The sequence below is a fragment of the Perca flavescens genome, chromosome 21 (genome assembly GCF_004354835.1).
Source record: "Perca flavescens isolate YP-PL-M2 chromosome 21, PFLA_1.0, whole genome shotgun sequence".
In the NCBI taxonomy this organism is placed as follows: domain Eukaryota; kingdom Metazoa; phylum Chordata; class Actinopteri; order Perciformes; family Percidae; genus Perca; species Perca flavescens.
Window position 1 is genome coordinate 24317535 of NC_041351.1, and position 129907 is coordinate 24447441.

Consider the following 129907-nt stretch of genomic DNA (forward strand, 5'->3'; position numbering starts at 1 on the left):
TAAAATCATGCCAATTAAAAAAAAGATATCCGAAAGTCCTTTTGTAAAAACCTTTGACTCTATTATTTACAGTTACTGTAACTTAACGTTGACCTTTTGTTAACTAGTTCTATTCACGGTAAGGATATTGACATTGTTGACACTTCCAAATATTTGGGAACAGTGTTAACATTTGGTGCATATTATATTGTTAAGCAGAGTCAACAGAGAATCTACTTATTGAGGAAGTTAAAATTGTTCAAGGTGCGCAACAAATTCCCATGCATGTTTTATCAGTCATTTATCGAAAGTCTACTAACCTTTTCATTAATCTGCTGGATTGATGGTTCTGCTGTCAGACTTTTAAATCTAGACAGTAGTCTCTGGAACAAGCATCCTGTTTTGTTTTCCTGAGGTGTGAATTGCTTTGTGTTCAACTTGTTTGGGAACCTGATTGATGTATCTGTCATTTCTCGCCTCAAACTGGGCTGTTTACACTCGCTGCCTTTCCCTTCTATTCTGTTTCTGACAATCTACTGTCTGTTGTGTATGCGATTATGTGTAAATGTTTTTGTTCTTGGGGTCTGAAGACTGCTGGACACAGAATTGCCCTTTTGGGATAAATAAAGTTGTGAGTTGTAAATGAAACAATAATTTTGAACCTGGCTTCATTCAACGTTCACATTTCTGTGCTGAAAATGTATTTTATCACATATTTAATAATATAATGCCTCATATGCCTGTTTAAACATAACATTTTTTAAACGTATAATACAAAAAAATATAAGTAAATAACTAGGAAAGTGTTATGTGGATATCTATTAGTTAAAATATTTTCCCTATTCACCTGTAATGTCTCCCCTTACCTTGGCCCCTAGAGAGTCTTCTATAGGTGTTGTCGGTTTTATCAGCAGATGTAGCACCATTCAGGTTTTGCAGGGAGTATCTTAATGCTCAAATGTCCCATAAAAACACAAATTCAGTCCCATTTTAATCAAGCTTTCTTTATAAGGAAAGCCCTCTAATCTCAGATGTGGACATGTTGAAATAAAAGGGAATTTCCCAGCACAGCAATTTAGCTTTTCTCTCTAAGTGGAGAAGTGGTAGATTTCTTCAGTTCTGTGTTGTGTATGGACAAGAAAGTGGATTGACTGCTCACCCCATGCCCCAGCCACCGTACTCTAATATCCAGTATGACATCCTGACCTCTGCCCGCCTCTTCATGCTACCCTTTTGTTGGCTTTATCTCCACATGCAGCCACTGTAAAGGTCATTAATCCTGAGTGCTCTCTCACACTGGCAGAGAAGACTTAGACATACATGACACACCACCAAACAAACAAATAACACACCGGCCTGAGACTGCCATGTAATTGGGATTTCACATAGGCTATGATAAATCCACTCCTGTGCTTGAGAAACAATTACTCCCAACGGTTTGTGCTGCACATGAGAAAATATCAGCTGCTTGAAGTTCAACTTGATTTGAATTGTTGACCTATGTGTGGGGCTAAACCCTCACAAATCACAAAGAAAGGAAAAGAAAATGAGGAAAATGTCTCTGTTGTCTGAGTTGTGTTTTTATTAAAAGCTAACGTGATTCCTAGCATGGACAAGAGTTGCTGTTATCTCAAGACATTTTATAGAGTAGGTCTAACCACACTCTATAATTTACAAAGACCCAACAATTCCAGTAATTCCCCCAAAAGCAAGCATTCAGTGGCGAGGAAAAACTCCCTTTTAGGAAGAAACCTTGGGTGGTGAGGAAAACTTCCTTTTAGGGAGAAACTTCGGACAGATCTTGGTTCTTGGTAGGCGGTGTGAGACAGTCTGTCACTGCAGGGCATAGCAGGATGTAGCAGGGCGTAGCAGGGCATAGCAGGACGTAGCAGACAGGCTTGTGCAAAATTCAGAATTTCAGAATTGGCCTCCATTCAATTCATGAATTGGAATTTGAATTGAATTGACTCCGCCCCACAGGAAGTTGAATTTGAATCGGAATGACAGGAAGTGGAATTAAATTCATGGCAATTCAAAGACATTCCACACAGTCACACAACAGAAAGAATGTACATTACGTGTTAGGAAGGTTACTTTGGATTACTTAATTTGGATTACTTTATCAATGCAAAGCAATTTCCTTTTGATTTGATTAATTAAATTACACATTTTACATCAGTAATACAAGTAAAAACTAAATACAATTACATTAATTATGTAATTTAATAACATAATTTCATTAAACTTAACTAGTCAAACCCTGCACACATTTTGTTCCAAAATATAGATCACTCTTTCAGAGAACAAATATTTCTATAAATTCCACAATTGAATTGTTTTCTTGATTAACAATAAGTGATAAGAAAAAAGTGTGCTTGCATGCTTTTAAACACATATGATATCCAGTGTTGGGGGATTACTTTACATTACTTCCTTATGAAGTAATGCCCTAATATAATCACATTTGGCTAAAGACTGTAGACTGAAGTCTCTCTGTTAACTTACTTGTAGATGCCTTTTGAAATTTGAAGTAGCCTTGATGGAGACACAGACTGGTGCACTGCAAGTGTTTGTATATGGCTCTGTGGTTTCCAGGTGTTAAATTTGGAATTGGTTCTTCAAAATGAACTAGTACAGACCTTTTAGGCCTGCTATTATTTTCCATGTTGCTGTTATTACAAATCTATAAATATTTGTAATCTGAAGATGTAAGGGACTTATGAAACTTAAAAAGTCCAGTGTTGACTCTGGTTTATTGCCATTTCTTTAAACCAATCACAATCGTCTTGGGCGGCACTAAATGTTGGACGCAGCAACGGTGCCTCAGGCTTCACGTGTGATTCATGAAACGTTCCTATCACACCAATCAGAGCGTGAGAATGGTCGTACATTGATAAATGCAGTGACTGGAAACAATCGTCATTTAAATATCACGCCCCAATATATTCTTGGTTTAGAGGCCTCGCCCCTACAATTTACGACATGGCGAGATGTAATCCGGCTGAGAAGCGGCACTTTTCAGAGTTGGAGATTTAAACCCTGATATCCCAGGTTCATTTGCACTAACGTGTGTAGCCTACTTTTTGGCAGCCTGAAAACTGTTATTAAAGGTTGTAGAAAGAACACGGGAGAAAGTAGTCCAAGATCCTTGAGAAAGTAGTTGCTAATCAGTTATGTGATTTTCTCCATAGCAACTGCTTATTTGAAGACTTTCAATCAGGATTTAGAAAGTATCATAGCACAGAGACGGCACTGGTGAAAATTACTAACAACGTTCTAACTGCTGCAGACAAAGGACTTAGATCTTAGTGCTGCATTTGACACTATTGACCATACAATCCTGTTACAGAGATTGGAACACTTAGTCGGAATTAAAGGAATTGCACTAAGGTGGTTTAAGTCTTATTTTTCTGATCAATCTCAATTTGTTAATGTTAATGATAAATCCTCTAAGTACGCGAGGGTTATGCATGGCGTTCCACAGGGCTCGGTGCTTGGACCAGTTTTGTTCTCCTTGTATATGCTTCCTCTTGGTAATATCATTAGGAAACACTCAATTAACTATCACTGCTATGCGGACGACACCCAATTATACTTGTCAATCAAACCAGACAAAACAAGTCAGTTAGCTAAACTTCAAGCATGTATTAAAGATATAAAATCCTGGATGACCTATAATTTTCTGATGTTAAACTGTAACAAAACTGAAGTTATTGTGCTGGGCCCTAAACACCTCCGAACTTCATTATCTAAAGACATAGCTACTCTGGATGGTGTTGTCCCGGCCTCCAGCACTACTGTCAGAAATCTAGGAGTTATTTTTGATCAGGATATATTCTTTAACGCCCATCTAAAACAATCATCGAGAACAGCCTTTTTTCATCTTCGTAACATTGCCAAAATTAGGAATATCCTGTCTCAAAACGATGCGGAAAAACTGGTCCATGCATTCGTTACTTCCAGGCTGGACTATTGTAATTCCCTACGGTTGCTCAAATAAGTCCCTTAAGACTCTCCAGCTGATCCAGAATGCTGCAGCACGTGTTCTGACAAGAACTAAGGAAAGAGATCATATTTCTCCTGTTTTAGCTTCTCTGCATTGGCTTCCTGTAAAATACAGGATTGACTTTAAAGTCCTTCTCCTGACCTACAAAGCCCTAAATGGTCAAGCACCATCCTATCTAGAACAGCTCTTAGTACCTTATTGTCCCACTAGAGCACTCCGCTCCCAGAATGCAGAGTTACTTGTGGTTCCTAGAGTCTCCAAAAGTAGAATGGGAGCCAGAGCCTTCAGCTGGAACCAGCTCCCAGTCTGGGTTTGGGGGGCAGACACCATCGCCTCATTTAAGAGTAAACTGAAAACTCTCCTCTTTGATAAAGCTTATAGTTAGGTTAGATATGGGTCTATGGTGGAGTGAGGAGTTGCAGCGTCCGCCTAACCCGGCCCACCTGCTTCTCTTCGTAGTCATCAGATTTATTGATCATATAATCAATAATATAGTGTGAGTTGAGGGGGGCAGGTCAGTACAGCCTCTCATCAATGTTTTCATTTGTTTCCTTTTATATGCATCCTGTCCCAGAACTGCTTGTTACTAACCTAGCTCTGGGGAGTTTACTCCCCGGAGTCCTTATGTTTCTCATTCGCAGAGCTATGCTCTGCGATTCCCTTCAACATCCTGCTGCGTCTGCTACACCCACCCGTGCTCTGCAGCGCCACGTTTCATCCCGCAACGTCCTGCTGTGACATGAACTACAACGACTAACTTCAAAGTCACTGGTCCACTATTTTCAATGCGACTATTATCGCCTTCACACCCCCAACCGGCCCCGTCAGACACCGCCTACCAAGAGTCTGGGTCTGCCGAGGTTTCTTCCCAAGAGGGAGTTTTTCCTTGCCACTGTCGCAATAGCCATTTATAATGCTTGCTCTTGAGGGAATTACTGTAATTGTTGGGGCTTTGTAAATTGTAAATTATAGAGTGTGGTCTAGACCTACTCTATCTGGAAAGTATCTCGAGATAACTCTGTTATGATTTGATACTATAAATAAAATTGAATTGAATTGAATTGAAAAGAGTTGCCGTAGTAAATCGGACTCCAGCTTTTTAGCCTATTTAATTTATACATCCTTGACACATTTTCCATAGTCCTAATAGTAATATACAGGCTTCTATTGCAATCTCTTAGGCCTACACGTGTCTCCTGATAGCAGAGGGGCTGGAAAAACAAGCCAAAATAACTCGGTCAATGGGTGAAATAAATCATTCACGACAGAGAGATGAAAACCTGAAGTTGTGCATCGTCATGTTTTCTGTATTGAATATCACTGCCAAACTATAGGCTACCTTTTAAAAAGCGAGGAATAATATCCTGTCTCCTTGGTATAGCCCCAGTTGGGGCTGTGCTGGACACTGCTCTCTGGGCATCGGGTCATCTGGCTCCATCACTACATTTATGGCAGCCAGTTTTCCTGCGAGATGTTGTGCAGAACCCCACAGGCTAAAACAATGTTGCAGACTTTTTCTGCCGTGTATATAGTGTCCCCCCCGCTGATGCAAGCCATCTGCCCTTAATCAAGCCAAGTGAGCGCTCCACCGTGGCACGTACGTGTGCACTGTTGTACCGGCTCATAGAGATCTTCTAAAAGAGCCAGATCTGCCATTGCTGATAAGTGATCAACTGATGACTTCTCCTTCTCCTGTTAAACTGATTATATGCTGCACCGCAAGTCCACACTTACTCGAAAACTTGCGTACACGAGTTCAGACCAGACGTGAGATTTTATCGCAGCCTACACTCACGTTCAAATTGATAAATGCCGAGCTTTGCGTAGGAATCGGCGTTCGCCCGTCTTACGCCTGTTTTACGTCGTACGCACGTTTACATTAGTTTTATTATTTTTACAAATTCTGTCCCACGCCGTTATTATCCAGTGTAATATACTGATCCCTCTTCCATGTCTTCTTGAGGGCTGAACAGGCTCCATACCTCAGGTTCTGCATAAGCATTGAATAATACCCAGAAGCCTCATGACCTTTTCCATATTTCAACAACACCTTATCTAAACATTCTGGTGCCTTCGGGGCTGAAGAACTGGATCCAAAAATCCCCAATGTCAATATGTTATTTAACATTACAAAAATATCTACTGGCTATATCATTTTCCTATATTATGTTGATGTATCGTTTTGTCGGCTAAACCTAACCTAAACGGCTGCTGAAATGACCATGACCTCACAGTGCCCTTTACCTGGCTCACAGTAACCTTTCCTTGGCTAAATGTAACTGTAAAGACCAGAAGTAATGTCAATTTCTCAGAGAGAGGACTTTTTTCATTGTTTACCAAGAACGTTCTTCAACATGGTCACTCTACTAACTGGCTGTAATCTACAATTGTCACAGTGTAGATGAGGCTTGGACCCCAAATACAGTTTAACAAGAAATTTATTTCACACAACAGGGAAATACACAACAGGAAACACCACACTAACACAAGGCACACTAACAGAAAGTAAAAACCCAACAACAGGCAAGAGACACAGAGAGACTAAATACACAGGGTAATGAACACTAACGAGGGACAGGTGATACCAACAGGTGGAACAAATCAGGGCGGGGAAGAACAATCAGGAGGGAAACACAAGACAGGAAGTAGGAAACAAGACAGCACAAGGGAGAACAGAGAACCTTCAAAATAAAACAGGAAATGGAAAACCAACAGAAAACATGAAACCAACTAAACACAGAAACTTGACAGTGACAAGACGTGACAACAAATCTTTAAGTAAACATTAACCTGGTGCATCATCCTGCAAATCACAACGCACTGCAATACCCAGCCCTAATGTGAAAACCACATATCTCTAAAAAGTCAGTTTCTAAATAGTTTATTTAGCTTAGGAGAAATTCCTCAAACCATGAAGGAACATCAGTTTTCTTTTGTTTTCACCAGACAGGAAGGTGATCAAAAATCATAATTTGAAAAGTAACTGGTAACTTAAGGTTTCAGACCCATGTAGTGGAGTATAAAGTAAAAAATGTTGTGGTGGAGTAGAAGTTTAAAGTTGATTAAAGGTAAAATACTTGAGTATGAGTTACTCAAATTTGTACTTAAGTAACATAATTGAGTAAATGTACTTAGTCCCCAGTATATGCTGAAATAATTTCCTGGCATTAGCCATGACACACCTTTCTTACTGTAATCTTCAGCCACACAGCTGTTATAATGCCTGTTTTTATTTATACCCCTAAAACACACAAATGCTAGAAACTATCTCTGCTGAACAGTGAAGATATTCTGTGTGCTTGCAAACCAATAAATGAATTTGAATTTGATCGCTGGGTCATTTAGCAGAATGGGATTCTTGCTTAGCTGGGAGACAATTAGAGCCAATCAGCTATGACACAGCCTTTGCATAAATCTTATTTCGGGGCTGTGTTGCGTTGAGTCCCACGGCTCATTCCAGTTTTTACCTCAAACAAGACAACCCCCCCATCCACTTTCCCTAAAAGGAACTGAGAGTATTGATTTTACTGTGTGATAAATCATTATAGCTTATATTAACAGAGGCTGCAAAACGAAGCAGTCTCTCTACAAGTTATTTTCACTCTAAGGTGTGTATTTGTGTGTGTGTGTGTGTGTGTGTGTGTGTGTGTGTGTGTGTGTGTGTGTGTGTGTTGTCTTTTGTTGGTGGAATGTATCTGCTGTCTTTCTCCAAGGTGTGGAAAAGCAACAATCCCTGATCAGTGACTAGTTATGTCAGGCCTCAGTAGCTCGCCAATGTAGGCAGATACATGATTCTGCCGCGCTCTAGAACTCACTAGAACTCTCTAGCACTCTCCAGTTGGAAGGCCAGTGTGAACAAAATCAAGATCATTGTCACAGCTTTTAGAGAACCTGCAGCAGCATTCTGGACCACCTAAAGTGTAAACAATGCAGGGATGTCTTGCTAAGGCAGGTGAAGACACCTGACAGAACTGGACTGTTGTCTAGACAATCTGTTTTGAACTTAAATTAGGCTATAGAAATAAGACTGCTAATTTAGCTAACTTTAGCTATCAACAATAATGGCCTGTGGTTAGCAAAGACTAGGACTGCCACTATTTGTTATAAATAGATCTGTGATTAGGGATATTTGATACCACAATCAACTGATGTCATTCAGTTGTACCAGCAGGAATAGTGCACAGAAGCCCCATGGTTACCACGCATTGAGCACCTGAGCCCCTAAGCACTTGTCTGCCTTTCTATTCTTACGGCATGGCAGCTCAGCTGCATGTCACTTTATATTCTTTCTTTATAAACATCAGACTTACCATTCTGGATAAAGTGAAAGTCACTTTCCTTGTTCTTGCCCACAAACTCAGAAATAAAGTCGTTGTAGTCCAGTGTTCGGTCGTGCTCTCGTGTACCTGGCATCATTTCTACCATCTACTTTTTCTTTGCTCCCCCAGATCCGCGAAGCCCTGTGCGGTCACACAGTTGGCACAACCCATGCGACGGTTCTGTGTCTTAGCATTCTAATATTTCCTAATTAGCACTAAAGACAAGATGACCCTCACCTTCCGCTCTTTGTGTGTTGCTGTTCTCAATCTCCATTTGCTTCAGGAAACAACAACAAACTTTGAGCTAGCAAGCTACATGCTGAAAATGGCAAGTTTTAAAGAAAATTTGGATCGTGCAACAAGGCAGGCCTGCTTGGTTCTTGGAATGATTGTAAAGATTTACAAGGTATATGTTTACGGCATTTACTATCTAACTGGTATTTTTTGTTTTGGGACCTATAAGAGAGGATTTCTATGGACGAAATACACACGCCGATACACTGGTAAGAGCAAATTACGTTTAACAATGTATCCAGCTAATTTAAATAGCTCACATGACTTTATTGTGTAAATAGTTAACTTCAGTTAATATTGTATGTGGCGTTTTCTTTTGTGTGGTGCAAATGTTCCACCAAAACAAGTTTGCAGAGCCATCGGCACTGCGTCCGAAGCTTAGCTCCGCCCACCACAATTGTGATTGGTTTGAAGAAATGCAAACAACCCAGAGCGTGTAGAAAAGTCTGGCAATGTGAGACTAACCTGATGATGGAACTAGAGGAAAAAGCAGGGGATCATCAAAGTCATTAGGCTTAATCCTGAAGGGGACATGAATGTCTGAGCCAAATTTCATGGCAATCCAATATTTGAGATATTTCGGTCTGGGCTATAGAAAGAAATTCTTAGCTTTGTCTGGAGCAGTGAGGGCCTGTCCCTTAGCACAGGAAGGAGCTAGCTCGGGAGGAATATTGGGATTCAGCTCCAGTCCTCTTCCTCTGTTTTCAATTCTGTCTGTGCAAAGCAGGGAGAGCAGGAGAAATAGACTGTTCTCTGTATCAGCACTCCAGGGGCTGCATGGCAGGCAGACACAAGTTGCCGACAGTTTTTCCATCGCATGGAAAGCTTCTCTTCTGTATGTGCACATTCAGAACAGCCTGATATTTCAGAATTTAAATTAGCTTTGGTGTACTTTTAGTGAAAGTGCATGCTGGTGCAATATTACAAAGTGACACAGCACACATAGCCTGTAGCATTATAGAACAGGGAGAGTCAAACTCCCTTATGAGAAATATATGTTTTAATGCGTCACAGCTAACCTTGGCTAGTCAGTGGAGCTGTTTGTTTTGGGCTATCTTCTGCGTGTGTGTGTGTTAGGAGGTGGTACATCAGCCCTCCACCCTTGGGTTACTGCAGTATTTCTCTCTCACTCTCTGTGGCCCTTTATTACTCTCTCACTCACACAATCTTCCGGGTAATTGTATCAGACGTAAACAGGCAGACGTGCTTACTAGCATATGCACACGCCACTGCAGTCACACACACACCCATTCAGGGCAGATGTGCAGGCTTGAATGACCCGGTGCTTCTGAGCGGTTGCTAAAAAAAAAAAGCAGCTCTCCCTGCTCCGAGTTGATGGAATTGCATAATGAGTGTGATGTCAGCATTGTTCTTCCCACGGTAACCAGTGACGCTGACGGGCAGCAGCAGCAAGGAGCGGCGGGCTGATTGAGGGAGATGTAGACGAGAGGAAAAGCAGAGAGTGGCAAGAACATAAAGGAGAGAAAGCTGCAGTTAGTGAGATTTTTCACGTCACAAAACACAGCTTAAATCGCAAAGTGACACTGCAATAGAGAGGAGCATCCCATTAACACTGACTGGGATGCTGTACGTTCTGTTTTCCCAAATTACATTCTGCTGGTATGGACACTTCTCCTCTCCCATGAAATGATCACTCAGAATTAAAAGCGAAATACCATACAACAGCAGTCTATTTGTGAAAGCGGCAGTCATCGTTAAATATTTGACCTCTCTCATCCCTATGGTATCTGCTGGTTTAAAGTGTCACTGGCCAAGCATAAAGCTCGTAGTGTGCAGTTCACTGCAGTGATGGAAGAAGTATTTACCACAATGTAGAAATACTTAGTTTCTAGTAAAAGTTCTGCATTCAAAATGTTACTTGGTTACCGTAAATGATCAAGGGTGAAAGAACTCAGCAGAGGCGCTGCACGACTCAAAAGAAACAGCTTGCAAAATGAATGGTCAAAATTGAAGCAGCACAGACCAAGATTTTAAACCTTAGTATGGGTCAAGCTCCTCAAGCGCAGCATTCTACATTTCCCATAATGCAACCAACAACATAATTTACCTCCTTGACCCTCCTTCCCTGGTTTTGCGTTTCAAACTCTATATCTCTACTAACTTGGGGAAAGGAGAGGATGAGGGGTCTGATTAGGGCCTCCAGCTCATTTTTGTCCCAGTATCCCCTAGCGGATTAATCTGACCCTGTAAAATCTGAATCTGCAAAGTTACTAATAATTATAGCTGTCATGACTATAGTACAGGAAAAAGAAAAATATGTCCCCTTGAAATGCAGTGGAGTACAAGTAGAAAGTAGAATGCAGCAAACTTATTCAAGCACTGATGTGCTGATGTCACGTTGCAGGATTTAAAGCTTGCTGCTATTTGAAGCCTCCTGCATAGAAAGTCACCTACAGTAGTTCAGCTTTAAATCAGGACAAGAGTGAAAAGGTGGAGGTTTTTATGATTGTGAACATGGTGGGCTGTACCACTTTCACAGCTGAATGATAGTGTTGGTTTTCTGCTTTGCCAGATGAATTTGCGGTCATGGTGCTTTAGTATCAGATGTTAGCTGACCTCATCTTCAATCGTTAATCTCAAATGGTTGCTCACTTGCTTGGCTCTTCACTGCCGCAACACAGTTGTTCATAAACACATGTTCCCCTGGTTTCTCATCCGACCCCCCCCCCCCCCACACACACACACACACACACACACACACTCTGTTACTAGTGTCTACTTGTAAGTGGTTGCTCTAAGAAAGAAACAAAGACATGCTTTAACATTGGTTAATGGTGTGCTTGTCTGATGGTGATCAGTTTGCTTTCTTGTTGTTTAAACCTAAATGTCACTCTTCCTCTTAAATACAGTATAATGTCGTGTCACAAGCACCCACTTCTGATCCTCATGAGAATGTGTCTAAAGAAAAGAAACATCTGTTTTGACCAACATGTTAGCCTACAGTTGCCTATTTTCACATCCAGCAGACATCAAGCCTCATCAGCATTTATTTGAAGTAGTGTGTCCACAAAATGTACAATTGGAATCCCCTTCCAGCATTGTTGTCCTCAGCAACACTAGAGAAAAATATGTAGCTCTTTAGCTGCTAAATGTTACACTATGTTCACCAGCTAGTCGCTAACTTTGTTTGTTAGTGCTGGGCACGTAGTCAGGTAGTATTTTTTGGCTGAAAACAGCTGCCTGGTGTGGTTGGAATGGTGGATAATGAAAGCAGAGTTTGTGAGACAAACAAAAACAATGAGTTAAAGTGATGGTTCGGAGTAATTTCACCCTAGGGTCCTTTGCACCATGACATCGAGCCAAACACCCCCCCAGAAGCTTTTTTCAGCTGGGTCTAACATTGGGAGAGTTAGCGTAGAGTAGCGTTATCAGCTGAATAGCTTAGCGCAGGGGCTAATGGACCCAGGTTTGTATCTCATAAATGACTCCACTAATAATGCCCGAAATGATACCAAACTTCAACACTAGTACAAATAGGTTATGCACTCGTAAAACGATGGATTGGAAAGTTTGTAAGTACACCAGAAGTTTATGTAAATAACACTTGCCTGCTGGCTTCGGCTCTCTGCTGTTGTTGTTGCTGCTGCTGCCGGCAGTAAGACGAGTGCTTAGGGACGTCTACAAATTACAACACCGAAAAGAGATACAACAAAAATATGTATTAATTTAACTTTTTTTTTAAAAGTAAGTGCTGCAGTATAACTAGCAGGAGACAAGTTATAATTGAGGTAAGTTTGGAGATATTATCTTATTTAATCATTAAATTAATAAATATTTTTGTTGTGAGAAATGAATCCTTTTGCGAACCAATTTGCTGGAAAGCTTCAGTGCTTCATGAGGCTTCATCTCGCCATCACTAGCTTTAACACCAGAACATTAAATCTATAACTTCATAATCAAACAAGGAAATTGTATTTAAAATTATAGGTGTGTCTCAATTCTGATACTTTAGTGAGTACACTCACACGTAGTACACTGTGTACATTACATTCTCACTTGTGTAGTGTGTGAATGTTGACAGTGTTGTTTCAGATCGGGTGTGGCCGTTATGCACAGCTCTTCTTCTACTTATTTTTAATGGTAATTTACAGCCGGGCGGAGCATTACCGCCATCTACTGCTACACGACAAAATATACGTGCTTGTTTTCTCATTATCTGACTAAAGTATAGTGGTACTTTTATTTATTTTTTAAACACATGTATAAATTACATTTGTATAGTTTGCAGCAGCTGCAAACAATATTTAGGTGCCACCCTAATCCAAGGAAAACTGCGAGGCAAGAAAACATAAGGACTAAGTGAGAGGAGAGTGGAGCTCAGAGTATCAAAGGAAGTCCCCCGGCAATCTAAAACTATTGCAGCATAACTAAGAGCTGGTCCCAGGCAAACCTCAGCCAGCCTACAAAGGGATGGTAGATAAATCCGACAACTATGAGGAGAAGCAGAGAGACCGTGACTGTGGCCACACACCCTCCCCCACCGGTCTAGGAGAACGCTGCCACCCCTCACTACCTAACCATAAGCTTTATCAAAGAGGAGAGTTTTAAGCTTACTCCTAAGGGCCTTTTTACAGTCGCCGCAGCCGACCTATCCATCCATCCATCCATCTTCATCCGCTTATCTGGTGTCGGGTCGCGGGGGGAGCAGCTTCAGCAGGGGACCCCAAACTTCCCTTTCCCGAGCAACATTAATCAGCTCCGACTGGGGGATCCCGAGCAGCCGACCTAGCGCAGGCCAATGTGACGTCAAAATGACGTAGATCTCGTAAACTTATTGGGTTAAGATGAGTTATTTTATTGTTAATGAAAGGCTTGATCCGACGAAGTAGGTCATCGAAGCAAATCGAAACATTGACGTCAATGCTGCTGCCAGTTCTGCCGTTGTTTAAATAGCAAAGTCGGTAGCCTTTGCTCATTAGCGACACCTCTGTTCAGGAGAAGACTGCAACTAGTGTCGCGACCACCACACGCGAGTAGAAATAGCTCCCATGACATCACATTTGCGGACGACAGGTCAGGTGCGGCGAGTATAACGGACATTTAAATGTGGTGACGGTGTCTGCCTCCAGAACCCAGACTGGGAGCTGGTTCCACAAGAGAGGAGCCTGATAGCTGAAGGCTTTGGCTCCTATTCTACTTTTGGAGACTCTAGGAACCAAAAGTAACTCTGCATTCTGGGAGGGCAGTGCTCTAGTGGGGCAATAGGGTACTATGAGCTCTTGAAGATATGATGGGGCCTGCCAATTAGGAGCTTTGTAGGTCAGAAGAAGGATTTTTTTAGTTCTTGTCAGAACATGCGCTGCAGCATTCTGGATCAACTGGAGAGTCTTAAAGGTGCCCTGCCACACGTATTTCATTACTTTGTGGTAATGTCTGAAGTTCTACCATGGACACTATAACATTTTTTGTGGAAAAAATGCCATGGATACCTTGTTTCAAGCCATTCTAGCGTGATATAGAAAGCCTACAGGAAGACTCAGCTCAATTTCTGCCAGTTCTCACAAGCTAAGCTGTTTGAATCTGATTGGCTAACAGCTAGCCAATGAGAGCCTGGCTGTCAGAATCATTTACCCAGCCCAACTGGGCGAGCTAATTTTGGCCTGATTTCTCTGCTTATTTCTTTTCAGTGGCTAGAGCTGACAAAGGAGGTAGCAGTTCATATTCACAACATAACACAAACACATATGGACCTAATATATTTCAAAAAATGCAAGTAAAAACGGTTTTGTATGGCAGGGCACCTTTAAGTCTTTTCTGCATTGTTTTGATACAGAATATGCCTAATTTTGGCAATGTTAAGTTAATGTAAAGGCGGTTCATGAGATTTGTTTTATGTTGGTGTTAAAGGATATATTCTGATCAAAAATAACTCTGAGATTTCTGACAGTAATACTGGAAGTCAGTGCAATGCCACCCAGAGTAGCTATATATTTAGATAATGAGCTTCAGAGGTGTTTTGGGCCCAGCACAATAACTTTTTTTTTCATGAAATTGTAGGTCATTCAAGATTTTATGTTCTTAATGCATGTTTGAAGTTTAACTTACTGACTGGTTTCGCCTGACTTGATTGATAGGTATAATTGGGTATCATCCGCGTAACAGTGAAAATTAATAGAGAGTTTCCATAATAATATTGTCTAGCGGAAGCATAAATAAGGTGAATTGAATTGATCCAAACACCGAGCCTTGTGGAACACCATTGCTAACTTTAGTTTGCATGGAGGATTCATCGTTAACATTAACAAACTGAGATTGATCTGATGAATAGGACTCAAACTAGCTTAGTGTGGTTCCTTTAATGCCAATAAAATGTTCCAGTCTCTGTGACAGGATGCTATGGTCAATAGTGTCAAATCCAGCACTAAGATCTAATAAGACAAGTACGGAGACAAGTCCTTTGTCTGAAGCAGTTAAAACGTCATTTGTAATTTTGTGTGCCATCTCTGTGCTATGATGCATTTTAAATCCTGACTGAAAATCCTCAAATAAACTATTGTTATGTAGAAAGTCACATAACTGATTAATTATTACCTTTTCAAGGATCTTGGAGAGAAAGGTGAGATTAGATATGGTATATACTATATATATATATATATCATAGGTATATAGTTGGCTAAGACCTCTGGATTGAGAGTGGATTTTTTTAAGAAGAGATTTTATCACAGCTACTTTAAATGACTGTGGTACATAACCTGTTATTAATAAAGACATATTTATCATATCTAGTAACGAAGTGTTCACTAAGGGTAAAGCTTCTTTAAGTAGTTTAGTTGAGATGGGGGTCTAACAGATAGATAGATGGCTTAGCTGAAGAAATCTTTAGAGTTAATTGGGGAAAGTCGATAGGAGAAAAGCAGTCTAAATATATGTCAGGTCTAGTAGGGTGTTTGTGTCACATTGGTTAGATGCCCGCCGCCGCTTGGCTAAGTGCACGAACTTTACCTGGGCTGGGCATGCTATCAGCTGCACTCGTTTGACTGCTAATGATACGTGCTAACCGTGCTAATAGGTCAATAGTGCTAACGCAGCTAGTGGGATTACTAACTGAGGAGGTCGGGGAGGCGCAAAGTTTTCCGCAGTAAGCATGCAGAAAACAGCATGCCTCCCGACCATCCCGTTAGCTAGCTGCTGCCTTCCGGGCTCTATCATCTTCACGGCCGCGCGTGTCCCCACACAGCTCTTTTCTTCATGGATGTATTTGAAGAATGTATTAGCTCATCTTAGACTAAACTGCTATCTGTGTGGACTGGATCACGTGAAGGCATTGCCCAGGTTAGAGCTGTAATCTACTGAAGTCATTCAGTGGACACTGTTCATTTTTGAAAGAAACTCTCGGAGATGAAGTCCCAGAGACGTAAACTCAAATCTTACGGACTACAACTTTAAGGCATTTATTTTTTAATGAAAAGAACAAGAACACATTTGTAAACAAAATTCAATAATTTTAAGGTCTTATTTTTAAAAGAATAAATTTAAGATTTTTTTTTTAATTATTAAGATCCTACATACTAACATTATCTTGACAGAAAAACACAGCTGAAATTGATAACCTTAAAGATGGCTCAATTCCATCAAGTGTCCCAGTAAGCTATTTCAGTGAGTCAGCACGCACAATACCAGGGCCTCTCCTAAGTGGAATGCAGCCATCATTAATGGTTTTGAATACACCTGTGCTTTTCCTACTATGACATGTCAACATGTCTGCCGTGAAAAAGGTCTATTCAATCCCGAAAGGATTCCTTCCTTTTTCTAATGGTTGTGCTTTCAGGAAGCCTATTATTTCCTTCAGCTCAGCTAATTTGAATTTAGTATTTTTTTGCAGCATTTCAACAAGATAGACAACAAGGCTTTTTCTTTATTTTTCCTGTTATTTCCTTGAGCCAATGCTGTTATGTTACATGGTAGCTGTGCCTCGAGACTAGCAGTAGGAGGATGTTTGAGTCCCAGCTCTGACTGGTTGATTAGAGTTACCAATTAGACGGAACCTCCCTGTTGGCAGAGGAATTTTCCCAAAGACGCACAGCTTCTCTTTTATCCACAAGCCATTTACTCAGTTAAAGAGCAAATATAGTTTGGTCTGATCCTTGGAAATAAATTGACAATTGGTCAATTAGTCAGTTAGATTCTTGACCTGAGAATATTAAGACTCCTGTTCCATTAAAACTCTGTGAATCTATATACCCACATACAGTTAGTGCTGCAATGTAACTTTATCTCTCTGCGTTGGCATTTTACTTGATAGAGTGATAAGTGCAGCAGTAATGAAATCATAGTGCAGTAAAAGTCACAAGGCAGCACAGATCACAATGTGTTGATACAGTAACTGCCTTTCAAGACAGCCTCAATTTCTCAGTCAACAGGTTTAAAGCTGAAAAACAAACAAATAAACAATCTTTAAGCAAAAAACCCACATGCATACACACAATGAATCCCCTCCTGCAGTTCTTCTAAACCCTCATACAATCATTCCGCTGCGAGAGAGATCAAGGGTACATCATTGTATTTTGGTTACATTAAAAAGGAGCGGGCATACTGATTTGGAGAAATAGCCATCTAATTACCGCGCAGGATCGGAGAAATAATGAGTTTAAGCGGTGGAACGCAGCAGGAGGGGGAAGTAGATGCCGAGGTCTGAGTTACAGTCTAATAAGCTGGAGAAGGTGTTTTCTGCCACTGTGCGTCCACCCTCAATTTCAGATCCCTTTTTCTGTTCCAAATTGTGGCAGACAGCATAAAAAAAAAAAAAATAGTCCGTGATTTATTTTTTGTTTTACACTCTATAGTACTGCTGCTAATTTAAAATCTCCCTTGTGGTGCAATCAGTGTAATCCTTTTTATTGCTTCCAATCAAGCCAGACAGCAGGCCCATATCTGGACTTGGCAGAGCACTGTTGCCAAGCAGCAGTTGTAGTTCTAACTAAAAGCGTCATGATAGATTGTGTAAATACTCCGGTACTTGAAGGATTGGAAACAGCAGGGGAGAACACCAATGTGCAAACAACCAGTGTATCCCCAGCTCTGACGTATAGGTATTGATGTCACACAGTTTTTTTTCTCACTTTCTAATGTTAACTGAGACCTAGAGTTAAGTCTAAATATAGCAGAGGAGGGAGAGGGGGTTGAGTGAGTCATCAGGATCAGCTGAACAGAATACAATTGCAGTAAATGTATCAGATATATCTTTTAAAATAGTTTTTGAGTTACTTAGCATGCTGTATGATAGTACAAAACGTTGTTATAATGTCATTTTAATATTAAAGGTAATTATATGAATTCTTATTTACTTCTTCAGTGCTGGAGATCAGATGCTTTGCATTCTCTCTCTCTCCATCTGTGTGCATTCATGTCCCATGAACGCATGCTACTTAGTAACTTAGCTTCTTAGCCCCTGAGTCCTTGTGCTTTCTCGCCTCACAGATTTCCTTGGATTGTGGTGGCACCTGGATTGTGGTTGCAGCTGCTGTTGTGGTCCTGCTCGATGCCCTGCCAAAAGCCCTATTCACACAGGATTAGTATTACCTGGTGACCTCTAGTCATTTGTAATAATTACGGAGGTTGTCTGTCATCTTAATCCTGCGCGAATAGGCCATGTCTGTAATTTGTAAAGTACAAATACCCCACCAAATGACCTACCACCGAACACCGAGGTCCTGTGATAATAATGGTCCCGTGGAATCGTCTGTGATTTGGCAGAGTCATTTGAATTTTTTAAAGATTTTTGTTTCCTGTGCGCCTTTTTATCCCTTTCGCAACGACGGATATGGGATCGCAGGCGGCTGCGGACGCCACCTTTCATGGCCAACTTAGTCTGTACCACTGCCCGACCGGAGACCTCCGTCCTCCGTCCTCGAGTCGACACGCTCGGCGGCGGCCTCGTCCCAGGGCTGACGGTGATGTTGTGTGGGTGCCGCGACGGCGGGGATAGGGTATGCGCCTCGGGTAACCTCTACCGGTAAGATACGAAACCCCGACCCAAGTGGCCATCCTCTGCGCGCCTCCGGGTAGCCATCTCTTGGGGTACAGATCCAGCAGTAAATTTATGTAAAAGCAGGCTTCGCTTATCCCATGCGAATGCGCCACACGAAACTCAGATGTGGGAGTTAATTTCCAATACTAATCCCGTGCGAATAGGGCTATAGTTTTATCATTTTTACTGTTACAATTGCCACTGTTCATCATGTCATTCCATTACAGTATACCCACTGCCATAATTATTATGAGTCATATTATTTCTGTCTCTCTCTCTTTCTCTCTCTCCCCCAAGCCTGCAGCGACAGATGGCCGCCCACCAAGAGCCTGGGTCTGTCCTCGGTTTCTGCCTGTTAAAAGGAAGTGTTTCCTAGCCACTGTCGCACCAAATGTTTGCTCTTGTGGGGAATTGTTGGGTCTCTATAAATTATAGAGTGTGGTCTGGACCTATTCTATATGTAAAGTGTCCTGAGATAACTTCTGTTATGATTCAACAGAAATGTAATTGATTTAAATAAGTTGGATACGATTTAAAAGATCAGTATTATCAGCAAGATCTACAAAAGTAAAAGAGCTTGGTCTGCAGTAAAACAAACAACTTTGATTAATAAGTAAGCTAATATATAATTAATATATAAGTATATTATCGGATTTTTAATACTGAAGCATTAATGAATAGGCAGCATTTTCCTATTGACTGTTTGAGGTTGAGCTAATGCTAATGCTTAACAAACGTAAATACTGTCAAACACTCTCACTGTCTAAACTCAGGCACTGCTTCTTTGTAAAGGGTCTCAAGTCAAAAAGTTTGGGAACTGGTTTGCTCTTTAGTAATGCATTGCATTTTATAACTATTAAATATTAATCTAAAAGATGTAACCATTGGTCAAATAAAAGTAGTGTAGTAAAAAGTATAACAGAAATGTACTTTACTTTCCACAACTGCTTCTAGTAATATTTATCCATGCAATTTGTTTTGCTCTTCCGGATTTGAAGAAATTAATTTTTGAGAATTCTGCTTCCACCCTAATTGTGAAATTGAATTGGATTTTGTTAGTGACGCTCACAGTATTAAACAGTATAGTATAGGACTCCAATTATGTGAAAGAAAAAGTGGTTGGTGCTTCCTCTCTCAAGCTCCTTTTTTCATACGTTTACACGGCTACTTCTGTCACTAGTCACTGAGTGTAACAACATACCTTTGAGGACAGACTTTCTCAAATTGTGTGGTTTTATTCCCACAAGAGTCATCATGTCAAGATTAAAAAGACATGTAAAACACCCCAATCCCTTTGGTAGAAAGTGGTTCTAATCGTCTTATACACAGTGAAGGCCGTAGTTTATCCAGAGTAACCAGGGCAATGTTTCTGCAATTTGGGTGAAGCGACCCCTTTAAGGATCAGATCGTAGCAATGGTCATCAGGAATAACCTCCAAACATACACAGACACACACAAAAACATAATTTACCAAAGCCTGTATATGATTACAGAGCCATTAGCAATCAGCTGTAGAGCAGCTGGAATGAATGCATGGGAGAATTGCAAACCAAGTCAGAGGAGATTCATGGCAGGTTCTCTAGAGACGAAACTTAAACCTTGAGAAGACAAGATGAGAAACATGAAAAGGCATTGACTCATCTCATCTTATTTTAACACTGTCTCCATTGATATTCAAGCAGAGAAGCCATCCTGGAATAAGTCTGCCTGTGGATCTACAATGCCACTACTCAGTAGGTTTAGAGCAGTCGCTGCCGAGGCATTTCCAGTCAAGTAGGCCTAGACGTGCTGCATCACCTCAAATCTCCAATAGAGCGGAGTGTTTTTTAAAGACGGACTCATTTAAGGTTCATCAGGCTGCTCCTGAGGGGCCGGGGAAGGGAGTGGTCTCCAGCCGAGTGGAGCTGCCGTGGAGTCAGCTCAGGGCATGGCTGACGACCAAAACTAAGATTGGAGCCTCTCTTTGTACCGTCCTTCTGCACTTCCCTTATTCACATTAGTGCGAGTGTAGAGAGTGTTTTTGAGGTGTGTTTCTCCTCCTACCTCTTAGGTAGGCCTGGGGCAAATGTGGGCAGTTGGCCCCAAATCAGCACCCAATGGGTTCCCAAGTTAATTTGGTTATACACTCAGTAGCCAGTTTATTGTGTATACAAACTAATGCAATCTAATACAGTCCTACTATAAATTCTCCATGAAGGTTATATTGTGCAGTTTATGTCTAAACTGCTTTAGAGAGTAGTCGATTCAACTCTTTTATCATTTTGAAGGATGTCGTTTGTGGTCAATCAATCAATCAATGAGGGTAGGCTAAAATAAAAGATTCCTACATATGCCACATACACGCTTCAGGGCTCTTTTACTGTAACAGGCAGGATTAAAGGAAAATTCCCCGGAGTGCTAAAACTATAATCTGTTGCATTACCTTCAAATCAAATCTTGTAATGTGTATGACCAAATAGAGGATTAGCTTTAGAAATACTTTAAATGGCTAAACTTTGAATCTGCTATGGATTTTGTTCCTGATTAAAGTTTACATAAGGTAAACAGTCACTGTGTCTGTTTTGTTTGTGTGTGTGTGTGTGTGTGTGTGTGTGTGTGAGAGAGAGAGAGAGAGAGAGAGGCTTAACAGATTGTTTTCTGTGTTTAGGCTGTTAATTGTGTCAATATGTCTCAGCAAGTGTTGGTGTGCTGGCCCGTGTGTGTGTGTGTGTGTGTGTGTGTGTGTGTGTGTGTGTGTGTGTGCTGAGTGTGTGCGAGAGGGACTGAAAGGGAGAAATGGGAGAGTGAACACGATGTACCCAGGCACAGTTTTCCTGGGCTTCGTCCAAGTGTCGGAGTAGGCTTGCAGCTATGTACTTTGTGGACACCTCCCATCACGTCCCCCCTATTCTCTGTCCTCACCCTAACCTGATCTACCCCCTGTGACCTCACTTTACCCCCACCCCCCAACTCATACTGATACTTCCTGTCTTGTCCCGGTGTCTGCTCACGTCTTTCCTCTCCTCCAGCCCCTGTACTCTAGACCTGACCTGAGTCCTTTCATGGTTTTCAGCAGTCCCTTAATATGTGCAACACAGCCCCACCTCTGCTCCACCCATACAGGCTCTCTCTCTCTCTCTCTCTCTCTCTCTCTCTCCTCATCTTTCGTCCCTCCCCACCGTACCTTTCACTTGTCCTCTGGAAGCTTAGGGGAGTAGAGGTGTCATGTGAGTTGAACACTGTCTCCTGTGCCAAGCCTGCAGGCTGGCACCAGTGGCATAAAGACAAAACAGAACCCATATAATACACACACACACACACACACATACACTCTTTAGCGCTACACGTGCACTGAGAATTGAAAATGGTAATACTTGAGCTCCTTTTTGTTTTTATTTTGGCAACACGTCACTAAGCAGTCCTTACGGTGGTATTTTGGCTCTGTGGCCTGAATCTTTAATTTTCTAACTACTTTTTCTATTTACACTAGCGAGACTAGGGAGCTGCCCACCTTGAGCTTCATTTTCGCTCTTTAGAAACCTATGGGACAATGTCCATATTTAATACAGTTTATGGTGTGGCAGTGTCAGCCTTGCTATTAATTTGTCCATGTGGTGAAATGTGGTACTGCAACAAAAAAATCCCCCGAACCCTAGTCTTGCTTTGCCAGACCTTCCTCCACAGCGCCGCGGAGGAGGGTCTGGCTAGTCCACACAGCATTCCGGGATGGGAGAAAAACATGCTGTGGTTTATTGGCATTTCTTTAAACCAGTTTAGCTAGCTGTCTGGATTTACAGCAGGAGCAGTTAACCATAGTCCTCAGAAATCTACCGGAGTTTAAAATTCCAACCCAAAGAAAGTGTAAGGTAACGGACATCTGGCCCAAAAAGAGTGAAATCCAGCGAAATGTGGAAGTGTAACGTCATGGATATAGACTACTCATGCCTTTCATCCCTGGTCTTTAGAAAATATTTTGTTATTTCAATTAACAAAAGAGAGCAACAAAACACCCCCTGAAACAAGTGGAAATGATGTCAATATAGAACTGATTCCTAAATGATAGACAAAGAAATGAGTGTCAGTAATTTGGCAAACCAGCAAGGCATATTAAGGCAGAGCATGTATCAAGAAAATCTAAGTTGATTAAAGAAAATTCTAACATCAAGAAAGAGGGTTTGTGTTCTCCGTGAACCATCACCTTATAGTGGTGGAGAGGTTTGTGTGTCTCTGTGAACCTGAGGGCTGTGTTGTCTGGAGCTTTGTGCTCCTGGTAGGGTCTCCCAAGGCAAAGTGGTCTCAGGTGAGGGGCCAGACAAAGAATGGTTCAAAAACCCCAATGAAGAAGCAAGGTAGAGATGGAGTGACCCTGCCCGGAGGAAGCCCGGGGCCCCGCCTGGAGCCAGGCCCAGACGGCGGGCTCGCCGGGCGAGCGCCTGGTGGCGGGTTTGCCACGGAGCCCGCCGGGCACAGCCCGAACAAGCTACGTGGCTCCCATCTCTCCAGCCCATGGGCCCACCACCTGTGGGAGGAACCGTTGGGGTCGGGTGCGATGCCACATGGGTGGCAGTGAAGGTCAGGGGCCTCGACGGACCAGACCCGGGCGGCAGACGCTGGCTCTGGGGGCGTGGAACGTCACCTCTCTGTGGGGAAGGAGCCGGAACTGGTGCGGGAGGTGGAGCGCTACGTTAGATCTGGTGGGGCTTACCTCACGCACAGTCTCGGTTCTGGAACCATACTCCTGGATAGGGGTTGGACTCTTTTCTTCTCCGGAGTTGCCCAGGGTGTGAGGCGCCGGGCGGGTGTGGGGATACTCACAAGCCCCGGCTGAGCGCCGCTGTGTTGGAGTTTACCCCGTGGACGAGAGGGTCGCCTCCCCACGCCTGCGGGTTGTGGGGGAAAACTCTGACTGTTGTTTGTGCATATGCACCAAACAGGAGTTCGGAGTATTCGGCCTTCTTGAGACCTTGACTGGAGTCCTGCATGGGGCTCCAGTGGGGGACTCCATTGTTCTGCTGGGGGACTTCAACGCACACGTGGGCAATGATGGAGACACCTGGAGGCGTGATTGGGAGGAACGGCCTCCTGATCTAAACCAGAGTGGTTGTTTGTTGTTGGACTTCTGTGCTAGTCATGGATTGTCTATAACGAACACCATGTTCGAACATAGGGATGCTCATAAGTGTACCTGGTACCAGAGCACCCTAGGCCGAAGGTCAATGATCGATTTCATAATCGTTTCATCTGATCTGAGGCCGTATGTTTTGGACACTCGGGTGAAGAGAGGGGCAGAGCTGTCAACCGATCACCATCTGGTGGTCAGGGTTGGTCAGAGTTGGGTCAGGGGGTGGGGGAAGACTCTGGACAGACCTGGTAAGCCCAAACGTGTAGTGCGGGTAAATTGGGAACGTCTGGAGGAGGCCCCTGTCCGACAGACTTTCAACTCACACCTCCGGCGGAGCTTTTCGTGCATCCCTGTGGAGGCTGGGGGCATTGAACCCGAGTGGACAATGTTCAAAGTTTCCATTGCTGAAGCTGCGGCGAGGAGCTGTGGTCTTAGGATCTTAGGTGCCTCAAGGGGCGGTAACCCACGAACACCGTGGTGGACACCAGTGGTCAGGGAAGCCGTCCGACTGAAGAAGGAGTCCTTCCGGGATATGTTATCTCGGAGGACTCCGGAGGCAGTTGCAGGGTACCGAAGGGCCGAAGGGCTGCAGCCTCTGCCGTGAAAGAGGCAAAGCAGCGGGTGTGGGAGAAGTTTGGAGAAGACATGGAGAAGGACTTTCGGTCGGCACCAAAGTGTTTCTGGAAAACTGTTCGCCACCTCAGGAGGGGGAAGGGGAACCATCCAAGCTGTGTACAGTAAGGATGGGACACTGTTGACCTCCACTGAGGAGGTAATAGGGCGGTGGAGGGAGCACTTTGAGGAACTCCTGAATCCGACTAATACGCCCTCTATGTTAGAGGCAGAGCTGGAGGATAACGGGGATTGTCGCCGATTTCCCAGGCGGAAGTCACTGATGTAGTCAAACAACTACACAGTGGCAAAGCCCCGGGATTGATGAGATCCGTCCAGAAATGCTCAAGGCTCTGGGTGTGGAGGGGTTGTCCTGGTTGACACGCCTCTTCAACATTGCGTGGAAGTCTGGGACGGTGCCAAAGGAGTGGCAGACTGGGGTGGTGGTTCCTCTTTTTAAAAAGGGGGACCAGAGGGTGTGTGCCAATTATAGGGGTATCACACTTCTCAGCCTCCCTGGTAAAGTCTACTCCAAGGTGCTGGAAAGGAGGGTTCGGCCGATAGTCGAACCTCGGGTTGAGGAGGAACAATGCGGATTCCGTCCTGGTCGTGGAACAACGGACCAGCTCTTCACTCTCGCAAGGATCCTGGAGGGAGCCTGGGAGTATGCCCAACCGGTCTACATGTGTTTTGTGGATTTGGAGAAGGCGTATGACCGGGTCCCCGGGAGATACTGTGGGAGGTGCTGCGGGAGTATGGGGTGAGGGGTCTCTACTCAGGGCCATCCAATCTCTGTATGACCAAAGTGAGAGCTGTGTCCGGGTTCTCGGTAGTAAGTCGGACTCGTTTCAGGTGAGGGTTGGCCTCCGCCAGGGCTGCGCTTTGTCACCAATCCTGTTTGTAATATTTATGGACAGGATATCGAGGCGTAGTCGGGGTGGGGAGGGGTTGCAGTTTGGTGGGCTGGGGATCTCATCGCTGCTCTTTGCAGATGATGTGGTCCTGATGGCATCATCGGCCTGCGACCTTCAGCACTCACTGGATCGGTTCGCAACCGAGTGTGAAGCGGTTGGGATGAGGATCAGCACCTCTAAATCGGAGGCCATGGTTCTCAGCAGGAAACCGATGGAATGCCTTCTCCAGGTAGGGAATGAGTCCTTACCCCAAGTGAAGGAGTTCAAGTACCTTGGGGTTTTGTTCGCGAGTGAGGGGACAATGGAGCGGGAGATTGGTCGGAGAATCGGGCGCAGCGGGTGCGGTATTGCATTCAATCTATCGCACTGCCAGGACGAAAAGAGAGCTGAGCCAGAAGGCAAAGCTCTCGATCTACCGGTCAGTTTTCGCCCTACCCTCACCTATGGTCATGAAGGCTGGGTCATGACCGAAAGAACGAGATCCAGGGTACAAGCGGCGAAATGGGTTTCCTCAGGAGGGTGGCTGGCGTCTCCCTTAGAGATAGGGTGAGAAGCTCAGTCATCCGTGAGGAGCTCGGAGAGCCGCTGCTCCTTTGCGTCGAAAGGAGCCAGTTGAGGTGGTTCGGGCATCTGGTAAGGATGCCCCTGGGCGCCCCCCCTAGGGAGGTGTTCCAGGCACGCCCAGCTGGGAGGAGGCCTCGGGGAAGACCCAGGACTAGGTGGAGGGATTATATCTCCAACCTGGCCTGGGAACGCCTCGGGATCCCCCAGTCGGAGCTGGTTAATGTTGCTCGGGAAAGGGAAGTTTGGGGTCCCCTGCTGGAGCTGCTCCCCCCGCGACCCGACACCGGATAAGCGGACGAAGATGGATGGATGGATGGGTTTGTGTTATAGATATAGATTTGAAGCGTCAATACAAGATTAAATGACTTGTTAAGATTCCTTTTTTTTTGCAGTACAGGCACTTTGGGTTAACACTCTCCTAAATCAGGGAGGAGAGGGGCGATTCCGACAAGATAGAAAAAAAACACTGATACAGAAAGAGGAATGGGTGGATGGATTGAGAGAGGGAGATGAGGTAAGGAATGAGGAAACTGACGGGATGAGCAAGGGAAATCATGGGTTTAAGAGCTTTGCTTTGCTTTAACATGAGCAAATTACTCAGAGCTTGCAAACAATGAAGCCAAAGAGGAATCAGCTGAGATCAACACCACGTAGGAATTAATGAAGTTCTCCGCCAACACACAGCAGAGAGATTGTACAATCTGGAGGCTCTTCTAATTGTGCTTAAAATAAAACATACAAGTTTCATATATAATTTTCCCATTATAACTGGTGCACTGATTAAGACAGGATGATTTTTGTCTGTTGCGATTTGTCAATTATCAAAAGTTGAGTAAAGAACCACATTTACACCAATTTGTACTGAATTAGGCTACTATATTATTCTATTTCGATCTTGCAATCACAACTGTACCTGATGAAGGTTGAACAGAAACAAACGTATATAAATGTTACAGCAGTAAGCAAGACAGTGTTTGTTGTCGATTTGCTTGACCATTTTGTTGTAGCCTGCTGAAGCTCCCTCAAGTTTATTTTGAACTTCGGTCGAGGACCATACTACTAGGAGACTAGTTTGTCCACGGACTACTGTTTGGAGTTTGTGTCCGTAGTGACATAGCTCTGTGTTTTTAGAAGTGGTGGTTACACCTTTTTTAGTTTGTCTTGTTGGTCACGATAATCCCTGCCTGGAAGACAGAACATGACTTAGGACTCAATGAATTTATAAATGCATAAATAAATGTTTAAATAAATACAGGAAAGAAAAAAAATACAGGAATAAACAAATATATACAGGAATAAATAAATACAGGATTAAATAAATGCTAAAATAAATGAATAAATAAATAAGTCAATTAATGTATTAATAAATAAATATAAGAATAAGTTAATGCTGAAATAAATAAATACACCCATGAATACATGTATAATAAATAAATAAATGTACTGCATATATCTATTCATGTATTTATTTATATCTGTATTTATTTATTTATTCCTATATTTATTTATTAAAGCATTTATTTATTGAGACTTAAATCATGTTCCGTCCTCCATACTGACACAAGCAGTTCTTGGTTCAATACCAACACTTTGTTGGTGTTGGTGGCATGTTTGGAACCAGTTCTCCTGGCCTAGGAAGTGGTACTAGGAAAATGGCCATCGGCCCCCCCCCCACTTTACACCCCTGGCCTGATTTGGCATAGCGCCTGGTGTGATCCCACCGCAAGACATAACATTATTATGTATATTGTGCCATTGTTTTATTGTTACTGATGCTGCAACCCTTGAGCAGCGTTTAAATGCTCTACCTGGTCGAGTTGGAGCTCATTTTAAACACGTTATATACGGTTGTGTATTTTAATCCACATTTTATAAGATAATCAAATGTGATCACATGTTTTACATACAAAACGTGATTCCATTCAATATGATTGCATGTATCGCATGTACAATCTTAATCTGCAATGTATCTAACATGTAGAGTGATAAAATAAATACTCTACTTTAGAGGTGTAAAAAAATATTTATAAAGGGTAATGTAGAAAAAGAACAATATACGTATTTCTCTGAAATGTAGTGTAATACAGTAGAAATATAAAGCAGCATTAAATAAAAATACTTTGTTATGTTAAGTACAAGTGCCTAATAATTCTACAGTACAATTACAGTAGCCTTCTTGGGTAAACCGACAACCAATATGAACAATAATTTTGGCTTAATTATTAATTGGGATCTAGGGTCCTGTCTTGATTCAACCTTTCTTTTCATGCAATTACATAATCTTCCGTCAGAAATTATGTCACACAGATTTAGATTGAAGTGGATCAACTCTGCTGTGCCAGAAATAGATGTTTGTTTGAGTGGAGTGGAGTGTACCCTCCATACAACTCTAATCTGAAGCTAAATCAGGCTTCTTACTTATGACGCTGATGTTTACACTGCTGGTCTGCTGGTAACAATGAGTGTATAACATGGCTGAGTGTGTAATGTCCCTGATAGATCATGTATTGATCTCTCTCGCATCCATACACCCTGTGCCTTTTTGGTCTGCCAGCACCCTGATTAAACTTCTAAAGCAGATTGCGTAAAACATGCAACAGAAGCAGGGAAGTAGAGATTTAGAACAGCAGCCTCTCTCTCTCTCTCTCTCTCTCTCTCTCTCTCTCTCTCTCTCTCTCTCTCTCTCTCTCTCTCTCTCTCTCTCTCTCTCTCTCTCTCTCTCTCTCTCTCTCTCTCTCTCTCTCTCTCTCTCTCTCTCTCTCTCTCTCTCTCTGATGAAGGGATTGCATAAGGAAGGAGAAGGGATGGATTCAGGTCATGGTGGCTATGGGAGCCAGTGTGAGTGATTAGACCAGACACACTCAGGCAACTCAAGCTTGCTTCCTGTCTAGAGAGGAGGGATGGAGAAGTGAAGGAGAGACAGACAGAGACTAGCCTTTCAGGCTGTCAACCCATTCCACTTGACTGCTGTTCTATTCTTGACCAGTCTGTGTGCCATTCCAAAAATAAAACACTATCAAGGAATGCGAGAGGACTTATGTAGCTCACCCACATCCCCTAAACACACAAATGCACACTCACTACTCACATTTACAACAAGCAAACAATGGATTGTATTATTTGTGCCCTTGCCAGGTGGTAAGATGGAAAACTCGTCAATAAAAAAAAAAAAAAAGCATATCTCCAAATGTTTATCTAAGAGTGCAAAAAGAGAAAAAGAACATACACATTTTTGGTAGGTACAACATCAGATTGCTCCTGAGTTTTCACACATTTTTGTCACTTTTCACATGAGTTGGTCTCTTTTAGATTGCTTTGGTTTTACTGAATCTTATTGGGTGTTTTATACATAGACATTCAAACAGGAGTTAACCAAGTATGTTCTCCTATGTAGCAACATTAATATTGTTTTTGAACTTCACTGATTTAACAGGGGGCCAGTCATTGTGGACTTGTGCAGTGCGACCAAACAGCCCACCTGAATAAAGACACTACAGTAACTATGCACTGTTCTGAGCAGCATTCAACATTCATTACGAGAGACTTGAGACTTGGACTCAAGCTCAAGGAATTGAGACTTGACTTGGACTCAAGCTCAGAGACTTGTGAGCATCTCTGGCACACACACACACACACACACACACACAAAGCGATACAATCGCTGGCCCCCCCTTATGAGTAACATATGCGTAACATTTAATATGCAAATTAAGCTGTATATTTGTCTTTTGAAGTAAAAGGAAAACTAGCCTTTTGGAAGAACATTTGATTGTCTAACATGTATACAGACACATAACATTAAAACCGGATAGTGGTGGAACTCTAACTGTACTGGTATGAGTCAATGCATATCAGATAATAAGTAACATTAACTGTAAAATAACAAACCAAAGTATGGCGGTATATGATTCCTTAACTCTCATATTGACATAGTTTGAACTAGCCTATATTCTTTAAAGTTTCTTTAAATATGTATCAGGTACTTTTCGAAATCCACATTAAAATAGATCCAACTAGCAAGTACGTTCTGCGCTTGCGTGAGAGGAAATAACTCTCCATGCCAACCAGCGGTGGTAGTCTATTTGTCATTCAAAAGGGGAAACCGGAGATACATACAACAAAGCAGCGTTTTCCCACCTCCTGAATTATGCTAATTGGTTTTACGTTGCTTCATCCGTAGGGCCACGCAGTTGTGAAAATATTCATTGTACTAATTTAGTAGCCAGCCAGCCAGCTAGTTAGCTACCTTGCAAGGGGGCTAAGTTCTCAGTCTAGCACTGGAAGCAACAGTGCAGAGAGAGGGAGGGAGGTCTACGGTCTTCAAATTATATTGTACGGTGTAGGACATTATAAAAATACTACACTAACACTATCATTCACATCAGTTATGCTAATTGAGAACCATGCCATCCAATATTTAGTGATTGATCACCAGTGGTGGAATGTAACTAAGTACTCAAGTACTGTACTTAAATACAAATTTGAGCTACTTGTACTATACTTGAGTATAGGCCAATACTATACTTAGTAGTATAAGCCAACTATTCTACTCCGCTACATTTCAGAGAGAAATAAGTACTTTTTACTCCACTACATCTGACAGCTTTAGTTACTTCACAAATTAAAGGTCCCATGACATGGTGCTCTTTGGATGCTTTTATATAGACCTTAGTGGTCCCCTAATACTGTATCTGAAGTCTCTTTTATATAGACCTTAGTGGTCCCCTAATACTGTATCTGAAGTCTCTTTTATATAGACCTTAGTGGTCCCCTAATACTGTATCTGAAGTCTCTTTTATATAGACCTTAGTGGTCCCCTAATACTGTATCTAAAGTCTCTTTTATATAGACCTTAGTGGTCCCCTAATACTGTATCTAAAGTCTCTTTTATATAGACCTTAGTGGTCCCCTAATACTGTATCTGAAGTCTCTTTTATATAGACCTTAGTGGTCCCCTAATACTGTATCTGAAGTCTCTTTTATATAGGCCTTAGTGGTCCCCTAATACTGTATCTGAAGTCTCTTTTATATAGACCTTAGTGGTCCCCTAATACTGTATCTGAAGTCTCTTTTATATAGACCTTAGTGGTCCCCTAATACTGTATCTGAAGTCTCTTTTATATAGGCCTTAGTGGTCCCCTAATACTGTATCTGAAGTTCTTTTATATAGACCTTAGTGGTCCCCTAATACTGTATCTGAAGTCTCTTTTATATAGGCCTTAGTGGTCCCCTAATACTGTATCTGAAGTCTCTTTTATATAGACCTTAGTGGTCCCCTAATACTGTATCTGAAGTCTCTTTTATATAGACCTTAGTGGTCCCCTAATACTGTATCTGAAGTCTCTTTTATATAGGCCTTAGTGGTCCCCTAATACTGTATCTGAAGTCTCTTTTATATAGACCTTAGTGGTCCCCTAATACTGTATCTGAAGTCTCTTTTATATAGGCCTTAGTGGTCCCCTAATACTGTATCTGAAGTCTCTTTTATATAGACCTTAGTGGTCTCCTAATACTGTATCTGAAGTCTCTTTTATATAGACCTTAGTGGTCCCCTAATACTGTATCTGAAGTCTCTTTGATATAGACCTTAGTGGTCCCCTAATACTGTATCTGAAGTCTCTTTTATATAGACCTTAGTGGTCCCCTAATACTGTATCTGAAGTCTCTTTTATATAGACCTTAGTGGTCCCCTAATACTGTATCTGAAGTCTCTTTCCCAAAATTCAGCTTTGGTGCAGAACTACAGCCACTAAAGCCAGTCCCACAATAAGCTTTCCTTAGTATGTGCCATTTCTGTGTCTGAAGCTATTGAGGAGGAGAGTGGGAGGGGCAAGGTGGAGGGTGGGGGTGTGGCCTCTACTAACTGCCACTTTGCTCGTTTGAAAGCCATGATGTCTCTCTCTCTCATGGGTTGGCCAAATTCTTTGGGCGGGCAAAGCAGAGAAAGGGGAGGTAACCTTGCTTGTTATGACCTCATAACAAGCAGATTCCAAAACTGCTCATCTGAGCTTTCATTTTCTCAAAGGCAGAGCAGGATACCCAGGGCTCGGTTTACACCTATCGCCATTTCTAGCCACTGGGGGACCATAGGCAGGCTGGGGGAACTCATATTAATGTTAAAAAACCTCATAAAGTGAAATTTTCATGCCATGGGACCTTTAAGATTTTTGCACACAAAACACATACAGTTTATAAAATACAATGCTTTATTAAACTACCCAACAATATATAGACCTACAAGTACAGCTGAAATGGGTAGCCGATTAAACACAGAACTGTTTTGAGCGTTTCCAGTTTCTAAAATGTGAGGATATTTTTCTGCACTGAGCACTTTTACTTTTAATACTTATCCCCTTTAAAACCCTTTTGTCTCAGAACTGTGGCCTCCAAATGAAAAACAAAAATGTGACATTTTCCTGATGATACTTACATACTTTTACTTGAGTAACATTTTCAATGGAGGACTTTTACTTGTGCCGTAACAGTATTTTTTACGGTGTGGTATTTGTGTTAGTGAAGGATCTGAACACTTCTTCTACCGCTGTTGATCACGCTGTTTTTGGCCCAAAGTAAGACTGTTTTATTTTAATATTATTATTGCCTTTTTTGGATAATACAGCTGAAGATAGACAGTAAAAGGAGGAGAGAGAGAAGACGACATGCAGCAAAAGGCCAAAGTTTGGATTTGAACATGGCCTGCTGCAGTAAGAATTCAGCCATAGTATATGGGACACACACCCTATCATGTGAGTTAGCGCTACTATGGCACTGTATAGACCTGTCATTTTGTATGTGTTATTTTATATCCACAACTGACACACGCTATTAATTATGACAGCTTGTTTGGCTTCACTTCCTATTGAAGTTTTTTATGAAGTTGGGAGTCCGGTGCTTGGTGCATTTGGGCATTCTTGACTTAAATCTCTCAACTTTTCTTTTCAGTGTGAATGTGCACATGGCCCTGCAGTCTCATGCCCTTTTATGGGCATTGGTGGGGCATTTACCTATGCTAATTAGGATTAAGTGGCATTCTCTTTAAATGTACAAAGACAATGGGATTCATCATTTTATGAACACAGGTATGAACAATTCTGTGGTTCAAGAACATCTTCATAATCTGACGTACACTTTTTGTAGGATCTTAAAAATAACTTATTGTGAATTTGGTGTAGGAGGCCCATTGTCTTTTTCTTAGCTCTTTGCCATTATATGCCTTGCAGCAAAGCACAAGCAATGTTTAAATGTTTAGGAAGGAAGTGCACTTCCTTGAAATGATATGTCATGGGAATTTTAAAAATAAAGGCCTATCTTAAAGATGATATGTATCGATGTTTTCTGCTCTTTGCTGATATTTACTGTTCTAAGGATTTCCTTACCACACAGTCAGCATGGAATCTCATTATGCATGAAAAAACTAATGGCACCAATGAAATATTCAGGAGCAGTCAATCAAGGCCAGTAAACTGCTTCTGAAAGTGACACTCTGTTATCTCGTCAACACATGACATGAAGATAGATGAAGGGAGGATGCACCATCTCCCCTTATTTTCCAGCCAGTCACTGTTTTGCTCCGAGCAGTGAAACCTGCTGAGTGTGCGTTGTGTGTCTGTGTGTGGTTATATGTTTTCCCAGCCGTTTTATTACATAAGGACAGCAGCAGCAGTGGAACAGACGTGACCGCGGGCTCAGTAACTGGTTTAAAATGTGAGGTTTTAAAAAGCGTAATCTAGCAGCTAGATGGGGGACAAAAGCCTGCAGTCCGTTTGATAGCTCCCTTTAGTGTCTTCATTACATGGTCAATTATCCGGGCCTTACATAACAGTACTTTTCCACCAGAGGACACTAAAACTCAAGCAGCACTGCTTTTCCTGAACATGTAATAAGTAATAAGACAACAGACCACTGGGCTCTGAAGTAGTCTAAATGCTGCATGAGTTTATAAGAAAATACATTCACAGATAGGATGTGAAGTGAAGTGAAAGGACGTTGCAAGCACAAAGTCGTGTCACTGTGCTTCAGTATGAATGTGAGACACATTACGTGAGATTGTGCTGCCCTCTAGTGCAGTTAAAGGATTACTGCATCAGTTAGTCACATGATTCCAGGGAGCTGGGACCTATAAATATTTTATTCATTCCTTCTATTTTTGCCTGCTTGTTCCTATTTGGGGTCTTATGTAGAAATGTACTTGTGCATATTAGAATGAAGGTGATTCTAAGATCCCATAGAGTTATAAAGTGGGCATCCCCATCACAGATTTGTTTTAAATGAAATATTTGACACTCCCAGAGGGATCTACCCTTGTCTTGTGTTACCTTTAAGCCCAATCTTTTGTTTAGTTTTTTTTGGTTATTTTGCGGCAACTGAACAGGCTGAAAAATGTGTTCTGACAAATCTGTTTGCATACAATTGCATACACACCCAGCAGGCACAGAGCAATAGTAGCATTTGTCTGGTTTGTGTTTTTCTCTCCAGCAGATAAACTGACTCTTTAGCTGCTTAATCCTGTACTACGTTCACCAGCTAGTTGCTAACTTTGTCTGTGTGCCATTTGGTGCTGAGCATGTAGCGCACAGTTGGTTCACCTTGTCATAGTTATACAGTCATTTGTATCTGTTTAGTAGAAATATTGATTAGTTGCTTTATGTTTTCCTGGTCAGAAAAAAAAATATCCAGAATGGACCAAAGATTTCTCATGCTGAAGAAATGTGTAGGATATATTAGATATGTATTCAACATTTTAAGCAACAAACACAATGACAAAAGCTAAACTAATTATTTTACATAGTTCAAACATTTAAAAGAAATAATCAATATTTTTTATGTTACTGCAGTACCAAGAATGATAAAATAGCTAACTATAACATAGATCTTAATCGGATATTTCCTACATTCTCAGTTAGGGCAGTTTAGAGACTAATACAGTATGTCCTGCAGTGTTTGTGGGCAGCACATTCACAGTACACCTACAATACAGTTCATAACACTATACCTTCCTAGACTGCTAGCTGATACTTAGGGCTTACTAAATATTTCCAACCTCCTATCAATGAATTAAGTGCTGACGTGTATTGTAGCAGCCCAAACAGCTTTTATTATTTATTTAGACAAGTTTCAGCCAACACCAGAGGATGCTGTGGCTCAACCTTGTTAGCAGCACTGCTCTGCAAATACAAGCTTCATATTCCATAAGTGTTTAAATGGGAAAGAAGCCCCAAGCTGAAAGTTACTTAATTGATACATTTCCACTTTTGCACGTATGTGAAAACAAAACAAATGGCATCAGATTTGATTAGTATAGAAACAAATTATATTATGAGACTCAACACTAGAATAATGACTTGATTAATACTTTTATAGGAATTTAGGCAGCATTTAGGGGGACGTGCCTTACTCAAGGCCCCATCTGAGTGTGATTCAAGATATTTCTCAATCCTTTCTCCATCCAGAGCAGAGCAGCTACCACCTACCGACTTCAAACCTTTCAGCTGCTGCTGCCCCAGGATGATATACTGCCATGTGATCCTATTCATCTCCGGTCAATGCGTGTGAGTGGCTACTGTATCTTTTCAATAGACGTTCCAAATGATATGGCCATAACAGATGCAGGTCATGAATCAAAGGTCTTAAACCACCCGGCTAGCTGATCTGTTCAGCAGCTGCTACTGTCCAATCTCCGCTGGATCCTCAACATGGAGGCTCTACATAGAAATATACACAGAGAGTAACAGGCTCTACTGTCCTGGTCTCTGCTGTCTCTTTATCAGTGTTTTAAGCCCCCAATGTCTCCTTCCAAGCAGCGCTGCCTGGAAGGAACTAGGATTAGGCAATGGTTATAGTTATGGTTATGGTTATGGTTAGGTTTGGGGTTAGGGTCAAGGTTAGGGTTAGGTGCCTTGAAGTCAACGGTCGCAGCGCTGCCTGGAAGGACATGTTGGGGGCTTAAAACAGCATCGAGCCTGCTGTCTGCTGTGTCCTCTCTACCTGGTGCAGGTCTACATCTGAGCCTCGCATGGACCACACTGACTATTCCTGCCTTGTGTGAACTGAGCTCGTGAACGCAATGACCCCATCAAATCAACAAAGCCTGAGAGGAAGAAGAGGAAAAAAAGATGTGAGCGAACATTTTGCACAGCATATCAAAGCATAACTCTTTTACCCTTTTACTTGGCCCAACTCAAATTAAAGCATAAAAGTGCTTGAAAAATAAGGATCACACACATGTTTCGAATATGGTGAATTTTAATTGATAATAAATTGTGCTTTTGTAGACCCCAGACTATGCATTGAAGTGGTTAAAGGTGTTTTTTTTAAATGGACATAAAATCAGATGAGAAGAAAAATAATTGATGGCATTTGAGGTTGTTTGAGGGGGTTTAGTTCCCCTTAGCTGAACTGTAGATTGCACCTGTGATTGCTATAAAATCCACCAGTTGGGTTCAATCCAAGCTACGTTAGAGGGACAATAGAGTGTACCACCGACAACCATTAGGAAACCAAAGGTTTCTTCATAAGTACCAGTCTGTGGTTTAAACCTTTTTGGCTGATCCCTTAAAATGTTGCAAAGTGGGGCTCCCTGTGGCTTTGAAGAAAAGTTATATGGAAATAAATAATTTAAATTGAATTTATTATTGTTGTAGGCCTAAAGTGATTCTTACATTCTCCATTCAGGCTACATAACATTTCCGTCAACTAAAATGTGCGTCATACCCTACGTATGTCTACAGCACAGCACCTTATCCTCTAAATTTTGCCAAACCTCAATAGCGGACTTGAGTTTCCATAGAATAGCTGTGAATTACAAATCCAAAACAAGAAAAGTCTTGAAAGGAAATGAAGAAATCAAGAGTGCGTAGACAGATTAATTTGCTTTCAGCTGGGGATAAGAGAAAGAGTAATTAGAGTTAAAGAGAGTTAAACAACAACTTAGAAAATTAAAGATTATGCTCCTTTCCGCAATAACGCGTTATTATGGAACCGATGTAACTTCTAGGAAGCCCACCCTACGAAGCAGCTCGATTAGTTGGGGTTAGGCATTGACCTCGAGTGGTTAAGGTTAGGATAGCCGATTGGTCAAGGGATAGGACCTGAAAAAATTGGGTTACGTTACCTTGCGTAAGCATGAACGCCTGGCCAATAGTAGTGTGCGAATGCTATTGAAGGGCGAGCCTTTCCTAGCAGTTATGTGGTTTCCATTATAACGCCTCAAAGGCAGTGGCATACAAATGGCAACAGACATCACTATTGTTTAGCCAGCTTGTATGATATTTCTTTTGTTTTTTTGTGTATGAGTGCATGTGTGTCTGCGTGTGTGTCTGTATGGCTCCCTTGCAAACTGCACCATACCAGAATGAGCTTTTAATACTGGGCGACTTTAACAGTAATTGGCTAAATCGTTCTTCCCTTATTGACCGGAACCTAGTTGGTAGCATTAACTTAACTCAACTTATAAATGAGCCTAATAGAGTTGATCGCAAGTCTCTGCTAGACTGGATTCTTGTCACCCACCCTGACAGAATCCTAAAATCAGGGGTGTTACCAGATTGTCTCAGTGACCACTACATTATTTTCTGTGTTTGGAAAATCAGGGTACCTCGCCTTCCACCAAGATTCATTAGGGCAAGACCATGTAGAAATATGAATAGTGAGCGTTTTATTCAAGATTTAATTTCCATAAATTGGGACAGGTTTCAGTTAATACCCTCTGTTGAAGATGCTTGGAACTTTTTTTATACTGAACTAACTGATGTCATTAATAGACATGCTCCTTGGAAATCAATTAAGGTAAAGGGTAGACACTTACCATAGATTAATGGTGATCTTATTTAGACAGAGAGACAAGGCCTGGGAAATATATATGGCTTATCAAAGGACTCTGATGACTGGAATTCATATACACTTTTACTGACATGTACAACCAAAACCAGCAATGCTAAATCTAAGTACTAAAAAGACTTTAGAGATTTTAAAGAATTAAAAATGTTACTAACCCTAAACAGTTTTGGAATAAAATTAACAGTTTAACTAATAAACACACTAAAAACAAATTTTCTCATATTAGACTCAATAATGAAAATCTCACTGATTCTTCTACAATTGTCAATGCTTTTAGACAGTACTTCTCTTCCATCAGCAGCTCAAAGTTCTCTGATTTCCCCTATCCTGGAATCTTACGACATAACCCTATATGTCATAGCTCCTTCTCCTTTAGAAGATGATCAATTCACCCAGCCGATGTCAAGCAGGTTATTTGTGGATTAAGCTCAGGTAGTGCAGCTGGCCCAGATGGTTTGGAGATTAAGTTTATTAAAACTGCCTCTCATGTTCTTGCTTATCCTATATCTGACTTATTTAACCTCTCCTTATCCACATGCACAATTCCATCAATTTGGAAATGTGCCAAAGTTAAGCCTTAGCATAAAGGTGGTGACCCTTCTGACCTCAATAATTACATACCCATTTCCGTCATCAACAGCATGGCAAAGGTGTTTGAAAAGCGAATTTTTAATCAAATATCCCAATATGTCAATGACTTTCATATATCTCCACACCAATCTGGATTCAGACCAAACTTTACTACAACCACTGCACTTCTGAATCTCACCAATGATATGTTCTCTTCTTTAGATAATAACATGCCCACTGGTGCAATTTTCATTGATCTGACAAAGGCTTTTGACATGGTTGATCACTATCTTCTCCTTAACAAACTTTTTGCTATTGGCTTCTCAAGACATTCTTTACTGTGGTTTAACTCATACCTTCAAAACAGACGCCAGTGTGTTTCTTATAATGGTTGTCACTCCAAATGTATGACTATTGAAAAAGGTGTACCTCTAGGCTCATCTCTAGGGCCTTCTATTTTTATTAATGATCTTCCGCAATTTTGCTCTACTTCTCATATTCATTTATATGCAGATGCTACAGTGATCTAAACCTCCAAACCAGACATCTTACATATTGATGAGTATTCACTACAGGCTGACTTTGATGCTGCTCAAAAATTGTTTTCACATAAACTTTTACTTAGGGATTAAGGATTATTTCACAGTTTCTACTACCAATATTAGATTATGCAGATATTATTTATCAGAATACCTCTGAAACCAATTTTAAGTAATGGATATAGGCTAATTTAGATTTAAAAAGACTGTGTTACCTTTATTATAACACTCAAATATGTTTTGCGGCTCCAGACAGATGTCTTTTAATTTTTTGGGCCAAAAATGGCTCTTTTGATAGAAAAGGTTGCCAACCACTGAGTTAAACCATCAGCCACAATGTCCCAGGTTTGAGTCTGGCCTTTATTGCATCCAGCTCTTTTCCTTATTTCGTGGTCTCTCTATTTAATAAATGCATTCAAAGCCCACAAAATCATTTAAAAAAAGTATGACATGAATTGTGAGTTTAACCAACAAGATTAGATAGGGTCATTTTGAAGGATTTAGGCCTGAAGAGGCGAAAGTATCCAGTACTAAGAATTTTGAAAAAGCATTTTCCCTTCTTTTTTGCCATTATTACTTAATTCCTTTTTCACAGGTAGATGCATAACAGTTAACTTTAATACACCACACAAATGTGTTGATAAACTATATTACATCATTCTGTAAATAAAAATAAAAATATTTCCTCTTAAAGGAACACGCATATTGGGCTTATTCACTGTATCCCCCAGAGTTAGATAAGTCCATACATACCCTTCTCATCTCTGTGCGTGTTGTAACTCTGTCTGATGCCCCCACCACTAGCCTAGCTTAGCACAGATTCTGGAGGTAACAGGTTCCATCTAGCCTACTGCTCCTAATAAGTGACAAAATAACGCCAACATTTTCCTATTTACATGTTGTGATTTGTATAGTCACAGCGTGTACAAATAACAAGGCCACATGAGACACAGCCATCTTCTAACCGTATACATACTGGGAACTATATTCTCAGAAAGGCGAAGCAGGGAGCAGAGAGTAACAACGGTGCTTTTCAGGTGCAACACCTGAAAAGCACCTGTGTCCCCTGGAACCATATGTGAAATCTACTTTTAAAAAGCTGGGTGTGATAATGGACAGTGATTTTAAATTGGACAAGTAGATACACACTGTAATAAACTCTTTATAAACTTTTTCCAACTAATGCTCTTGCAGGTCAAGCCATATTTATCTTTTGAATAATTTTGAAAGAGTTATGCTTTTATCTCGACCTGACATGACAATTGTTTTGTTCTACATCTTGGTGTACACCAGGCCTCCCCCTCATGCTTGCAGTTGGTCCAGGACACTACAGCTCATCTTTTAACAGGAACACGCAGGCGAGAGCACATTTCCCCCGTACTGGCCTCCCACCACGGGCTCCTAGTATGTTTTAGGATTGATAACCCCCCCCCATTTAACACACTATGCTAGTTGCCTTTCTATATTATCGTCATTTTGTCTTTCAAACTTGTTTTTGTGTTTTCACAGTGTTCTTTTTATGATTTTTTTTTATATATCTTTGATTGTACAGCACTTTGGTCAACTGTTGTTTTTAAATGTGCTTTATTATACATTAGAATTGGATTGGATATCTTTTTTCCTGGCAGAAATGAGTTTCAACAGGATCCACACACACATACCTAAATACATACCTGCATGGACACAAGCGTGCACCAGTATAGCCTGGAATCTACATATGTATACATGAACATCCACAGATTTACAGATGTATAAACCAAAAAAAATGACCTTTGTATATGCATATGCATGCATGGAGTAAGGAAGGAACAAATCATCTTGTGACCCTGAGGCTGGGTACCACTGCCCCAGTCTCTAAATAACCCGACAGCATGCTTTTCCTTTTAGCTATTTAACAGGAATAAATCATTAATCTGTATTTTATTTGATGTGTTTGGTTTTGAACTCACATTTTTAAAGCAGCATTTTGAAGAGCACTCACACACCATCATGCTAGTGCTCTTAACCAAATCAGCTATAGATAATCACAAATGAAACCATCAACAGTATTACCTATGAGAATGAACCAGTCCAACCCATTGACCTCAGAATTTGTGCAGTGCAGGAGCTGAATTCTAAATACATACCTGTGAGGGAAAAATAAGAAGTGTGTGATTTTGAAACGGTGTATCGAAAAGTGATAAAATGTCTGTTGGTAGGTTTGTTGAACTTTGTTTATATTGCTTTCTGAAGTGATCCAAGGTGCTGCAGATCTAATATTTCTCTGCTCCAGAGTCTCAACAGCTGCTGAAGTGCAGGTCTCAGCTCCCTGGTGGTTTTGCCAGTAAAGGAACATCGTACATGGGCTGATATCCTGCCTCCCTCATCGCTCTGGATGGGAGAAACAGAATCTCATCTGGGAAGTAGAGCACCCTCGTCGAAGCCCACCAAGGCCTGTTCCTAGTAACCCAGAGACGCCTGCTGGCACGGCATGAAACACATAACTCTAGTATGGGATTGGATCTGAGGTTTACAGCTTGGGCTCCTTCCCCAATTAGACGGATCATGGAGGCAAAGCAAAATAGGGTGAAGTTTTTACAATGCCACATGCGTCTTTATAATGGATGGGTTCTGTTTTGGGGTTATATCACAGCCTGTCAGAGTAACCACACAGGTCCAGCCACTCTGTCCCCCTCTACACTAAATATTCAACTTAAAAATGTAACTTCAACACAGTCATTGTGTCCTGTAAGCTTCAAAAGATAAAATTCAGTACCTGGAATTAAAATATATAATAATAATTCAATAGTACACAGATATGAAAAAAATATCAATGAAAGGAGACTGATGAAAAATCCCAAATCTTTATTTTCTTTTCAAAATTATACAAAATGTCGGTTTATTTTTTAGAAAGAATGTGAAGTACAAAAACAAGATAAAAGAAAAGCTAACATGAAAATAAATAGCCAAAAAGTAATAGCAAGAAGATAAAAAATAAATGACTGACTGCGAGAAAATGTGGTGGTTAAAAAATATATTACAACTCATTCATTTGGATGAACCAAATCTACCTTGTCATACTGTATGTGCAAAACCCTGCACAGGTATATGAATGCATTTATACAACATGAAAACTGAGAAATTAGGGGTACATGTATAAAAGTATGTATAGAGTGTTCAGATATTAAAAGTGCCAGTTGGAAATACGGCAAATAAACAAATCAAAAGATTTGTGACCCTTAAATTAAGTAAATAAAAAAACAAACTCAATCTCTTGTCTGTTTTGTGCTTCAATGCAAGTCTGCAACCTCCATTTCTGCTGGAGGCAAAAGAGGGCATGAGGGAAGTCGGAGTCTGGGGGATTAAGGCAACAAGAGGATCATGATGGATGCCTCGCGTGTTCACAAACATGGTATTTCAATTAACTACACCAATGGCCGCACCATAACAGAAAAGCTCCGCTGCGAACAGACCACATTAAAAGACAAAATGTCATGTAACAGGGCTCCTCATTAGGAACTCCTGAAAATTTTCAAAAACCATTTAAATCCATTAAATGTAGCAACAATGGTCCTACAATTTTAAATGTTACTGCAATTAATGTTCGGAAGGCAGTCTACACTTTATGTACACATTATGTCCCTAATCCTAACCCTTTTGAGGGCTGTTGGTGATCGCTTTGAGAATGTCACACGTGTTTTTGGAGATGACCTCTTTCAGCTTCCGTACACGGCGAGGGCTGAAAGCCCCCACATAGCTCTCCGGCTGAAGGACGGCCATGCCGTCGCTCACGTTGCCCATAATGATGACCTGTCCCTCAGCAGCAGCACCTGTGATGTTCGGGCACGGGCAATTCCAGTCCATATTGAGGAAAGTGACCTCCAGAGGCTCCTTGCCAAAGAAGCGGAGACCCATCTTCTCATCCTTCAGGATCTCTTCCACAGTCACCAGGGCATGGCCCGAGTCCTTCTCCTCTGTGAGCTCCGTCATTCGGCCCAGGATAACAAAGTCGCTTCGGCAGAAGCTCGTCACTATCTTGCCTCTCGGTTTGCAGGCCTTGCAGTGGTGGTTTTTCGGGTAGGGGCAAATCTCCTCGCAGGCTTCTTTAGATTCAAAGTTGTTGTCGTTGCCCTCGCACCCTCCGTAGATGAAGGACTGACACTGCCGCAGGGTGCTGCTGTAGGCCCAGCGTGGCTCGTAGGCCTTACAGGAGCCCTGCAGGCTGGGGAGCCCGCAGGGGCCCGAAAGCTCGGGACCGCAGCACTGCATGCACTCCTCGTACGTCTCGAGCACCTTCCTGGGCTGCTGGCTGTTGCTGTTGATGTGGCAGTGGGTAAAGGAGAAGCAGTTGTTGGTCTTCGGCTCGTAGTACCAGCTGACTTTCTCCATCTCGCTACCGCAATCCTCTGGGTTATCAGGGGGCTTCAGACACTCCTCAGGCAGGCAGCGGGTCACATTCTTGGGCTCGGGGGTCTTGGGTGGCTCTGTGGGAAGCACAGTCAGTGGGTGGTTGGCCTGCACTGAGCCAGATGGGTTCTGAGCGGTGCAGGTGTAGACGCCTGAGTCATGCGGCTGGGCGTTGTAGATGACCAGCTGACCGATGTTAGTGACCACCATGTTCACTCGCACATGATTGGGCCTCATGGCTACCCTCTCCACCCCCTCTGGCAGCTGCTTCTCCCAGGTGATGTCAGGCCGGGGTCGCCCCGTCACGTCACACAGGAAGCTGGCTGTGTCACCCGCATTAACAGTCTGGTGGGCGGGGCTGCTGACCACGACGGGTGTCTGAGGCTCAGTGGGAGGTGGGATAGTCGCCTGAAGAGGAGCAGTGGTCGGGCGGAGAGTGGTGGCCTGGGGCAGCGAGGGGCTGGTGTTGGGCCAGGTGAGGTGGAAGCGGCAGGTGACAACAGCCAGGGTGATGCCCTTGGAGCAGGCCTCTGCGTCCATGTAGCACTTGTTGTAGTAGGTCATGCCATCAGACGCGCAGGTGAAGTGCGGCTCCCTCTCGCAGCGGTCCCGGCACTTACACACCGGCTGGCCATCCCAGATGTCGCACTCAGACCCCTGCTGGGTGCACATGAAACTGGTGCACGTGGCTTCCTTGGGCATTCCCATGGGGCCTTTCTCCCCGTGCAGGTAACGGGCTGCCACACAGCTCCGATTCCCACACACATTTTGGCAACACTTCTCAAAGGACTCACACTCCTGTAAGAGGAGAAGAGAAAGTTACAGATGCAGGAGGCTGCAGGCATCTGGGAGGCATTTTCATAAAGTAAACAATGATAAAAAATGAAAAGGCATAATAGATATTAATTAGAATTGAGAGCAGCAAGCGAATATAAACATATACAATATCAATTATGTAATAAAGGAACTGCAAAATAACTGAATCTAGCAGTTAAGAATGCTTCATTCTAAAAGGTTACTTTAATGGCATTACCTGATCAGATTCACACTCTCGTGTGCAGGTGCTCATGGCATCCACCCACAGGTTGGGGTTCATGTCATTGGGGCAGATCCCCGGGTGTGAATAGGTGATGTGGGGCAAAACTCCGACCTGGTGCTCCATCCACACTGACAAACACGCCAGGAACCAGATCCACCGTGGAAACAGCATCCACCACATCTCCAGAGCGAAACACAGCTCAACAAGTGCTGAGGATTTTTCTTTTTAAGTTTGAGATTTCTGTGATCCAGCGGTACGCAAACTCCACTTCTCTGACTAGTCTATAAAAGTAGGTGAGTCTGCGAGTCAGGACGATGTGTGTCAGCTGATTTATCCAGTTTGGTATCCCTCTTCCGCAGCGGATATGCTCTATTTATACTAACGATCTGCAGCCATCATTACCATGACTCGCCAAGTTCCTCGCAACATGACAGTTATGAGTTGCTCCTGAGATGTTGAAAGAACCTTTATTTTTTTTTTTTTTTATAGGCGGTGGTAAGCTTTGGACTGGGACTGGCGGGGCACCTGCCTGTTAAAAGGATCGCTGGTAACCCCGTTTAACCCTTTGCGGGCTCCAGCGGCGCCTGAGCGCGCTGTGCGCAAAGACGCACAGAGAGAAGAGACATCAGGCTTCGTTGCTTTAAAAAAATATACATACGCGTTATTTAACAATTGCGATGAAAGGATCGAACTAAAACTAGGCTACATATGCCTTAAACATAAACTGAGAATGTTTGAATTTAACCGTGTATCCAGCAGTAAGCAAACTCCACTTCTTTCAATATAAAAGTAGGCACCGCATGTTTTTCGTTTACCTCATAACGTTAGTTGTAGTAATTGAAATTAAGCTGTTCATGTACTTTGGTTTTAATATTTACTGACTATAAAGGTAAACTATGACTATACAGTAACGTCTGAATTATTTCGATATGTAAATACGTGAATCAATATATGTTTACTTACCTGTTGAAAGAATAGAACATTTTTAATGCATCACTCTTGTTTTAAATCTTATCCATTCGATAATGAAAGAGATTATTTCCTTATTTTTTAAGTATGATCATTTCAACACATCTGTTTTTGATGAGTAGAGTCTGTAGGTGCGTTATACCAAGATCTGCAGAGAAATTATATTTAATTTGGATCTCTTTTATTACACACAATAGGCTCTTGCAAAATACTAATATTTATAGTACTTTTCATCCCACAGGGAATCTATGAGGATGTGCTCAACAAACATTAGGCGACTGGTAATTTTGGTGCTGTTTGTATTATGTTCAGTAATATTCTTTCACATAATACATTTAACAAACTGATCAGTCATAAAGAAAGGAAATAAGAAATGGGGGAAATAATCCTCTTTGAACTGTGATCAACAATAATAAATGCAGAGTAAATTTTTTAAAATAAGTCAAAATAAACAAACTCTCCCCAGTTTGGTGCATTACCTTGGTAAGTTTGATGGCAAAATGAAATATAATCTATTTAAATCTGACTGCATGCAATTTTAAAGAACAAACTGAAATACTGAGGGAGCACTGATGCTTACATTTAGAGCTTTTTCGGGCACAGTAATAGACTGAATAATTGTATATTCTATATTGTTTTTCCTTACGCTTATTCAACTTCTTGTAAAAGATTGGAATTATTAATGTTAATTAAAAGTCTGAAATTCACTTTTTAAAACCCAGCTCACAATAAAAGAAATATTGCAAAGACAGACAATATAACATTGTAAAACATTGCATGTACAGTACAGTAAATGTTATATTGATTAAGAGTTTTTCCACATCTGACCAGTGATATGTGACTGCTGCTGCATAACTATTTCCATTCTTTCACCAACATTCAGCCATGGACTTAAACTTAACAGTATACATGCTCTACATTCTACAAAGCATGTCTTTGTACTGTACACACCAATACAACCACTTTGTGTGGATTTATGGGAATCTCAAGACGCACACATTCCAGAAAAACGGACTCAGTTCGTTGCGAACACAGGCAGCAGGACATTACATTGACAAAATTGAATTGCAACATCATAACAGGTTATCACCCAACACTCACACGTTTTAATGTATGAGTTTGGCTTCATGTCTTGGACCTGAAATAGCAAACACAACTTTGAATACATCCCTTTTCAAATCTGTCAAGTAGGAGAGCAGAGGTGAGATGAGGACAATACAAGTAAAAAAAATAAATAAAATACTTTGAAGATCAGGTGATGTGCTCCCCAGTGGGCGTGTGCGTTGGCAGAGCATTTAATGAATGAAGGTGTAATTATAGTTTGCGCTGCTCATTCCTTTCCTGTGTGAACGACTGGTTTTCTCAACAGTTCAGCTGAGGACAGCCGAGCTATTAGACTGCCTTCCAACACAACAGCAGTGGACTCACTCTGTGTGTGTGTGTGTGTGTGTGTGTGTGTGTGTGACCAGCAAATAAATAAAGCCTGTTTATCTCGAGCCTGCCGAGCTTCCAGAGCTGCAGGTCTCAATCCTGTAAGAAGGATTACATTTGCTCTATTTCACTGCCAATGACAAACAACTGCACACATTCTGCATGTATGATTAACTATATCAGCTTATTTGAAGAGCTATATTTACAGTACTGTGTGTTGGGGTCTTTCTTGTGATTTATGGACTGACATCAAACCCACCATTCTTCTAGGTCTCAACCGCAAAAGTCCTTGTTAACATATACAAACTTTTCATTACATGCATTTGAAGAGCTTAATATTGCTTAAATAAATGAAGGCAAAATATAGCCCGGACAGGTAGGAGTCGGCTCACTTTATAAGGCCCTCACACAGTCTGAACCTGTCATGTAGCCTAGGCAACAAAGGTTTGGTACGGAGGAGAAATTAATAATCTCTTGTCAAACCCGATGAAGATGGATACATCTCGGGGCTACAAATACATAGGAAATGATTATTTCTTGACTCGGGAAAATGTCAGTAAAATAATAGGAACCCTGAAAAGCACAAAATCATCTAATGGCACACCCTCAGGCGAAAGGTTATTTGAGGATTTAAGCTTTAATAAAAGGAACAGCTACGAGAAACTTTCCTCAACTAGATTGCTTTGTAATTTAAAGAATTAAAGCACACCCCAGTGAATTTAGATGAGATGGATCAATGTAGGCTAAGTTGCAAGTTTTTGGGTCTTGGTCACCAGCTTTGTGAGTCCAGTATCAAACCAAACAACTCCAGAAGCTCAGCTTAGCTGATATTAGACCATTAAGCACCTGATAATGAGCTTACTGTACCATGTACATAGTGTGTATTTGCAGTGCAATCATTGGTTTGGTTTGGTGTTTTTTTACACAGCACAGCACAGCACACACACACACACACACACACACACACACACACACACACACACACACACACACACAAAACAAAAAACATAAAGTCACTCCAACATGAGACCTGGACACACAAAAAGGTCCAAAAAAAGGAATAACTAGACATTTTGGGAAATACGCTAATTTGCTTTCCAAGAAAGCTAATGAGTACATTTCCCAAAAGGACAAACTACTCCTTTAAACATTTTAAGTATTTAAAATGTCTTATATGTAAATGGCTTATTTTATTGTGATAAAAAAATGTAAGGTTTCATTTTACTTTGTCACCCCTTTGCTGTCATTCCCCCTCTCTCACCCCTTTCAGGTCTAATCTGTCCTATACAAATAAAGGCCTAAAATGCCAAAAAATTATCTTATATATGTTTATCATTTTCAATAGTTTGACACTTTGGGAAATATGCTTATTTGGGTTCTTGACGAAAGTTAGGATGAGAAGATTGATAGCTAATTACGCCCATATGCCACATATAAGGCTAAAGCTAGCAGCCAGTTAGCTAAGCTTAGCACAAAAAGTGGAAACAAGGGTATATTCCACGGGCCCAGATTCAAATATCACTTATTGGTACCACCTGAGGTGGCAAAGTCTAGTAATGATTTTTGTAACCCTCCATGTTTGTGGGACATATTCTGATATGATAACCTTTGCAGAGTCGCAGCTGGTTGTAGTTAACACGAATAGTTTACAAAAAGGATGTTTGAGCCTAAATAATTGCAAGAATATATATATAAATTACATGCCATGGGGACATTCTTCAATTTCAGCGATTTAGTTAAGTCTGGAATAGACTATCTGTTTTCCTTCTGTTTCTAGCAGCTTGTTTGCTCATGATCATTTACTGGCAGACAAGGCAAGTACTGCTGGTTCTGTATTAATACTCGTCAGTATATCTAAAGTGCTATCTTTAACTTAATGTATCAATAAGGATCATTATTTAATTTAGTCAAGATTAGTTAAGATGAATTTGACTGTTCATCAATGTCAGTTTTGCTTTTAGGTTGTAACTGTGCTGGCGTCAACGTGGAACCAATATGGCCACCTGTGAACAAGCATTTTTTGGACGAGAGGGTTTAGCTGGGGAGGATGACAGGGCCGAGCCAGTGTTGTCTATGGTTGTAATAGCGCTGCACTAAGCTAAACGCTAAAGAGGGAAAGTTTCTGATTTTCAACCCTTCTGAAGCATGTGCAGCAGGACAAATAAACTGCAAACATTCCCTCATTAGCTAAGTTATCAGATAACGTTAGCAGTAGTTAGCTAGCTTACAGAACGCTGAATAAAGCATATCTAGGCGACCAAAATGTCCGAATTAACTTTGATGAAGTAAAAACACACAGTAAGATGGTCAAAGTTTAAAATTAAAACACAGACAACACCCAAAAGCAAGTTCACAGCTATTCCAATCTACACAAGGCCATGGTTAGCAATGCAGAGCCTCTGTCCTGATCGATAGCTCGGCGCGTAGCCAAGCCCTAAAGCATCCCCTGCTTTTTTGTCTTTTTTAAAATAAATGGGACCATAATTTACAAAATGAACATCTTTTGAAGACTTGACTCGCTATTGAGGCCATAAACTCATTATCAAAATGTTTATTTAGGTAATAAATCAAGTACATAAAAGGTACATAGGGTAATTTCCCATAGACTTCTATAGAAACTAGGGTTTAATATTTTTCCCGAAAATGAGATGAATCAGATCCCGGGAAATAGACAGCCCATATTCCGGGAATCCTGGGAAATGGCCGGGAAATGGCTGTGTTTTTCTGGTTTGTTTTTACCCAAGTAATGTATCAATATCATTCAAATATGCGTTCCAAAAATCCCAAACTGACATTTTTTATATTATTTGTATCATTTTTAGGACTAAAGAACACAGTTTATGTCCATCATCAACACAGTTTGCTATGATCAATTCTGCTGCGTGCTCAAGTGAGCTGCGTGCTGCAGCGTGACATCTGCTGCAGCAATAATTATGAAATGCCAGGTGGAATGTCTGGGACTTGTCTTCTGAAAATCTAGGCAACCCTTATATAATCAATGTTTTATAGAAATAAAAACTAACGAAATATGGTTAAGTAAATCACTGAATAATTCTTAAACCATTACGTTAATCCATTCTGTGGCTGTTGAGGCTGCAAACGGGAATAATCACTCGAAGTTAACCAAATATGTCTTTATTAGGGCAGGGCCAAAAAAAATTTAAGAAAATGATCCTCAGAAATGTACAATTGTGTGCAGTGTGCACTGCAAAAAGACAGGCCTATCTTTAATGAATGAATGCATTGAGCCTGTGTAATGATTTAGGGAGCCTGTATTACCGTAGCTACCGTCGCCTGCATCAACGTTACCGTATGAGAACAATAGACACGCACTCCTTGCCTTTTTTTATTTTATTTTATTTCCCGTTTCCCGTCATAACCTTTCCCGGGAAACGGGAAATGGTTTTGATCAGATTTCCCCGGGAATCCCGTTTCCTGGGATTAAACCCTAATAGAAACGGACTTCTTTTTGCAACCTGTGTAGTCGCCCCCTGCTGGAAATTAGATAGAATGCAGATTTAAGGCACTTCGCATTGGCTTCACTGTTCAGGCCCAGAAGCTTCAGCCATTATGTTACTGTCTATGGTTTCACCACCATCAACTGTTGACTCCTGGAGAACTCTGCTCCGAGCAGCTCAGATACCACATCATGCACCAGTTTTGGAACTGGCAAAAGACATTCCTGAGAATCTACTACCACAGAGTACCACAGTATCTTCACTATGAAGAAAGTTCTTGATGGCATTCTTACAAAAGAAAAGCAAAGTGGCTAACAGCAGAGGTGTTGGAATGTTATATTTGTAATGTAATAAGTGCAATAAGTGTAAAAACAGGTTTCCTGCCAGAAAAATGAAACAGCTCCTCATTTGGAAAAGTTATCATGTATTATTTGGTGTAACAAATAAAATGTATATAAAAAACAAGACAAATATCATGTTCATTATGCTAAGCTAAGCTAAGCAGCTGCTGGCTGTAGCTTCATATTTATTTAGCGTACAGACATTGTGATATCGACCTTCTATTTGAACTCTCTGCAAGAAAGCTAATTTGCGTATTCTCCTTAATGTTGAACTATTCCTTTCTCCTTTAAGACAACTGTGGGTGGTCTAAAAATAGCAAAAAGAACATCCAGAATACCTATCAGCTTGGTTTTGACTGACAAGCATTGAGCTCACCACTTTGCTGAAGTTGTTTTCAATCTTCCTCTCACTTCTGTTTGCTGCGCCTGCAGCACAAACTGATGGGGCAAGTCAGAAGACAGCCAGAGCCAAACCTCCCTGTCATTTCATGTAGCTGTGCCCATAGGCAGGGACATTACTGAGCAAGCTGGCAGCCGAGCGCTCATACATCCCGGGTTATCACCATCTGTCCGTTCTGGCATGTTGTAGAGACAAAGAGAGTGTGTGTACGGAATCAGTAATTGGAGGAAAACATTGAGAAATGCTAACCGCAGCTTCGCTGTAAAAAAATCAAGCCACAGTGTGTGTCTTTGTGTGGGGCAAGAGACATCTTGCTGCCAGGGATCTGAGTTAAACTCGTCTCCTTAGTCCTGCTATGGTGCTGTACTGTGTGGGGTCAGTCTAAGTGGGAAATTGGGGGTAAAAACCTTCCCCTAACATATTCACGAGTGAGGTAACGTTACACAAGTTTAGATTAAGTGATAGAGATAGTGAGAGAAGGTCTTAGTGAAGGGACTGGAGACAGAAATACTTCTGCTGGATCCCTGATTGGCCTAGAGTGCACTCTAGTGGATGACTGGAATAATTACATTCTCATTTACAGTTTCTTTTTCTAAAAAGGTGTTCCCAATATTTTGCTCACCCCATTTATGTATATCAATGATGATTTTAGCTACCAGTGCACTCAAATAAAACAGCTCTGAATTTGCTAAGTGCACTTAAAAACGTGTTGAGTGTGTATGAGTTCTGCTGTGTCTTAAATTAAGACATTTGACCTAAAAGTAAATGGGTATTACAGGATATGAATACACATTTTGATTAAAGTCTAACTTTTCTTTAACTATGCTGCATTACAAATCTACACACATCACAGTCTTAATGAGTTGTTGCTTTACTTGGATGTCACTGCTGGGCTTTGGTTATATGTGTTCTACACTTTAAATCTGATCATTAGATGTGATTACCTGGAGTTCACATACAGCACACAAACATTGTTCTTCCTTATTTTTTTAATAAAAGCATTATCATATTTCATATTTTGGTGGTACAGAATTCAAGTTTTAATAGATTTGGTTCACAAAAGAATCACAAAATGTAACTGAGCAAACTTCCCTAGATGAGACAATTCTTTAAAAAGTAGCATAAATAATGGTACAGTACAAAAATAAGTGGGTTTATCATAAAGTGTATGCTTTTTTTCTTATGAGGAAAGTACAGTGGCACAATATTTTTCTTTGTAGAAAAAATAAAATAAAAAAGTTCCTCCTTTTTGTTGTTGTTTGTTTTGCAGCAGACCGCCGATTAGAAAATGATACATTCACTGGCTTTCTTTATCCCACTGGCAGAAGGCACTAAAGAGCAGACTTGGATCAACTAGTATTTGCACATATGGCTTGTTTTTTCCTATTCACATCCCAAAGGGACAGTGTTTGCCACCTAGGACAATGCAGACACTTAAGACAATTACAGAATAGTATGTACATGTCCTGATGCGGCTTCAAACCATAGGTTCAGACAATCACTAAGACTTTTGCAACTGCTAGTTGATCCATGTCTGCAAAGGAATTCAGGATTAATTCAAAACCAGCAGTAAGTACACTGAAAGAAATACCAAGTGCACATAAAAATGTCCTCTTCAGTTCAACTGCCAGGTTTGAAATGCAGAGTCAGACTGACCCCAGTTCATCCTCAACCCTGGTTTGTAACATTGGGACAAAATGCAGCTCTACTGTGTCAGTCCAGCATCTTTAGCCATGCCGTAGAAGATTCCTCTCCGTGATAAGAGGTTTGTAGGAGTGTCAAACTCTGCTACCTGTCCCTTGTCCAACACCAGCACTCTGCAAGAAGACAGAGGAGAGAATGAGTCATTGACAAAGCCTGGGTCTTTTTTTTGAGCAATGCTATAAAAAAAAGCTAAATGCATCTCATTAATATGTTGCATATTGTCAAATTCAATTTGCATTCAGTATTGCCAAAGCAGGCAGTTCAAGGTATAACAAACACAGAATAACAAGATGCTAAGTTGGGATGTCATGCGGTTGGCAGGTGGTTGTATGACACATGCATGTGACATGTTTCACATTCCTCCCAATGGTATCACACTATTTCACTCATCTACAGCTGGTGGTAACATGCCAAGAAACACAGTGTGTGCCAGCAAAGGTAGAAGGGCTGCAACTAACGATTCTTTTAACAACTCAAAGATATTCAGTTTACTGTCATAGAGGAGTGAAGAAACTAGAAAATATTCACATTTAAGAAGCTGCAATCCGAGAATCCTTTTTTTAATAAAAAAAAAAAGCTCTAACTGATTAATCAATTATCAAAATAGTTGGTGATTAATTTAATAGTTGAAAATAGTAAAAAATAAGACTACTTAGAAGTTACCATGAATGTAAACAATGCAGGTTTTAAGATATCTGCTTTGCAAATATTTTGTGAGGAAGGAAATGCACTTTGCATGTTTCTTAAAGCATACAACCAGAGTTTTGGTAAGAAACACTGAATGTCTAGCTATCTTTAATGTGACTATTATTTGCCACTGTTCATCACACCACCAACCGGCACCGTCAGACACCGCCTACCAAGAGTCTGGGTCTGCCGAGGTTTCTTCCTAAAGGGAGTTTTTCCTCGCCACTGTCGCAATAGCTACTGCTAATGCTTGCTCTTGAGGGAATTACTGTAATTGTTGGGGCTTTATAAATTATAGAGTGTGGTCTCTATCTGTAAAGTGTCTCGAGATAACTCTGTTATGATTAGATACTATAAATAAAATTGAATTGAATTGAATGTCCTCGATATCCCAGAATGCTTTTTGACAATCACTAAGAAGGTTTGAGACCTTATTCCATTCATTGTTCTGTGTACTTCTAGCTGACTGCTGTTGATGGAGAACTCTGTTTGAATAGTTTCCTTAACAATGTTAAACATTTTAAGGTGGAGAAAAAAAAAGAAATATTTATGCATGTTGAACCTTGTGTAATCCATGATTGTGTTGAGTCTGTGAGCGATGGTAAAGACGGTGCAGTCTTCAAACTGAGTCCGAATGGTGGACTGAATAAGATCATCTGTCTCAAGGTCGATAGCGGCTGTAGCTTCATCCAGGATGAGGATCCTTGTCTTTCTTAGGAGAGCTCGAGCCAAACACACCAGCTGCCTCTGGCCCACACTGTAGATACAACGGCACACAACACAACAACCTTCAGTTTGTCTACTAGCTACAACTATTTATTCAAATGCTGGTTTACTGCGTCTCCTTCCCTCTGAACCGACCTGAGGTTCTCTCCTCCCTCTGAGCACTCCAGCTCCAGTTTTGCTGGCTGGTTGCTGACAAACTTGTGGAGGTGAGAATGTTCCAGAGCTCTCCACACCTCCTCATCACTGTACTTCTCAAAGGGGTCCAGGTTCATTTTTAGTGTACCTGAGAACAGCACAGGCTCCTGTAGCAGAGAAAAGACTTTGTGGGCTTAGAAGATAGAAACAAACCCGATGAGAGAAATTCTGCTGGGTAGTAGGTTTGAGTCATGTGCAGACACACTTCACATTCAATCGGGAAATAGTTTAAAATGCTCATCTATCCAGAGCACAAGGTGAAGTCTTTGGCACAAGAAAGAAATATTGGTTTTGTCTAACCAACACCCAAAAATATTCAATTTACAATCATATACAATAGAACAAAATCTTTTTGAGAAGCTGGAATGAAATGTTTTTCTGCTGTTCATTTTCTGTTGATTAACTAATCCATTTTTAAAGGAATAGTTGAGACGATCAATATCATTCTCATATCTTTACATGAAATATGGAGCTAGAGCCAGCAGGCATAAAGACTGAAAACTGATAGCCTGGGTCAGTCTCAATTCGCTTCAGTCTCAGAGAAGTGGATAACAACCACTGCCTGCCTGAAACACAATTTCAGAAATGCTGTTGTTGAGAATTATATCATGGAAAGAACTGTGATAAAGATCAACAGAGTAGAGTAAAGTAAATCAGAGGCTCCAGGTTACACTTTATAATAACCATCACTAATAAATGGTCAATTTATGGCTGGACGACAGGAAAGAGAACCTGGACTCATTATTTCCCTGAGGGCTGCGGGCCCGCCAGCATAGTCCAAAGATCTGTGAGCGCTACAGGCGGCAGATTAATGAACCAGGAAGGCCTCAGTTTTGACTTTTTTTTCTGAGGGCCAGCCTGGTTTAAAAAAAGGAAGAAGCAAGTAGCTTCTTCTTCCTCCTGCCACGTGAAATTAAAAATAAGCCTAGCGCGCAGAGAAGCAGGGCACCTCATACTACACTAATTAAACTTCAGCTAATAGTTATTTTACTGTCAACACATATAAACTTATAATGAATATATGAATAATATGAATAATGTTTACTAAATATAAGTAATGCTATAACTGATCATATTTTGACAGTTTATTGTTGTACACATCATAACATTTGATATATTACTTTTAGTATTTGTTAATGATTACCAAACGATTTGTAAACCGTTAAAAAACATTATTTGGATGGCTATTATAATAACTTGTTAATGGTTAATAAATACTTTGTAAAGCATCTATAAACATTATTTAGATAGCTATTATCAGTGCACAAATAATCAATAAATCATCTCTTTTATAGATCACCAAAAAAGATTTATTGGGGCTAAATTAACGTTACTTGATGCTTTATAAACCACTTAATAATCTTTTACTAATTATTATAAGCATTAGTTGCAACTTTATAATAGTCATACAAAAGAATGTTTATAGATGGTTTACAGAACGATTACTAACCATTGACAAAGTATGTATATCTAAATGTATAAACTAATGATCTTATATTACACTAAACTGATGATAAAATCAAAAACATCAATTATAACATTGCTAATAATTAGTAGGCTTTATAAATGACCATTTCATTGTTTGTTAATAATAAAATAACTATTCATTTACCATTTATCAATGATGGTTATTATAAACTCACTCATCAGTGGTCTTGTAAGGAATGTGGATGTGAGTGTGTTGTGTACCTGTGGAATGATGGTGAGTTTGGACCTCAGGTCGTGCAGGCCTATTTCAGATATCTTCACCTTGTCGATGGTGATCTCTCCTGCTGCAGCTTCCAGCAATCGGAAGAGGCAAAGTGTCATGGAGGACTTGCCAGCCCCTGTACGGCCCACAATACCAATCTGTACACACACACACACACACACACACACACACACACACACACACACACCTGTGATAAGTGAACCTTACTGACCCATCATCATTACATATTGATGTCTCACCACAGCCTCCCCACCTTCTCTCCTCCTTTGACGCTCAGTGTGAGGTTCTTTAGGACGAGGTCCAGTCCCTCTCGGTACCGAACGCTGTAGTCGTGGAACTCCACGTTCCCCTCCATGGGCCACTCAGGTGGGGGCTTCTTGTCCTCCACCTCCCAGGGGGCCTGTGAACACAAACGCAGCAATTCTGAATAGGAAAACTTCCTGAATAACTCATCAGCCTGTTTGGCTTTTAGCAGAACTGATTTGTTTATCACTCGAAAAACTCAGAGTTGGGCTTGAGTGTGTGCAGAGTCACTCAGAGCTGCCAAACATTTATTTTACCTCTGAGACACACTGGATGCTCCAAACAAAAGCTTTCACTAACAGCTATACCAGCTATAGAATGGGGCACTTAATGTGATGGCTGCTGAAAAGGCACACTGTGTACAGTACAAATGCCCTGTCTGTCTTGCGTAACAGAGGGGCCCTTGTTGGCATAAGGTAATCTAACATCTCTGGTTCTAGTTATAGTTTATAGGTCCTGTGTTGTTCGAGAACATGACTTGGCAGCAGGACAGTTATTTTAGAATGTGGGTAAATACCTACTTTTTAACTGCAGTGCAAAGCCAACACTATTTTACTTTTGAAAGAATGCACAGACACGCACACGCGTACACACACACACACACACACACACACACACAGTCCCAGATACCTCTGTCTTGGTCTCAGCGTACTCCTTCACTCTCTCCACTGCTACTATGTTGCTCTCCAGATCTGAAGTCATTCGCACCATCCAATTCAGAGACATGGTCACCTACAAAAACAATACAGGCAGGTGTTATTTAAATGCCATATAATGTACTTCACCGATCCCTAGTACTGTAGGTACTTCTACTGTTGCCTGGGGGTACGTAGAAAGATTGTGGTAGCTCAACTAATTTGGAAAAATATAAATTACGATTCAATTAAAAATATATCCACATATGGAATCAGCTGTAACAATTGAGAGTGCATGGACATGTTGGAAAGCTAAGCAGAGAGGTCCAAACAGATAAGGCTGAAAGTTATGGTTAAATGGTTGAAATGGTTAGTTTAAAGCTTTATTTCGTAACTTTTTGAAATTACAGTAATGAACGTCAGTTTCTGGCATAGCAACATCTTTATATGGCATGGGGGTCACGGAAGGCTTGTATCATGTGGATGCGTCGACAGTTTTGTTTTAAGGTACCGGTAGATGTATGGCTAAAAGACTTCTTACTTGGTTGAACTGCAGAATTGGGTGGTAATTCGAGCGACCCCTTAAACATTTCCCATAGTAATTTGACCCATTGCTATTATAAAAATAGTGATTAGTGCAGCTTTAACGAAAAATAGGTTCGTTGAAATGTCGTCTACATATACAAATACATGGGTAATATTGAGTCAATGCTACCTATTTTGAAATACAGTATAAGTCATTACTGGTAACATATTGATTGACCTGACGTACCTACTGGTATCAACAAAACGGATTGCTGATTTACATAACTTGTTATGTAAACAGTTAAATGCTACAGATTGATCAAATTACAGCAGTTAGTTTGTAACATACCTGTAGAGCGTAGGACACTGACAGACCCACGAGGCCTGGGCTCAGAGTGTCCTTTCCAGTCACAGCAAACAAAGCAGCAAACAACACTATGCAGTTCCCAATGAACTCAATACGCACCCCGAGCCACCTGTATGACACAATGTAACGGCAGGGGTTCAGTTAAAAGTCCGACCTAATAGGAGAACAAGGAATTCAGCTTTTGCTATAAATATGTAAATGCAAAAACATATAAGGATAAATTAGCACTAAGTCCCATATTGTGTCAGGCATGTTGTACGTCTGATGGTGTTTTAATTGCTGATTAAAAACAATCTGTGGTGATAGTCACTGATACATTAAATAATGTTTATGTCATGATTGCGGTTTTGGTTGTAGTTTTTTCCTGCTTTATTGTGTTAAATGTTTCCCTGATTCCTGGTTTATGTCTCATCATGTGTTCTGTTAGCTGTGTTTTGCCAAAGCCGGTCTTCGGAAAGCCTTTCCACTCCCTATTTAGCCCCATTGTACTGAATTTGGTTGCAGTTCCACCAGAGTTCCACTGGGGGTGATCACAGGCGAGTGCAAACTGAATGGGACTCTATGGAGCTAGACGGCTAAATATGTCTCTTTCGCCTGATTGTCGTTGAGAAATCTCAGATTTGATTGTAGTTTTTACAAGTTCATGGATTATAGGTCGAAAGTTGAATGAACGAGTATTTAAGCCATTTTGATTTCTTACAGGTTGAGTCGTTGTTGCCCATAACATGCTAGCATTCACGCTTGATGGCATCCTAAGCGGAACCAGAATGTCAGAGTGAATATTTTGGCGTGGTCTTTAAAACATTAGCAAACCAAAACTCTTTCTAGCACGTGTATTGACAGGGAGAGCCTAACCTGTCAGCTGTGTTGTCGATGCCTCGAGAGAAAAAAGGAAGTGACTCAGAGCTTAACGTAAAGCAGTATCTCTGGCACACACGATGTGTAAGACGTCATTGACATTTTAAAAGGCTTTTTAGAACAAAAAAGCGACTTTAAAAAAATCTAACACCCAGCAGTGTGTATTTTTTTTGCCTCCCCTTTCGAAAGCAACATTCAAATTACTAGACAAAAAATGATATCCTGAGAAAAGTGGATTTTGAGGGGTATAGCTCCATAGAGTCCCATTCATTCAGCACTCGCCTGTGAGCACCCCCTATATGGATCAAGAGTGGAACTGCAACTGGTTCAGAAGCCGGAAGTAACGAGAGAGTGGAACTTCTTCCCTTATTAGAGTATATTATTGTATGGTATGTGAACACTGTAGCAAGTGAAATCCTATTTAGCTACTTAATGGAGTTTGCTTGATTACTTTTACTGCACTTGTTAGATAAGTAATCAGTGTTACAGTGTGCATCGTTGATGGCAAGCCTGCATAATGCTGCAATGCAAGAGTTGTTTGTTCAAGATCTACTTAGTATGTGGGCACTCCGTCCAGAGAAAGCTGGACTCGTCAATATTCAGATATATCCAATCAGTTGGTTGATAAACATGTTCAATCAAACAGCATCCGCTTAAAGAGTTTCTGGGTCCTTACGTTTTCACTGGCTGTCACATCAAAATGCCACATTTCAAATTAACACAAATTGGCAAATGCATTTAATCTGGACTTTATGTAAGCAGCAATATTACATGGCATGAGAACTGGACGTCCACATCCCTGTTTTCAAACTGTCACGTAACAATTTGACAGTTTTGTTGACAAATTCAAAGGGACTGCATTTTATTGAAGCAAAGTTTGGAAACAAAGGAACAAATCCCGCACTCTACTCTCGCTATAGCATCACCTTTTTTATTTACAAAAACTAACGTTTCAATTGCGGTCCCTCTGGACCTTCATCAAGAGAGGAGTACAGCAGATTGCAGGATTATTTCCTTTGTTTCCATGTTTCCAACGCACTTGCACAGAAGAATTTTTGGATGTGTGAGTTGTTTCTTTAAAAGATTGCAGCAAAGTTTTAAAATTCCAATGTTGCCAAAGCCACTTTATCTATTTAGCCTTTAACTTGCTTTTGTAGATGACATCAATGAAATACACATTTGGTCCTGAACCATCATGCAATAATTGCAATTGCTACAGGGTTGTGTCATACAGAGGGAAACAAGTCAATATTAGAATGCATTTTGAATATTTGGTAAAATAATAATAAAATAAAAGCTGTAATCTCAAAGATTTTAATGAACTGGGTATTGCAGTTTTTCTCCATTGAATACACGGAACTATGCACCCAATCCAGACCACGGAAATAGAATATGTATTCTATTTCTATGCTCCAGATTGCTAAAAAGCACAATTCCATTGTTTTCACTCAAATACAAATTCTAAACCAACCAGGATTGAAATTCTTTTATGGGGATGGTGCAATATATTTTGCGACCGGACAAGACGTCCTGCACGTAAAATCACAAATTGTCAGTTTTACACTTAGCTAGTGTCGGGTTTTCATTTTTTGTGCTAAGCTAACCCGCTGCACTGTAGCTCCGTATTATCCATACGGATAAACAATCTCCCCATTTAACTGCAACAGCAAGAAAATGAACAAGTGTATTTCCCGTCAAACAATTCCACCAACAGGCCTAATCCATCCCACCAGTGGCTGTGTACAGAAAGATAGAGGAGACAACAATACTGGAACATAACTGCTGTTCTGTGGGGCTGAATCAGGACACTTACCTGTTGGACACTATACCAGGGTAGTAACTCTTTTGGTTCTCATCCACTTTCATATCACTCATCAGAACAAAGGAAGAGTGTCTGCCATAGGCTCGGATTACACTACAGCCAGTGACGGTCTCAGAGAAATGGGAATATATGGGAGAGCGGCTGACTGATTCCAGACGCTTTAGCTGGCGAGACGTAGCAACGTAAAATCTCTACAGGGGTTGAGGGAGAGAGAAACAAACAACATTACAACCGAACAAGATGGCACAGATATTCAAAAACAATTATGATGCACACAGATGAGCCCACACGCATACACACTCGCACACATGCAGAGTAATAAAGAGAGCCTGTGTGAACAAAACACCTGCAGTGCTCATTTGATATTCCAATTTATACATTTGATAGGATGCCAGCTAATGTTACATAAGCTTCCCACGTGCAAATCAGTTATCCTGCATTCACTTTAGCAATAGGCTCGTTCGAGATGAACTGCGCCTCGCCTGTAAAGTGGTGACAAAAATCTTCTGTCAAGTCGGACATTTTCCAGCCGTTTCCAGCAGCCTTCAGGCTGAACAGGAAGTGACAGAAACACTGTGGTCCTATTCCAATTTAATGAAATGTTATGTCTGTGTATGTGTCTCCAGTTGTTTTGATTATGACAGAGTAGCTGTCAAAATGCTCTACATGCGATCTCTTGCTGATTTTAATTAACAACACACTGTGGATGATCTGTAATCTGAATGGATATGTCTCTCTGACTTCTTAATGTCACTATCAGCCACACAACATGTCGTTTGTACAGAATAAGCCTTTAAATCAGACACATTTAATTAAAAACCCTCCAATTCAAAATAAAAGAAAGTTTATATAAAACGTCATCATATTGAGTCAAGTCTGAACCAATCAGCTGTTAGATCAGCTGAGAGGCCGGCGTTACCCAGCATGCCCTGGGTCCGCCTGGGTCTTGCAGTCGGTGAAAAGCGAAAAGCAACTGCACTGCCTGCGTCTCAGAACTGCGGCCGCCTTGATCTCATGAGGTTATCGTTGCCCACGTGTGCATGACGTCAGAGCAAGTCGGGATCAAGTCAGACACAAATCTAACCGTCGTGCATTGGGCGGCGATTGCCGGTGATCGATTCTGCCCAGACCTGTCTCATCTCGAACGAGCCTGTTGTCTTACACTTTACACTGCATGTAAAAAGACCAATCACGTTACCAACATAGTCGGAGGAACAAGAAATCACTTGTTGCATATTAACTTTGTTTATTTTTGTACAGTAAATAAGATGTGTGCTAGGTTAAACTGCAGGTATTTTGTTATTTCACTCATTTTTAAATAATACATTAAGGGCCCTATTTTAACGATCTGAAACGCAAGTATCAAACGTGAAACGCAAGTAGCTTTGTGAGCGGATCTCGGACGCTGTTGCTATTATACCGGCGGGATAAAGGACTCTTGCGCCCAACGCAAATCTAAAATGGGTTGGTCTGAAGTAGCTAGGTGTGGTTTGAGCGTAACGTGCAATAAACCAATCAGAGCGTCATCTCACATTCCCTGTAAGAGCAGGCGCTTGTTCCATGGCGGATTGCTATTATAACGGCGGATTTGCCTGGCGCATGCCAGCGGGAGCTGTCCGAGATGCGGCAAAGTAATAATTGCCCGTCTTGGCCGGGTGGCGATGTTGCTGCGGCCTCTCGGGCGCATCTCCTCAAGTCTGGAGAGGATTGCTGCAGCCATGGAGCGTGCGCCTCCAAACGCACAACCTGCACCTGTTGTGCCCCTTCCTCCTCCCCCCACTCCATCTCCGTCCACCCTCTCCATCAGGAGCGCATGCCGGACCAGATTCCGCCGGAGTGTCCAATCCCACCGTAGTTCAACATCACGTCTCCTTAATTCCTCTAATATTTCCTCATTTATGTCATCAACACATCCATGATTCATGGAAATGTTGTGTAAAACACAACAAGCCACTTCTTGAGGACTGTACTGTAAAGTGTTCCTGACCTATCCAAACACCTGAAGCGCATTTTCAGTAATATTTTTCTTTGTAATTATGTATGGTTTGCAAAAATGGGAACTGCTGACTCCATGTAGACGAGAGAAGCAAAGTGTATGCGCGTTGTGCACACGCTACATTATGGCCAAGCATGCGCCCCTAAAATAGCATCTGAATAACGCGCCACTGACTTTAGACCAGGTTTTTCCTGGTCAGTGGCGGAATTGTTTTCTGAAACTGCAAAATAGCACCAGGGAACGTTTGCGCCTGAACACGCCTCCTCTTTTCGCTGAACCGCCCCCGGGAGCGCAAATACATTCCCTAACTTACCGGCGTGCGTCTGTGGAGGGAAAAGTCCGCTGTGCGTCGGGTGCAAAATAGGAATGATACATGTATCGGTGTACAAAGGCTTTTGCGCTGAGTACAAGATAGGGCCCTAAATGTCTAATAATTTTTCTTTTAAAGGATTAGTTTTGCTTATTATCTTTGTGGCATCACATTTACATAAGGAGTGGTTTGGCTTTCATTTGCAGAATTTCAACATGTGTCATTAAAACAGAAGCTAAGATTGTAGACAAATGATGCAGCAAAGACACAGGCCATGCAGGGTAGATGCCATGACAAAGCGCTAGGAATAATATAAGCTTGGGTTAGTAAAGCTGATTTTAGTCATGTGGGGGTCGAGTTAGTGTAAATGCACACAGACCCTAAACGCCCCATACCTTTCTGCCCTAAAATTGATTGGATGGTTGATGTGTGACTGATGATTTGAAATGTAACAGATTTATAAGTGTAAGTATGTTTAGGACATTCTTTAAAGGTAGATTGACTTTATCTTTTGTAACCTAGAAGTCTTCCTCATCCTTAAAGCTAAAACATAGACCTATGTGAGTTGGCACCTTTACATCGCACAGACTTATATGAAATGTGCTACTGGTTGAGTGACTGATGATTGTTTAGCTTAATGTCTGTAGGCTTATCCTAGCAAGTGGTGGGCCACAAGGATTTTTTGGGGAGTATTTAGGTCCCTCACAAGTTTATAAAAAGAACTCCACACCTCCAGTTTGTAATAAGGAATTTCTGATAAAAATGTTAAGTTTCAAGCCCAAACTGAGCTACAATTTGAAAATCCCTCTCCAGAATGCCACAGAAAACATTATACAACTGTTTTCACAGGCTGATTAGTACTCCTTTTGACAAGTAAACTGAACTTCATGTGAGTGCTCCTTTAACCAGATATAATAGCAGAAATATGCCAAACTGTGTCATCTTGATGTCAGGTTTAAGAGTGTGTTCACTAGATAGTGTATTATGAAATCTACAGTGGCCATAATACTATTAAAACATTTTTTGTGACCACCTCACACTCACAATCCCCTTAATCTCAATAAAATACAATATGAACACAAACATAAACCACAAGCCTATGTATCTTTAAGCTAGTGAAAATCAAATATTCTAATCATATTAATAATTCTAAATTATGCAAACCACCAGCACGTATTTTGCAAAAAGTAATGTTGGATTCTTTTCAATTTGCCTTATTGATTACAAAAAAATAAATAAAATACTGCGTTTAATGAAAACTACGAACACCACCATTAACTGCTGTTCCTCAGGTACCACAGTTCAACCGGCTCTGACACCACAGTCCCTGATCGACAGAGCTGCTCCTATGGCAGGAATAACCTCATCAAACCACAGTGGGAAACAGTTACTGTACTGTACCTATCTGGCAAGCCTGAGTGGCAAACACGGTCCTGATCTTTGAAGATCAGCAGGTATGGTGAGAAAAAGACTAGATAGACGACAAAACAAGCTCAACTAAATATATTTTAACCTACTGTAAGTAGCTTCTTTCAGGAAGTAGAACGTTGAGTAGCAAAATAACAGTTGAGCTTAGTTCTGAATAGACACTGTATGAATAAGATGAATCCAAACATACAGTATAACTAGTGAAATTATTTCTGCCTCCAGAGTTCCCTGCCTCTGTGAATAAATGTTATATGACTAGAATTTCACTTAGCCCAAAAATCTCAATCATAGTATGACTTGTTATTGGTGGAACCAACTGAACCAGGTGGTGCTGCTGACGAGAGCTTCAAGTCTTAGTCTATAGACTGGCCACTGAGCCATGAAGAGCCCAGCCAGCTATGACTACTGGACTAAACTAGAGACCAAACTACACTGCACCTACAGCACTAGAACAGCAGTGACTGCTTCAACCACATGCAACAGTCTACCAGCACACACACTCTCAGACATGCATGTTGTATTAATGAGTTAGCCGACGTGTCTCCTATTTACCTGAACCCACCAATAGAACACCATTAACGGGGCTATGACTATGAGGAACATTGGGGTGAGGACAGAGCATATGAGCAGCACATTCAGTGTGTACCAGAAAGTGCGCATCCATATGTCAATATTGTCTGGGATGTGGGAGTCTATAGCATCCACGTCTTTGCTGAAGCGGTTTAGTAACCGCCCAGTGGGGGTGCTCTCGAAGAAGGCCTGCGGAGCTCGCAGGACCCCCTCAAGCATGTTGCGGTGTGTGAGCTTGGCTGCCCGCAGCATACAGTAGGCCCGGCACAACACGCAGTTAACCAACAATAGCACACCTGCGAGAAGGGGGACAACACAACAACACCTGCGTTAAATGAATTAGGACCTGGACCTGGTCCAAGTCTGATGAAAATGTGTGCTCCAGACAAACAGAAAACACAAGATGCATCACTTGTTGTGAGCCAGCACAGGTCCCTAAAAGTAGAGGGGGGGCGTCAGTACAAATCAAGTGGTACAACACAACTTCGGTATCAGAAAATAAACTTCTACCACTATCACTGGTGACTTCTCCAGAAGTGTGAATTTGTCATCAACCTTCAGTGGGTGCCATACATTTGCACCTTGTGACCCTTTACATCGGTACACTGCTTTTAAAGTTGATGAGAGTAGTGTTGATTGGGAATGACTGATACAGGCTACTGCGTTACCTTCATATAATGTATTTGCCCTAATTAATTCTGTTCTAATACGGACTACAATAAATCAACTCAGGTTATCTGTCGATTCTAAGTACTAACTCAATACCAGTGCTCTTAAAATCTGTATACCTCACTGCATGAAACTTAATACAATCATTATTATGTAATGTAATTAGAGATGGCCCGATACCACTTTTTTGCTTCCCGATACCGATTACGATACCTGAACTTGCGTATCGGCCGATACCGAGTACCGATCCGATACCAGAGTGTCATATATTTCATTATGTTTTAACAGCTGTATACTACTATCCCTGTATGGATGTGATATGATTTCTATCTTTGTTGTCGGTCTGGCTCAGGTTAAACTCTTTGTGAAACATGAACAAACACAAACAATGAATGCCCCAGAACTTTCTTTTATTCTCCAGTTTGACAGTAAGTTATAACGGAAAAAGAACATAAATAAACTACTTTAATGTAGAATTTCTTTAGGGCTTTATTACGTGGTATCGGATCGGTGCATAACTCCAGTACTTCCCAATACCGATACCAGCGTTTTAGGCAGTATTGGAGCGGTATCGGTAACATCTCTAAAGGTAATGTGAGGCCAGGGATTGCCATGTCAGTAAAAACTGAGTTTACCTCTTGCCTTAACTGAATGAATGTAACTGCAGAAACAAGAATTTTATAATGGCATTGAAGAAATTGTATTTGATGTGGATTGGTCCCATCATCAAATATTCATAAATCATGATCATAAATATTAAAAATGATAAAAATGTGAGGAATTCTCAGAATGTTTTAACATTCACTGATCCTCTTACACGCACGCACACACACACACACACACACACACACACACACACACACACACACACACACACACACACACACACACACACACACACACACACACACACACACCCCTACACTACATCTAACCAGCCAACTACTCTTTTACTATACCACTTAAGAACTCAGTTCAGACCTGCTCCATTTTTCCATGACAGCAAAAGTCTCTAAAAACAAATCCAGACACACTGGCCTACAATAAAGACATTTAAGTTGATCCAGTTGTATTAACACTAATCCACCACTAGAGGGAGGTTTTAGATCACTAAAAGACTGGGTAATGTTACCTTTGGCTCCTATAATAAATAATAAATAATCTTAGATCAGGTTTTACATAAAGTCAACTTCAGTGTATTGTGTGCATATTTGGGGCAGGCTGCATTGCTCTACCTGACAGTGTGCATGTCTTTTTGAGTGTGTGAAAGGGTGTGGAAGCAGGCTCATCAGGGACAACATCACAGGCTTTGGAGAAACAAAAGCTAAAACTGGAAGGTTAATAAAGCTGCTGCTCCAACATGCATGCGGCATGCCATCCCAGGCAGAGGACATTTGCGAGGAAAAAAGGGAGAGAGAGGATTATCTGGCACATGAGCAACATTTTCCATGAGTACCTGTACAAAGACGTATATGAATGCCAGGGGTGCGATGACAACGGCAAAGATGGGTGTGCTGGCAACGATAACTATCATGGTGGAGAGAGAAACAAAGAAGGTGGCCAGGAACATGAGCACAGTGGCTGGAAGAGCCTCGTCTATAACGTAGATGTCCTTGGAGAAGCGGTTGATGATGCGTCCTATAGGCGTGGTATCAAAGAAAGACTGGGGCGTGTGAAATTTGTTAGTGAGCAAATCATAGTGCAGCTTCCTGGCTGCGCCGATGTTCCCCATGGCTAGTGTGAAGGAAGACATCATGACCAGGATACCTGGAATGGGGTTGAATCAGAGGAGTAGGAGTGGAGGAAAAAGATGTTGGAGAGGAAGGTTTTAATTGTGGAATGAGAAGGTAATGGAATTACTAGTAGACACAGTCAGTAAACCTTTATGCTACACAATCACAGTCATTTGAAGGTCCTCTTGCCCAAAGCATCTCTTCAGTGGGCTTATTGTAGAAAAACCTTTCAACTGGCTGCAAGGCATTTACATTTAGTTCATTTCAACTAAGTCTGGCATTTTGGCACAATGGAGTTAAACTGTTCAGGTTCAAAAATAATGTTAGCACCATGATGTGGCAGTACATACTGTAAAACATTGCAACTCTTTTCAAAAGTCAGTCAACAATAAATGCATTAACATGAATAGGTCTTGCCGTTAAAATGACCTAGTGCTTCATGCATTGCTTATTATGACACTCACTGGCAAATTCACCAAAGGATTGCGCGCCTTTTGCGACAAAAAAAATCTGTGTAATTCTCAAAGCACCCATGAAGGGTGAAATGCCCCCCTAAATGCGCTGCCAAGCAAATAGCATCTATGCGCTCATCTGCTATTTGCATTAGGGCTGAGCAATTTGGCTTATAAACGATATCTCAATATTTTCAGACCATGTCACGAGATATATCTATCTATCAAGTGTTTGATTTAACCCTGTGATACGTATGGTCATACCAGTTTAATCACTCTAGTTAACTAATCTGAACTTAGAGAGAACACAGCTTGTATATGACATTTTAGAGAGCTATTATTTTGAAACTCCACATCAGAATGTCCTGATATTGTCTAAATATAACTCTGAGGTGGACTGCTATCATTTTGAGGTGAAATTGGTCTTTGAAAACAGGAAGTTTTTCAATGACTCTCTGAGGTGGTGCATTTTTAAGTTAGTCTTTAGAAATGTACTTTAGTTTTAAATTATTCACACAATTGAAATTCAATTTTGTCTCTGAAACACAGTTTGATGCCGATATTTATTATTTTTAATTATTATTAGTTAAATTTATTATTTATGAATTTATTTATCATTGACTGCCTGAGCTGTTAGCAATTTTTGCTTTCAGCCATAATCGTTCTTGCTATGCCTGATGGTATGACGTAATTGCGTCATCAAGCCAGAATATTATCATTATCACCATATGATTTTTTAGCATATAAAAAATCAAACCACTTTACTGTGAATGATGTGATATGGCACTCCTTTAATTTGCACATATTTAAATGAGGTAATATGCATACATTTGGCGCAAAATTGGCCCCTTTCCTTGCTAATGAGCCTCATTGCTTAAATAGTCCAATTGACAAAGATCAGTGCTAATAGCCACATGCAATTAAAGTAAAATTATAAGCGTCTTTTGAGAGTCTGTGGTAAATGAAGCGCATTTATAAGGGATGTCAGAGGTTTCATTGAATGATATTTTTGTTTTATCCTCCACTTTAAATCATGCCATCTTTTACAGTCTGAAGGTGTGAGTTTAAAAACACCAACAGCACTGACAAACTAAAAATGTTCACTTCTTTCTCTCTGCCATTGTTTTGCCTTATGTGTTGTTGGCGCAAAAGGCAACAAGTATACTTTGCTACATAGATAACTGCAATAAAATGCAGAAAACTGGCAAAACTTTATGGGCCTGTTTGTGCTGTAATATCAATAGCGCAATACCTTCTATGAATCGGACCTCAAGATGGGGCAGATGATGGTTGCAAGTGATGCACAATTTATGGTGCTATCAGCGGCCGCAATCCATTCTTTGTGAATTTGCCTGTCTGTGTTTCTTACCTTGTGCAATGCCGAGTGCTGCGTACACCCCCACCCTCATATGAACATTCTCCTTAGTCATATTTGTTGAGGCGTCATTGGTCCACTGGCTGAGCCAGATGTTTGCTCCGATGGCCGCTGCGCTCTGGCAGCCATACAGGAAACAGATGAGCACTGACAGCAGAATTCCCACCGCCTTGGCGTACTCCAGGTACACCTTTGTTTTCACCTGTTAGGAGTTACAGGTGAAAACGTGTTATTATGTAAATAATTAAGATTAACTTTATTGTCAACATACAACAATATACAAATAAAATACAACAAACTATAATATGACCCTAACGGTGGTAATACACAACATGGTGTCACGCAATGCATATAGTTAAACATTTCTAAAAAAACATATATATATGTGCAGTGATAACAACTCTAAAAAAGATCAATAAATAAATCAGCTTCAACATCAAGCGCAACTATAACAGTGCAAATCTCCACCATCAGAATTATTAATATAGTGTAATATTGCAATGTTATTGAGATGGAGAGAATTTGAGAATATAATGAAAAGGAATTACAGATTTGGTACAGTCTATACTTTGTAAATGAGGTAATTTGGTGTAAAAAAATATATAATTTTGATTACATAAGACCCAGTATATCCCTTGTGATTATTATCAGAAACGGTGCACTCAGGAAAATGTGATTTGATTTGTCTGCAGCTGAAATGTTTACATGGGAAATATTATGTAAGTAAGTACTGGTAATATTTCTATAGGTGTAGGTTTTGTTTTATCTATCTTATTAGGTGCAATGCCTCCTGAAATAATTGATAAAAATATTAATATTTACTTAAAAAAGCGTATTCCTAAAGAGTCGCATTTCACGTTTCAGATTCCATCTGTTAAAATTAAACTTGCCCTAAAACATTAAAAACTAGCGGCCTCAGCAAAATGTCTATCTGTATATCTGAAAATAGAAATGGACAATTACACATTTTCATGAGAAAAGACTGACCCTGCCTGTTTCCATGGTCTCTGTCTGGATGAGTTTCTGCATATCCTGTGGTTTCTTCTTCTCTTGTTGATCGGAGTGTTTCCTCTGGCTGCAGCCGTGTCTCCTCACTGAGCGGCCTCTGAGGTTCTCCCCGTCTGCTGAAATGATGCTGATCTGCCTGTAAAGGAGGGAGAAAAGATAATATCCATGTATGGCACTTATTTGGAAGATGCCATATTTAAAAAATTCCATCAGAAGAGCATTTAAGAATATGTCTCCAGTATGTGTTGTATGACCAAATAATAATATCCAGTCAGTTGCAGTTTAGTGAAATGGCTCCCCGGTCTTATTTATGAGAAAAGAGCAGAATATATAAAAAGAATATCTAGAAATATTTCCTCTACCTTATGAAATCTCTCCTGGTTTCATTAATCACCGGCTCATTGTCCACCATGTCTGTGTGGTTGCTAAGGGCATCGTCAGGGAACAATTCCTCATCTTGGATTAACTCCTCTGTAAAAGCAATGTTAGCAGTATGTTGTTGTTTTTTTTAAGGAAGCTCAACCATAAAATATGAGATATCAGGTGAAATAAGAGTGAAGGAAGTCATGCTCTACCAGTGGCCTCTTCTTCCTCAACAATGTCCTCCAGGGCATAGTTCCTTAGAAACTCTGCGAAGGCTCCGTTCTGTTTGAGCAGCTCCTGGTAGGAGCCCATCTCTGACACCCTGCCCTCCACCATCACCATTATGTTATCCACCTGAGGCAGGAAGCTGATGCCATGTGTCACTAGAATACGTGTCTGGAGTCAAACAACAAAAGAAACCTTGTTATCTAAAACATTACAAACATAGGCACACCTTTTATTACAAGCACAACCTCAATGACATGATCAGGAATATAATGTGTGCAATAAACTGATAAAAGATACAATTTACTCTTTGGTAAAAAGATAAGATAAGATACAACTTCCTCTATTGAAATCCACAGACATGCTAGCAGTTCTGTGAGGCTGTACTTAAGCACAGTGGTGCTTTGAGCTGTGTCATATATTTACTAACCATACAGTATATTGTAGTTCATTTACCCCTGCAGTGTTGTGTAAAGGGGCTTTTTATATCACAAACTGATGTAAGTACATTTCTTAATAAAAAGATGAAAACCTGGATTTAGACTCTCCTCACCTTGCCCTTAAGCACCCCCTCTGGACCGATGAGGTTGTCAAAGATGTGTTTGGCTACGTGGGCGTCCACAGCTGACAGCGGATCGTCCAGGAGGTAGACATCGGTGTCGCTGTACAGAGCTCGGGCCAGACTCACCCTCTGTCTCTGCCCACCAGAGAGGTTGATGCCCTGCCCGATTAAGACACATCAGCAGAAACGCTTTAATCACCTCCCCTGTGTGACCAGGGGTGGGCTCTTCAAAAACAGAAACAAAAGTGTGTTACTTAGTAGGAGAACAGAAAATGAAAGTGTTTCTTTTTTTTTTTTTACCTTCTCGCCTATCTCAGTCATATCACCTCCAGGCAGCACTTCCAGGTCAGGAGTTAAGGCACAAGCTTCCAGAACGCACTGGTACTTCTGCTCATTGTAGGGTTTCCCAAACAGGATGTTGTCCCGCAGTGTGGCATTCTGTATCCAGGCCTGCTGGGGTACGTATGCCACTGATCCCTAGTAGAGGAGAGGAGAGGCCGACAAACTGGCAATAAGCAATCCTTAACATGCATTTTTTTCTGGGAGGCAGAAACCATCTCCACATTTAAGAGCAAGCTTAAAACTCTCCTCTTTGATAAAGTTAATAATTAGGGCTGGCCAAGGTTTGCCTTGGACCAGCTCTTAGTTATGCTGCTATAGTTTTAGACTATTCCTTTGATATATTGAGCTCCTCTCTCCTCTCTCTCTCCATCTGTGTGCCATTATTTCCCATTTATGCTTGCTACGCCCTACTACTATTACTTCTAGTCATAGTTCTATTATTTTTATTGTTACTATAATTGCCACTGTGCATCATACCAACTGCTATAATTATTATGAAATCATATTTCTGTATCTGTGTGTATGCTTCCCAACTGGCAGAGGCAGATGGCCACCCACCAAAAGCCTGGTTCTGTCTGAGGTTTCTGCCTGTTAAAAGGAAGTTTTTCCTTGCCACTGTTGCACTAAAGAGTGTGGTCTAGGCCTACTCTATGTGAAAAGTGTCCTGAGATAACTTCTGTTATGATTTGACACTATAAATGAAATTAAATTGATGTGAAACTCACTGCAAAAAAGCAAATTATTTCCTAAAATGAAATTCTACATGGTACTTTGTAACCATTTACATTTTTTTCAGGTTTGTGGGCAGATTATTGAACTACTGCTGCACTGTAGAAAAATGTGGTTTTGCCTTATTAAAATATTAAATCAGAAAGGAATAAAATTTGTCAAGCTACATCTTTTAAAGTGGCTATGATTTTCTCTCTCTAATAATTAATTAAATTAATTTGGTACCATGCTTTTTTACAATTTTGTAAGTGAGCAGCTTTTCATATAAGTGATTCTTTTAAGATTTTCGAAATGAACAGGATTAATATGTGTATCTGGGCGAACTTTTAATATAACCCTTATCAATTTACTGTATTTTGAGCCTATTGAAGTTTGCTTTCAAAGCGCTGTGATAATCAAGTATACCAGGAGATGGCAGCATAACCAAAATTAAATTTGGACTAGAACTCCAGCTAATGTGTAAAGAACAGGGGTCTCATTGATAAACGTGGCGTACGCACAAAACGGGGCTGAAAATGTGCGTACGCCACTTCCCACGCAAAGGTTGTGATTTATAAAAAACAAACTTGACGGGAGAATGTGCGGTCCTCCACGCAAACTCTGACCCATGCATACGCACATTTTGGAGACAAAATAGGAATTGGCGACGCAGATGGTGAGGTGGTGAACTGAAGTCAGACTGCAGAAAGTACAAGTGGGAATAACGATTAGGCTACTCTTAATATGTTTAAGTATTAATGCCTCACGCACATTTCTTCACACCATATCATGAAGATTGTACTGAGTGATAATTGAGTGATAATTGTTCCATAAACACCTTCATCTCAAATCTTAAATAGAAATGTATTCTTAATATTTAATCGGCGTTGTCTCACCGTCACATTGTCCTATACGGAGCGCAGGAGGAGGAGATGGCCCAACTGCATGGAATACAGGATATCATCAAATACCCTACCATTAGATAATGGCAGAACACAGTGTAAATAACTAAATATCTGTCTTTAAAACTGTGCTGAGCTGCCAGGGTCATTAACATACTGATCAACATTCACGAGGTGCTTTGCATTGACATTTATATTTATTGATATTTATGGTTAAAAATGGGCGTGTACAGGGCGGGATAAGAGGTTGATCCATGTACGCACACTTGTAGTCAATCTGTGACTTAAAAAGGGAACATTGCTTACAGGTGTGCGTACACACGGTTTTATAAATCTGACTTTTTTTCGGCGTACGCCAATTTGGGCTTTTGGGCGTACGTACACTTCGCACAGTTTTATAAATGAGACCCCTGGTCTGTCCAGAAAGGTGGCTTTTCTGGCTAGGAACCTTATTATTTGATATATCTCAAATGCAGCTCAGATAATTTACACTGTATTTAGCAGTTATATGGAACTCTCCAACTTTAACCATAACATCTGGTGACCTTGCTAATTTTATTTTAGAACCAAAAAGAATGGGTTTCCTTATGTGTAGGGGTAATCTTTTAGCTGACAGCCATGTATTTACATTTTGCAGATCCTTACTGAAGTTATTCTCAACCACTGTCTTATTTGTATGTGCTACCAATAAAACAGAACTTGTGCATACAGCTCTATATAAACAAAGTCCAACTGACTGATTGATTTCCATCTTTTTTCCCCATTTTTGTAAATGTATGCACACATGGTGCCAATGCATAACAGAGCTGGTACTCCCACATGACTAGCATGAATATAGTAAAAGTCAAGGAAATAGAAATGTGAGCAACACATCTTGTGTTGGTGTGTGAATGAACTAAGAGAAATACACTAAAATGCTCCTAAGAGCTGAGTTGAACTGCTGAGATGGGTTATTATTCTCTGTGGGTTCCTTACGACGAGCAAGTCATTTTACATTACATAACACTGATCCATTAGCTTCCTCAAAAATTGATTAGTGTAGCTAAGGAGGAAAAGAGAACATAGAAGATTAATTAACCTGTTACTTGCTTGTTTGTTATACAGAACATGAAATGAAGTCCTACCCGAATAGAAACCTCTCCCTCCTGTTTCTCCACTTCACCGAGCAGTGCAGAGAGTAGGGAGGACTTTCCACAGCCAACGTGGCCTACCACTGCCAGCAGGGAGCCATTAGGCACCATCATGTTAATGCTACAAACACAAAGTCACCAATTACATGTTTTAGCCTCAGTTATGACACACAAGACACATAACATGCATGACATACATACTTGTGCAGAATAGGGGGATCTCCCTTAGCCCAGGTGAATTTCCCATTGACAACTGTCACTGAAAACTCTGTTGAGCAAGAACATATAGTCATAAATATATTTTCAGCATCTTTAGAATTAGTGACAGTGAGATGCAATTAGAAAGGATAAAAGACTGAAAGGTATTTCTTGAGTATTAGTCTTCTAAAAGCTCTTCAGGCTCTGGGTGAAAGATACAAGTGGGAAGCAGTGACATTATCCTTAAGACTATAAAGTTTACACAATGGAATGATGACAAATAATGACTGCACATTTCCTCAAGGTATTTCTCAATGACATGTTGTTTTAACCAAAGGAGGAGCAGTGTTTACATTTACCTGCGGCTGTGTTCTTTCTATCTACTGAATTTGGGTCCAGCTCATCATGACTCAGGAAATTTTGGATTCGCTTCAGTGAAACGCTGGCCTGTGACACAGCATAAAAAAACAGACACTCAATACAACCTTTCAACAATCATGTAGAAAAGGGAGGGAAAAAATTAAATAAAAAGAATAAAAAGTTCTTACCTGTACGATGCTGCTGATGACTTGGGGAAGCATGTTGAGAGGAAACCTGAGGATGTTGAAGAGTGAGAGTGACACAAAGGCCTTCTCCGCATCCAGGGTGTTATTCTCATCCACAGTCACATACACGGCAAACGATGTCAAGGCAACCTGAAAACACATTGGCAAACAGGCTCCTTAGACGTCAAGGTCAATTAATTTACTGTAGAGATGTACAGCAGTCAGTGTTGTGGGGCTACACACACTTGCACATTAATCCCAGTCAACCAGTGACTCAGCAATGACCTTACTGTTCAGCTGGTGATATTCACCACATTACAGAATCTACAGAGTTTATGGTCACTAATATGCACTGCCTTTTGGCTGGTAAAGCATGTATTTATCTGATAAATAAACCAAAATATGACGACGGAATCAATCAACCAATAGCTTAAATAAATGCTGTCATGTGAACTCTAAAACCTAATGTAGACAACTGGTGTAGATGCCAGTCAAAATAAAAAAGAGCTGTTTTTTCACTCACACTGCTCACATATTGTTTCCTTGGTTGTTGTGGCATATATACATACATACATTTTTCTGCTTTATTTGAACAAATCTATTATTATTACTAGGGTCAGTAAACAGTTAGTCAACTGATGAAAAGTGGTGTGTAATGTTGCTATGGCATTTGCACTTGAGCGTGTCAAACTTTGCAGTAAATAATTCACACAGATTTGTCTCTGGTGTTCTCAGTAGGTCGAGAGGGGGGCCAGTTTCAAGATTTAAGGTCATGTTGTGTAAATGGTGCTTGAAGTTCCAGAAATGCTGTTACTGCAAACTGGTGCAGCATAATCCAACAGTTTGAAGCCAAATGACTAAACAATGAGACCCACAATTTTACACTAAATGTTCTGCATTTGGTCTGCGCTCCAACTGTAGCAAGCCGATGCCACTTTCAAATATAAGTCCAAACCTTCCACCCACAACAGATCCACATTGACCCTTCTCTCCAAGCATGATCTTATTAGTATAAATAAATACCAAATTTCACTTTGTATTGGCAGGTAATATAAAAGACTTGGATTAAGATTAGGGGCTAAAAACTTCACTAAGAGATTATTAATGACCATGATGCCAGGATGTAACATTCTCATATTTACAACATGTAAGTGTTATATATATATATATATATATATATATATATATATATATATATATATATATATATATATATATATATATATATAATATACAGAAACTTCAGTTTCTAAACACATTAGCTGTTTATCACCAGGTTTCTCAAATAGTTTAAAAAGATCAGCAATTTCTGATCACAAACACTTGCTGGTTTGTATTTACAGCTGTCAATCAGATTTATGGGCTTATGTAGACTTCCTCTAACAAGCCCTAATTGGTAAACAACAACTCATGTTGCCATTTTCAAAATACCAAACATGAAGACAATTTTGGAGACACTCGTGAAAGCCTGTTTGGATTTGCTGGGTTCAACATTCAACTTTACTTCACACAAACAAATTTAAAAAGAAGGCCACAGCTGATCATGATGTTCACCAAATGCGTAATTTCTGACCAATACAGTTTCACCAAGCAGTCTCTTAAAAGGAAGTCAGCTTCCAGACATCTGGACTGAGCCTACCAGGAAAGGGGCACTGGTCCAGGCCATAGTAGACAGCGCTCCCAGGTAGGCTGTCTTGCGCAGCACTTGGAGCTCCTTTTGACGAATGGCAAGGACCTTTTCTTTGAAGGAGTTCTCCCAGGCATATAGCTTTAGGACTTTGATTCCGTTTAGGATCTCACTCATCAGCTTGATACGAGAGTCCTTGTACTGCATCTGCTCCACCTGGGAGAGAGAAAGAGGAGAATGAAGACGAGGACAAGAAGACAAACTGTTATGTTATTTTATTTACTTTATCTGTCGATTTCACCTTTTTTTTTAATTCAAACTTACAAAATAAAAATGATACAACAAAAGCCATGATGCTCTTGGAATCCACTAGACCTGACAGTGTTTGACCAAGGGTAGTGTGATATACTGGCTAATATCATGATTTCAAAGGATAACTTCACAGATTTTTCTCTTCACATGAGTAAAAACTAAAACATAAGTAACCCTATTTTCTTGGAATAAATGTTTATATCATCGATGTGGTTCCACTTAGTCTCACTAGGTCAATAGACAATAATGAAATTACTGCTCATACCTGGTAGGCTCGTGTCTTCATGGCAATGACAGCATTCAAGGGGATCAGCATGATCATGACAGCCACCCCAGCCAGCACTGATGGACCGAGGTTCTGTAAAATACCACAGAGTCAGTAAAACACTGCAAAAATAATTCAAACAAACAAAGAGCTAAAGCAAAAGTCCCATGTTCATTAAATATGTAAACAGAATATGGCGAGAAATGTCTAGTCATAACTATCTACAGTAACCCACGTATAATTTGTGCACGTACCTGCCAGAGAAAATATAGTGCCAGCATAATCTGAAGCGGAGCAGACCACAACATGTTGAGGAATGTGGTGAGGTCCATGAATCTCTGTGCGTCCACTGACATCAAATTGACTACCTCTCCCACTGTAGATGAACGCTTGGCAGCGTTAGTTATCACCAACGCCTGCAGAACAATTAAGGGGGGGGGGAGAGAACAATTGTAGTAAACACTGTAATAAATGTATTTTCTGTGAAGCATAATGTAACATCTATAGAATAAAATGTGTTATAATTTTGCTCACTTTATTGACAGAAGTGAAGTTTTTAAGGTCTCTTTTAAAGTTAGTGCATTTGTGAGTGTGCATGGTAAAACCACAGTCAGAAAACTATCTCAGCTACTTATCTGCATACCTTCCTGTAGTTAGCTCCTATGACAGCTGTGCGTACATTCATGAGCACACTTGCAAGACTCGCTCAATAAGGTTGCAAATTTTAGTCCAAGTCCAAACCTTCCACCCACAACAGATCCACACTGACCTTTATCTCCGAGCATGATCATAAATAAATAAATAAATACCAAATCTCACTTTGTATTGGTAGATAATAAAAAGACTTGGATTAAGATTAGGGGCTAAAAACTTCACTGAGAGATTATTAATGACCATGATGCCAGGATGTAACATTCTATGTTAAAACTATCTTTGCAAAGTTATCTGCATACCTTCCTGTAGATAGCTCCTATGACAGCTGTGCGTACATTCATGCCGGTGACAAAACAGTACTGAAAGTGTTGGTGAAGGATGAGAGTCTGCAAGAAGGCTGTGAAGAACATGAGGAAGGCCAGCGAGTAACCCCACCAATCAGGAGCACCCTTCTGTTTTGTGAACAAGATCAGCATCCTGTAAGAGTGAAGAAAAGGAACATTATTTTAGAGGTGTACTGTATTTAGGCATTTCAATAACAGTGAGGGTAATGTAAAATGATCTTATTTGGACAAAAAGAAATGCAATCAGTACTTTATCATTTAGCAACTAGTCACTAAACCTTTTATATAAAGATTTTCATTTCTTCTACTGAATTACTTGTCAACTACTAACACCTGGTAAACATGCCGCACACAGTGTGTTGGTATGTGAGAGTTTACACTGTTGTCAATGCATTATGTTCCTGAAGGAAATACCTCAGGCCTGCGTAAGTAGGAGACATTTCAGCACTTAGAAAGAACTGCTGACACCTAAAACCTCTTTAAAAAATAAACCAAGCATTTACTAGACCAGTGGTTTTCAAAGTGGAGTCCGGGACCCCCAGGGTTTCTAGAAGAGGTTCCAGGGGGGTCCCACAGACAGAGAAACAAAGTGTCTCCCCTGTGCTTTCTGACCACGGTCGGAAATCTGTAGCAGCAACAGTTAACCCTCTCCTTGATTTCATGTTGTTTATGAAGAAGGAGAACCAGGAAATGAGTAAGAGGAAATGCAATGCTACCAAGCCACGGCTGAGCGGACCAATCACAGTTGTTGCAGTCTGCGTCGCCGTGACGTGTAGTTACATTGTTCCAAGGGCTATATCAGAATAGGTTTATGTGGTTTAATTTTCAAAAAAACACCATATTTTTGTTGTACTACACATTGTTGCAGCTCCCCTTTTCACCCTGTGTGTTGAGCGCTCTGTTTTAGCTACAGAGTGAGACATCTCACTTCTGTTCCATCTTTGTTGGGAGTTGCACATGTGCAGTAACTAGGGTTTGTTTGTTTTCTGTTGGAGATGGTAAGTCCCTTTGGGGTGGACTTTGTTTTTTTTCACTTTGTAAACCTATAACATGCACAAAAAAGATATATAAAAGGGGACAAGGGGAAATGCCAAAAAGCATAATATGAGCACTTTAAGCGAAAATGTTGCAAAATAGAAATGAGAATTACGCGCGTTTTCCATCAACTGGTTTTAATAAACTAGGGAACAGCATAATTTGGTCATAGATTTGTGCAATAGGCTACGCATGGCTTAACATGCTAGCAAATAGAGGGGTTCAGGTCAGCTAGTATTGGCCATGTTTCATGCTGTCCGGAGATGAAGACATGTTATGGGTATATTTGAGTCATATGAATTAAATGCTTGCTACAAAGTTCTGAAGATATCCTATATCCCATTTAGCGCATCAACTCTTTTGACAACAAAAAAACTGAAGTGAGCTTTAAAACGTTCTTGCGCAAGTTTTATTGCATTTTGTTATTTGCATCCAGCTTTTCTAATGCAATGCTTTAAAATGTGCATACAAATAAGTGGATGGATACACGGCTAATGAGATGCAAAAGCTATAGAGCACAATGGAAATGGAAATGGAAATGGAAATGGAAATGACAATAGACAATGTGTCTACCATACTTCAACTCTGGTTAGAGATTTGACTTTTGCTCTCGTAGTCAAGATTTCAAGGTTTAAAATGTATGTCAATGACGCGTCAGATGATTCTGGGAAAAAATCAACAAGATCTAAGACATACAGTATGCAAGAATCTCTGTAAAATTCTGCAAAAAAAGCAATAACTAAAAACTGGTACAAAAGGGAACCTCCCATCACAAAACAGGTAGTCACTACACAATATGTCTACATTTAGTGAGTTCTTCATAATACTGTCTGGACCCACAAGCCAATCCAGCACTTCCTATGTCATTGTATAAGTTAGAATATTGCAGGGTGCTCAGGCTTTTACTTCCTTTCTTCCTTATGTTGGTCTGAAATTTAAAATGTCTCGAAATGGATCAAATATAAAGCAGTATAGCAAATCATGAGCTCTATTTTTTGAATAGGGCAGAATCAGTACAATATTATTCAGAGCTTTCCCAATGTCATATAAGACAAAAAAGAAAAGTTAGGTCTGCATTACTAGTCTATTTACACTACATAATATGAATATGAGTTGTGTAAAAGAAAATGATCTGACAGGCAAACCAGCATGCAAAAACATGAACACAACATTCAAAAAGACACCCTTAAAATAGTATTTGGGAACATTCGTACAATGGTAACTTGTTGGTGTTCCAAACATGCAAATATGGTGTAGCAACGACAGCACGGCAGTAAAATGTTATCTTTCTCTCTACCTGAGCAGCTGAGGGTTGACGAAGGTGATGACATCCTGCAGGAGCTTGTAGGCCGAGCCAATCAGAAAGTACGGGCCAAAGGCTCTGACGAGGGCACGTAGGAAAGACGGCTGGCGGGAGGCAGCTTTGGGATTGGACAGCAGCACCTCTACTTCCTCTGGGCTGCTTTCACCTCCTCCTCCTCCGATGTGGTTTGTGGTCGACGGCGAGGGCTTAGAGTACACAGCCTGGCTGGATGGATTCACCTCACTGGAGAATTCATAATTTAGGAGGTTTTTTAATAGGAAAGAGACAGAGAGATGGAGAGAATAACAGCTGTGTGAGGATGGGGGACTCTTATCAGTGTTTAGAAATTACAAATAAGTAATTAAGTAAAGAATATTTATCAGCATCTTTCTAGAATGATTATCACAACGGATATCATGTGTCGATTAAAACAGTGCAAGTCCTACAAGTAAGACAGTATATCATACCAATAATAACAACAACAACAACAACAACAACACAACAACAGCATAAAACATCAATGAAAGGCCTTCAGGAAGGCCTCGTAGAAATATTGAAATCTACCTTGTATCTCACTGGCAGCCAGTGAAGTGAAATCAGGATTGGGGAGATCCAAGTTGTATGGTTAGATTTGCATAAGGGGCTGTTCACACATTCAATCTCAAAAGTTGACAAAGTGATAGGCTGCTATGTTTTGGGGTCATCCCAATTCGCTTAACTGAATCCATGTTTCTCTTACTGGCGTCTTTTCCTCGCATCTTAGTCCATCCATCTAATCCCCGTCACTTTCCCACTTGCTCTACCACACACTCCCCACGCACACACACATGCCGGCCCTGCTATTCTCTTAAAGAGATCGACGCACAGGTACAGTATAAACTTCAGGCCACTTAGGTAGGCTACGGCAAAAGCTCCGCGTGGATGCTCCACAGAACCGTAAAATTTAAACACGCTTTAGAATGTTTTTGGCTCTGCAGAGGCAGTGGGAATTGGAGATGTCTACTAGGGAGGGAAAAGGGCAGCCGATCATGTTCTGTGCTGGGTTAATGACTCTCTGAAGAGCTCTCCTGTCTGCGGCTGAGCTGCCGGCGTACCACTCTGAGATGCACTTTCTCTCCCAGTCCGTTTTTCCTGAGCACTCTCAGGATAAATTACACGAAGGCTGCAAATAACTGTTTCATTATTGATTAATGCACCAATTGTTTTAACTCCTAATTATACCACATAAAACATTTAATATGATAAATCCCTTTGGCAAATCTGGATTATTGCAGTGGCAAGTAGTAATTAAAAAAAAAAAAATGTAGTAGGGTGTTCCTTGTCCTGTTTTTTTTTTTTTTTAAAGATCATTTTTTGGGACTTTTCCCTTTATTATAGTGACAGTGGATAGACATGAAAGGAGCATAGAGATGGGGGATGACACGCAGCAAAGGGCCACAGGTCAGATTTGAACCCTGACTGCTGCAGGACTCTTACTGGGTGAGCTAGAGGCCACCCCTTCCTTGTCCTGTTTGTTCACAAGATTGTTCATTTGTTCAGAATGAGCTCAGGCAGTGAGACATAATGCCAGAAATGCTTTCAGTGAAAGGAATGTTTTGTAAACTACACAAAATCTATTCTAATACCAGCTTAAAGCACAGGAGTTGGATTCCAGCAGTGAATTAACTGGCAACTACAGTTCAACAGGACAACTGTGATAGAATTCAGCTTAACCCCAAACAGGTTTCCAGACGACAAGTGAAAAGGCCTAATCAAGCTTTTCCATATCACTTTACAAGTTGTTCTCAAGTAGTGTGAAACCACAATGAAACTCTCATTCTCAGGAAAACTGCGGCACAGCAAGAGTTCACCAGACTTTGTGCTGAGTGTGTTTGTGCATGACATTCGCTTTTCACCCGAGTAGCACAATGTAGAGCCGCAGTCCTTTTCTCTGTGACCAGGCAACTAAACTCATTTCTCCAGTATGTCATGAGCAAACTTAAACTGTGGAATGCAATATTACAGAGTAGACATGAGAGAAGTAATTAATTCTGCAGCAGATTATACAGAGCGGTGGGGGGGTGGATTTAATCCCTCAAGGCCCTGACATTAAAAACAATAAAGACTCCACGAACATACAGAATACATCAGAGCAACAATGCCACAAAAGAAAGCAAAGCAATGCATGTCATGTGTTCTCTGTGATGTCTGTTCGATCTACAGTAGGTCTTGCAGTCTACAGTATGTGTGTGTTTGTGTGTGTGTGTGTTCCTTTGGTTGATATGTAGCATCTGTGACACCAGTTTCATATACTAGAGTAGCTGTCCTGCTGCTAGGGTTACAAAAACATGCTCAAGGTTTCACTTGCAAAAAGTGCTGAACATACTGCACGCACACACCCATGCACACACACACACACACACACACACACACACACACACACACACACACACACACACACACACACACACACACACACAAAAGGGCGCTGCCCTAACAGAAAACACCTTCTCCTCTCTCTATTCTGACAAAGAAGTGGAAGGTGTGGTTAGCCATACATTCCACTTGACTTGAATTTTTTGTAAAATCAGTGTAAACATTTCTCTCTGTGTATTAGAATTAGTTTTGTTAGTCTGAAACCACAAATCTAAAGTTCCATTCAGTTGGTTTAAATGCATCAAAGTAACCTGGTTAACATCCGCTTTCTGTATTATCATAATGTCTAGATGTAATTTAAACAACAAACCTGGTTAACACAAATTACATTCTGCTGGAGAAACCCAATTGTCTTGTCCATCTATAGGATAAGTCCAGAGATGTTCTATATTTTTCTTATTGTCAAAAACAACAATCAATTGATTCTACTGTACTAAGAAGTGTTCTGTGTGTTTCCAAAGCCTGATACATCTTATTTCCTGTACTATAAAACTCCATTGTTGTTCAAAAACAATAAGCCACACTTTTGACACGTTTTTTTGTTACCTTATGGTAACAAAAAAACGTTACACACACACTGTAGTTTTTTTTTACTCAATCCCACATACATCGTCCTGCTGCTGGAAATACTCACTAAAGAACCAAATGTGTATTTAATCCGCTATTGAAAGTAGTCCCCAACAAATGCACTATTTCTTCCTGTTTGAGTAACTGCGAAAAACTACAGTGACCAGTTGTTTTAGGAACTTACTTTTTAATCAAATAATCTCATTAGGACCTGTTTTTATAGATTCATATCTTCAGTAGGAACTAGAGGATGGATACCCGAACTGAGCCTGACGGGCCGGGCCGGGTTCGGATAGATATTTAAAATTGATGTTCGGGTCGGGCTCGTCACATCAGCGCGATAAGGCATTGGACATTTTAAGGTGCGCGCCTGTGTTTTAACGTGCGCTTGTTGCCCCGTGTGCGCTGAGGCGTTCATCTGTCGACATTTCCGAATGCCTTCCTACAGTTGCTTAATAAAAGCGGGCTTTCCACACAAACAAACTAGGGCTGTCAGCATTAACACGTTAATCGCGTTGCGATTAAGAGCCGAGCATAACGCGTTAATTTTTATTTAATCGCATGCCGCCATTTATTAATTTATTTTCACTTCACTTGGCTTCATGTCGTGCCTAACAGGCTACTATTTTGACCCTTTGTCGCACCTTTACTTATCATCAAGCTGCCATACTTCCTCCTAACACATCCTCCTGCTGCAGGCTGCAGGCATGATGGAGAAATGCAGCAACAACACAATTCTGAATGGCGCTTTTTATTTTCCAAAACTCCCGGACAGCTCGTAGACAAGTCGAAAGCCATAGACACATTGTGTAAAGCCGAATTAAATTATCACCGAAGCACGTCAAGCTTGAGCTACCACTTACGAGCTAAGCATAGTACAGTTAACGTGACTCAGGTTGATGCTAGTGGGCTCAGGCAAAGCACTATTTTGGAGAGTGCTACTCGCCGACCTGTTGATGAAACCAAAGTGCAAACGCTGTCTCATCAACCGGTGATCACTGGACATCAGTGAGTAATCCAAATTATTTAGAAGTTACTGCACACTATATTGACTCTGGTAAGTAGGGTTGGGTACCGAAACGTGCCGACCCAAACGGTAGTAACGAGACCGAATAAGAGCGAAAATTTCGGTGCCTGACTTTACACTACAACTGACAGAAGGTAACTTAAACACGGTTAAAATGCTGACAGCTAACGTTAAACAGTGTAAAGTGTGACTGTATTTCACTGTAGAGGATTCCAACACCGGGGCGTAACAGTCTGCCGTTGTCAGAATTAAACAACACAGACAGTGCGTTCACTTAAAACAGGTAGACTCGTGGAGCATTCACAGTAATTGTAAAATACCCTTTTCCCATCTGGTGGTTGTTTTTGTCGTTCAACAGCAATTTACTGGTGAAATAAGTTATTGTTATAGTTATTACATTATTATTAAATCTTTAATCTTGACCATGGCCTTAACAATAAACAAGTTGCTGACTGTTGTTTAGTACCCTTCTTTTTTTTTCTTTTTTTCTTCTTTTGTTTACAGTAAATAAATAATAAACAAATACAAATGAATGGTATTGCCCTGGCCTCCAGCACTACTGTCAGAAATCTAGGGGTTATTTTTGATCAGGATATATCCTTTAACGCCCACCTAAAACAAACCTCAAGAACAGCCTTTTTTCATCTTCGTAACATTGCCAAAATTAGGAATATCCTGTCTCAAAACAATGCTGAAAAACTAGTCCATGCATTCGTTACTTCCAGGCTGGACTATTGTAATTCCCTACTGTCAGGTTGCTCAAATAAGTCCCTTAAGACTCTCCAGCTGATCCAGAATGCTGCAGCACGTGTTCTCACAAGAACTAATAAAAGAGATCATATTTCTCCTGTATTAGCTTCTCTGCATTGGCTTCCTGTAAAATACAGGATTGATTTTAAAATCCTTCTCCTGACCTACAAAGCTCTAAATGGTCAAGCAGCATCATATCTAGAAGAGCTCCTAATAACTTATTGTCCCACTAGAGCACTGCGCTCCCAGAATGCAGAGTTACTTGTGGTACCTAGAGTCTCTAAAAGTAGAATGGGAGCAGGAGCCTTCAGTTATCAGGCTCCTCTCCTATGGAACCAGCTCCCGATCTGGGTTCGGGGGGCAGAAACTGTCACCTCATTCAAGAATGAACTTAAAACTCTCCTATTTGACAAAGCTTATAATTAGGGAGTGAGGAGTTGCAGTGTCCACCTAACTGGCCCACCTGCTTCTCTTCATAATTGTTAGATTAATAATATATAACAAAAGTAGAGGGAGGCAGGCCAGCACAGCCCGATCCGGCAGGGGAGAGTTCAAAGCCCGAACAGGCTACCTCTCCTTATGTCCTGTCTCTCTTAGTTACGCTGTTATAGTTCTAGACTGCCGGGGGACTTCCTTCCTTCCTTTGACACACTGAGCTGCTCTCTCCTCTCCCCTTTCTATTACCATTTGTGTGCATCCTGTCCATGAAATGCTTGTTATTAATTCTAGCTTCTGGGGAGTTTACTCCCCGGAGTCCTTATGGTTTTTCACCCGGCGTATTTCCTTGGAGAATGTTGGCACCAAGATCTTGGTTGCAGCTGTCGCCGTGGTCCTGCTGCACTCCCTGCTAAGCTCTACGGTGCCCTGCAGTGTCATGCTGCTTCCTGCTGAACCCTGTTGCTTCCTGCTACGTCCATCCATGCTCTGCTGGGCCACGCTACGTAATGCCCTGCAGGGCTCGACATTAAGGCTTGTCCGCTTGTCCGGGACAAGTGGATTTTTTGTAGGACAAGTGGAAGAGAAATTTACTTGCCCCACTGGACAAGTTAAAACTCAAACAAAACAAAATGCCACTCATTTCGTCAATGTTACAGAATTGAAACAAATACATATTTTACCCCACAATCCTGGGCAGCGGGTCGGCGGGCCGCTAACGTTAGACCCAGCTTGCTGTTCAGCGCAGTCTCCGAAAGCGAAGCAGCATGAAAGCACGGCGAGCTAGCTGGTGTTAGCTTGCTAACTCCACCTTAACGTTACCTCCTCGCCACATCGTTCACAGAAAACAAGCTGAAAACAGAAGTCACTCGTGGCGATAGCAATGTGCTTTGTGTGGATGAAGCATTATATACGTTATTATGTGCCACTCATTCCGTTTATGTTACAGATTTTACTTTACCGATTTGAAACAAATACATTAACTAACGTTAGACCCAGCAGCAGCGGGAGAGCGGACCGCTGGCGTTAGACCCAGCCCACTGTTCAGCTCCTTTTCTGTAAGAGATACAGCATGAAAGCACCGCGGAACCAGCAAGCCAGGCAGCCGGTGTTACTTAGCTAACGTTAGCATGCTAACTACGCTTTAACGTTACCCCGTCCCCACATCGTTCACAGAAAACGAGCCGAATAAAGCTGTCACTCGTGGCGATAGAAGTGTGCTTTGTGCAGATGAAGCATGAAGTTAATTTGACTCTTGACGGCTGGCTCTCTGTCTCGTAACGTTACTAGCCGCTCCTCTACTCGTTTGTAGCGGATTAAATATCAGGTAACAATCAACTGTAAAGTAGCTACACCTTTTTAAAGGATCCCTTGGTAAGTGAAAAAAAAAAAACACTGACACCAACATTTAGTGGCAAAATCCATTGTTATGTCTACAAACTTATTTTAGATATAGTATAAGTTCAAGTCACCACTACCTCTGGTCAAAATATTGAATTAGTCTCTCAATATATTGACTCAGTATCTCAGAATATAAACAAAGAATATCAAAGTAATGAGAAACTATAAAATATTGACTTAATCTCAATATATTGGCTTGGTATCGTAATATATTGACTTAGTAACTCAACATATTGGTTCAGTATCTCAATATATTGACTTAGTAACTCAGAATATCTCAATATATTGACATAGTAACTTAGAATATTGACTAGGAATCTGAAAGTAATGAGAAACTTTAAAATATTCACTTAGAATCTCAATATATTAACTTCTGCACACCGGCGTGCAAAGTATAATTTTGTATTATGAGTCTGGAGATCCTTTTTTCTTGTTGAAGGGGAAATCTATTCGTGGGACACATTTGTTTCTACTGTTTAAACTAAATTGTATTAATGTCGATAGTGTTTGGATGCTTTCAATGGTTTCTTCAAATTCTGCATTAGCAAAACACAAAAGAAATTATAAAATGATGAATCTTTACCCGGACAAGTGACTTTTGTTCATGGACAAGTGAAACGTAAATGTACTTGTCCGAAGGACAAGTGCCTCAAAAAGTTAATGTCAAGCCCTGCCCTGCAGCGCCCTGATATGACATGAACTACTACGAATACCATTTGAAGTCACTGTTCCATTATTAATTTGACTATTATCGCCACTGTTCATCATATCCCCAACCGGCCCGTCAGACACCGCCTACCAAGAGCCTGGGTCTGTCCGAGGTTTCTTCCCAAGAGGGAGTTTTTCCTCGCCACTGTCGCACTGCTTGGTCTTGAGGGAATTACTGGAATTGTTGGAATTGTTGTGGCTTTGTAAATTATAGAGTGTGGTCTAGACCTACTCTATCTGTAAAGTGTCTCGAGATAACCCTGTTATGATTTGATACTATAAATAAAATTTAATTGAATTGAATTGAAATCTTAAAGTCAAGTTCATAAAGTAACTTTCTTTGCATTCATTTGATTCCCAATCAAGATACACTGGTAAGAATTGCTTTCCATTGTTAATATGTACTTAAAAACAGTTCTGAAATGCAAAATAATAGAATTTTAATCATGTGATAAAACATGCAATTAATCGCGATTAACTATAGAAATTCAGCAATTAATCGCGATTAAAAAAAATTATCGTTTGACAGCCCTAAAACAAACGTATGTGTCATTAGTATGAGAAAAAAGGGAGATTTTAACTGTGTCGGGCTCGGACATAAATATCTTAATGCCTGCACTCTAGTAGGAACCAATAAGCTTGAGGGTGACAAAGACTTTAGACAGGGAAACTATGGTGTGGCAGGAATGCAGAGAAAGGAAGTGTCATTGTTTATAGCTATATCCAAGATGATTAAATCCAAATTTGGACTGAAACTAAAACTAAATAAATACAAATGTGTTTCTAAAGCAAAACAGCAGACTGTGTAAATGCACAAACCTTTGCATAGTAAAGGAAAAGCGTTGTCCCTACTCCAGAGTCTGATCTCTCGTTGCGCTGCATCAGTACAAATGCTCCAACCAGGAAAAATGAGACCAAATAAAAAGCTCTTGAAGCTCCCGCATCATATGTCAATAGTACAATAGGCCAGCCTCAGTTTAAAAAATAGTATCAGATAAATGTGATTATTGACCAGCTGTGCATCTTGAGGTATCCCGGTTACAGTAGTTCTCCGGTTTCCCGCTATAACCTGATTTCTCTGACTAACCTGATGTCTTTGTGAGTAAATAGTGACTGTTTTCATACACTGTGACATCAACTAAAGCTTTTATATAAGTAACACAGACATACTGGAAAATGTTTAGCTTGTACTGTATATTTCAGAAATTAAAAATACGTCCCCCATTCATCCATTCCTCTCCCTCTACTTTTGCAAACATACCTCTTGGCTTTGGTCAGCTCTTTCTCCCACTCTTTGAGGAGTTTGGGCACCGTAATCTTAGAGCTGTCACGCTCTTTCAGAGACCAAAGGTCTTTGGTCTCCAGAGGAATTTTGTAGCCTTTAATAGCCATACTGAGAGAGACAGAGGGAGAGAGAGAGAGAGAACAGCAGTTTAATTTATATTTGAATTAATGATTCTAATTACTAAAGCAAATCACTATATATACAGTGCACAACAAAGTGTGGGTCTATGGATGACGCAGTGGGTGGCAGAGAGCAGTGTGAACCCACCTTGTGAACCACCAGAACGTAATGGTGGAGAGAAAACCTGCTGTGGTTTCAGGGCAGGGATTCTGAGAACAAAATGGAAAATATACAGACAAATAGACCAGAGAGGTTAAACAAGGATAAGGATGACAGATGAGATAAGGACACTTCTGGAGGAACAACTGGTGTGTGTGTGTGTCCTGCATTAACAAGCACAGAGCGGCTCCAAAGCACACACTCAGACATCCTACCACTCAGGAAACTGAATATACAATGTCAGCAGGAATATAAGAGATGTTCTCACATACGACAAACGGACACAGACATGCTTCGTGAGTTCTGAGTGGATACTGTAGCAGGATGCATAACTCACAGGGTCTGTGACAACATTGGAGAAGAGAGGAGGCTTTTCATTGAAGCAGCAGAGGATCAGCTCACAGACCACTAGGCCGAAGTAGAAGTAGAACGTGGTAAATCGCAGCTTGTCGGTCACTTCGCTCTGAAATGTTAAAAGACACACACACACACACACACACACACACACAAAGAGATGAGCTCAGACATACAGTTGTAAGCATTGCTTGTTCCGTCGTTTCTATCGTAATGTCGGAAAAAACAGCAGCCGAACTGTGTTAGAGCGATATTTACGTCATTGGAGGACCCTCTCCTTTCTCATCCTTGCACATTGTGTTCATTTTGCACTAAATGTCACGGACACTTCCGTGTCTCGGTATTAATCCCTGTGTGTGTGTTTGTGTGTGTCGTTCCTGTCCTGCCACTTATTTTCCTGGCTCCTAGATCCCTGTTCACCGTCACACCTGCCATTAATCGGATCATCACCTCTCCCAGTCTGCTCGCTGGCCTCCCATCACTTCATCATCCTCGCCTTATTTTAACCCTGGATCTTCACACATTTAGCGCTACGTCGTTGATTCTGCTACAGTGGTGGTCTCGTGTTATAGGCCGCTTTAATTATGCATTCAAGATTATTCGTAAATTTGCTTCGATTTACCTTTAACCTGTTTCTGTGCCACAGGATCTCTGCCTGCCCGCTCATCTGCTGCTTTGCCACACTCACAACCAGCAATATTCATTACTCGGCCTCATTTGCCAGTCACCAGCTCCCACCAGCCAGATTCCCCTCCTTACTTCCATCCTCATTCTCTGCTAATGGACAATAAACCTTGTATATAATTCATCATCTGGAGTCTGCGTCCTACATGCCAGTTCCCCCATTTTTCATTTAATTCACACTTTATTAAATTAATTACCAGATATTGTTGGTGGAATGAGGTTACTGTGCAAACACTGTGTAAACTAGATTACCTTATTCTGTGCATTCACAATAACCGAGCCGTTGAGATGTTGCATGCATGCAAATGTGCTAAAAGTTTAACTTCCTCCATTCATTTCTCACACACAATACTCCTAACACACACAAAGGGGAGGCCACACACTTTTCTTCACAAACATCTAAATCAGCTGAACACGATTATCAAAAGAGGCGTCACCTTCAACAGCACAAAATCAATTTACTTGTTCTGAATCATATTAGTCCATGGGCTTATTTTCTGGATCAACATGATTATAGCAGCACAGGTCAGCAGTAGTCTGGGCTGACCTCAACACATGGCTGCTTGGGTATCCGCCTGCCGTCCTCACACTAACTGACTGACTGCTTGAGGCACTTTTTAAATATGAATTTTCAGTTATTTTGATGGTATTTTTTAAGCTGGAAGTATTTTTGGCATAAACAAAGAAAGCTAAAAGTGTTTAGGAAACAACTAAATAGGATATATTATATAATTCATCATGTTGCACAACAGGACCAAACAGCAACTAGTCTGAGACAGCACTTGTACACACCTTTTGTACTTCTACAAAAGAAGTTCCGCCCACACAGCATATGATGTGACAGTAAGCTGTAGCTTTAGCCTTACTAGTATTCACGATGATCATCATGACTTGCATTTTTCATTTGTCTGGTCTAATAGGTATCTTTTATACATGCTTTGCTATGTTGAGGCCACAATAAAAATTAATGGTGGCTTAGCAATACTTGAGATTATCCTCCACACAGAAACTTGAAAATGAGCCAAAGAAAACAATCAGAGTAAGCCACTAACATTGTCACAATACAGATAATCAAGTATGCTAATTAGCAGCAGCAGAGATCCAACAGAAATGTCAAGTCAAGATGTAGCAAATAATGGTGCATAACGTAAACCTGCTTTGTTGAGACAATAAACACAACCCGCAGACAGTTGTCTAAGAATGTGTTAACAAATGTGTTAGCAAACAGCGGCCTATTTACACATTCAGCAGACTTGGAGTAACATTAGCATTCATTTGGAGATTTGTTTCTGGCAGCCTGATAAAACAGTGTTTCTGCAGATTTCACTAAATCAAATGTAAGACTTTTTAATACTATTTTAAGACCATTATGAATTAAATTTAAGACCTATATAACAACATAAAAGAAACAAAAAAAACATCAGATGTCGGAGCCCGGAAACAACGCCCATTTCCTCTTTCGCATTATAGGAGTGGTGTCTATTAGTCACCGTGTGGAGGACCCGGAGCACCTCCGCTCTAGTGTTGGCTCTGAACTGGCTGATGTCGTTTGTTGAAGACCCTTCACAGCAGTTAGATGCTTCTCACTTTTTGCATGAGACTTTCAGCACACCCATTAATTGCTTTCTTGGATAAGAAGCAGTAGGCTTCAAATACATTGTTAGCAGCTGGCTTTAACAAGCCCTAAATTCAGTTTTTTCAAACCAAGTGCACTTCCCCATAGCTGAAGAACAAAATCCATTTTATGTCTGTGGTACAACCCGAAAGAGACTCGCGCCAAAAACACGAGAGAGCTGATGAGCAAATTATTATTATTATTATTATTATTATTATTATTATTATTATATTTCAGCTAGCGAAAGAAAGAACTACAACACCACGGAATAAGTAAATTACATGTTTTAAAGCTCTGCGGGACCATTAAGACCTAAAACAGATTTAAAATTTTGATTTTGAAATTTTAGACCCCACGGAAACCTTGCTTGAAAACAACACTCTTCAGCCTTTGTAGTAGAAATGTTTAATAGGTCACTAATGAAAAGTCTTGTAATGCCAGTAGATTAGAGCTCTACAGAGCTGTTAGCCAGGGTTTTCAACACCTAGCCAAGTTATCACTTGAGTCAGTGGTATTCATTAACTTTATCACTGTATCAATCCCTGTGGACATGTTATGATCAATTTGTCTTAGTATGTGACTGCTTCTGATACATATTTTACATTTTCTTCCTTGTGTACAATAGTCTTGTCTTGTCGCCTTAGAATTTGTTTGCCGTGTGCTGCAACTCGGTTGGTGAGCTGTGGCGCACTAAAGGTGAGATAAGTATGCTAGAACAACAGGGCTACTATTTCCTCTCCGCTTAGTGGTGCCCTGGGCCGACCCCTTCAAAACATCCACTCACTGTAAGTTCCAAATCAACTCCTGAGGCAACAAGAGGGGGGAGACAGAGCTGACTGATGAAGTAGTCGTAAATGCAAGAGGACACTGAGGAGGACAAGAGGCAGAGGAGGAAAGAAAATGGGAAAGAAGAACAAGAGCAAAGATGACATGTAGTAGTACATGTAGGTTAGGAGACAAGAGAATTGGGGATACAAATCTGAGGGATATGGTGAGGGGGAAAGATAAAAGTGCCCCAGGCAGAGAAGATGAAGACAGACATGTAAAAGGCATTTGAGGGCTACGCCTATTCTCACCTGGCTGGAGGCCTGTAGGATCTTGGAGCGGAAAGGCACGATGGCACACAGCACAGACAGGAACCAGAAGATGAAGAGGACCCCTGAGGACTGAACCCCGTGTAACCTCTCATACTGGATCAGAAACGTGGCCAGCAGCTGAGAGAGGAGGGAGTGGGATATTACACAGAGAGAGAAAAAGGGAACGAGTGGGCAAATAGGGAGAGACTAAGTTAGATTAGCCAGGACAGAATCACGGAGGGCATGTCAGGTAAACCACAGTCTGACTGGGTCAGTCTTTCATGCTGACTCCGCCATCATCCGCAAGGTTAGACTGGTTAAAACCGGCTAAAACAGGAGAGTTCTGGCTTTTCTTTAACCCGACTGAATGCTTTCAGCCTTGCTACTGCAATGCTTCTAGTAGAAAGGTTGACCAAAAAACATTGGCATGTCTCTGACAGGAAATCATGACAGTCTATTGACAAGATAAACGGTGTGTCACAAATCCATAATACATACTGATTCTAAGCCGGTATTTAGTACTATATGCAGTGTGTTCACATCGGAAAAATGACAGAGTTGAGTGTACTCAGACTGCATAATAAATGCGGCCGATTTGTGGATTTTGTATGCTTATGCATTTGCAATTTACAAAGGAAATGGAGGAGATGCACAGATAATTAATGCATGTGACTGGGCTTCTTACCAGCTGAACAACTTGTATTTGCTTTGAACTCCTGGAAAAAAGCCAAGAATTCTTTTGGGTTTTGAATAAAATAATCAAGTAATGAGCTGTGACTAAACAACACTGCACTGTTTGGTGAGGCTATCAGTTATCATACTGTGTCCTCAGAAACAGTCTTTTTACTGTGTGCTCCGCATTTGACTGCATTTGTATATGTAAAAACATATTTGTATACTTGTTTGGTTGTACCAATGTAGCTTCCATGCCACAACTTATTCAAAAACAATTTTTAAAGCATGAAATGTTCAACATGTTAACCCTAAACAAGGTGTTTTGACTGAAGTCAGAAAGAGCTACTGAGTGCATTAGATTATAAAAACAGAACCACACATCCTCTTACAAAACCTCAAAGAGGCTTCTTCTCACGAGATCAAATCTTGTGCAACTGTTTCTGGATAGACATATCCTCACCATTGTCATGCCGAGAACCAGCGGGGTGATTAAGTAGATGGGTGGCAGGCTGGGCTCCTGCCGCAGCTCGTGGAATGTGTAGAAGAGATCTGTCCAGCACACAATCGATAACAACAAGCCAAGCGCCTGAGAGCAGACAGAGAGAGAAAGGAGAAAAGTAGAAAAAAAAGAGGTAATTAGCCATTAAATACTATAATAACAGAGGGATGTAAGGAAGATGTTTAACTGGCTAGTAACTAGGGCTGGGTTTAAAAAAAATCTATTTTCCAATTCAAATCTATTTTCATTTGAATGATCAGATTCGATTTAAAACATCCAAACTCGATCTCTGTCTGTATCATATGAAAATAAGGTCTAAGGAATCTATTGGTACCAACTATGCCATGCTAGCTTGTCGGAAAGGGGGTTAAATAACGCTCCAAAGTTAGGCTACATTTTGGCGAGGGAAAAACTGGCATGGCCATTTTAAAAGGGGTCCTTTTAGAGTCTGTAGAGCTGCACTGTGTTGACTGCTGTGGTGTGTTCATGTTAAATAAAAAGTACATTATTGCAACTGCTTTGGGGTTAATTCTTAACAACAAAATTCATACTTTTAAAGTGGACAGATTATGCTTTTCCATATTTTCTGTCATATCTACAATGTTATAATGTTGGATTTTCATGTTAAACGTGGCCAAAACTTAAAAAATTCAAAATTCATATAATGAGGTAAACGTATTTTAGAGAAATCCCCATAAGCTAAAACGTTCAGATTTCCAACTGTTCTGATTTCAACAGTTTGTTCTACTCTCGGCTAAGTCTTACGCAACTCTAAGCTGGCCTTCTGTAATTGGTCATCTGCCCCAGGTAGGCAGGACTGGAGTGCTTTTTTTTTTTAAAGTGCTCATATTATGCTCATTTTCAGGTTCATAATATAATATTTTTTTGTATTACACATTGTTGCAGCTCCTCTTTTCACCCTGTGTGTTGAGCTCTCTTCTGGCATCACACTTCTGTTCCATCTTTGTTGGGAGTCGCACATGCCGAGGCCTAGGTCAGCACTACTAGCCAGTCAGAAGCAGAGTATGAGGGCGTGCCACGCTAGCAGCTAGGCCAGCATTATAACGTGTGTTACAAAGTGACCACGTTTGTCACAGAAGTAAAGGCTGGACTACAATAGAGCTGTTTGGAGCAGTTTGTGAACAGTGTTTTCTGTTGGAGATGGTAAGTCCCTTTGGGGGGGACTTTGGGCTTTTTCCCTTTGTAAACTTATTACATGCACAAAAAAGATAACACAATAAAGGGAAGGGAAAAAGCCCAAAAGCATAATATGAGCACTTTAAGCCACTGTGGTGTTAACATTGTTGCATGTAACAACTAGCTACATGCTAACGCCAGTAAAATATGGCATCTTGGCTGCTAGTGTTGTCAAATTCTCACCAATTCTGAGTCACATTACACATGTACTCCTGTAGTGTTTTTTTTACATTAAAGCATATAAACATGTTCTAGTACAAACACAAAGTGCAAGTTTTATCCGGAAAATGCTATTTAAATGTTAATATAATAGTTGCTCTTTAATAATGCACCAGAGTAGAGGGTTCCTTTACAATTGTAAAATCTCATCTCTCACTTAACATCCAAGATAAATTGGTTTTGCAACTGAAATATCCCCAATCAAATTGTTTTTGAATAGAATCAGGACCTTGAGAATTGAAATCAAGTTGATTGAGGAAATCAGTGACAATACCCAGCCGTACTAGTAACCAAAGTAACCAAATCTAAACATTAACGGGTGGGGGAGCGTTTTGGCTAGTCGTGTGCTCATTATACAGAAGTTAGTCAGTGTTGGTCATCTTACTTTAAAAAAGTAATTAGTTACAGTTACAAATTACTTCTCCCAAAAAGTAATTGAGTCAGTAACTCAGTTACCACATTGTAAAAGTAATTAGTTACTTAGCAAAGTAACTGTGACGTTATTTTTTATGTTCTATAACGCTATTACGTTCTATAACATCTTTAACGTCCAAGATGTTCATATTAACTGATTGAAGAATAAAAACACTATATACAGTATTTTAGAACATTTGGTATTTATTTGAACTCAATAGATTGCAGCCTGCCATATGATATGCATAGAAATATAAAAAATAAATATTGAAAATAAAATTCAAGTGCAAAATTAAGACACACAAATGTAAACTTGGGGGGAAAAAACAAAGGAAAATCTGGCCATTAAGTAGTGCAAATCTCTGTAACTGTATATTAGGCCTACTGCACAATAAACAGAACACTATCCAACTCTTAAATATTCAATACAGTAACGAAATTAACTATTGAAAATTAATAATGTTCACACACTAGCTGCATTTGGGCTTGGGGTTGGGTTAGCAGCAGCAACAAGTGTTGTGTTGATGTGAGGTGCTTCATAAGATTCCAGTTGCCTGAGGCAGACATGGATAAAGTCTTTTTTCCTGGGCATAGCGTGCATGTTACATAAACATTCTTGCCTTTAATTTCAATGAGCGAGAAGTGGTGCCGGTACTTCCAGTTCCAGAACGCTACCTTTGAATTTCCCTGGCTCGTCGCCATTGTTGCTGTCTTGTGTTTAGTGGTAGTCAGAGTGTGCAGTGAGACAGCGTGAGCAGGGCACCCGCCCACCCAGCCAATCATCATCGCATATGCAACGGTGCCATCATTCCCACCCTGTTCTCTCCAGGCAGCCAAAGCCTGACACCTCGCGCTTCATTCAACCAAATTGTAGTACCGCGCCACTTTACATTCTCAGTAACGATAACGGCGTTGCAACGATGGGAAAAGTAATTAATTAGATTACTCCGTTACTGAAAAAATAACGCCGTTATACTTAAACATCGTTACTCCCAACACTGAAGTTAGTAATAAACCAAAAGATTTGGTGATGGAAACATATGAAAACCATGAGGAATATGAATCAAATATCTTTATTTAAAGAAATTTGGGAGAAATGGATTAAATATATAACATAAACATTTCTGTTCTTTTTCTCTCTTTCTCTCCTGTGGTGTGTCAAAGTGGATAAACACGACAGTACGTTCTCCTGAAAAAGATTTACTTTACTCATCATTATTTGACATACTAACCAAGGAACTGTAAGCTATAAATTGTGAATTATTATCATCATTACTTTTTTGTGTATTTGTCATTTTATGTTATTTCACTTTCACTTTTAGTTTTTTGTTAAGAATATTATGTAATTGTTTATTTGTTGTTTAAAAAATGCTAATAAAAAAGAAAAAAAGAAAAGGAGCAGCTATGAAACGGTGAATAGCTTTTTCTGAACATCACAAACCTCCATAAAAGACTCTTTGTGTTACCAGAATTTTATCCATTTGGTCTAACAAAATTTGAAAAGTCTAGGAGCAGTATGATTACATTATTTTATCCCATTTATACGTGCGGTGGGCCAACAGTAAGCAAGCCAACTGGGCCAGCTAGCTTGTTAGCCCAGCTTATGTGTGTCCACTTTGCGAATAAAAAAATAGCATGATGGGTCGTCCTAAATTTTAAACGTTATCAAGGGACAGATGTCTTAAATCCAACACTATGTAGGCTTGTTGAAAAAGGAGCAGCAACATTCGTAGACTACAGGGCTATGACATGTTCCAGTCAGTAGTGCACCATGGAAATTAAGGTTTACGGTGTGTCTGCTAGCAAGTCAGCTGCCCACCCAGAGGTCTGAAGCAAACCGCTGTTCCCACAAACTGACAACAAAAAAATGTTTTATCCTCTTTTGAATTATAAATCATGCATAGCTGCAGGCAGCATCATTATAATTTTAAGTGAGGAGAATTCCAAGTTCCGTTTAACTGAACCAAATAGAACTTGTTTGGTGGCAGCCAATGAAGTACTGAACCAGCTGTACTCATAACACAAGTGGACAGTGCTGAGTGAACAATATCAAACAGATGTATCAGTCTAACCTTGCTTTTGGAGTACACTGTGAAAAAATATACAACAATGAAGTCCAATCTCACCGTTTTGATTCTGTTTATAATGGACATCATGATGTAGTCTCTGTTGCTCCTCTTGAGATAGAAGATGTAGATGGGGCAGACAACCCAAAGGTAGATGCACGGCAGCCATGACAGCACAGAGAGCTGAAAACACTCTGGGAGGTCGGGCTGATCTGTGTGCAACGTCTGATTGGCTACCTGCAGAGACACATAACATGGGGAAGAGCTCTTTAGTTACAGTCCTGCATTTCTTATCAACCAATCCCAAACAGTGCTATCTAAACTTTCCCACTGACAAGCAGAAATCAAGACTCAGGCACACACTTTAAACAGGGCACCCCTCCAACACCACCCCACACAAACACACCACCACAGCTTCATGAGACCAGATGTTTTCCTTGAAGTGAAAACTGTAAACACTTTGAGAATATTCACCCATCTCTATGGTCAGGATGTGAAATCTAGTTCCTCACGTTAGAAATTTGGCTGTCAGTGCAAACATAATAACTTTATATTTCAAGATTAATAGCAAGTTAAAGGTCAGAGCCACATCAGCCTCACAACATTCCTCTAACCTTAGATCATGTATTAAACAGGAATGTAAGTGTGCTTTTTAAACTCACATCAGACTCAAAGGCTGGAGGAAATACCATACATGCATACACAAACGTAAAAATCTAAACGTAACTTTAAGTGAATGTAGGCGCAGGAATGACTACATGTGACACATGATTCTGTGTTTTTTTCCCCCAAAATCATCAGATTATTTTGCAGCTATTACCAAGGTATATTACTTGAAGAAAAATGGCATCAAGCCACCTACTACATGCAATGTTTAAACATCTAATGTGATCTGTGGGTTTATTTTGGTTTTTTTTTAAATGTCATTTTTCAATGCTGTGAGCACCACAAATAAAATTAGATTCACCTCCATTGTAATTACTGACAGCAGAAATCTCATCGACAGATATCCAGAAACATAGACAAATAAAACCAAAATGATCTACTTCCAGGCCTGCAAACTAAAGTAGGATGAAAAAGGTTCTGAAACTGTCATTATGACGCTATGTGCCTCTTTCTCGACTCTTTTTCTTGCTTGACCACTGTCTCTCCTTCTCTCTGCTGCACTTGAGAATGTCTGACAGTGAAATAACTGACACCTGCAGTACAGAGTTTACGCACCATAAAACAGACATAGCAGTCAACGTGTCATTTAGGGAGCTAATGTGATAAATTCTGTGCTTTTCTGGAGGGATAACATGCATTAAAAAGATGGATTAGTGGGCGAATAGGGGTTAACTTCGCAACACAGGTTCTCTTTGGGTAAGATTACTGTAGCTCAGTTAACCCCCACAGGTCCAAGCCATTTTTCTTATCTTTGGCCCGCCTGGTTTCCTTTGGTAATAATGCATGTATAACATCCACACTGTAATGCACAATCATGTTATATATATCATTTTTTTTCAAGAAAAATATGTAACATAGCACACGCAATATGAATGCTGCAGTGATGTCACAAGAGATATGCCCATGAAGACAAAACAAAAACAGGGATTGAATCTCACAAATATTTATTCAATGATTGTGATTTGCCCAGGCGAAGTGCAAAGACTAACTTAAGTACTTTCATCCATTTAAGCCACTTCTGTTGCTTCCACACTCACAAAAGCACGCAGAGACCTGAGAACATGGCCATATAGGTTCATTAGGTTAAGAAACTTTTACATTATATGATTCATTTGTTTTGCTGCTGAGGAACAGTAACTGAGTGATCCAGAGGCCATCTGGAGGAGAAAGGTAAGTAAACATGAATCATAGTGAGATGCAGCCCTGACAGAGCGGTTATCTTGCTCCCCTGGACAAACAGTTGACAGCCCACCCACAGATGGAAACAAGATAAACACAGCTGCTGCTAGCCTCCAACTCTTCCATATATCACCACACCTATCTGCTGAAGCAAGTGTGTATGGCTTAGTGTGTGTGTGTGTGTGTGTGTGTGTGTGTGTGTGTGTGTGTGTGTGTGTGTGTGTGTGTGTGTGTGTGTGTGTGTGTGTGTGTGTGTTCAACTTGTGTTGGTGTATGTAGCGCGGTGTGGAGGGCAGCTGTAAATTATCCATCTTTACTTAAGAAGTTCTGTCCGTTCTGGCTAATGGGCCTTAAACAAACTGAACTGGTGGTTTCATAACTCTTCTTGACAGGAAAGATTTTGATTCGGAAAACGCCATCGCCAAACATACCTGACTCCATTTAAATAATGGACAGATAGTCTAGCTAGCTGTCTGGATTTACCCTGCAGATATCTGAGGAGCAGTTAACCATAGTCCTCAGAAATCCACCAGAGTTTGCATCTGGCGGAATTTCGGAACGTCAAGGACATAGACTAGTTTCATTGTGCTATAGGATACTCGGATGGGCATTTCTGATGTTTTAGTCAATGTTGTTTTTTAATCAAGAAAATATTTGGCATATCTATCAACACAACACTGAAGCCAAACAGGACATACTCATGCTCCTTTTGCTTGTGCTATATATTTGTTAGAAGTCATGGCTTCTACAGTGTTTGCATTGCAAATGTGTCCAGAGCACAACAACTGATATGCCCTGTATTCCAACATTTCCCAGTCCTTGTGCCAACCTGAGCTGCCAACAGCACAGTATTTTTGTTTATACTCTATGTAACACACGTACCTATCTTACTTGGCATGGAACAAAGTACTGAAAAGTACATGTCAAATTTAAAAGCATTCTGATATCTCCACTGCACAGTGGGGGAAAGGCTGTGAGCAAATACCATGTTTAATAACTGCCCATTCCTTACTCACACACATTAATTCTTATCTTGGCAACAAAAGCACTGAATGTACATAAAACATGCTATGCTATGGTGGCTCACCTTTCAAATGGAATGTTCATGTAAGCATACAAGACAGTGGAGAAACTTTTTAAACATTTCTCAGCAGATATTAACCTATTAAAAGGAGATTGTTCCATGGATAAAAGGATAAAATAAATTCATTGCTATGATTTGTGAGCTATTTGGTCAGCTGCAGCCATCCCATCTGCCGCCCCTCCTGCTCTTAGAGCTGTCAGTCTTCCTCTATAATACCATTCAAATTTAATTTGTTATTTTTTTAAATATTCAAATACTATTTGAATATTTAATGCTCAAATGCAGCCTGTTATTAATATGTACTACACTACTCAGGCTTATGCATTGTCAATGCCACTATAAGCATGTCGTTGTTGTTACACGTTCTGTCCACTAGAGGGACTTCCAACATCAGCCTGGCCTTGAAGTTTGTTTTTTTTTCAAGAAAAATATGTAACATAGCACACGCAATATGAATGCTGCAGTGATGTCACAAGAGATATGCCCATGAAGACAAAACAAAAACAGGGATTGAATCTCACAAATATTTATTAAGAATTGTGATTTGCCCAGGGGAAGTGCAAAGACTAACTTAAGTACTTTCATCAATTTAAGCCACTTCTGTTGCTTCCACACTCACAAAAGCACGCAGAGACCTGAGAACATGGCCATAGGTTCATTAGGTTAAGTGTCATCTAAAAAAGAAACATCTAACAAGAAACAAGAAACATCTAACAAGTGTAGCTAGTGAAGTGGCTCTGTTGTAAAGGCTAACGTTGCTCGGTTAGCACAATGACATCATGTTAGAAAGCACAGCCAAAACAATTTGTCATAAAGTAAAGTAACAACAGTGTTAGCCACGATGATTAACTGCATTGATAACTAAGCCAAACGGTGCTAGGCTCCAAAACTCGTGACGCAGTTAGGAAACCAGAACGAAAACATTTGTATTACTTCATTTGTTTTACTTCATTATTTTCTTTCCATGATTAAAATTGTGTGGACAATGAGTAGCTCAGCGCAGTAGCTCAGATGTAGAGCATGTCAGCTATCTAACTCTAGAGACAGTAAAAGAAAGCCTGTTTCTCCAACTCTGGTCAGTTACAAGGCAGGATTAGCTGGGATACTTCTAAATGAGGGCACACATGTAAGTAGTTCTCTTGTAGATTATGGTGAACTTGTGTGTGTTGTAGCAGTGCTTTGCTATTGAGAACGACGTAGCTTGCTAGCGTTAGCATTAGCATGCTAACGCTATGAGCTAACGGTTGTGGTTAGCCAGCTAATTTCGGACTGTGACGCCGATTTTGAACAGCTCACTAGGAGACTGAAGGCAGGAACCACAAAAAGTGTTTTTTTCATAATATGGGCAGTTTAAAAAAGGTTTTAGTGGTTAATAACCCTCTGAGGAGAAAAGACAACAATCCTACTCAAAAAGCGATATTACAAAATTTCATTTTAGAGATTTATTTACTATTTTATTTATATTTTACACTACTTTAGTGAACCCAAGACTTTTGTAAACTCATTTCAAGCACCAAAACAACTGAGTTTAGGTTTGTTTTCACAAGACATTCGAGAAATTTCGAGAAAAAAAAAGCAAACATCAACTTTTCGGCCAAATTATTTTTTTACACATTGCTCCGGAACAAATTTGGGTCTGACTAAGCTATGTTTGTTCTGAACATTTTGATATGAAACACATGGGTATCCGTTTTGATTCTGGAGCAGTTATTGATTAGCCAATCCTGGCTGGTTAAGAGGAGTGAGGAGTCATTGTAGTTTATCAAAAATAAGTAGCAACATGCTCCAATATGTCTGACGCCACCCATATAGCCATAACTCCAGCTGGAAGGATGCACACCCTAGTGAGCAAAAATAATGCAAAAAGTGCCTCGGAACACACTGAACGAATGCCGACTTGAGCGTACGTTCTGCGCGTGCGCGAGACGTAATACGTCTCCATAACAGCAGGTGGCTGCTAATCTGTATTGTCGCGCAAAAAATGAAAACCGGCAGCTGATTGGATGAACACGTCACGTGGGTCTGGCTTCTCCGGAATTTCAAAGCCAGACCATCATGGCGGCTCGTTCGGAATACGATCTCATATTTTATGAAAATAGTTCACCGAAACTTGTTTCTGAAAACATTTCAAGCGAGAAATAGGCCGTGCAGTTGCTGAATCTGTCTTCGTTTCAGATTGACAAAGGTCATGTTAAAAGATTTTCCTCAGATTTTGAGAGACTGTAGTCACGCTCATCCCGCTCATCCTGCTCGTCATTTCTGGGTTAGCACTCAGATTGGTCATTGAGTCCACATTTCACATTTTCACATAATATTAAAATGTATATTTTCATTATTAATGATTTATTATTTCACCCGCCCACAACCCATCTGCTATTAATTAGAATCTTATCTTTATGACCTGACCTGCCAGATGGACCGACCACAGAGCCGCAGATATAACTGCAATCTGTGCATCACTACTAGGTACATAGGAAAATAAAGTTGATTGATCTGATTAATAACTCTCTCCAGTCCATAGATATTAGACAATAATTTTGTATATTGTTGATTTTCATAAAGCAATATGTTCAGTAAGTGAATTTCAATATCGCCCAACCCTAACATCCCCACACACCCACACAGAGCCCGACCTAACACATGATCCCCTCCAGGCTTATGCCTGATGTAGATAACAAAAGCTATTAAATCAAGTGGCAAGTAGAAGTTTTATAAAGGCTTCAGAAATTACCTTTATTTCACAACAAAATAGACTTTTACTGATGTTATGATAAGAAGGGAAAAGCTGCTCTTACTGTGGCTCCTACTAAACGTAGAATGGCCTTTATTCCATTTCACAGACTTTCAGGCAGTAATCACTACACTCGAAACCTGAAACCTGAAACTTCAACAAAAGGTGAGATAAAGAGAGGAAGGTGCTTTGCGATAAAAGCCAGCCAGAGGAGACTTGGACAGGAAGATTACTTCAGCCAGCCAGGTTACAACCTTACGATAAAAGAACAGGGAGTCTGAAACAAAGCAAAGAATGCTAAGCTACAGGTCTGGCATTTCCCACCCTTGTGAGTCTCATCACTCAGCGGGATTGTTGCATAGCACCTAGTTATTATTAAAAGGATGCTTTCAGAGCCACAGGGATCTATTGCTAACACCTGACTTCATCAACACAAAATTACATCAGTTTGTAAAAATAGTCAAAAGTCATTGCTTGACGAGCATGAACACAATCAATGGTAGTATAAGTTGGAATGAAGAATGGTGACATGCAATCGGCAATTTTAGATTTACACCAATCATTCGGTAACATATTAAAGGTTCTAAAAAATTGGTTTAAAAGTAGGGCTGCACAATATATTGTTTTGTTTTTTTTATCGTCATCGCAATATCAACTGGCGCAATATACATATCGCGAAAGGCTGCGACATATCGCGAAAGACACCGAGATTTTTTGTTAGTTGAAAGAAAATATCAGTAGAAAACTGCACTTTATAATGTAACCGTCATTCGTTTTTTTTTTAGTGGTGCCTTTAACATTCAAATCAATGTTCAATTTGTTCAATAAAAGAATGTTGGTAATGATTTCCTTACATTTGTTTTTAATTCACCAAGCAATTTGTTGTAATTTAGCAGAATACTGAAAGTGAAAGCAGCAGAAATGCAGACCAGAGTACACATTAATATCTTAATTTAATATCAAATTTATCGCACGTTATATCGTTATTGCGGTATTCAACAATGTTATCGCATATCGCATATTTTCCTTATATCCGGCAGCCCTAATTAAAAGTACTTCCCTGTAATATCAAATATCATGACTGAATACACAACGATCAATGTTAAAAGTTAAAGCAATTTAGTGTTGCAAAAAACAATACAATGGATTCTACAATTTCCATAATGCAGCATCTTTCACTAGACCCTCCCTGCCTCATAAATGCCTATTCTCTTCTTTCAAACCCCAAACCTCCAGTTAATTAAATAAAGGTCTCAAACCCAATCCAAGAAAACCTTGATGAAATAACTTTAGAAAGTTCTTCCTGAGCCACATAACAGTTTTCACTGGTTGAGTAACCTCTAAACTGAACGATTTGCGTAACGGTGGAGTGCCCCTTTAAGACAAAAACATTCTTAGGTGTCATTTATTAAGTGCTGAACGCTCAAGAAGTGAATTATTCTGTTATAATCAGGACTGTTTGGGTGTGTTTTGATCAGATTTGACTGACAGTGTCTGATCAACAACTGTGTTGAAATGTTGCAGCACAGTGTTTCCATTTCAGCTCAGAGTGAGTCTTTATCGTGTTTTCTTATTTACAGACGCGTTTCTCCTTGTGAAACACAGAGAGATCACACACACACACACACACACACACACACACACACACAGCAAACAGCCTTGTATAATGCCACTGCCCCGGTCGAAGCTCCGATTATTCACTGTTGATTAGTTCCAAAGCTCAAATTAAAGCTGCAAGCAGCAATGCATGGACAAGTAACTTCCCTTCTCTCTCTCCTCCTCTACTATCTAATAAAGGCCTAAAATACCCAAAACAAATAATCTTAAAAAAAAATGTCTTCGATATCAGTGTGGCTATGAGGCAGTGGAAATGTATATGATCACAATTTGGTACACCATGGTGTGGCTAAAGCACGCTTTACTAGGCAAATGGAAAAGAGGTATTACATGTATATTATAGTAAAGATTGTTTTGATTGTTTTGCAGACGCCCGTACTTTCCATAAAATCATCTCTCTATCATCTCTTTATCAATAGCTAGTTTGATTTGCATTGAGAGATGATTTTATGGAAAGTGCCCCATGCCAGTCTCTAGGTATGTTGAAGTGCATGTGATGATGTGGGGCTATTTTAATTCCAAAGGCCAAGGGAACTTTATCAGGATGCATAGTATCCTGGATCCATGAAATAACTGGCCTTTAAAAATAAACATCTGCCTGCCTCTATGGGAATTTAACATAGGGGTGTAGTGACTTTTGTTTAGACATCAATGGCTGTGTGTTGAGTTATTTTGAGGGGACTGCACATTTACACTTAAACATTTATACAAGCTGTACACTTAATACTTTACATTGTAGCAAAGTGTCATTTCTTCAGTGTTGTCCCATTAAAAGATATAATGAAATATTTAACAAAATGTGAGGGGTTTATTCACTTTTGTGAGATACTATAGCAGGATAAATATTTAGACCAGAAAATAGTTAATGGCAGCAGCGATGACCTAAAGCCAATGAAAGTGTCACCTCGATGTCTCGCTTCATCCATTGCTTGCGTCTTTTCCTGAATCAGTTCTCGTGTTTTTTTGTTGACATACGGTAGGGCTGGGCGATATATCGATATTAAAAATATATCGATATATTTTTAAATGAGATATGGAATTAGACCATATCGCATATATCGATATAGTTCAAATGTGATCCTTGCTCCCATAGATATATACACAGATGTCGCCTTGAGGTTCTAAACATACGTCAAAACCGCCGCCATCTTGGAACAGGGGTCCGAAGCATTCAGATCAACGCTAAAGATGCCGGACTTTTGTACTGCTTAATTATGTTCGATAGAGGAAATGAAAAGAACAAACAGCAATGAATAACATTTAACAGGTGACAATGTGTTTTATGATTATGTATGCCGCCTTCGACCAGCAATCTGAGCTCCGGCGGCAGCGGGAGGCGGAGAGCTCCGTGGCCGGCCGCAGCGTCTCTTCCCCCGGGAAAAACACAGCTTTGCCTTGCTGCTGCGCCGGTCCCCGCTGATCCAGATCGGACCAGCCAAAGACAGAGTGGTGATCGGTAGGATCTTACACGTAGTCCAGGACGACTTGTATGTCGATATCGGCGGAAAGTTCCAATAAGTTTGCCGGCAGCAGGCGGACGGAGAGAAGCTACAGCGGGGCAGCAGAGACCGTCTGCGGCTGCAGGATCTGGAGCTCAGTGCCCGTTAAAATGACATGTAACGCATAAATACATACAGAAATAAATAGTGGAGGAATGAGCCTGGACATTTCAGTCTGTTTTAAACTTCACCTTGAAGCAGAAACTCTTAGTTCAGAAGGGTGAAGTTTCCGTTTGGACTCAGATCTGTGAACCGATCATAATAAATATTCTTTGTATTAACACATTAATTAGTTTATTTGTTTTGTAGTCGATAGTTCATCTTTTAGTTTACTTAAGTGGAAGCAGTATCAAGTGGAAGAATGGGACTATAAACCTAGGCTTACAGGCATGAGGCATTACATTTTGAACAAAGTAGATTATATTAATATCAAAAGCTTAATTGACCTTTGGAACGAATCACAAATATGGAGCTTTGATTTCAAAAAAGGTACTCCTGTTATACAGCATTTAGGTTTACATTTTATTGTTATTTAAACAGCTGAGCATTTAATCATGAACCAGGTGAAGAAACCGGTTTATTTATTTGATTTTGCAACTGTCTCTATGAAACTACTTGTGACATGTCATATTTGATTTTGGCTTTGACTGAACATTTGCTCTCACTTTGCGGAAAAAAATATCGGGATATATATCGTATATCGATATTCAGCCAAAATATATCGGGATATGACTTTTGGTCCATATCGCCCAGCCCTAACATACGGTATAATGTAGTTTGGAGACCAGTGGAGCTGCAAATAATACCTGATTAATCTACGAATTAGTTGCCAACTATTATATGAATTGTCAACAATTTAAAAATGGATTGATCGGTTTGAGTGATTTGATAAAATAAAATAAAGCTTCTTAAATGTGAACATTTGATGGTTTCTTCTCTCCTCTGTGACAGTAAACTGAATATCTTTTAGTTGGTGGACAAAACAAGCCATCTGAGAACGTAATATTGGGCTTTGGGAAACACTGGAGAAACTGGAGACACTTTTCACCACTTATTGACATTTGTTCCACTTCCGGGATTGCTCCGGTGCCAAAGGAAATTCCGCCGGATGCATGTCTTTACACCGATGTCCGTCACCTTCCACTTTCTTTGTGTTGTCATTTTAAACTCCGGTGGATTTCTGAGGACTATGGTTAACTTCTCCTCAGATCTCTGCAGGGTAAATCCAGACAGCTAGCTAGACTATCTGTCCAATCTATCTGTTTTCTCTTGCACAACAACTTTTGAACGTACACACGTTCCACCAAAACAAGTTCCTTCCCGAGGCTATTTTGCAGCGGCTCCGTGCTGAGCTTAGCGCCGCCCATGATGATTGTGATTGGTTTAAAGAAATGCCAATAAATCAGAGCACGTTTTTCTCCCATCCCGGAATTCTGTGTGGAGTAGCAAGACCCTCCTCCGCTCCGCAGCATGTGGATGGTCTGGCAAAGCGAGACTAGACATTTTATAGAACAAACAACTAATCTATGAATCAACAGATTAATCGACAATAAGAATATTTGTTAGTTGCAGACCTAGAGACCATACAGACGGGGTTCCTCCTCGTAAAATGTCTTGTAATGTGTGAGCTATCGCCGATCACTCGAGTAATGTTCAAACCACAACAACTTCAAGAGTCTTATAGTTTGTACCATAACTTAACTTGTTTTACCAGTCTCCTTTTGTTGTAAATTACTGTACGTTTATCAGTTTGTTGATCGTGTGTAACACTTTAATACCATGTGGTTTACTACTGTTGATCAGAGCACCGAAAACAATAATGGACCAAGAAAGATCATTTTAAAAAAACAAAGTACTAGGACATTGCAACAGTGTTGAAAGTGGAGTTATGTTATATTAATCTGTACCAGCTTCTGCGGTAAAATCAAATCAGTTACAGTCAATCAATCAGTCCCTCCAGGATTTTGCGATGTCGCGATCGCACCAATTCACGCAAATTCAACCAATCACCGTGAATTTAGTGCGACTCGCAATTTTGACCAATCACCGCAACTTTTCCGCAAATTTGACCAATAACCGGAGTTTCCCGCGACTTCAACCAATCCCAGCAGTCCCACGTGCCAGACTTTGTATCAGTAAGTGACTCAGAGAGCCACTGACCAAGCGGGAGTGAGAACGGGATTACGTAACACACAGACGTCGCCAAATTCATTTCCTTGTTTCTGTGTGTGACTCGAACATCTCACATTCAGCAACAAAACGTACAGTGAAAGACCGTGCAAAACATTTCAGACCGTCCTGCCAACCTGTATACATTTTAAACTCGAAGTACGCTGTAATGGTTTTTCTGTTGGCTCTCTGCAGCGGGTGGGGCTGCTGCTCAGTCCCCCCGCGACTGACGCGTGCGCACACACACAAACACACGGTGGATGCAGGAAAAAACGGATTTAAGACATACAGGATGACCTAAATTGAGGCCAGCTACACTTGTTATAAGTTATAGTTGTAAGTGCAATGATAAGTTAAAGTCCAATAAGTACTTTGTCAAGCCGTATTGTGTGTGTCCCAGGCCAGGATAGGAAATTAACTAACAATGTAAAGATCAACAAGCCACTGACACATATGTTCAAATTTGATTAATTCAATAAATTATTATTTTTTGTCTTAAATCCACCAGCCATTTTCATATTATACCAACATTTGCAGCATGTCTATCCTTTTTGGTAAGGTTACTAGGAAAGCTCAGCCCAGAGTAGTTTTATTCTCCCCAAAACAAGTTTCCTTTTTATTTTTAAAGAACTACTACAAAATATTTTTTTGTAACTTTCACTGTCTCCCGCAACTTCATTGCAACAAACATACAAAAGACATCACAACTTTTATCAGCAATTTTTTACAAAAGCTCCCGCAAAATCCGGCATTTTGGGCCTCAACAATTTAAAAAAAAAAGGCCGCCAAATCCTGGAGGGACTGTTCAATACACTTCTAAAGTAGTGGGGGTAGGGGTGACAGACTTGTCTTATGCGTTCTAGTGTATTTAGAGGGTTTGAGAAAATAAATTGCAGCATTGTGTCCATCTGTTCTTTGTTACACTGAAAAGCTGTTGATGGTATGAATGGAAGGCCGATGGCAGTTAAGACTGCAGAAGGACAGGACTTGCTGCTGGCCATGTTCACTTACGACATGGAAAACATTACCAATTTTATACATGGATCCGTGTTCTTCATAGTTAACAAGAATGTGGATTATAGGATAGAAATTCCTTTTCGTGGTGGACAAACAGTTGTGATTTAGAGGGAACTTGCTGTCTTACTTGGAAATGAAAACCAATAAAAATGTTGCAGAACAAAGGAAGTGACTCAGACTGTAAGGGGGGAAACAAATCACAGACCAGCCTGCAGTAGGATATGGATAACATAAAGTTGGCATATTGCCACTTTGATATCAAGTAATTCACGTACACTAGCACTTTTTACAGTCTGGGAGATCCCTTCTTGTTCCGAGCTGCAAATGAGACCATTTCACAACTCATATTTGCTCGGTAGCAGTATTTTAGTTCAGGAAATAGACACTACACTTAGGGATTTTCTGTAATATGATAATGTTAAAAGCATGCTGGTGCAGCTGGGAGGGGCCTATTAATACCAGTGTTGCCAGACTGGGTGTTTCTTTGGGCTAGTTTTTATCCAAATCTAGCAACTTTTTGACTTTACTTTTTTAATTTCTTTCTCTTGAAGAGAGTCAACAATACTGCTATCTAGCTGTAAAGGGCTGGCAAATGACATACACAGGCAGCTAAGACTCCTCGTTATCTTTAAATATGATAAAGTACATATTACGATACAAAGTGAGATAAGATTGACACTGGCTTGCAATAACATTTTAGGGCTGCAACTAACGATTATTTACATTGTCAATTAATCTGTTGATTATTTTCTCAATTAATCAATTAGCTGTTTGGTCTGTAAAAAGTCCGAAAATGGTTTTCCAAACTTAAAGATATTCAGTTTACTGTCATAGAGGAGTGAAGAAACTAGATAATATTCACATTTAAGAAGCTGGAATTATAAAATGATTTCATAAAAAATTACTCAAACCAATGAATTGATTATCAAAATAGTTGCCGATTAATTTGTTGACAACTAATGGATTAATCGATTAATCTTTGCAGCTCTAGAACGTTTAACAGATAACAGTCCGCAGTTTTATTTTATAGTAATTTACAAAATACATTTTAATACAGCTTATCTAACAATGGCATGCCCTTTAATAGGTGTTGTAAACAATTATAAAAAAAAAAATCTGAGTTAAGTTCTGGGAGTTGCTTATGTGAATTATAGAATTATATATAATTATATAAATTATTGTATCTATTATTTTATTTATTTAACCTTTATTTAACAGTTAAAAACGGTCATGATGAAAATACAACAGGCTAAAAAAGTTACAGTGAGTAACTACTAAACTAAATGAATAATTATTCAATTTAATAGGTTGTAGGGACGGGTTTGGGAGGAGAGAGGGAGGGGTTTTATTTTTATTTTTTTTATTTCTTTAGAGTGTAACATTCTAATAAAATAACATAATGTTCTAACTACATAGGATAAATAGGTTTGGAATTATTTTTACAACTGAAATAATTGTTTTGTAATTACAGAGGGAAAGTACCAAAAAAATGTACCGTTATAATTTCAGGTATCGGTACCGATATTGGTTCAGATGCGAAAGGTACCCAACCGTAAGGGTAGTAGCCTAAACAATGCATGTTTAATTTTAAGGTGAATTCATTGTAATTGTAGACTAGAGTGGTTGTTTTTTTAATATTTTGTTTACTGTCATGACAGCAATGGTGCCTTCTATGTTGCATCTTCAAAAATGACACTGACTTTGAAACAGCACATTGTAATTTCTGCATCTATTATCAAAGCATTTATTAGTAATACAGTGGAAATTAGTAGAAATGTGAATATTTGGTTAGCATGTTGATTTACGGTGTGTGCCCCTAAATTTTCTGGTTACGCCCCTAAAAATTTCAGTAGGGGGCCACTGTGCTCCTAGTGAAAAAAGTTAGTCTGGAGCCCTGATGAGTCATCAAGCCAAAAGTAGAATCCCTTATGATTAAAGTCCTACTTTGACATTTTGCAATCAATACTACTATTGTTTCCCTAGAGTCAGATTGTACATTCACAGTGTAAAAAAGGCTGACCTTTTAACTACAGTATATCTCTGTACACCTTAACAAATGCACACTAACTTCTGGTAACTGGCACTGAACTTTCCCACCAAATGTCTTCAACAGCTTCCTCTTTTTCAGTTTCCATTCAGCTGCAGCCATACACCATACAGCCACCCAAAGCCATTATTCGAGACTTACTTACGCAATATTGCTGCAATATTTGAGCAATCAATTAAAAGATAAAGGTGCAGGTTACATTCAACACTAGGAATGTAACGCTGCATCGTGAATCGGTTTAAAATCAATAACTGTGTAAAGATTACAACCGTTTGAGATATTAAAAAAAATGAATTGCAATTGCATTTTGAAACGGCCCAGGGCTAAATCTACTAGGCATCAGCTTTTGGTTGCCGAAATTGACCGGTTGCCATGTTTTAAACTGCCTATATTTGGAGCAATTCATTTTTTATGTAACTATACCACACATTTTAATAATGAAACAATGATATAATTTCCCATCCCTCTCACGGTTCGCATCACTGTTTTGAGTAACGGATCGGATCAATTTTCGGATTAGCACAAAAAAGGGGGGGATTTGAATGATTATTAAAAATGTAATAACAACAACTTTTAACAATAATTACTTCTTTCACCAGTAAATTGTTGTTAAAAGACAAGCACAGATGAGAAAGGGTATTTTACAATAACTTTGAATGCACCACGAGGTTTACCAGTTTTAAGTAAATGCGATCACCTCAGAAAATCTGTAGCTTCAAGAGTTTATTTACACATATTTAATGAGAATTTGCCTAATTTGCATATTCTATTTTATTTTTAAGACAAAGTGTAAAGTGTAAAATTATTTCTCTTAATATGAAGATTAAACTGGTAGAAATGTATGAGGATATCTATAAAGGGAAAAAAAGTCCCATGATAATAGTGTCACCTATTGTGGTCATTTTCAGGACTTTCGTCCTGGGTAGAGCTTTTGGCACAAATCCCACGTTGTTCAATGGGGTCATATTAGTCTATAACAGTTGAGATATTCTCTGCTAAATGAAGCACATACATATCTTACCCATGACCTAGACTACAATCTGTCCGGTAGATACCGGGAACCGGTGCCATATTATCACCGGATGTTAACATGCGCCGTTAACGTGAAGAGAAAATTGCGTTGCCTGTATTATTGCACGGCAAACGTGTGTGTGTGGAAAGCGGTCGCATAACAGCTGAAATATTGTGTTGCGCACGAACATAGTGTTTAAACTTCACATAGACAAAATAAAATATTGACTTCTTTTGAAGTAAGATTTTCCAGTTTTTATCTGTTTTTATATTTTTTTAAAACACAAATATTGAACAGGTGGTTGCCAACGGGGGGCAACCAGAGGCCACAAAATAGTTGCCAACTGACTCAGTCTGGTTGCCAAGGGCAACCAGGCAACCGTTACTGTTGAGCCCTGCTTCAGACATTACGTGTTCTTATTTATTTCATAAGATTATTTTTTCTTTACTTAATTATTTCGATGTTGGATATGTCTTAAATATTGAATTAATAATTTTTTTCTTTAATTTTTGTTATTTAAGATAAAATACAATTTCAGTTGCACCTTTGGTAAGACACATCTGTTGTTTTGCACAGTTCATATAAATAAAGAATATTTGTCATTCATTTGTCTGCAGGTCATTCCGTTGAAAAAAACATGAGAAAATCGAATTGTGAATTTAAAAACGCGAGTTGATTGTATCATTTCATGCCTATACAACACCTTTTACAAACAATGAGATTGTAAATCGAGTCCTTGGGCAAGATTTAGGGTTTAACCTGACTCACACTGAACATGCATTGTTAAGTGTTCTGGGTTTACAACTACCTTTGAAGTGGAGAAACTAGAGGAACTGCAGAAACTAGTTTAGGTCACCTCAGATGACCTGAAACTGGCCAGCCCTAGTTGGTGTAATATTCAGCAAGAGGGCCACAGTCTTAACCCTTTTTGAAACAACCAAGCGCATCAAAACTCTTTTAGTTTAGTAGCCTACATAGAGGGGTTTCTTCTTCATGGATACAGCATGAAACAGACAGTTTGAGAGTCACCCCCAACATGGCGACATCTGAATGGCATAAAGATGCAAAACACCGTAGTAGTGGTACCTCAGCCTGGTGCTCCAACAAGCTGTCGGTAAAATCATATGTTCATATTAACAACAGATTAAAATGACTATGTTTAATGTGAAACATGTCATGGCAGAGCCAACCTCTGAAAAGCTGTCAAAAGCAATATGGCTTGGGCGCCCAGATAGCTCAGTTGGTAGAGTGGGCGCCCATATATAGAGGTTAACTCCTCGACGCAGCGGGCCCGGGCTGGACTCCGACCTGCGGCCCTTTGCTGCATGTCATTCCCCCCTCTCTCTCCCCATTCATTTATTCAGCTTTAAAAAAAAATGCCCAAATAAATAATCTTTAAAAAAAAGCAATATGGCTTGAAGCAAGGAGCACCATAGGTTCACTGTAAAACAGCTGCAGACGTGTAACTGAGGGGGCTTTTTTGTTGATGCATCAGGCTATTAACGTATATATTGAAAATGCTGAACATTGTTCCTTAAACAGAAAACAATCTGTGTATTCGCTGTACAAAGAAACAATTAAAGACACTGAAACAAAACAATAAAAACCTTTGTTTGGTCACATTTCACATCCCAATCACAACATTTACACACAACATATTCACACTAAATATTTTCTCTAGAACACCCAGTCCTGTAGAGCTCAACAGTGTGGTTCCGGAAGTTAAAATCCTATTCATTTTCTCCATAAGGATTTTTATTATTAGCCATGAAATTTAAACCAGATTGCGAAATGAATATTTATGCTCCTGTAAAAGCCAGAAGTCCTTATGATATGAATCATGTTTTAAGAAAAACTTGTTTTAGTCACAATCTTATGGAGTAGTACACTACCCACAATCCTAGGCGTAACAGTGACGTCTCTGATTGGTGAAGCTCGCTGTTACCATGAAAATGTTTACCGCACCCACGAACGGCTACTGCAAGCTGCCACCATTGAAATCTAGGATTGTTTGTGTACACAGACTTGTACCTTTGCCTTTTTTCTGTTTTTAAAATGTTATTTTGCGCCGAATCAAATGTTGTCACGATTCATACAGGTTGGCTTTGTCCCAGGCTTGAAAACTCTTTATATAAGCATTTAATGAAACATCGATGGAGATATTGAATGGAGAAAATCCCTTCCGGAACCAGAGCCGTTCAAAAAGTGGGTAGTCACTGTTGAGCTCTATGGAGAATATTGATTTACCACAGCAACAGATCTATAAACAGACTTCCCCATTATCATACTGAAACGAGTGATCTCTCGAGGCAGACTTTCTCTTTTCAAATCTGGTTCAGTGGTTCAGGAAAAAATTAAGTCAGATCTGTATCAGGCAATAATAGACCTATGCACTTGCAGGAGTTTGTGGTATGTTTTATGGCTGTAGGGATTCACAATTGCTAAGTTTACCATAGAAAGAATAAACTAACATTAATATTTAATATCCCAAGGCAAAACAGACACTGAGCATGACCTTAAAGTAACTCTACAAAGTGTAGTGAATGCATGTCAGTCACTAGGGAAAAATCGTGTAGGAAAGAAAAAGAAAGCTTTCATAATACTCCCATAGGGATTCAATCTACTACCAAGTAGTAAGTGACCTTGTCCTACTAGCCTATTATATTTCTCATCTCCTATGATATGATATGAAAGCCAACCTGTATGAATCGTGACAACATTTGAAAAAGAAAGCTTTCATAATACTCCCATAGGGATTCAATGTGTCGTAATAACGTTACTACTACCAAGTAGTAAGCGACCTTGTCCTACTAGCCTATTATATTTCTCATCTCCTATGATATGATATGAAAGCCAACCTGTATGAATCGTGACAACATTTGATTCGGCGCAAAATAACATTTTAAAAACAGAAAACAGGCAAAGGTACAAGTCTGTGTACACAAACAATTCTAGATTTCAATGGTGGCAGCTTGCAGTAGTCGTTCGTGGGTGCGGTAAACATTTTCATGGTAACAGCGAGCTTCACCAATCAGAGCACTTCTGCCTCACAGGAGGAAAGTTCTGGGTTCAAACCCAGGTCGTCCCAGGCCTTTTTGTGTGGAGTTTGCAAGTTCTCCCCGTGCTTGCGTGGGTTTCCTCCGGGTGCTACGGTTTCTTCCCACCATAAAGACATGCATGCAACTAGGACTACAGTTGAAAATTAGCCGACTGGCTAACACTGGCACATTTACAGAAATGTTGATTAATGTGCATTGTCCTAATATAAATAAATAAAATTTCTTGTATTTAGGCTATTAATATGGTGTCTATGGTGACAAATACTGATATTAATGCAACAATTTCTTGTTGGTAACTTTGTTTCCTATGATTATGATATAAAGTGATTTTGGTACTGAATGTGACAATATTGTGAGAGTTTAGTGTATCTTTAATAGGCTATCCATGAGATAATTCCTAAGGTATTGTTATATCTGCTGTGCTATCATATAATATCGCTAAAGAGACGTAGCTAACGTTTCTGTATTAACTACTGACTCCCAGTTACCTTATCGTGTCGGAGGTGTACCATAACCTAGCTAACGTTACTAGTAACGTTAACGTTATACCATTATTATTTAGCTATATTTGACAGTTTATTACATTTTATCACAGTTGAGAAAAACACAGTGTCCGACTTCTTACAGCAAACGAAAGCACGTAGCTAACGTAATTTAGCGTGACATTAATTGGGAGCTTATTAACACAGTAAATGCTATTAAGTGGGTTACTTAGAGTTAGCCATGGCCGTTAGTGTAACGTTACCTTAACGTTAGCTTACTTCTGAAGGGCTGCCCAAGCATGACATAGCATTAAACAACCGTGTCAGGTATAGGCTAGTACGCGAAGTAACGTTAACAAGGCCAATGAAGTTACAGTATCCTGTCACATACACCGGCAACGAGTGACGGAAACGTAGGCTACTCACCCAGAAAGGGAGGTTTGGTCCGCACAGCCGCTCCATCTCTGTCGCAGCGGGAGACCGGGAACCAACTGTCTGGCTCTTTAACCCCTCTACCGGTCGAGCACTTTCTTGCCGACCAGCGTTCTTATTCCTTTGCGTAATACGCTCGCTACTCTCACATGCCACACAGACCGGTATTGTCACGGCGCCTGTATCCTCCAGACAGCGTGTACCAACCTGAGTCAGGAAACGCTCCACTCCTTCCGCTCTGGGGTTGAGAGAGACGGGAAAAAGAAAAGTCACCCGGAGCCAACAGCACAGAATTTTTTCAATGATGGGTGTCAGCTTACTAGGTCCCGCCTCTCTCTCTCTCTCTCTCTCTCTCTCTCTCTCTCTCTCTCTGTAGATCTATATCTCTAATGTACACACACCATGACTCAACATTAAATCACTCATGCTGAGTCATGCTGTCACAGAGGTTAGGATAAAGTGGGTTAAATATAAATATACCAGACTTGGGATTATTTCAAGTCCTGGCCTTATTTATTTTTTTACAGTCTATGGACCTGACACTGATATTATTACACATTTAGTTGGTTTGAGAGGCGACAGCTGGGTGGTTGAGTAGCCTACATATGTGTGGGCTAAATAAGAAAAAGGTAAAGTCTAGATTTCATGACACACCTTAAACAGATACATAGCCTACAGCCACTCCTCAGCCTACCCCTCACCCACCTGCCAAACCCAGAGTTCCAGTGTTCTGGCCATGTTTAATAGTGTGTAAGCATCAGACATCCTGCTGGCAGTTTAATGCCCAAATACAAGTGTCTGACACAATCATTGTCATTTGTTGCTCTGCAGAGAGAAGAGGTGAAATACAACTGGAATAAAAAAGTTCCGCGGTCCTAAAAATGTATTCAAGCAATATTTTACACTAACAATTTTGTAATGCTCTTCCATAAAGTTGGGTAAGTAGCAAGAGAGAGAGAGAGAGAGAGAGAGAGAGAGAGAGAGAGAGAGAGAGAGAGAAATAAAAAGAATGATCAATATTGAATGGGGTAAGGAACAGTCCAGCTTATAGTAGTAAGGCAACACATATGGATGCTAACTGTCATTAAACTCAAGAGAAGAAAAAGGTGGGGCAAGGAGAGAGGAGCTCCCTTATTTATGAATCTGTCCAGTTTTGCCATTCTTATAAGAAAGAACTTGCCTGCAAAAGCATTGGCTAAAGGCTAAATAAAAAACAAGTCATGGATTCAAAAAGGCTTTGTCATCAGCGGAATCTTGTGATTGGTTCGCTCAAACGTCTTTCGTCAAACGTACATAACCCTATACGTTGTAGGGCAGGACGATTAATCAGAAATGTATCGACATCGAAATTCTGAAGCTGTTATCGACGTCTTTTTTCCCATGACGATAATTTCGATAATTTATTCCTGTTGATAGGCCTACTTTCTCCTTAACAGCATTCTCCCGCATGTGTAGTCACTTGACCAGTCAGCCGCATGGAAAGAATAATGGAAGATAACTCGAACACAGAGTCCGAGTCAACTGAGCAACATGTTCCCAAAAACAAAGCAGTGTCCGTCGTCTGGAAACATTTTGGCGTCAGGAAAGATGATTTAGAACAACGTGATTAATTATCGTTCATTTATCGTTATCCAGGTAAAATGTGCAATTAATCGTGATTTCGCATTTTAGGTCATATCGTGCAGCCCTGCTTGCTTGTCGCTACAGCGTACATGCTTTCATTCACCAAGTGAAATTGGTGGTACAGATTTATCAAATTTTCGATACCTGCTCCCCTTTACACATGACCACATGTGTGAAAGGGGTTTTTCTTTCTTCCTCAGTCCATCAAGCTCCTGAAGTACATGCACAACACCACCCTCATTAGGCTCATCTCTAGTGGTGATGAGTCTGCCTACAGATGGGAAATAGGCCATCTGGTAACCTGGTGTGGGCAATACAATTTAGCTCTCAAGTTCAACACTCCTAAGACAGTCAAAATGGTTGTGGATTTTAGGAACAACAACGCAGCCCCACCTGCCCCCAATCACCCCGTGTGACTCCCAAGTCGACACTGTGGAGTCCTTACGATTCCTGGGGTCCATCATCACCCAGGACCTCAAGTGGGAGCTGAACGTCAGCTTTCTGATCAAAAAAGCACAACAGAGGATTTACTTTCAGCGGTAGCTCAGTGCCATAGACAGTGATGGTGCACTTCTACTCTGCTATCATCGAGTCCATCCTCACTTCCTCCAACGTGTCGTTCACTCTGCCGAGAAGGTGAATGGCTGCAATCATCCCTCCAGGACCTGTATGTGTCCAGGACCCTGAGGTGGCCACCCTGGACACAACCTCTTTGAACCACTCCCCTCCGGCAGGAGGCTGCAGTCCCCCACTGACACTGACCCCCATCCTGCCCCGTAGACCCGTCACATTAACGTAAAGTCTCAACATCTGTCCCAATGAGTTACATAACAAACATCTTTGCACATCTTTTGGGCTATCTGTACATAATTGCACATATCTCCATTCATTACACTGTGAACTTTTTCACAATCCTTGGATAATATTATGCACATTCCCGCACAGATATATTGTAAATATTTATATATGTTTTTTTATGCTTCTTGACTGTTGCAGGTTATTTTATCTTTATTTTCTCTACTATGTTTATTGTTATGCAGCAAACACCAAGGCACATTCATTGTACTGTATGTGAAAACCTACTTGGCAATAAATCTGTTTCTGATCTAAAAGTCACTGGTTCAGGACCCGGATGGGGTCGTCATCCTCTTTGTTTTGGCCTTACCTAAGTATTCATAAGACAAAACTAATCCTATTTTTCCAACTGTTAGTCAATAAAAGCAAGAATTTCATAGTAGGAAAAGCACAGGTGTTACAAACATTAATAACATTTACAATGACTGTGTCATATTTTAGTGTCCCAGTGAGCCATGACAGTATGACAGCATGAACAATACCAGGACCCTGAACGTGTAGAAGGTAAATGGAATAAAGCCATCATTCATTACATTATTTGCACCGGTGCTTTTCCCACTGTGACATGTCCAAATGTCTTCCGTGAAAAATGCACATGACATAGCACTAAGCAGCCTTGCTAAAAGAGAAATATCAAAAGTTACAAAGACACAACACACACACTAGTTACATACAATCACAACAAGTATTGCATGTGACAACAAACATTACAGAAATGACAAGCAGTCTAGCACATAAGCATCAGGCAGGTAGCAGATAACAGCATCAGGCTATGCAACAACAGAACAAGTCAACATACACATAAACCCTGTCAACTCTGCACTGGGTTTGTTTGGTGGATCGACGTTTCAGTCCCAGAGACCTTTCTCAAGACACGTAAAGTGACATAGTGCTTAAATACAAATCATGATTACAGGATGATCCACAGATGTGTTGGAGGTGTGTCCATAATCACACACATGGAGAAACATACAATACCAAATCTTCTCTGATAAAAAACACACAAAAAAAAAAAATTAAAAGTCAATGATACATAATTCACATAACTGCCCTTGACTTCCCAAAAAAACATTGTCTTTTCTTTCAAGGAATTTCCCCCTGAAAAGTTCAGTTTCAGTAAAAACAAAGCTATGGCTACAGAAAGACCAGGGCTACCTTTACCTAAAATTTCTCATTGCCTTTTTGAAAAACAAAAAAAAGAGTGAGAGCTGAACAAATCCGAGGCCAGTCAGCATCTTCAAAATACTCACAGCATGTGACTTGCCTCTCATAATAAAACACATGGCTGTCTCTGTTTGGAGGCACTGGCCTCAATTTGCCCTGTGGCTACTGGCTCCTTCTGAATAGTTAGGATGGGTCAAATGCAGTGGGCAGATGTCTCCACAGGGATCAACAACTTATTAGAACCTTGTTAGTAGTCATCTCAACTTTTCTTGTTCAGGGATCACAGAGAAAGGTCAGGGTTAGTTAGATAACCCTGCTCTGGAGTGAGATTGAATAAACATTGGGATCAGGGTAGGTTATGTCACATTTGAGGATGCAAGTGTGAAACAGCTGATAGCCGAGCATTAGCCTTTCATTATCAGACCTCCACAGCGTTGTGTCAGTGCTGCAGTATGGTCTGGCTACACTACTTATGTACTGGGATTGGGGTAAATAACCATTATCCTTTTGTGTTCAGATGTGGTTGAATGACACAAGGTACAAACTAGTTTGTTTTGAACATACGGCCAAGTTTAACAGGGGTGGTGTGAAAAGCCCTGATGAAACCTATTGTTTTATGGGTAAACTGTCTGGTCAAATCATAATATGATGCACTCTTCCCTTGCAAGTAAAAAAAAATGTTCAAAATATGTACCTGTTTTTGAATTAAATATCTGCACTTTGATATTACCTAAAACATAGAGAGTGCCTTAGTGCATACTGAGTGCTACCGAGTCCTTCTGATTTAGTTAATGCTGTTCCCTTAGAACTATAAGGTCATATCTATTTGAGATAAAGACTTTTGAGATACTGACATTTGAAGTTCTCAGTAATCTTTGAGTTGTGGTGGTGAGTCATGTCAATAATCTGTTTCGACAAAAACATCAGATAAAGCATGAAATAACAAGCCTGAAGTCAATTCAGGTCAAATTGCAGAAGAAAGACAGAGAGTTAAGAAATGCATAGTGCATTGCTTTGTTTTTTTTAATTTATGATGCAAAATAGCTGATGTGTTTTGTCTGTTGGTGGGAAGAGAGAACTTGCAGTACTGACTTCAAATGATATTGTACTGGGATTCTTGCTTTATGGGCTGTAAAGTCACAGAGCAGTAATGCTTTAAGTCTCCAGGCCTCGTGCTGCAGGTGCTACTCCTCCTCTTCTAACAGTGGATCTGATTACCAGACATTTAAGCCCTTCTGTTCTCTTCCATATGTTCCAAGAAGAGCTGACCTCGGCCCACAGGCAGAGGCTTCTGTGATTAGTTGGATATCCTTTCTGATGCAGTGCTGCTGGTAAATAAATCCACCTAGCAGAAGACGTGCAGAGTGTGAACTTACCATGACATGTAAGGGAAGCCCTGTGTAGTATTTACACTGCAGGAGCTGTCACAAGTCCTCGGGTATTAGCAGTGTCATGTTATGCAAGTATGACCCATTTATCTCTCTTTGCACTCCAGGAGGGATTTCCCTTTTGGCTCACTGGCTGATGTTTAATTTATACAAGTCACCCAAATCTGTGATCGAAAAAGTTTTGTTGATAAAAATAAATAAATGAATGTATGAAGGTGTGACATCATGAGTCAATAAAGTCCTGGGTAAACAGTGCCTTCTTTATCGTAATTTTTCGTTGTTGCTTCCTTTTTTACATTTCCTGTTCCTGTAAATAATGTACGTAACATGTACGTAGATCACCTCCAGTGGTTCAGGTGTATCCATGGGTTAAGTACACCATCTAGTGGTCAACTGGCAATAAAGGTGGCGCAGACTGTAAAAGTTTTATTATTAATATTGATTTATTTATTTTATTTTTAGTCTATGGGCACACATAAGCCTAAATATGGCTTTAGGATCAGGATTATGTATGTTATTCTCATTAATACTCAAATAAGCTTTAGTAGTAGGAGTAGCATTAGAAGCCGTGGGAGTTACATATAATATTTGTTTAAATATTAGCATCAGATCCATAGTAGTATTAGTAGCCTCATATTTGCATTAGTATTACTAGTACATTCTGTATCAATGTTAACATCCTGATAGCAGCAGATGTATCGTAATACAGTCAGGATTAGGATCAATAAGATTGGCATTACTATGTTATAAGTACTTGAATCATTTACTTAAGTAAAGTAGCGTAGCAATACCATAATGAAAAAAGTACTTCACTAAAACCATTACTACTCATCCTGTGGAAGCCATTGTATAATGTCTTCTGTGGCTCTTCAGGAAGCTTTGTCAAGGCAAGATTATCACTGATGATGTCAGCAGGGCTCATCATCATCAGTATTACTGTAAGGACTTGGAGACTACAATTTTATAACGAAAAGCCTGAGTTACAAACTGGAGGTGTAGAGTTTGCATTAAGTTATAATACCTGTCAAATCCTGTAAAATATAATCAATATTAAGGTGGTCCTAGTTTTACTGTACACTGTAATTTTACGGAATTATTCTGTTATTTTTCTCCATAATATTCCTTTCAATGTCTCACTATGGCAGAAAACCTCACTGCGACCCTCAGAAGCACTAATCTCATTAAGCCAATCCTGATTGCCTGGTGAACATGTGTCTGTCTGCACCAGGTAGGGCCGAAGGTGTAAATAGTGTGTGCGGATGGCACAGCCTCATTCAAAAATCTCTTCTCCCCCGGAGCTGTCAAGCCATCGGAGGAGAAGGGAGATGTGGTGGAGGAGACACCAGAGGCTACCGGTGGCTGGGGCTATGGTTATGTTTAGGGTTAAGGTTAGGATTAGCTGTATGGAAGGCGCCGTTGGAGGCAAAAAACACCATAGAGTGAGATGAAGATGAAGACGAGTCCTCAGGTATCCTCATATCAGAGGATGAAGAGGATGTAGAGGATGAAGAGGATGAAGAGGATGAAGAGGATGAAGAAGATGACACAATGCTTGAATCAGTCCTGGGGCTGCGAAGCCCGGCTCCTTTGCCACTCTTGGGGATAGAGAGGAGCATGGCAGCTTCTCCTTTCCCTACTGATCTTCTGGTCGCGCAGCGGAATCGTTGGATATCTCCTGGCGTGCTCTCGTAACGGAGACCCCCAAGTCCTGTTATGAGGGGAAAAGATTGCCCCTGCCCACATTTCAAATGTTCAAATGTAACTACGTAATGGCGACGCGGGTCGTTCGGCCGTTGCTTGGTAGCATTGCGTTTCCCCCGACTCATTTCCGGGTTCTCCTTCTCCATGAACAACATGAAATCAAGGAGAGGGTTAACTTATCCTGCTACAGATTTCCGACCATGGTCAGAAAGCACAGGGCAGACACGTTTTTCCCACAATGCCTCCTTGCTCTGAAGCAAATCACCGACACTCTCACACACACACAAATGCCAGCCCTGCTATTCTCTTAAAGGAACACGCCGACTTATTGGGACTTTAGCTTATTCACCGTAACCCCAAGGGTTAGATAAGTCGATACATATCCTTCTCATCTCCGTGCGTGCTGTAACGCTGTCTGACGGCTCCAGCGATAGTTTAGCCTAGCACAGAACATGCAGGTGAATGGTTCCAGTAATCCTACTGCTCCGAATTGTGACAAAAGTGACAAAATAACGCCAACATGTTCCTATTTACATGTTGTGATTTGTAGAGTCACAGCGTCTACAAAAAACAACGTAACATGAGACACAGCCATCTTCTAACAGTAAACAAACTGGGAACTATATTCTCAGACAGGCTTGCTGCAAAGCAAATCACTCCGCCCAAGTACTATATTCTGAGACTATATACTATACTATACTATATACTATAGCCTGAGAATATAGTTCCCGGTTTGTTTACAGTTAAAAGACAGCTGTGTCTCATGTTACGTTGTTTTTTGTACACGCTGTGACTCTATAACTCACAACATGTAAATAGGAACATGTTGGCATTATTTTGTCACTTATTCGGAGCAGTAGGATTACTGGAACCATTCACCTGCATTTTCTGTGCTGGCCTAATGCCGCTGGAGCCATCAGACAGCCTTACAGCACGCACGGAGATGAGAAGGGTATGTATCGACTTGTCTAACTCTGGGGGTTACGGTGAATAAGCTAAATTCCCAATAAGTCGGCGTGTTCCTTTAAGGCCCTGACACACCAAGCCGACGGTCAGGAACTAGTGGCGACGAAGACCAACTGTGGCGTCGCCTCGTGTCCGCCCTCATCGACTTTGTCTTGGCCGACTGTAGCCGACGGCCAAGTACCACATATGTTCTGCGCCTGCGTGAGAGGAAATAACTCTCCATGCCAGCAGGCTGAGGTAATCTATTCATCATTCAAAAAGGAAAACTGGATATTTAACATTGCTATGATACCCACAACAAACAGCGTTTGCTCGAACCAGCAGTGGCAGAACCAAACGGAGCCTACGGTCCCTCTGCTTCACTCGCCGCAGGATGACAGTGGACACTGGGAGATGGCTAACCAGACTGTCCATCTCCCAGGCTGTCATCAGTTCGTTCGGAAAAGAATTCTCCCTACGGTGGGAGTGGAGCAGAGGGCCGGAGCCCAAACACAAATTTACGAATCCTACTATGGCCACGCCAAGACCTGCCCTTCAATAGCATAAGCCTCTTTCCGACCAAGTAGTTACAGTAACATAGTTAAAGGAACAGTCCACTTCTAAACAGTTCTAATAACTACTCTCCCTGAAACCAGTTTTGCCATTTTGCATTCGCACTGGCCACGTGGCCATAGGAACTGACCTTTTGTTATTATAATCACAGCCATCTAACCACCACATGCAGGAAAGGGAAAAGGGAAAAGACCCTGCCCTGAAGTAGGAGCTGAAAGAGTTACAGGAACTGTGGCCAGAGGAACTTAATAATCCCCAAATTGGTCCAGTCGGAACACGAGAACAAAAGCATTCTAGGAACATTATGTTCTAGGAACTGCAAAAATCCCTCCGGACGGACACTACTATAGGCCAGGCGTCCATGCTTACATGTACAGGTCCTATCCCCTGACCAATCAGCTAACCCTAACTTTAACCACTCAAGGTCACTGCCAAAGCCCAACCAATCAAGCTGCTATTTCAGGGCAGGTAGTAGGATTCGTAAATTAGCAGCCCGAACGGCCCACTGCTGGCTTGTTAGCTAATATTATCTTGCTTATTCCACCCAACTAACATGCCTTTATCCTACACCGGTTATAGAAAATTAGCCAAACAAAGTTGTCAATCATGTGGCGATAGCAATGTGCTTTACTACGATGTGACAAGAGTGTGTGAATGAAAGTTGTTACATTTTATTAAGCTAGCTTGCTTGCTAGGGGACTAATTGTTCAGCCGTGCAGACGGTGCAGAGAGTCCTATTACGGTCTCTATAATACATTTCACGGTATAAGATATTAGTTTATTAACGTTAGTTTATTTTGTAATGTGTAGGTATGTAAATACATTTTAAAAGAAATGTTATTGGTGTGCGAATGCTGATACTTTATTTTGTTTGACTAGCTTTGCTCAGGCTAACACAAGGAAGCCACTTGAAACTCTAAACGTACTCTAAAAGTTGTTGATCAGAAACCCAACAGTTATCACAACTGTCAAATTTGAAATAGACATAAACTTTTAAGTTGGGAAAACCTAAGTTAATATAGTAACCTTTGTGTAGTTTATAAGATCTTACATAACACTGTTCCGCCACCACTGAAAACATTAGTTGTTCAGAGAGCAGGCTCTCAGGTTACCAGATGCACTACAAAAGAAGTGCTTTTGGTCAGTCAGCATTCTCTGGAACAGCATCTAAAGACCGAGATATGTTGCCAATACAGATAAGACAAGTAAATATTTGTCATTCTTTTACTGGTCAGCTGAAGAACTGGCTTATTGATAACCAGATATGTGCATAGATTGCTGAATGCCTGTTGACTTTTGCTGCCTGCCTGCAGATTTCTTTTGTCATGTTGATTGTTGATTGTCGTGTTGTGTTTGTTACTTGTTGTTATGCATTGTTAGTTGTTTTTAATGTTAATGTTGGTCTGTGTATGTTGTTTTTATGTGTTGACTTTATTGTCATTTTATTGTATTTTGTTTTTAGGTTGCCATTTTCAAACTGGCAAGGGACAACAGATGAAAATTAGCCTGCTGAGCTAAATCTGTCTTACAGTATTTACAGTTGCTTTGCTGTTGATTAATAAGCATTGTCCCTGTTAAATGAATAAATACATGATAATACAGCAGCGTTCACAGTATTGTTATCCGATTCTTTATTCTTCAACTTTCATTGGCCACCCCAACTTCTGCATTCGTTCAGCTACAAAAACCATTCAAATATCAAAATGTTCAGCTCTTTAAGCCCATTATAGGACTTCAACTTCACTTCAACTTTTTTCTGCTATTTATACTTTTTAAAATATTAAGCTTTTTTTATTTTTTATTTGACATTAAAGTCAATGGAGCAATCTTCAAATCCTCTTCAGGCTTCTTTCTTTTTGAAATACTACTCCTCCTAGATACTTTCACTTACAGACGTCATACAAACTTTAAACTGTTTTAACAAAACCTTTAGCGTTAACCTATCTCTCTTAGTTACGCTGTTATAGTTCTAGACTGCCGGGGGACTTCATTCCTTTGACACACTGAGCTGCTCTCTCCATTTCCATTTGTGTGCATCTCGTCCCAGAAATGCTTGTTACTAACCTAGCTCTGAGGAGTTTCCTCCCCGGAGTCCTTATTTTTTCACCCAGCGTATTTCCTTGGAGTACGTTGGCACCAAGATCCTGGTTGCAGCTGTCGCCGTGGTCCTGCTGCACTCCCTGCTAAGCTCTACGGTGCCCTGCAGTGTCATGCTGCTTCCTGCTGAACCCTTCTGCTTCCTGCTACGTCCATCCATGCTCTGCTGGGCCACGCCACATCCTGTAACGCCCTGCAGCGCCCTGATATGACGTGAACTACTACGACTACCATTTGAAGTCACTGTTTTATTATCTTCAATGTGACTATTATCGCCACTGTTCATCACATCCCCAACCGACACCGTCAGACACCGCCTACCAAGGCCTGGGTCTGTCCAAGGTTTCTTCCTAATAGGGAGTTTTTCCTCGCCACTGTCGCACTGCTTGCTCTTGGGGGAATTATTAGAATTTGTAAATTATAGAGTGTGGTCTAGACCTACTTCATCTGTAAAGTGTCTCGAGATACCTCTTGTTATGATTTGATACTATAAAAAAAATGTAATTGAAATTGAATTGAAGTTGTATTCAGCTTCAGATATCAGATATCTTTAGAGTTATTGTGGTATCACTGTTTAAGTTTAGTGTTTCATTCAGGCTTTTTCTGTGCTTTTAATGGAATGAGTATTGCATGACTTACACCTAGTAGAGTTGGGCTCGGGTTGTCTGATAAGGGTAATAAATAACCATCAAACACTTTTATTGAAGCAGCTGGAAAAGGACTTACTGTAGAATAATGGTGGGCGCATCGATCCAAATATCGATAATATTGATACCAACGTTGGTATTGATCTTGATCAATACCAGTGTAATGAGATCGATACTTTAGTTTTAGTTTCTCTTCGGTTTCATCAAAGAGGCGACCTGGCTGTCTTGTGTAATGGCGTTTTTTTCCATTAGTGCCGCTGCTAATGGACGCCCTAAGCACTGCGTTCACGTGCCGCTCCTGTCACAGCGCAGAGCAGGCCCACTTTGCTCATCCTCCCCCCTCTCGTGATTTTATGTTGTACCATCACATGACTCGGGGGCGCCAGGCAAACAAGCAAGCAAGCAGCCAGGCCCGGTGGCAGCCAGCAGCACACACACACACACACAAGCATGACAGAGACGGAGCAGAGCAGAAAAATGGCAGAGAGGAAGAGGAGCGCAGTGTGGCTATATTTTCAGGCCAAAAATGAAACAACGGCAAGCTGTATCATTTATTAAAAGGCTGTAAGATACAGTGTTAACACAAGAAATTCATACAAGCATATGAAAATTCTGGCCTGGGTTTTAACTTATTAATATTTCAAAGGGAAATTCACAAAAACATTTAAAGGTCATGAAAATTCATTCAGATTTAGCAATTTGATGATGAATCCACCTCAATTATTAAAAAGTATCGCTATAGTATCGGTATCGGCGATACTGGCCCTGTATTTACCTGGTATCGGATCAATACCAAATTTTGCAGTATCGCATACCACTACTGTAGTATCGATTTTTGACTATTTAACCGGCTCCAGCTCACTGGACAGCACCGGCTCTGGAAGGCCGGTCAGCGGAGACTCTCACACTTTCACAAGCAAGTGCTTCTGAGGGTCGCAGTTAGGCTTGCTCCTATAGTGAGACATCTCACTCATATTACTCAAAGAACCAGGGTTATGAATATAACCTTACGTTTTTTATTTTCCAAAAATAGACTGTGAATGTAAGAACATGAAAAACCTGTAAATGTGAATACCATGACATTTCCAATTTTTTTAAAGAAAAAATGAATTTGTTTTCACATTAAAAGACTGATAAAATACATCTGCACATGTATCCCGATTTCACAGATATTTATCTTTCATTTAATGAATCAAACTCCAAGTTTAATACTGTAAATACTAATTCTTTCTTCAACTAAATCAAATTAGTGAATATAGAGAAAATTTGTTTTTATCCTTCATTAAACATTAAAAAGCCAAAACAAATACAACATATTAAAGTTAAAACCCGTATTTTAAATATGGAAAATTACTGTATTTTTCCATGAAAATTATTTTCTGTTATTCTACTTTTTTGGTGCCCCAGCTGCCAGAATCTTACAGTTTTACAGTGGTTTTTGTTTGTTTTAACATAATGCATGGTTATTTCTATTTAGGATTTAGGCTATATATTTTGCATGGAAAACGTATGTTAACATAATGCAGCCACCAGAAAAATGGAACAAAAAGTCACATTTACTTATTTTGTACTACTTAAATGTACTTCATTACTCACTTGGTATTCACATTAGTAGTGGTATAGGTAGCTGGGGTGGCTTGGCAGGAGCAGGTGCATTAGCTTTTCTATTGATAGTATTGGTAATAGTAAGTAAGAGCTGTAATGTTGCAGTGCTGTTAGTGGAGCAAAGCCTATTGATATTTACTGTGAGGTCAGACATGATTCTATCACTTGCAGGTGATACACTAAGTTCCTTACTTTAGGCTACAGGAATTCTTTAATCTCAGTTTAGATCTGTTCACAGCCAGAAGATGGAGTCCTGAACGCAGCAATGTTTGGTTCATTGGCGCTCATGAGGACCGTTTCTCTGCTCATTTTCAT

At 40.4% G+C, this 129907-nt stretch overlaps 2 protein-coding genes across 4 annotated transcripts; both read right to left on the reverse strand.

The window, feature by feature from the left end:
* Positions 1-41692: 41692 nt before the first annotated feature.
* Positions 41693-44584, reverse strand: wfikkn2b (WAP, follistatin/kazal, immunoglobulin, kunitz and netrin domain containing 2b). Its single transcript, XM_028568208.1, has 2 exons — positions 44141-44584; positions 41693-43905 (listed from the first exon to the last, which is right to left on the reverse strand). Exons 1-2 carry the CDS (start codon positions 44324-44326, stop codon positions 42349-42351), a joined length of 1743 nt encoding a protein of 580 aa, XP_028424009.1. The 5' UTR covers positions 44327-44584; the 3' UTR covers positions 41693-42348.
* A 7132-nt stretch (positions 44585-51716) lies between these two features.
* Positions 51717-117267, reverse strand: abcc3 (ATP-binding cassette, sub-family C (CFTR/MRP), member 3). Of its 3 annotated transcripts, XM_028566962.1 has the most exons (31): positions 116989-117267; positions 98061-98237; positions 94066-94191; positions 92931-93068; positions 89539-89664; positions 89190-89251; positions 88899-89030; positions 80329-80577; positions 77952-78129; positions 77253-77414; positions 76999-77091; positions 76434-76637; positions 74798-74944; positions 74609-74696; positions 74253-74319; positions 74046-74172; positions 71270-71446; positions 70961-71128; positions 70395-70578; positions 70182-70290; positions 69799-69955; positions 68806-69013; positions 66708-67018; positions 60270-60469; positions 57581-57707; positions 56702-56803; positions 56022-56168; positions 55747-55905; positions 53998-54164; positions 53699-53893; positions 51717-52562 (listed from the first exon to the last, which is right to left on the reverse strand). In XM_028566962.1, exons 1-31 carry the CDS (start codon positions 117022-117024, stop codon positions 52451-52453), a joined length of 4635 nt encoding a protein of 1544 aa, XP_028422763.1. In that variant the 5' UTR covers positions 117025-117267; the 3' UTR covers positions 51717-52450. The 3 variants fall into 3 exon arrangements, with proteins under 3 accessions (XP_028422763.1, XP_028422765.1, XP_028422764.1); XM_028566964.1 differs by lacking the exons at positions 51717-52562; positions 53699-53893; positions 53998-54164; ... (3 more) ...; positions 57581-57707; positions 66708-67018 and having other exon boundaries at positions 60312-60469; XM_028566963.1 differs by lacking the exons at positions 51717-52562; positions 53699-53893; positions 53998-54164; ... (4 more) ...; positions 60270-60469; positions 66708-67018 and adding an exon at positions 64664-64907.
* Between the last annotated feature and the right edge of the window lie 12640 nt (positions 117268-129907).

Excerpts from the sequence above, each read along its gene's own strand:
- wfikkn2b (XM_028568208.1), bottom strand. The coding sequence starts at position 44,326 with ATGTGGTGGATGCTGTTTCCACGGTGGATCTGGTTCCTGGCGTGTTTG. Across the intron at positions 43,906-44,140 it reads GAGAGTGTGAATCTGATCAG|GAGTGTGAGTCCTTTGAGAA; the intron begins GTAATGCCATTA and ends CTCCTCTTACAG.
- abcc3 (XM_028566962.1), bottom strand. The coding sequence starts at position 117,024 with ATGGAGCGGCTGTGCGGACCAAACCTCCCTTTCTGG. Across the intron at positions 77,415-77,951 it reads TAGGAGCTATCTACAGGAAG|GCGTTGGTGATAACTAACGC; the intron begins GTATGCAGATAA and ends ATTGTTCTGCAG. Across the intron at positions 77,092-77,252 it reads CACTATATTTTCTCTGGCAG|AACCTCGGTCCATCAGTGCT; the intron begins GTACGTGCACAA and ends GGTATTTTACAG.